This window comes from Entelurus aequoreus, linkage group LG01 (genome assembly GCF_033978785.1).
Source record: "Entelurus aequoreus isolate RoL-2023_Sb linkage group LG01, RoL_Eaeq_v1.1, whole genome shotgun sequence".
In the NCBI taxonomy this organism is placed as follows: Eukaryota; Metazoa; Chordata; class Actinopteri; order Syngnathiformes; family Syngnathidae; genus Entelurus; species Entelurus aequoreus.
In genome coordinates this window covers 26,628,325-26,772,503 of record NC_084731.1, presented here as the reverse complement: position 1 = coordinate 26,772,503, position 144,179 = coordinate 26,628,325, and the positions used below count along the sequence as shown (strand labels likewise).

The 144,179-nt window shown below is 39.3% G+C and overlaps 4 protein-coding genes, 1 long non-coding RNA gene and 1 other non-coding gene across 18 annotated transcripts in view; 4 read left to right on the top strand and 2 right to left on the bottom strand.

Annotated features, from left to right (window-relative positions):
• LOC133649989 (uncharacterized) overlaps window positions 1–36,280 on the top strand; it is a 42,231-nt gene extending 5,951 nt beyond the window's left edge. The window contains exon 3 of the long non-coding RNA XR_009826172.1: window positions 34,290–36,280. This is a non-coding gene — a long non-coding RNA (uncharacterized LOC133649989). The remainder of the gene's footprint in view (window positions 1–34,289) is intronic.
• On the bottom strand, window positions 32,257–40,680 carry tada3l (transcriptional adaptor 3 (NGG1 homolog, yeast)-like). Of its 2 annotated transcripts, none has more exons than XM_062046687.1 (9): window positions 40,526–40,680; window positions 39,631–39,866; window positions 39,311–39,558; window positions 36,041–36,146; window positions 35,830–35,965; window positions 34,309–34,412; window positions 34,110–34,216; window positions 33,607–33,798; window positions 32,257–33,540 (listed from the first exon to the last, which is right to left on the bottom strand). In XM_062046687.1, exons 2-9 carry the CDS (start codon window positions 39,838–39,840, stop codon window positions 33,348–33,350), a joined length of 1,296 nt encoding a protein of 431 aa, XP_061902671.1. In that variant the 5' UTR covers window positions 39,841–39,866; window positions 40,526–40,680; the 3' UTR covers window positions 32,257–33,347. The 2 variants fall into 2 exon arrangements, with proteins under 2 accessions (XP_061902671.1, XP_061902665.1); XM_062046681.1 differs by lacking the exon at window positions 40,526–40,680 and adding an exon at window positions 40,170–40,367.
• On the top strand, window positions 40,633–48,381 carry LOC133649979 (actin-related protein 2/3 complex subunit 4-like). The gene is made up of 6 exons (XM_062046698.1): window positions 40,633–40,788; window positions 41,270–41,388; window positions 44,703–44,814; window positions 45,012–45,107; window positions 47,684–47,854; window positions 47,942–48,381. Exons 1-6 carry the CDS (start codon window positions 40,786–40,788, stop codon window positions 47,945–47,947), a joined length of 507 nt encoding a protein of 168 aa, XP_061902682.1. The 5' UTR covers window positions 40,633–40,785; the 3' UTR covers window positions 47,948–48,381.
• A 6,909-nt stretch (window positions 48,382–55,290) lies between these two features.
• On the bottom strand, window positions 55,291–117,081 carry LOC133649923 (MYND-type zinc finger-containing chromatin reader ZMYND8-like). 9 transcript variants are annotated; one of them, XM_062046644.1, is made up of 21 exons: window positions 116,955–117,081; window positions 96,321–96,388; window positions 96,086–96,231; window positions 89,483–89,704; window positions 89,238–89,351; window positions 88,801–88,866; window positions 88,508–88,600; window positions 84,927–85,014; window positions 81,482–81,537; window positions 81,315–81,392; window positions 81,124–81,239; window positions 80,546–81,039; window positions 80,336–80,461; window positions 76,084–76,239; window positions 72,563–73,069; window positions 72,020–72,496; window positions 71,779–71,942; window positions 65,858–65,938; window positions 65,704–65,782; window positions 57,030–57,269; window positions 55,291–56,958 (listed from the first exon to the last, which is right to left on the bottom strand). In XM_062046644.1, the coding sequence occupies exons 1-21, from the start codon at window positions 116,966–116,968 to the stop codon at window positions 56,780–56,782; spliced, it is 3,564 nt and encodes a 1,187-aa protein (XP_061902628.1). In that variant the 5' UTR covers window positions 116,969–117,081; the 3' UTR covers window positions 55,291–56,779. The 9 variants fall into 9 exon arrangements, 8 of the variants coding, with proteins under 8 accessions (XP_061902628.1, XP_061902647.1, XP_061902638.1 ...); XM_062046663.1 differs by having other exon boundaries at window positions 89,483–89,626; XM_062046654.1 differs by lacking the exon at window positions 116,955–117,081 and adding an exon at window positions 116,089–116,150.
• Window positions 117,082–117,805: 724 nt separating this feature from the next.
• Window positions 117,806–117,878, top strand: trnat-ugu (transfer RNA threonine (anticodon UGU)). The gene has a single exon. It is a non-coding gene; the product is annotated as a tRNA-Thr (tRNA).
• Window positions 117,879–125,603: 7,725 nt separating this feature from the next.
• ncoa3 (nuclear receptor coactivator 3) overlaps window positions 125,604–144,179 on the top strand; it is an 83,133-nt gene continuing 64,557 nt past the window's right edge. For 2 of the 4 annotated variants that reach the window (XM_062046635.1, XM_062046610.1), the window contains exon 1: window positions 125,604–125,751. The gene's annotated coding sequence lies outside the window, so the exon portion shown is untranslated. The remainder of the gene's footprint in view (window positions 125,752–144,179) is intronic. The other 2 variants (XM_062046621.1, XM_062046627.1) reach the window with 2 other exon arrangements.

Below are 144,179 nucleotides of genomic sequence, written 5' to 3'. Positions count from 1 at the left end.
TACTAGAAACTTAAACTGCAGCTCAGCTCACTCGCAGTCCTGGCTTGAGGTGAAGGCTAATTAGCTCTCAGTTCCAGCCACATCGACCCCTTCTGAGCGCCTATTTTCAGCTGCTGGGAATATTGTAAACAAGAAAAGAAGCAAAGCAAGTAGACATGCTAACCTTTCTTCATTACAACTGTTAGTCACTCACTGGAATGAGTAGAATTGGTTATTGTGTACTGTGTTGGACTGGATGTTTATTTTGCACATTTTAAAAGCAATACTTAGATTGGCACTTTTGTGTATTGATGTTTATCTTTATTTTTGCACATTTTAGCAAATAAGCAATACTTTCACTTTTGTTGAAATGTTTACACTGTTGTTACAGAATATTTCGTTTTGCACTTTTTTGTATTGGATGTTTATCTTTATTTTTGCACATTTTAAAGCAAAATAAGCAATACTTTTACTTTTGAAATGCTTATACTATTGCAGAATATTAGATTTGCACTGGATGTTTACTTTTATATTTGCACATTAAAAAGCAAATAAGCTACTTTTAATTTTGTTAAATGTAAAAGTTTTAAATGTTTACATTGTTACAGAATATTTTGTCATGTTGTTGTCAATGTTGGCTGAGTGGCCATACTTTTTTTTTTTGTAAATAAAAGCCATGCCTTTTGAAAAAACTGGCCTACTTTTATTTTTTCATCTTCATTTTAAATAAAATAAAATAAAAAATAATCGGTAAAAGGAAAAATAATCTATAGATGAATCGAAAAAATAATCTATAGATTAACCGATTAATCGAAAAAAATAATCTATAGATTAATCGATAGAAAAATAATCGTTAGCTGCAGCCTTAGTACCTTGCAACTGCCTCCGGAGTCCCCTGGGATAACATACCCCGGTAGGACTCCTTCTTCAGTCGGACGGCTTCCCTGACCACCACTGTCCACCAGGGTGTTCGAGGGTTACCGCCCCTTGAGGCACCTAAGACCTTCTGGCCACAGCTCGCATCTGCAGCTTTAGCAATAGAGGCTTTGAACATTGCCCATTCCTGTTCAATGTCCCCAACCTCCACAGGGATGGCAGAGAAGTCCCGCCGGAGGTGGGAGTTGAAGTCCTTCCGGACAGAGGACTCCTCCAAACGTTCCCAGTTCACCCGCACTACACGCTTGGGTTTGCCAGGTCTGTCCAGAGGTTTCCCCCGCCATCTAACCCAACTCACCACCAGATGGTGATCAGTTGACAGTTCAGCCCCTCTCTTCATCCGAGTGTCCAAAACATACGGCCTCAGATCAGCTGATACGATTACAAAATCGATCATTGATCTTTGGCCTAGGGTGCTCTGGTACCAGGTACACCTATGAGCATCCTTATGCTTGAACATGGTGTTTGTTATCGCAAGTCCGTGACTAGCACAGAAGTCCAATAACAATCCACCACTCAGGTTCAGATCAGGGAGACCGTTCCTCCCAATCACGCCAGTCCAAGTATCACTGTCATTGCCCACGTGCGCGTTGAAGTCCCCCAGCAAGACTATGGAATCCCCTGCCGGCGCCCCATACAGGACCCCATGCAAGGTATCCAAGAAGGCTGAATACTCTGAACTCCCGTTTGGTGCGTATGCACAAACAACAGTCAGAGTTTTCCCCCCTCCAACCCTAAGGCGAAGGGAGGCGACCCTCTTGTCCACTGGGGTGAACTCCAACGTACAGGCACTCAGCCGGGGACTCGTGAGTATCCCCACACCCGCCTGTGCCCTCACACCCTGAGCAACTCCAGAAGTGAACAAGGTCCATCCCTTGTCCAGGAGTGTGGTTTCAGAGCCCTTGCTATGCGTAGAGGTAAGCCCCACCAGATCCAACCGGTAGCGCTCCACCTCTCGCACCAGCTCAGGCTCCTTCCCCACCAGCGTAGAGACATTCCACGTCCCGAAAGTCAGCCTCTGCTGCCCCAAATTGGTCCGTCCGGAGCCTCCACTTTCACCGCCATCCACTTGGCAGCGCACCTGACCCCACTGGTTCCGACCGCGGGTGGTGGGCCCACGTGGCAGAGAAGATGGTGTGTCCACGTATCTTCTTCGGGCTGTGCCCGGCCGGGCTCCGTGGCAAGCCCGGCCACCAGGCGCTCGCTGACGAGCCCTACCTCCGGGCCTAGCTCCGGAGGAGGGCCCCGGGCTTCCTCCGGGCCGGGTAACGCATCCTCTTTTAGTGTAGTTCATGGGGGGTATCGTAACCCTGATGGGGGGGGCATTCGGGTGCTACACCTTGCCCAAGGGTGAGTCATACCAAAGACTATAAAAATGGGACCCTTTACCTCCCTGCTTGGCACTCAGCATCGAGGGTTGGAATCGGGGGTTAAATCACCAAAATGATTCGCGGGCGCGGACACCGCTGCTGCTGACTGCTCCCCTCACCTCCCAGGGGGTGATCAAGGGTGATGGGTCAAATGCAGAGAATAATTTCACCACACTTAGTGTGTGCGTGTGACAATTATTGGTACTTTAATTTTAACTTTTCCTGTGCCGAGCTCGAAGGACAAGCTCTGATGAAGATTTTTATATTCGGGCAAGCTTTCTTTCTTTCTTTCTTTGTTAGTTTATTTCGAACATGAACACACTTACATCTTAATACGTCACACAATTTCATATCAATTCATTTTACATCATGCCCGAAAAGGAGTAGGAAGAAGCAAAGCTTATTTAATCCTACCCCTTTCCCACTTCAAAGCGTTTACAATGATATAGAATCATTTACTGACCTTTTTATATAATACAATAACATTTATGAATTAGTATACACAACAGTTTTATAATATGTAATTAATTAATTCAGTCATTATTAACATACTGAGATGAAAAATATCTTATTTTTAATAAGGTTAGAAGTATTTCTCATAATTCTTCTTCTTTGTACTTTGTAAGCACTATTATTTTGAACAACCTCTTAAACTGGATCATGTCAGTACAATTTTTAACTTATTTACTTAATCCATTCCATAATTTGATTCCACATACTGATATGCTAAAAGTTTTAAGTGTTGTACGTGCATATAAATGTTTTAAATTATTTTTTCCTCTAAGGTTATATTCCTCCTCTTTAGTTGAGAAGAATTGTTGTACATTCTTTGGTAGCAGGTTATAGTTTGCTTTGTACATCATTTTAGCTGTTTGCAATTTTACCAAATCATCAAACTTTAATATTTTTGACTTAATAAATAAAGGGTTTGTATGTTCTCTATATCCAACATTATGTATTATTCTAACTGATCTTTTTTGTAACACGGTTAGCGAATGTAGCGCACATTTGTAGTTATTTCCCCATATTTCTGCACAATAACTCAGATATGGTAACACTAGCGAGCAGTAGAGAATATGAAGTGATTTTTGGCCCAGGACATGTTTTGTTTTATTCAATATTGAAATGTTTTTTGCCACCTTATGTTGTATGTTTTGTATATGAGATTTCCAGTTCATTTGATCATCTATTAATACTCCCAAAAATCTGGTTTCTTTTACCCTTTCGACGTTTACTCCGTCTATTTGTATTTCTTTTCTACTATTACCAAATAGCATTATTTTAGTTTTACTGAGATTCAAAGATAGTCTGTTTTTATCAAACCATCTTTTTAATTTGTTCATTTCTTCTGTTATTATTTGTATTATCTTCTGTGTGTTCTCTCCTGAACAAAAAGCAGTTGTATCGTCTGCAAATAAAACTAACTTTAAGTCCTTTGTAACTTTACAAATGTCGTTTATATAAAGATTAGACAATCTTGGTCCCAATATTGATCCCTGCGGTACACCACAGGATATATCTAGCCGTGTTGACATATTTTCACCCATCTTCACATATTGCTTCCTGTTGGTTAGATAGCTTCTTACCCAGTTCAAGACCAAACCTCTGATGCCATATCGTTCTAATTTTTGTATTAAAATATCATGATTAATTGTGTCAAATGCTTTTGTTAAGTCCATGAATACTGCGGCCGCACATTCTTTACCATCTATTGCATTGGTAATTTCCTCTGTTATTTTGATTAATGCTATTGATGTTGAGATATTTGCTCGAAATCCATATTGGTTCTCCACGAGCGTCCCACTTTTGTTAATAAATAAATCTAATCGACTATTGAATAATTTTTCCATGATTTTGGAGAATTGTGGAAGTAATGAAACTGGTCTGTAGTTAGTAAACTGGTGTACGTCTCCATTCTTATAAATTGGTACGACTTTTGCAATTTTCATTTTGTAAGGGAATTTGCCGGTTAGAAATGATACGTTGCTGATATATGTCAGAAGTTCTGAAATGTCTTCTATAACCTTTTTTATCGTTACCATATCTGTTCCATGACAGTCGGTTGAGGTCTTAGATTTACACTTTTTTTTACAATTTTGATTATTTCTTCTTTTGTTACACTTTTAAGAAACATGGAATTGGGATTTCTGTCTATGAGCTCACTCAAGTCCTCAACTGACCCATCATCTGCATTTGGAATTCTTTGGTCCAGATTTTTTCCGATATTAACAAAATAATCATTGAAACGTTCAGCTATTAGCTGAGAGAGCGGAGTAATTTCTGACTTGTTGATCCGTAGCTGGAGTCCTTCTCTGAGCTAGCATGCTCTGCTAACCAGACAACAAGCCGAAACTAAAGCGCGGCAGACGGGGAGGAGCAGGGTCAACAAAGGAAGGCTAATGACTCTTCCGGTTATACTACTAGTACATTTTCAGTATCTGGAAAATATGATGAGCGGACTTCAACTTCAGCTGCAAGACTTAGGTAGGAGGAACAGCTGCCCCTGTTAAACCAGCATGATGCTTGGACAGTAAGATGATTTCAAATTCCTGCTCTGAAAATGTGGAATATCTGACTTTGAAGTTAAAGGGGAACTGCCCCTTTTTTGGAATTTTGCCTATATTTCACAATCTTTATGAAAGACATGACAATGCATTCTAACTTGTAAATAAAAGTCAGCTTATAGCAGAGCCAATGGCAGGTCCTCTATTCCAGTGTTTTTCAACCACTGTGCCGTGGCACACTAGTGTGCCGTGAGATACAGTCTGGTGTACCGTGGGAGATTATCTAATTTCATCTATTTGGGTTAAAAGTATTTTTTGCAAACCAGTAATTATAGTCTGCAAATGATGTGTTGTTGTTGAGTGTCGGTGCTGTCTAGAGCTCGGCAGAGTAACCGTGTAATACTCTACCATATCAGTAGGTGGCAGCCGGTAGCTAATTGCTTTGTAGATGTCAGGAACAGCGGGAGGCAGCGTGCGGGTAAAAAGGTGTCTAATGCTTTAACCAAACTCAAACAAACGGTGAGTGCCCCTAAGAAAAGGCATTGAAGCTTAGGGAAGGCTATGCAGAACAAAACTACTTTGTAGCCAGTTCAGTTTTAAACAAAACACAATGCTGGACGACAGCAAAGACTTACTGTGGAGCAAAGACGGCGTCCACAAAGTACATCCGAACATGACATGACAATCAACAATGTCCCCACAAAGAAGGATAAAAAAACTGAAATATTATTGATTGTGAAAACAAAGTAAATGCATGAAATATAGCTCAAAGGAAGACATGAAACTGCTACAGGAAAATACCAAAAAAAGAGAAAAAGCCACCAAAATAGGAGCGCAGGACAAGAACTAAATAAAACACTACACACAGGAAAACAGCAAAAAACTTAAACTAAGTCAGGGTGTGGTGTGACAGGTGGTGACAGTACACCTACTTTGAGACAAGAGCTATAGTGATGCATGGTTTGTTATAGTTTAAAGTCATATCCAACAATTGCGACAATGACCTTTTACTGTCAACTGAGTTTCGTTTTTTAATGATTTCTGCTGGTGGTGTGCCTCCGGATTTTTTCAACGCAAAAAATGTGCCTAGGCTCAAAAAAGGTTGAAAAACACTACTCTATTCCGCCCATAAAACTTGATAAAAAAAACATCCAAAAAGCGCCAAAAATACTCCATTTACATTTTGTGACTTTAATATTAACCAACTTTTAGCGATATTGTTATTGGAAGCGCCAACGCAGACAAACTATAGTGGCGCCGTGATCACAAGCTTGTGTGCCAATGTTGGCATGATCCACTGATCAGCTGCATCCTTGTTTCCTGGTTGGCCAAACTTTGCTCTAGCCCAGGCCTGGGCAATTATTTTGACTCGGGGGCCACATATAGAGAAAAAATGTGTCTGGGGGCCGGTATATCTATTTTTAGGAACACTAATACAAAACCTCACAATAATGTCTGATTGAATGCTAAAAACGTTATGACAGACCGCCTTAAAAAAACGTAATGGAATTGTAAATTTTTCTCTGAACGATAAAACACTGAATATTGACAAAATATAAACGTCACACCCCCTTTCGATCGACATATTTTACAATCAAGTGAAACGCAAGAAAAATGCAACAAACAGTGAAATATGAACGCGAAGGGTACAGAATAAACCCACCTACAATCTGATATATCTGATATATCACTAAGCTTTAGAACTTTGTTGTGAAAAACGCTTCCCGCCCAGCACTGCTTGGTGCCTCGTCTGAGCTGCTGACGTAGATTACCATAGTAACTAATTAGATTACCATAGTAACTGGTATATCATCCAAAAGTGCAGATTCCAACCATAGGAATACTTTGTATAGTTCAAGACTTACGGTCATTAGAAAACATGACTGCACATCATAACGGCAGCTACACTTTCCATCTTAAAGATCGAAAACAAATATTTGGGAATGTCCGGCGGGCCAGATTGAAAAGCTTAACGGGCCGCATGTGGCCCCCGGGCCTTAATTTGCCCAGGTGTGCTCTAGCCTGTGCTTCCCACCCGGATAGTGGAAGGATGAAGACGTATTCCGACGAGTTGGTACACTTAAACAGCCAACTTAGACCCGGAAATGGCGAAAACAACACAAAAAAAACTCGCTTGGGTCCACCCACCTTATCTTCGCAAGTATTATGAGTCATTTTTCATCTAAATAGGAATATATGAACATCCTAGCAGTTGGTTTCCTAATGACAGCAGACATTGTACAGTAAGTGACGTTTTATAATGTTTGTTGGCTCTCATAAAGTCTGCATTTAGTAGTAATCAGTTGCGTTTTGCGTGTCGTGATGCTTTTTTGAAATTAATGCGCCGCTGAAAATGAGCAAAATACGTAAATATTAAATGGTATTATAAATATATCTGTTACTACATTACATATACTGTATACTTACAGCATGTATATATACATAGAGAATAGAGCAGCTCTGATTGGCTCCATTGTAAGCGGACTTTTGATTGCTTTTACTTACTATTTACAATGCTGCGCTAAGAAGGCTGCATTGATGGAAATACATCAAAACTAATATAAAGTATCAAACGACAGAAGAATAAGTGATTATTAAATTTGAACAGAAGTGTAGACAGAACATTTTAAAAGAGAAAACAGGCAGATTTTAACAGTAAATGAACAAGTAGATCAATAATTAATTTTCTACCACTTGTCCTTAATAATTTTGACAAAATAATAGAATGATAAATGACACAATATGTTACTGCATACGTCAGCAGACTAATTAGGAGCCTTTGTTTGTTTACTCACTACTAAAAGACAAGATGTCTTGTATGTTCACCATTTTATTTTTTGACTAAATAGCGCCTTGCACGGCAGCTCCCGCCATCAGTGTGTGAATGTGTGTGTGAATGGGTGAATGTGGACATACTGTCAAAGCGCTTTGAGTACCTTGAAGGTAGAAAAGCGCTATACAAGTATGACCCATTTATTTATTTATTTAAATTGCAATAAAAAACATATGTTTAATGTACCCTAAGATTTTTTGTTAAAATAAAGCCAATAATGCAATTTTTTTGTGGTCCCCTTTATTTAGAAAAGTACCGAAAAGTATCAAAATCATTTTGGTACTGGTAACAAAATATTGGTATCGGTACTAAAAACTACCAGTTTACATAATACATCCACGGAACTTTAGTTATTAAAGAGTTCCGGTCGGACGTTTTTTCAAGGGACACATTTCCAATGTTGTTGCACTAGTGAGCCACAGATGAGGAGATGCTGCTCCGTTGTTGATTTAAGTAAAGTCTGAATGTCATTAAAACAGTTAGCGCCATCTTTTGACTCTTCTTCCACTCCCGGCCTTGCACGCTACACCGCTACAACAAAGATGACAGAGAAAAAACGCTGCCGAAGGTGAGCCACGTGAATTAGACCGCCCACAAAACGGCGCATCCGGAAGCGACTGTCAGAAAGCAGTTTAAAGATAATCTGTAAAACATAATCTATGCAACATTTTGACCAAAGAACCACCATTACATGTTATGTAGACAAAAAGGAAGTGTTTTTAATAGAGATGTCCGATAACATCGGACTGCCGATATTATCTGCCGATAAATGCTTTAAAATGTAATATCGGAAATTATCGGTATCAGTTTAAAAAAGTAACATTTATGACTTTTTAAAACTCTGCTGTACGGAGTGGTACACGGACGTAGGGAGAAGTACAGAGCGCCAATAAACCTTGAAGGGACTGCCTTTGCGTGCCGGCCCAATCACATAATATCTACGGCTTTTCACACACACAAGGGAATGCAAGCATACTTGGTCAACGGCCATACAGGTCACACTGAGAGTGACCGTATAAACAACTTTAACACTGTTACAAATATGCGCCACACTGTGAACCCACACCAAACAAGAATGACAAACACATTTCGGGAGAACATCCGCACCGTAACACAACATAAACACAACAGAACAAATACCCAGAACCCCTTGCAGCACTAACTCTTCCGGGACGCTACAATATACACCCCCCGCTACCCCTTACCCCCCTGATCTCAACCCCGCCCACCTCAACCTCCTCACGCTCTCTCAGGGAGAGCATGTCCCAAATTCCAAGCTGCTGTTTTGAGGCATGTTAAAAAAAATAATGCACTTTGTGACTTCAATAATAAATATGGCAGTGCCATTTTGGCATTTTTTTTCCATAACTTGAGTTGATTTATTTTGGAAAACCTTGTTACATTGTTTAATGCATCCAGCAGGGCATCACAACAAAATTAGGCATAATAATGTGTTAATTCCACGACTGTATATATCGGTATCGGTTGACATCGGAATCGGTAATTAAGAGTTGGACAATATTGGATATCGGCAAAAAGCCATTATTGGACATCTCTAGCTTTTAATTTAGAAAAAAATCATAATATGACCCCTTTAATGCGCCTTATAATCCGGTGCGCCTTTTGTATGAAAAAAGACCTGAATAGACCCGCTCTTTGGCAGTGCGCCTTATAATCCGGTGCGCCCTATGGTCCAGAAAATACGGTACCTATATTACTCTTTTAAACCCGCATTTATTTATTCTCCGTGAGAGTTGTACTGCGGAGTCATGAGGGTGTTTGTTGGTTCGGAGCCATATTTCCTTATCTCAGGCCAGCATGCTTGCAGTGACGAGCACGGCCTCCCTCTCGACCCCTCGGCCCTGTTAGGGGTGGAGGGGGGCAGAAAACAGAAGGAAGGGAGTGAAGGGGAAACGTTTGCGGCTAAGAAAGAGAAAGACAAAAGTGTGCAGCTCCACGTCTCTTGACAGCTGAACTTCCGCTCTACGAGGCGCGTTCACGACCGCAAACTGGCAGCGGCACACAAACACAGAATCGATCCACTTCAGCTGTACGCACAACCGAGTGGTCCTGCATGCGTTACTCCTATTCTGTGTGTGTGTGTGTGTGTGTGTGTGTGTGTGTGTGTGTGTTTGTGTGTGTAGCAGATCTTATGTAAGAAGTGCTGTTCAGTGTTCACCGGTTTCAGCTGAGTGAGCCATGAGGAGGTGTGTTGTTGTGTGCGCTCGGCAAACCACAGGGGCACAGTGGGCAACAGGTGCATAAAAAAAGAGGATGTTGAAACACAATATATTCCCCTTCTTGACTTTGTTATCACTGCTGGTAAAAGTGGACAGCTGTGAAAATGTCCCCCCTGTTTGGCTTCCCGTAGAGAACAGTAGACAGTTGGTGCACTCCACGTGACCCGTGGAAAAGGCAGCACATGACCGCGTGTATCACTTGTTGTGTCGTTGTGTCATGAAGGCTGGGGGATGGCAGCAGACAGGGTTAAAACGATAAATGCCACATAGGCTACGGGGCTCCGTCGCATTAGTTGGTGATGTTGCAGCTGCCGCTTTTGTCCATGCGTCACGAAAAATAAAGACCACCTTTATGTTGACTGAAACGTGATCGTTGAAACAGGTGGGACTACTGTAAAGTAACCGACTAGTGAAGAATATCATCTTTTTTTTTTACAGGAGAAAATACATACACGCTCATGTCAACCAATTACCAAAAGGAAAAATACAGGAATACTATTAGTTAAATTAGGACAGTGATTGTAAAATTATTTCACTTCCAATACGATACCGACATTAGAATCTTGAGTATTGACCAATGCTGATTTTCATTAGCACGAATCATCCATCCATCCATCCATCCATCCATCCATCTTCTTCCACTTAGCCGAGGTCAGGTCGCGGGGGCAGCAGCCTAAGCAGGGAAGCCCAGACTTCCCTCTCCCCAGCCACTTCGTCCAGCTCCTCCCGGGGGATCCCGAGGCGTTCCCAGGCCAGCCGGGAGACATAATCTTATATTATATTAGTCTTTATTTGAAGGGACAATGCACAGAAACATTAAGCTCAAAGACAGATACAGTATGTTCTGTACCAGATTATAGCTAAATAGCTCATTTCCATCTGTAGTCCCTGGCTACCTAAATTAAAGGGATACAAAAATCATGCAATGAAATTATGACAATAAAATCATACTATAGCATGTAATCAAATTAAGAAAAGTCATAAAATGCCCTTTCATGGACACATACTTAATATACAATGCAACCACACCTCATTTACATCATCACACAAAGACAATACATGCTCTTGTCATCATTTGTAAAAACAACCATGATTTTAACAGACAGACCTCCCAATTTACAACAAAAATGCTCTCATGGATAAATATAATACACATTAAGTTGATGTGTCAAACATAGTGCCCACCTTAGTGACCGTGTGAGCAGCTTTGATTGCTCCAAAGCCACTTTTTAACTTCAATTGTGAATGAAGAGTAATCTGTTAGACTTATCTTCGCAACGTGTCCTGGGTCTTCCCCGTGGCCTCCTACCGGTCGCACGTGCCCTAAACACCTCCCTCGGGAGGCGTTCGGGTGGCATCCTGACCAAATGCCCGAACCACCTCATCTGGCTCCTCTTGATGTGGAGGAGCAGCGGCTTTACTTTGAACTCCTCCCGGATGACAGAGCTTCTCACCCTATGTCTAAGAGAGAGCCCCGCCACCCGACGGAGGAAACTCATTTCGGCCGCTTGTACCCGTGATCTTGTCCTTTCAGCCATAACCCAAAGCTCATGACCATAGGTGAGGATGGGAACGTAGATCAACTGGTAAATTGAGAGCTTTTCCTTCCGGCTCAGCTCCTTCTTCACCACAACGGATCGATACAGCGTCCGCAATTACTGAAGACGCCGCAGGGATCCGCCTGTTGATCTCACGATCCACTCTTCCCTCACTCGTGAACAAGACTCAGAGGTACTTGAACTCCTCCACTTAGGGCAACATCTCCTCCCCAACCCGGAGATGGCACTCCACCCTTTTCCGGGAGAGAACCATGGACTCGGACAGGTGCTGATTCCCATCCCAGTCGCTTCACACAATCGGCTGCGAACCGATCCAGTGAGAGCTGAAGATCCTGGCCAGATGAAGCCACCAGGACCACATCATCTGCAAAAAGCAGAGACCTAATACTGCAGCCACCAAACCGAATCCCCGCAACGCCCTGACTGCACCTAGAAATTCTGTCCATAAAAGTTATGAACAGAATCGATGATCAACTTTAATATTGGTCATGTCCAGTTATTCAAACAGAGAACAACGGTAGGTATAAAAAACACTAGCCTATTTATTGTTAACTGTTTGGAATGGACTTATGCTGTCTTTAAATTGAAGTGGAGTGATAAAGGTTTTTGGCGACACCAAGACTATGTTTACACTAAATCGTTTTTTTTTCCAGCTGACTGTTTACACCGCAAGTAAAATGTAATCTTTATCAGACTCCAGTATAAACGCGCAGAGGCCCTAATGTGGCCTCCACGTCACTTGCATGCGCAGATCGATAAAGTGAAAACAAAGGAAGTTGACCGGATTCCGTATGGTTAGAGTGTCCGCCCTGTGATCGGTAGGTTGTGAGTTCAAACCCCGGCCGAGTCATACCAAAGACTATAAAAATGGGACCCATTTCCTCCCTGCTTGGCACTCATCATCAAGGGTTTGGAATTGGGGGTTAAATCACCAAAAATGATTCCCGGGCATGGCCACCGGTGCTACACGACACGAAGATGGACATATGAAGACGATACACGAAAGAAGAAGCCACCGGTGCTGTTCACTGCTACCCTCACCTCCCAGGGGGTGAACAAGGGGATGGGTCAAATGCAGAGGTTAATTTCACCACACCTAGTGTGTAGGTGAAAATCATTGGCACTTTTAACTTTTTTTTTTTTTTAATGAACAAGGAAGTCGCTACTACTACCATAAAATAAAATAAAAGTCGCCACACCTTAAAAATGAGTTGCTGTTTTTTTTTTTTAACGTGAAACTAATAAAATTTATATATAAACGGATCATGATCAACCAGTCGATTTTTGGGACCCTGTCGGTCGACCGCGAAAATATTAGACAAATAAATAAGTATGAATACTTATATATTGGAGAGTGACCAACAGACTTGCCAACAGGCATGTATTTTAACCCCTGAAGACGCCTCTCTCTCTACAGCCTCTCACCCCCCCCCACCCCCCCCCCCCCCCCCTCATACAAAAGTAAACATGACATGTGTAAAGGCAGTAATATATGATAAAACAAGACGGCAGCTAAAGAAGGACTTCCCTGTTTATCCCCTCTTTATCACACTAAAAAAACCTGCCAGGTAAACAGCGGATTTTACTACTTCCGGTGCTGACGTAAGACAACCATTTGACTTGCCAATTTGTGTGTGTGACCATTATTTACGATTTACACAACGTGCCAACTTCACTGGTTTTGTAAATCATAACCGGTTGAGGTGTGATCCCACCAAGTCTGTTAACCAGCTCAGCACTTAAAACTGTGCGCCACGGGAGACAAAGGCATTTTGGGGGGAAATTTCCCATTATAATCTTATCAATGATGGAGTAGGAAGGGGCTAGGAATACGTTTATTGTAAAATTTCATATGAAGCACCCGGTCATACATTATTGGGCATTTTACACGCACTTCTTCATGCAAAACAGCACATGACCCGGGCAGCCCTGCACAGGGTCACAATTATACAACCAGGACCAAATCTATACATATATTCATCTTAATAAGGTCCCAAAGTGTCTTTTATCCCGTCACACCATTTTAACTCCTCATGAATGACTCCAGCTGGTAGTTTCTCTCTGGCAGTGCAAAATAATACCCAGAAAAAAAGTAAATAAGTGGAGATCTAAGGAGGATACTTGTAGATTTACACAAGTTGGGTAAGTCTTTTTAACAGTTCAAACATTGTTTATATAAGTAGACATTATTTGGATGTGTCATCACTTTGGTGTGGATCGTTATCCCCAGATGAAAGTAAATGTGTTAGTTTTGAGACACACAAATATAGCATTTAACACACAAACAAAAAAGATTATTCATTAATCAGGTTTATTTTGCTTTGACAGCGTGAGAGCCAAAAAGGGCCATCAGTCTATAAAGAGAGGATGGAAGATGCTTTGGTGTAAACTCCATCCTCTGATATTTTGGTCACATATCCGTGTGTGTCTTACTTCTTAATCTCTCGCACCCTCTTAACCTCGCAGGCCGGGAACCTCCCCCCATCATTCATTGCTCCCATCATTTCTTTTTGGAGGTTTCCTCTAACCTCTCCTAATTTAGTATGTTCCACCAGCCCCATGCGAAAAAGAAAAAAAAACCTCACTAAGCTCTGTGTCCTGTCTACTTGTAAAACATCATGAGCCAGTGTGTGTGTGTGTGTGTGTGTGTGTGTGTGTGCGTGTGTGTGTGTGTGTGTGTGTGTGTGTGTGTGTGTGTGTGTGTGTGTGTGTGTGAATGTGTATATATGTGTGTACATGTGTGTGTGTGTGCGTGTGTGTGCGTCTTTCCATGGCCATACAATTATATTCCCAGTCCTGCAGGGAGTAATCAGGGCTCGTGGAGGGTCGTCCACTTGGATTCACCACCAGCTCTTTATAAGGAGAAGGGGAAAAAAGGTCCCTGCTGTCTATATTTAGCTGGACTTTATTGGGCCTCTTGTCTTCATCCCCCACCCCCCACCCCGCTCCGCTCTCTTTCTGCGCTGCTGCTGCTACTCTTCCAAACCTCTCACCGTGTGGGCGGCCAGCCCTCCTCTCCATCGCAGCGAGGGAAGCCTGATAATGATAGTGATAAGAACAGAGCGAAGGGAACAAAAAAAGAGAGGAAGGATGTGTCCGTCCCTTCTATGACTATTATCCACAATGTTGGACACGGCCCGTCTCTGCAGGGGACCCCCGAGAAAATGGGGATGCCTTACTATCTGCAACGCCATGGAAAACACAAGCAGCTCCAGATTATGAAGTATAAATGTGGCAAATGCTCCTTATAACCCATATAATGTAAGTCATTGTTTACCGTATTTTCCGGACTATAAGGCGTACTTAAAATCAGTCCATCAATCAATCAATGTTTATTTATATAGCCCTAAATCACAAGTGTCTCAAAGGGCTGCACACGCCACAACGACATCCTCGGTACAGAGCCCACATACGGGCAAGGAAAAACTCACCCCAGTGGGACGTCAATGTGAATGACTATGAGAAACCTTGGAGAGGACCGCATATGTGGGTAACCCCCCCCCCCCCCTCTAGGGGAGACCGAAAGCAATGGATGTCGAGTGGGTCTGACATAATATTGTGAAAGTCCAGTCCACAGTGGATCCAACACATCAGCGAAAGTCCAGTCCGTAGTGGGACCAGCAGGAAACCATCCCGAGCGGAGACAGGTCAGCAGCGTAGAGATGTCCCCAACCGATGCACAGGCTAGCGGTACACCCCGGGTCCAGACTCTGGACAGCCAGCACTTCATCCGTGGCCACCGGACCTGTGTCCTCCCCCTCCATAAGGGAGAGGGGAGCAGAGGAGAAAAGAAAAGAAAAGAAACGGCAGATCAACTGGTCTAAAAAAGGAGTCTATTTAAAGGCTAGAGTATACAAATGAGTTTTAAGATGGGACTTAAATGCTTCTACTGAGGTAGCATCTCTAACTTTTACCGGGAGGGCATTCCATAGTACTGGAGCCCGAATAGAAAACGCTCTATAGCCCACAGACTTTTTTTGGGCTCTGGGAATCACTAATAAGCCGGAGTTCTTTGAACGCAGATTTCTTGCCGGGACATATGGTACAATACAATCGGCAAGATAGGCAGGAGCTAGACCGTGTAGTATTTTATACGTAAGTAGTAAAACTTTAAAGTCACATCTTAAGTGCACAGGAAGCCAGTGCAAGTGAGCCAGTATAGGCGTAATATGATCAAAATTTCTTGTTTTTGTCAAAAGTCTAGCAGCTGCATTTTGTACCAACTGTAATCTTTTAATGCTAGACATAGGGAGGCCCGAAAATAAAACGTTACAGTAATCGAGACGAGACGTAACGAACGCATGGATAATGATCTCAGCGTCGCTTGTGGACAATATGGAACGAATTTTAGCGATATTACGGAGATGAAAGAAGGCCGTTTTAGTAACACTCTTAAGTCCATGACCTGCAGAAGGTCTTATCTTTGTCCATGTGATGTCAGATGAAACAAAAATGTAGCTGTTTGGCCGCAATACCCAGTAATATGTTTGGAGGAGAAAAGGTGAGGCCTTTAATCCCAGGAACACCATACCTACCGTCAAGCATGGTGGTGATAGTGTTATGCTCTGGGCCTGTTTTGCAGCCAATGGAACTGTTTTTTTACAGAGAGTAAATGGGACAATGAAAAAGGAGGATTACCGCCAAATTCTTCAGGACAACCTAAAATCATCAGCCCGGAGGTTGGGTCTTGGGGGCAGTAGGGTGTTCCAACAGGACAATGACCCCACACACACACACGTCAAAAGTGGTAAAGGAATGGCTAAATCAGGCTAGAATTAAGGCTTTAGAGTGGCCTTTGCAAAGTCCTGACTTAAACGTGTGGACAATGCTGAAAAAACAAGTCCATGTTAGAAAACTAACAAATTTAGCTGAACTGCACTAATTTTGTCAAGAGGAGTGGTCAAAAATTCAACCAGAGGCTTGCCAGAAGCTTGTGGATGGCTACCAAAAGCGCCTTATTGCAGTGAAGGGACATGTAACCAAATATTAACATTGCTGTATGATTACTTTTGACCCAACAGTTTTGGTCACATTCTCAGTAGACCCATAATAAATTCATAAAGGAACTAAACTTCATGAATGTTTTTTGTGACAAGCAAGTATGTGCTACAATCACTCTATCACAAAACAATAAGAGTTGTAGAAATGATTGGAAACTCAAGACAGTCATGACATTATGTTCTTTACAAGTGTATGTAAACTTTTGACCACAACTGTACGTATTCATTCTGGTTGTGCTTACCGACCTCGAAGCAATTTTGTTTGATACACGGTGTAATAAGTGCGACCAGTAGATGGCAGTCACACATAAGAGATACGTGCGGACTGCAGGTTGATGCCTCTTTAATAAATTACGCTAGCAAGAACCGTATTTTCCGGACTATAAGGCGCACTTGAAATTCTTTTTTTCCCTCAACACTGGACAAGTGCGCCTTTTAACCCGGTGCGCCTAATGTACGGAATAATTCTGGTTTTGCTTGCCGACCTCGAAGCAATTTTATTTGGGACACATGGTGTAATGATAAGTGTGACCAGTAGATGGCAGTCACATATAAAAGATATGTGTAGACTGCAATATGACTCAAGTAAACAACACCAACATTTTATATGTTCCATTGAAAATATAGACCATTACAGACGGCGCTCAAAAATCTATCAAAATGTTTTAGTACGACTTTGGTAAGCCATGAAGCCGCACCACTTGATGGATTGTTGGTGCATTAAACATACGAGTATTATTATGGTGTGTGTATAAGGTAAGACATATCATCTGGCGTTTTGTTTCGCAATATTATGCAAACGAGACTTTTCTTACCTTCTGGTACCTGCTGATCTGTATTTGGGATCTGCATAAATCGGTGTAGTCCGTGACGACACCGTAGTCTATAAGCTTCTTCTTTTTCTCTATCTTCTTGTTATGGGACATTCATCCTATGGTCCGGGAAAATATGGTAAGTGTGAAAATAGAAGTCACCGGTAGAGATGTCCGATAATATCTGCCTGCCGATATTATTGGCCGATAAATGCTTTAAAATGTAATATCGGAAATGATCAATATCGGTTTCAAAAAGTAAAATGTATGACTTTTTAAAACGCAGCTGTACGGAGCGGTACATATCCGTTAAAACACGGACGTAGGGCGTACTTGCCCACCTTCTCGATTTTCCCGGGAGACTCCCGAATTTCAGTGCCCCTCCCGAAAATCTCCCGGGGCAACCTTTCTCCCGATTTCCAACCGGACAGCAATATTGGGGGCGTGACTTAAAGGCACTGCCTTTAGCGTCCTCTACAACCGGTCTTCGTCCGCTTTTACTCCATACAAACAGCGTGCCGACCCAGTCACAAAATATATGCGGCTTTTACACACACATAAGTGAATGCAAGGCATACTTGATCAAAAGCCATACAGGTCCCACTGAGGGTGGACGTATAAACAACTTTAACACTGTTACAAATATACACCACACTGTGAACCCACACCAAACAAGAATGACAAACACATTTCGGGAGAACATCCACACCGTAACACAACATAAACACAACAGAACAAATACCCAGAACCCCTTGCAGCACTAACTCTTCCGGGACGCTACAATATACACCCCCGCTACCACCAAACTGGAGTTGAAGTTGTTCTCTTATTTTGGAAAACCTTGTTTTTGATTGATTGATTGAAACTTGTATTAGTAGATTGCACAGTACAGTACATATTCCGTACAATTGACCACTAAATGGTAACACCCGAATAAGTTTTTCAACTTGTTTAAGTCCACTTTAATCAATTCATGGTAAAGTTACATTGTTTAATGCATCCAGCGGGGCATCACAACAAAATTAGGCATAATAATGTGTTAATTCCACAACTGTATATATCGGTATCGGTTGATATTGGAATCGGTAATTAAGAGTTGGACAATATCGGAATATCGGATATCGGCAAAAAAGCCATTATTGGACATCTCTAGTCACCGGTTATTTGCGAGATCAGACAAATTTAATGTACGGAAACGTAGTAACTGACAGTCGCTCCACACGTAAAATACAGTCGTAGACCCACCGCAGCGTGCAGCCTTGTACAATCTTGCGGCGTGAAACTTTTTGATCGGATCTTCTCACGTCTTGTTTTAATTTGTTGGCAAAACTCAATTGTTGTGATTTCTTATCGTCTCGTTTTTTCAGAGGTCAGAGGGAAAACAATGTTGAAAACCATGACGGACGCAATCAACAGCGACTATAGTAGATGCATTGTAGACCACACCTATTCCCTGAGCTCTTTTGAATGCTCATAAAGTAAACTATGGTCCAGAAATGTAAGTTTATCTACACGTGTATGTCCTTAACGTTGTGCTTTGTCCGTCCATTAAGTGTTTAGCTGCTCTGCCAGGCTATTTTTCAACAAGGCAGCCGGTAAGTGCTTCCAGCTAAATATGGTGGAACCCGTTAAGTGCATCTCCATGGCAACACTATAGGGACAAAAGCATTGGCCGTTACACTTGTAGGAGCGTGAATTATGGCGTTGCTCTCCCTTTCATGTCAATTCAGGACTACTGTTTGATTAACTCATTGATTATCCTACGGCCCATATAGTGTCGTCTTTCCTAGAGCTGGCGCAAACTACACAATTTTGTATTGATCCCATAACAACAAATTGATTGGAACCTAAGCATTTCGCCAAGGGGGATCTTTTGGTGATGGGGTCACTAAAACGTACAAATTGTACTAAAATTTAAGCAATTTTTCTACATAATTCATTCATTCCAGACGCACAGAAATCTTAACACAAAACACATTTTATAGAGACTAATAATAATTGTGCAGTTAGTTTTTTGCCATTTTTTGTTGTTGTTGTCTTGTGTTTTTTATCTCCTTTAAGCAAGCTTATCTGTTAGCCAACTCCTAAATGCTGTAGCACGTTTTGATTTCTCTGGAATGTAAAGTGGATTGTAAAATAAAATGTGTTATTATAGTAAAAAAAAGAATGAAAACACTTTTAGCTTGTCATGAGACAAGGAGAATGCGGACTCCCGTGGATGTGATAAAAAAGGTAGCGTGTGCTTTGTATTACCTGGCCGTCGAGGGAAGACTACGGAAAACGACGAATGCTTTTGGACTGGCAAGCAGACTGTATCAGTTATTGTCCGCCATGTATGTCGCGGACTCAATGTCGAGGTCCAGAGTATATAAAGTCACCAAAAACTAATGGACAATGAAGGAGAAGGCAAAAGAGTGAGGAGTGTCCTGACCAGATAGCTAAATCCCTAGATTGATCGTTGTCAAAAGTTCTTTATCACATTGTTTACTTTTAACATGTCCATTAAATATTTGATTAATTTATGATGGCTCAGGTGTGATTCACTACAATAGGGCCCCACAGCACACTGGATTCCAGTTAATTGAAATACCACAAAACTGGATGTTGTTCAGATAAGTTACATTTAAGAATTTGCACACAAAGCCACACTGAAGGTGACTATGACGTGTGCATTTTCCGCGCATGCGTACTAAGTCGCGTTGCGCCGGCGGACAGAGGGGGGAGGGGGTCTTAAAGGCCTACTGAAATGAAATGTTTTTATTTAAACTGGGATAGCAGATCCATTCTGTGTCATACTTGATCATTTCGCGATATTGCCATATTTTTGCTGAAAGGATTTAGTATAGAACAACGACGATAAAGTTCGCAACTTTTGGTCTCTGATAAAAAAAAGCCTTGCCCCTACCGGAAGTAGCGTGACGTAGTCAGTTGTTCGCCTCCTCATATTTTCCTATTGTTTTCAACGCAGCTAGAGCGATTCGGACCGAGAAAGTGACGATTACCCCATTAATTTGAGCGAGGATGAAAGGTTTGTGGATGAGGAACTTTAGAGTGACGGACTAGAATGCAGTGAAAGACATATCTTTTTTCGCTCTGACCGTAACCTAGGTACAAGCTGGCTCATTGGATTCCACACTCTCTCCTTTTTCTATTGTGGATCACGGATTTGTATTTTAAACCACTTCGGATACTATATCCTCTTGAAAATGAGAGTCGAGAACGCGAAATGGACATTCACAGTGACTTTTATCTCCACGACAATACATCGGCGAAGCTCTTTAGCTACTGAGCTAAAGTGATAGCATCTGGCTCAAATGCAGATAGAAACAAAATAAATAAATCCCTGACTGGAAGGATAGACAGAAGATCAACAATACTATTAAACCATGTACATGTAACTAGAGGGTTAATAATTCTCAGCCTGGCAAAGCTTAACAATGCTGTTGCTAACGACGCTGAAGCTAACTTAGCAACCGGACCTCACAGAGCTATGATAAAAACATTAGCGCTCCACCTACGCCAGCCAGCCCTCATCTGCTCATCAACACCCGTGCTCACCTGCGTTCCAGCGATATATATATATATATATCACAGATGCGGTTGGCGGCTAGCGTCGCTAGCGCGTCTGCTATCCAAGTAAGTCCTCCTTGTTGTGTTGCTACAGCCAGCCGCTAATACACCGATCCCACCTACAACTTTCTTCTTTGCAGTCTCCATTGTTCATTAAACAAATTGCAAAAGATTCACCAACACAGATGTCCAGAATACTGTGGAATTATGAAATGAAAACAGAGCTATTTTGTTTTGGCTTCAATGGGCTACCGATACTCCTGTTTCACTGGCTACGTCACACGCATACGTCATCATCCAAAGGCGTTTTCAACCGGAAGTTTAGCGGGAAATTTAAAATTGCACTTTAGAAGTTAACCCGGCCATATTGGCATGTGTTGCAATGTTAAGATTTCATCATTGATATTTAAACTATCAGACTCTGTGGTCGATAGTAGTGGGTTTCAGTAGGCCTTTAAACGACCATTGTGTGTGTGTGGACAAGGATAAGGTTAGGTGGGATTTACCCTGGATAACCTTAGTGTAGAAGGGGCCCAAGTGTAGACATAGTCTGAGTGGGCAGTGATACGCGGGCAAAGGGACTCCTGTAGTTTTGAAAACCGAATCATACGAAAACTGGGCCGTACAAAAACCATGGCACAACAGTACCTATTGTATAGACAGCTCTGTTTACGTTTTTTTTTTCTTTGACATGTCTGCATTCATGTGTAACCCTGACTGTCAGAGCATTATAGCCTGCCAGCTTGAAAGGAACATTTGCATAAAAATCAGGAGTCCCATAAGAAAAACATCAACTGCCATGCAAATGAGAAACAAAATGATATTCAAAGCCGTGGAAGGTAAAGAAGGTGGGTGGGGGGTGATTGTCACTGTCTCCCCCTTCTCCTCGTGGGTCATGAGGCTGAAAGGTCGTGCAAGCCGCACCACAACAGCAGCAACAACAGTTGCACTGCAGGACAAATCGTGACATCAGAATAGCAGAAGAAGCAAAGAACACAATCGTTCTCTGTGCCGGAGGAGAATAGGCGAGGTTATTGGACCCTGGCATGGACAGAGGCTCTTGTGAGCGGGCGTGTCGGCAGCACACACACTATTTCTATTCAGCGTTTGCTCGAAGGAAATTGACGAGGCATGTGGACAAAGCGGCGACAGTTTTAAACATGGCAAACCCTGTGTGCCTCTCATGCTCATCTCCATGTATGAGAGTGTTTATATGCGAGCTCCTCTGTGTGCGTGCGCAGGAACGCAGATGCGGAGGTGGAGTAGGAGGGAAGCCCCACAGAAAGAAGCACGGTGTGTAGAAAACAAAGAGCTAAGATGAATAGAAAGCACCCATCGAACAGCACAAAGTAACATCTTTTTTTTTACTACTAGCGATTAACTTTTAATTATTTATAATTGAATATAATTTCCAATTAATTTCCAATAGGCAGGACGGTGGCACAGGGGTTGGTGCATGTGCTTCACAATACGAATGTCCTGAGTAGTCCTGAGTTCAATCCCGGGCTAGTGATCTTTCTGTGTGGAGTTTGCATGTTCTCCTCTTAACTGCATGGGTTCCCTCCGGGTACTCCGGCTTCCTCCCACCTCCAAAGACATGCACCTGGGGATAGGTTGATTGGCAACACTATATTGGCCCTAGCGTGTGAATGTGAGTGTGAATGTTGTCTGTCTATCTGTGTTGGCCCTGTGATGAGGTGGCGACTTGTCCAAGGTGTACCCCGCCTTCCGCCCGAATGCAGCTGAGATAGGCTCTAGCACCTCCCGCGACCCCAAAGAAGGGACAAGCGGTTGAAAATGGATGGATGGATGGATAATTTCCAATCTGCTCAAATGTGTTGCCAGACTCATTTCAATTATCGCGATTAGATATCTTTACCAAACTGCTCAAATGCTTTGTGAGATTAATTTCGATTAATCAGAATTAAATATAATTTCCAAACAGTCAATGTGAGGCAAGATTAATTTAGATTAATCACGATTTAATACCATTCCTAAACCACTCAAATGCATTGCAAGATTAATCTATTTTATCACGATGAAATATAATTTCCAAACTGCTGAAATGTGTTGTGAGATTAATTTTGATTATCACGATTAAATGGGATTCTTAAATTTAAATGTGTTGCCAGATTAATTTAAATTATTTACAAATATGTATCATTAACAAACTGCTCAAATGCATTGTGTGATTAATTTTGATTAATCAGGATGAAATGCAATTCCCAAACTGTCAATGTGAGGTGAGATTAATTTCGATTAATCAGGATTAAATACCATTCCCAAACCACTCAAATGCTTTGAAAGATGAATCTATTTTATCATGATGAAATAATAATTTCCAAACTGCTGAAATGTGTTGTGAGATTAATTTTGATTATCACGATTTAATGGGATTCCTAAATTTAAATGCTTAAATGTGTTGCCATATTAATTTCAATTATTTACAAATATATATAATTTACAAACTGCTCAAATGCATTGTGAGATTAGTTTCGATTAATCAGGATTAAATATAATTTCCAAACTGTCAATGTGAGGCGAGATTAATTTCAATTAATCAGGATTAAATACCATTTCCAAACCACTCAAATGCATTGCAAGATTAATCTGTTTTATCACGATGAAATATAATTTCCAAACTGCTGAAATGTATTGAGATTAATTTTGATTATCCCGATTAAATGGGATTCCTAAATTTAATGCTTAAATGTGTTGCCATATTAATTTCAATTATTTACAAATATGTATACTTAACAAACTGCTCAAATGCATTGTGAGATTAATTTTGATTAATCAAAATGAAATATAATCCCCAAACTGTCAATACGAGGCAAGATTAATTTTGATTAACCACAAATACATACCATTCCCAAACCGCTCAAATGAGTTGCAAGATTATATTTATGACCACATTTAAAAGTCATTCCTAAACTTCTTAAATGTGTTGCCAGATTAATTTCGATTAATCACAATTAATTATTCCCACACTGTTCAAATTAATATATCGTCATTATTAATAATCTGATTAAAAACATGTAAACATCTGTGGCAATGCATTTGAAGAGTTTGGGAATGATAATTAGTTGGGATAAATCTAAATTAATCTGAAAATGCATTTGAGAAGTTTTTTTTTGTTGCGATTAATCTTGCAACCCATTTGAGCCATTCGTTTAATTGTGATTGATCAAAATTAATCTGGCATCCCATTTGAGTGGTGTGGGAATAATTAATTGTAATTAATCAAAATTTAACTGGCAAATCAGTTTAGTAATGACATTTATTCATTATTATCAAAATTAATCTTGCAACGCATCTGAGCGGTTTGGGAATTGTATTTAATCGTGATTAATCCAAATATATCTCACAATGCATTTGAGCAGTTTGGTAATGATATATGCTTGTGATAACTGAAATTAACCTGCCAGCCCATTTGAGCAAATTGGGAATATTTATTACAAATAATCTTGCAATGCATTTGTGCCAGTTGGGAATGATATTTAAGTGTGATTAATCAAAATTAATCTTGCCGCGTATTTGAGCATTTTGGGACTGATATTTCATTGTGAATAATTGAAACTAATCTGGCATCCCATTTGAGCAGTGTGGGAATAATTAATTGTGATTAATCAAAATTAATCTGGCAACACAATTAAGCAGTTTAGGAATGACTTTTAAATGTGGTCATGAATATAATCTTGCAACGCAATTGAGTGGTTTGGGAATGGTATTTAATCGTGATTAATCGAAATTAATCTTTCCTCACATTGACAGTTTGGGAATTATATTTCATCCTGATTAATCAAAATTTATCTCACAATGCATTTGAGCAGTTTCTCAATTATATCTAAATTTGTAAATTATTTAAATTATTCTGGCAACACATTTAAGCAGTTTAGGAATTCCATTTGGTATTCATATTGCTCCATTTTTAGTGTAATAATGCTCATTGTCATTTCTGTATTTTTTATTTTATTTTCGCTAACTGCTTATTTGCTATTACTTTTACCATCATATTTGTACATGTCGTATTTGCTGATGTTGCTCTGTTGTTGTTGTTGTTGTGTTTGCTGTTGTTGTTTTTGTCTCTCTGTCTAATCCCCCTCTTGTCCCCACAATTCCCCCCTCTGTCTTCCTTTTTCTCTCTTTCTATCCCCTCCTGCTCCGGCCCGGCTGCACCAAATGATAATATAAATACATTTAATAAAGTCAAAATACAAGTAAGGCAACAAGAGAAGTATCCTACACTTCTCTTTTGTAAAGTAAATCTGAACAGCCGATATGGGCATCTACATCTGCTATATGATTTGCCCGAGAAGCTGGGCAGGACATTATAAAAAAAAAAAAAAAGGAATGCCATTTACCGTATTTTTCGGAGTATAAGTCGCTCCGGAGTATAAGTCGCACCGGCCGAAAATGCATAATAAAGAAGGAAAAAAAACATATATAAATCACTCTGGAGTATAAATCGCATTTTTTGGGGAAATTTATTTGATAAAACCCAACACCAAGAATAGACATTTGAAAGGCAATTTTAAATAAATAAATAATAGTGAACAACAGGCTGAATAAGTGTACGTTATATCAGTGGTCCCCAACCTATAATACAATCATGTGTGCTTACGGACTGTATCCCTGCAGACTGTATTGATCTATATTGATATATAATGTATATATTGTGTTTTTTATGTTGATTTAATAAAAAAAATATATTTTTTTTTTATTTCCTGTGCGGCCCGGTGGTTGGGGACCACTGCGTTATATGACACATAAAAAACCAACTGAGAACATGCCTGGTATGTTAACATAACATATTATGGTAAGAGTCATTCAAATAACTATAATATATGGAACATGCTATACGTTTACCAAACAATCTGTCACTCCTAATTGCTAAAGCCGATGGAATCTTATACGTCTAGTCCCTTACGTGAATGAGCTAAATAATATTATTTGATATTTTACGGTAATGTGTTAATAATTTCACACATAAGTCGCTCCTGAGTATAAGTCGCATCCCCAGCCAAACTATGAAAAAAACTGCGACTTATAGTCCGAAAAATACGGTAATCATGATTATCAAAATTAATCTCACAACGCATTTGAGCAGTTTGGAAATTACATTTCATTGTGATAAAATAGATTAATCTTGCATTGCTTTTGAGTGGTTTGTGAAAGGTGTTCATTCCTGATTCATCGAAATTATTCTTACAAAGCATCTGAGCAGTTTAATAATGATATCTAATTGTGATAATTGAAATTAATTTGGCAACGCAATTGAGCAGTTTGTGAATGATATTTAATTGTGAATAAATTAAATGAATCTAGCAGCCCACTTGAGCAGTGTGGAAATAATATTTACTAATTAATTGAAAATAATCTTGCCTCGCATTGACGGTTTGGAAATGATGTTTAATCCTGATTAATCTAAATTAATCTCACAAAGCATTTGAGCGGTTTGGTAAAGATATCTAATCGCGATAATTGAAATTACTCTGGCAACACTTTTGAGCAGTTTGGAAATTATATTTAATTGTGACTAATCAAAATTAATCTGGCAGCCCATTTGAGCAATGTGGGAATGATATTTAATTGTGAATAATTTAAATAAATCCGGCAACACATTTAAGAAGTTTAGGAGTGACATTTAATCGTGACAATCAAATTTAATCTTATAACGCATTTCAGCAGTTTTGGAAAGATATTTAATTGTGAAAATCTACATTAATCTTGCAAAACATTTAATTATATTGGGAATGTTTATTAATCGTGATTTAATAAAAAATAATCTCACAGCGCATTGGAGCAGTTTGGTAATTATATTCAGTCCTGCTTTTCTAAATTAATCTTGCAACACATGTGAGTGGTTTGGGAATGGTGTTTAATGGTGATTAATTAAAATTAATCTTGCCTTTCATTGACAGTTTGGGAATGATATTTAATCCTGATTAATCAAAATTAATCTCAACACATTTGAGCAAATTTGGTAATTATCTAATAGTGATCATTGGAAGCCGTTTGGGAACAATATGTTATCGTGATTAATCAAAATTAATCTTATCAAGACATTTAAGCGGTTTAAGATTCATTGGAATTAATCAACTCTGATTATTATTACTATTAACCTACTCAGTGGCCTAGTGGTTAGAGTGTCCGCCCTGAGATCGGTAGGTTGTGAGTTCAAACCCCGGCCGAGTCATACCAAAGACTATAAAAATGGGACCCATTGCCTCCCTGCTTGGCGCTCAGCATCAAGGGTTGCAATTGGGGGTTAAATCACCAAAAATGATTCCCGGGCGCGGCACCGCTGCTGCCCACTGCTCCCCTCATCTCCCAGGGGATGAACAAGGGGATGGGTCAAATGCAGAGGACAAATTTCGCCACACCTAGTGTGTGTGTGACAATCATTGGTACTTTAACTTTATGATTAAACATTTGAATGGTTTGACAGCCCTACTTTATACACAACCACAATACATTTGAAATACATGTCAAAATTCACAATAAATTCGTCATCCAGAGGCAGCATACTTCAAGTTTAAATATTTTGCCTCAGACCCTCTCCTGAGGAGCCCCCCTCCTCTTCAAACAGCCATAAAAGCTCGCAGGCTGTGACAGGGACAAGTGAAGAAACTCACCTCATAGCTGAATTTCACATGCAGAGGGAGAGGGGCTGAGGCTGGAAGGGGAGTTGGTCATACAGTATATAGTGTGAGGTATAAAAGTACTCATTAGAGCAGGATGAGTATGTATGTGGACTGCTTAGATACACAACCCACCTGCCCTTCAGCTGAAGTCTCTATAATGACAACAAAGGCTCTGTGGTGGTATTGTACGGCCTACAGGTGCCGTGTACACATCTGTGTATTTAGTCATTCATTCACCTGTGGATGATTGAATAGGACTGTATATTTAAAAGAAAAAAAGAAAGCTTTCATACTGATGGGTGCACATGGTATTATGAATTTGCATAGAGGATGTTGGCCCGAACAAGAGTGGAGGGTGGATTGTTGTATTATTCTTGTCATTCAAGGACACTGAACATGTGTTTTTTTTCTGGTGTCAACATCCAAACTCATAAAATGTGGATTTATTTCATTTCCAACACTAAACAATATTATTGTGAACAGACAATAATAGTAGGTGTCTATACTTGGACCCCTACTATTTGTAATTTATATCAATGACCTGGCTACTGTATGTTCATCCTTTACACCAGGGGTGTCCGAAGTGCGGCCTGGGGGCCATTTGCGGCTCGCAGCGCGATTTTTATTGGCCCGCGACACACATACTTGCCAACACTGAAATTCAAGTATTTATTTTATTTACATGTATATATATATATATATATATATATATATATATATATATATATATATATATGTATATATATATATATATATATATATATATATATATATATATATATATATATATATATATATATATATATATATGTATATATATATATATATATATATATATATATATATATATATATATATATATATATATATATATATATATATATATATATACATATATATATATATATATATATAGCTAGAATTCGCTGAAAGTCAAGTATTTATTTTATATACATATATATATATATATATACATATACATATATATATATATATATATATATATATATATATATATATAGCTAGAATTCGCTGAAAGTCAAGTATTTATTTTATATACATATATATATATATACATATACATATATATATATATATATATATATATATATATATATATATATATATATATATATATATATATATAGCTAGAATTCGCTGAAAGTCAAGTATTTATTTTATATATATATATATATATATATAAGAAATACTTGACTTTCAGTGAATTCTAGCTATAAATATACTCCTCCCCCTTAACCCCGGCCCTGCCCACCCTGACCCCGCCCACCTCAACCCCCCCCAAAATCTCCCGAATTTGGAGGTCTCAAGGTTGGCAAGTATGGCTACACATTCTATAGACAAACTAAACAGGTCCCAAATTAGAACAAAAAACTATGAACAATTCAACGGGACCAAATCCCCCCAAAATGGGACCTGAAAACCAAAATGGCCCACAACGTAAGCGTCTTTACTGTATGAGATCTTTGATGATTTCCGTGTGTCCTGTCATGATGAAAAAGTGTTCAAACTTCTTGTGAGACATGATATGTTTTTGAGTGTTCTATAGCCCTCAATAGCATTTCAGTTGACGGTATAATAGCAATATTAGTAAATACAAGCTTACTATAGAGCGCAGTTAACATAAATACAAATAAAATCGTTATTAAAATAACCATGAATGATTGTATTGCTTTGTTATCTATAACACAAAGCTAAGATGTAGAAGTGTTTTTCAAATGTTAGCATATCTTCACCTACGTTGTTTTGGTTTGAGTACTTTTCATATACAAAATGTATAAAAGTGTCCCTCGCATCCTTTAATTTTTCTCTACGTGGCCCTCGCTGGAAAATGTTTGGACGCCTCTGCTTTACACCGATTCTGTTTGCTGATGATACAAATTTGATCCTAACTCAGAAGAAATTTGAAAACCTCACTATGGAAGCTAATTCTGGTATAGCCGTGCTATTTGAATGGTTTCTTGTTAATAGGCTATCAGTGAATGTAAAAAAAAAAAAATCCAACTTTATTGTGTTTGCAAGCAAAAACAAAACATACTGTAAACAGAGTGCTAAGATTTTTGTTGGAGGAATCGAAATTAGTCAAGTTTCATCTACCAAATTTCTATGTATCCTAGTGGACGAACAATTGTCATGGACAGAACACATAGGTTCAGTAACCAATAAAGTGTCAATATCTCTTGGTATCATCGGAAGAATCCGGGGTTTGGTTCATAAGGCATGCCTCTTAACTCTTTATTACAGTTTAATTTATCCATATCATATATATTGCAATATTGTCTGGGCTAGTACATATCCATCAACTCTACACAAATGATTCATTATGCAAAAGAAAATTGTAAGAATAGTTACCTCCTCTAACTATTTGGCTCCATCTGCTCCCCCGTTTAGGAAACTAAATGTACTATCTATCTATGATATCAACATAGTTGTGAATTATATTTATATAGTGCTTTTCTATAGTGACTCAAAGCGTTTTTACATAGTGAAACCCAATATCTAAGTTACATTTAAACCAGTGTGGGTGGCACTGGGAGCAGGTCGGTAAAGCATCTTGCCCAAGGACACAACGGCAGTGACTAGGATGGCGGAAGCGGGGATCGAACCTGGAACCCTCAAGTTGCTGGCACGGCCGCTCTACCAACCGAGCTATACCACCCTCAGTCCTCTTCTTTCATCTAAAAATGTACTTACCACCCTAATACGCTTCTTACACCTTTCAAATATTATTTTAAGACCAATTGGCAAGTTAATTATCATAATACTAGACAAACTGATCATCTCCGGCCTATCTTTCGCCGTATCACTCTTAGCCAGTTTTCCATCAAACACAGAGGTCCTTTATTGCAAACTCCTCATCTTCACTCACTAACTTTAAACCAGTGGTTCTCAAACTTTTTTTGTCATCCCCCACTTTGGACAAGGGGGAGTTTTCAAGCCCCACCTGCCCCCATCGCCCCAACAGAACGCTAATACCAAGCTTAACATTTTCAAATTTATCGAACATCAAGTAACATCAAGTTTTATACATTCAAACTCAATAACATAAAATAAAATCAAGTTCAATAATAAATAAAATAACTGTGCAGCTGTGGTATAACTTGCATCAAGTTCAATATCAAATAAAATAACTTGCATCAATTCAATAATAAATCAAACAAAAGTGTTATAACTTGCATCAAGTTCAATAATAAATCAAAAAAAGTGTTATAACTTGCATCAAGTTCAATAATAAATCAAACAAAAGTGTTATAACTTGCATCAAGTTCAATAATAAATCAAATAACTTGCATCAAGTTCAATAATAAATAAAACAAAAGTGTTATAACTTGCATCAAGTTCAATAATAAATCAAAAAAAGTGTTATAACTTGCATCAAGTTCAATAATAAATCAAATAAAAGTGTTATAACTTGCATCAAGTTCAATAATAAATCAAATAACTTGCATCAAGTTCAATAATAAATGAAAATAAAAGTGCCACTTTGCAATCTTTGCCAAAAAAAAGGAGGACAGGGCAAGTGAACATGAGTTTTACAGTACTCCAGCATTAGTGGCTGCAATGAGCCTGTTTTGCACTGCACAGCTTTTCAAATCGGGGTTGCAGGCTTGACACTGCCACTGTTAAAACCTCATTGAATTCGGGGCTGAGCTGCCTTGACGCGAGTGACACATTGTGTCCAATGCGCATTTGGCGCAACCCTCTTTATTAGAGCCTGCAGCCCGTTTCTTGACTTTGCCATGGTCTGTGCGCCATCAGAGCAAAAGCCCACACAGTTTTCCCATTTAAGGTTGTGTTCTTTGAGGAAACTGTCCATTGTCTTGAACAGCTCATCAGCATTGGCTCTATTTTTTATGTATTTGCAAAACAGCAAATCCTCGCACAGTGACTCGCCATTCACAAAGCTTCCGCTTAGCCCCGCCCCCATTAGTTACTGTTGCTGTCTGTCGAACTTTCGCTCCTACCTAGAAATGTAAAGCCTACAGGAAAAATAAGTAATTTACATTTATCTATATAGCGGATTTCACAGACAGAATCACAAAGTGATTTACAGTGTGTATAGAAAATGAAAGCATAGTAAAAAAAAAAAATCAAAGAATATAATAATAAAAAAATAAAAGTGAAATTTCCTCCCGTTCCTCGCGCCCCACCTGTCATGTCTCTATTCCCCACCAGTGGGGCGCGCCCCACACTTTGAGAAACGCTGCTTTAAACATACATTAAGGGCCAGCCTGATGAATCAACATTCTCCATCTGTTCCTACCTTATAATGCGTTTTGTACATTCGTAAAGCCTTTTGCACATCATTTTGATTGTAAAATGTGAAATATTTTGGTAAAGAAAAAATCTGCTAAACAAAAAAAAAATCTATTTGGCGGCCGAAAGGCCCCGGCTCGTTTTAATGAGCCGAGTCATAAGAACCAACTCTCTTAAAAGAGCCGAGGTCCCCATTGTCAGTTTTAAAGCGGTTTGACTGCCACCTAGTGGTGGATCAGGAATTATGTTGTGAAATACTACTTTTTCCACTATATTCGCCAGTAAAGCCAACGTGAATGTATACTTATTATAGACACGCACATAATTATTCAATATATGTGTTTGTTTGTAGTATGGTAAAGTACAGAAAAATAGCAAATATCTTCTTTTCTGTGTATCCGAACATCTTTGTTGGGTGCTTATGTGCTTTAGATATGAAAATATGAATTTAAATACATAAGCTTTTTACATTTTAGTCCAATGCTAATGGAAAGATTTCCAGGACAGAAGTACAAAAACACTTACCGGTAATACATATACAACAACAGCCTTTAATTGGTAGTTATTCGTACAAACACTGTTTTTATACAATACATTACAACAGTAAACATAAAAATACAATGAACAAAAAAAAACAACTGGATGATGAATACGAATGCACTTTTTTTTCCCAAGGTCGATACAGAAAACCTATTTACAGCTGTTACTTTTTAAATGTAGAGTTGACTAGTTTATGCACTCTTGTAGATCTGAAAGACTAAAAGATGGATTTGACAAACTGTACCTGTAAATTTGTTTTAAGCAAATATGACATCACTATGAGGTAGAGCGAACATCACATCCATAAATTAGTAATGATTCTTATGTCCTGATCTATCAGCAGGAGTGTGGCGATCATGCCCTACTTTGCTGGCAAATATTAACATACATCTGAGAAAAAAGTGAGTTAACACGTACAAATCGTGAATCTAAAATATGTCCCGCCGAGAGGTCCAGTGTCTTCGGTGATGGATGAGAGCGGCTGGGTATCTTCCTTCTCAATGACCACCCCAGGCTAAACCGTTTGCTAGCTCTGTCTAGTGCCCTCATTTTATTTCCATGAGGAAATTGCAGATTTCTTTGCCCCTTGTAGTCGTCTCTGGCCGGCTTTTTGCCACAGAAATGAGAACGGCCAATGGTTTTTCTTTGCGGCTGACGTTGGGCAGATTTTTTTGCCAGTAGAAGCGTCTTCTTGGGATTTTGAGGCATGAATGCTGGCGGCGTTTTGGAGTAACTCGTAAGGTTTGATATGTCAAAGCCATCATTGTGTACGTGAAGTTAGGACCTCCGACGAGTTGGAAGCGATTGATTTGTTCATCCCAACCTACATAGTGTAAAACAGTATGGGTAATCTCGCCTGACTTAAGCGGTGCTATTTTTTATGTTTCCAAAGTATCGGTGTGATGTCATAATTCCTGATATCGACCCCTAATGATGAATTGAACCATTGAATAAATAAGTACCAGAGAAATGCTTTAAAGCTGTCTGCAGGTACTTCCATCTTTATCTCTAGAAGTTTGGGATGCAGCAGTGTGTGTGACTGTAGTGAAAAACATTCTTCTGCTCCTTTTTTCCTCTTTCCTTCATCCATCCAGTAACTTGAGTATGCTTTCACGCTCCTTCAGAGCTTTCCAAGCTTGGTCCTTCTCTTTCTTGGTTGGAGTACGCTTCTTCTGTCTGGCTGCCATGATTCGCCGAAAACCCTCCATGACCTCGTTGTCGGACACCCTGACTCTTTGCCTCAGCTCCTGCTTGTGCATCTCCTCTTTCGCCAGCCTGAGGAGAACAAAGTGAGCGTCTTAATGGATGTTGAACCAGACTAAGTGTTCCAGGCTGCCTTACCTGAGCAGCTCCTGCTTGCGAGCTCTGTTGTGAGCAATGAGGGCTTTGAGCTCCGCCTGTCTTTTCTGGAGCTCCACCAGGACCTCGTCCTCGCAGTCTCCTCCTGGTCCAGGTCGCTCCTCGGAGTCCAGGAGTCCCTGGGCAATCAGTTCATCTTTGATCCGAGCTTCCAGGGAACGTGTGTGAGGTGCGCTGCAGAGGTAAAGAAAATATTCTTCATCCCTTTCGTGGATTATAGCAGATTGCATCCACCATTCTTTTATGGGCGGCTTGGCTCAGTTTGATCCCCGCTTCCACCAACCTAGTCACTGCCCTTGTGTCCTTGGGCAAGATACTTTACCCACCTTCTCCCAGTGCCACCCACACTGGTTTAAATGTAACTTACTTAATGGGTTTCTCTATGTAAAGCGCCTTGAATCACTATAGCGCTATATAAATATAATTCACTTCACTCTCTTGGTGTCTCATTGTTCTCATAGAAATAGGAGGCGCTCAACAAATACCTAAAAGCTTTTCCTTGACTTCGAGGAGAGGTCCCAGCTCCATCGTTAGCATCCTTCCCCGAATTGTCTGGTATAGGAGAATCCTCCATGGGGGATATAATGTTCTCCTGAAGGCACCAGAAAAGGTTCCATCATTCATGCTGCTAATATTTCTTCAATCTGACACTAAATTTTGTGCAGATTCTCAAGTGGAAAATACCTCCACGAGAGCCTGCAACAGACGTTGAGTGAGTGGACCAAAGGGACAGCCGGCTTCTGGAGACTCATGTTGGGACTCAGACTTTTTCAGCAACGAGTCCACATCTGCATGAACATTAAAGAGTAAGACATCCACACTAAGAAATATATTTCTAGAATCATGCGCAACAACATGGAGAGAGAAGCAACGCCATGACTCCCGCATGTCAAAGGCTGGACTGCGCGCTTATGGAGGTGTTCTGCACGCTTCCACACCTCGCCTTTCACGGGGGTGGTAATGCACACTCCTTGTGGCTTGTAGAGGTGCCCTACATGTCTTATATTTGATTACCAAGTAAATGCACAAACTAAATATGTTACTAAACGTGTCTTTCAATGTTCTCATTCATCCAGGTCATTGTAATCTCAGGGCATTCAATCTGTACAGATTCTGGACATGAGAATGAATGGTACGAAAGAGGAGTGAGGGAGCAATCTATGTCAAGAATGAAAAACCATCCCTGAACAGAGGAGGTGGTCTGCGACACCACCTGTCTCCCACATACAACACGGTCCTTTCAACCACTCCTAAAAGACTATGCAATTCAGCCTCAAACAAATAACAGGAGTTAGAAAACAAAGGCAATTCTGGTCACAGGAGGTGACCAGAATGTCATTTGTTTACAACTGAATGGAATGCTTACGCCGGGGATTCCAACTATTTTGGACTGGGGGTAGTCTAGCCACAGCGATTGCTCTCCCACACAATACCTCTATGCTCACAAGGGCAAATTACACTTCAACGACTGTCGTTGGCTTTGACAGTTAGGATTGCTTGTTTGCATTAAAACAGTTGTTTTTGTCACTACGATAAGGCAAAACCATCCTTGCCCAGGCACACCCTCCTGGTTTTGGACTTTAACATTTGGGGTGTTGGCACCAGCTGCTAGACTAGATCTGACCGATCTAAGTCTGTGAGCACAAACTGATGAAGCCTACTCAGATGAGAGGCATAACATCTTCTAAGACAAACCAAACAGTCCAGTTGCAATCGATTGAATGCGCTGAGATTATGTGACAAAACCTTTAATACTAATGTCATTATTGGGGCTGTAGCTATCGATTAGTTTGTTCCATTAATAGAGTAATCGGACGAAACACACTTTATAGCCTCAATGTATATTTTTGTGGAAATCTTTGAAATTAAAACATTTTACGCTTGCCATAACCTTCATTCTTTTTTCTAATAAACGCAGATCATCAATATTGAATTTGCACTTTTATAAAGTATGCATAAATGTAAAAATTAAATCTGTGTTTGCTGCCACTCAGGTCGCAGCACACACGCCACCGCTTTTATGTGCACTCTATGGCAGAAGCCATACAGTAACTATGTCTGCATATTTAAAGTTCCTTGCACTCAATGCAGGCCAGATTTGATCAATTTGTATTATTTACTCTCATTAAACAAACAATTGAAGCAATAGAATATAAATCAAAGCTACTTGTGATTGCTTCTAAAGACAAGCAGAATGTTTTGCACCTTTTGCATCAAGTTCAGACAGCGGACCCCCCAAAAGACTCTTCTTCTTGTCATTGGCTCGAGCTCCTTCTCTCTGCTCCTCTAACAGATCCTCCTGAGCCCACCGCTGTGAGTAGTGTTTGCCCAATGCTGGAATCTAAAATGAACACAGACAACATTAAAGGGTTACCTCGCCGCTCTTGGGCTACGTTATAGGCTTTTCACGTCATACTTTAAAGTACTCCGCTTCATCGTCTGGCGGTTTTAGAAGCTCCTCTAGCAGCCGAATCTCTTCGTTTGTAATGTCAGCACAATATGGCTCAACAGATGCCCAGAATCTGAAGAGAAAAAAAAATCCAAAACACACATCAAATACAGCATGGGACCACTATTTTACAACAATTAGGAATGTCTCAATCAAAATTGTTTTGGCCTCTGATTCAATTTTGATACTTTGACAATAGATTATAGAACTGAGAATATTTTAGAGCAAGTAACTAAAGTTAACATAAGCTTACCTTATTACATTTAGAATTTGCAAGTATTGTTGTAAATCAGACTGTGAATTCAACTTGTGGTCTTGAATTTGACATACAATATTTTAATACAAAGTGGCCAGTTCACAATAACAAAAAAAAATCAAAAAACTACAATTGGATCACATTTAAATCATTAGGGTTCTCAAAGCTTTTTTCTATCCGGAGACTTACTCTCTGACTTTGTAAACAGTAACAAAAACTCCCCAAAAATATTTTGTAATAAAAACAAATAAAAATGAAATAGCAACCTAATTACTTTAATATAATGTATATACTGATACCACACAAGGCATTGATAGTATTGACATCTGATAGAGCATCCCCTATTTTACATTTAAGCTTTAGCAGTTAACATCTCGTGCCGCCCTGTTCGGCGTGTGTACTGCATGTTTAGCTATTCCTTTTCCTCAAGTTCATCTATCCATCCAACCATTTTCTACCACTTGTCCCTTTCGGGATAGGTGATTCTCAACTGTAGTGGTAAACAGGCTCGATCTAGTGGTACGCCAAAGAATCATTTAAGTACAGTGTTTTATTTTCCTATATTTGAACAGTGCTACTGTTCAAATTGTGTGTAATGTTAGAGTGGCCAAAAATATTAAATATAATTGTTTTTAAAAAAAACTAAATTTTTAATGAATACTTAGGCCTACTATGCGGCTGTGTTTTAATGTTGGTCATTATGGTGGTACTTGGAGAGCCAAGTTTTTTCTGAGGTGGTACTATGTAAAAAAAAAAAAAGTTTGAGAACCACTGCCCTAATCCTCCAGTGATAATACTACTTCGACAAAAACAGTTTATTTTCCACCAGCCTTTGCACTAGATATAGACAACGCGCTCAGGTTGCTCAAATTTGAGCTGGTGTTCCGGCAAGACACGCACCCTGCTGGTATTTTTCAACTTCACAGCTGTGGTAAAGATCGGTTGGGCCTGATCAGTTAAAAAAGACAAATATCAGAATCGGGACATCTAACAATACTATGTAACACCAACTTCACCATATATACGGTAAATAAATGTATTTGACTACATTGTAGGGGTGGGTGGATTGATCTAAATAAGAATATAATATCGATATAAAGGATGGTATCAGTACCAGATCAATATTTGAATGATGAGATGGATATTTTGTAAATATCTTTATTGGTCATTCTGGCCCTGTATTTAGTTGTTATTGGATAGATACCAAATTGTGTTGTATCGCCCACACCTACTACATCGCCTATATTGACCTACATTAGTTTTACCATGTAATTAAGTAAACGAAAGAATATCAAACAAAAGTGGCCCCCACTTAGAGGTGGTCCTCGGATTATGACATTCCAAGTTACGAACAACGCTCCCATAAAATAAATACTTAGTTTTGATCTGTTAGAGACTCACTCGAGAACTAGTTTAGCGCGCGAGCGAGGGATACAATAGCCTGTGTGTGGCACACGGCTGTCTGCGCATGCTGCAGCTGTGTGTGTGTGTACTTCATTGAGACAGTAACAGAATCTAAGGGAATAATAATGTCACTTGTTAGTTAACTTACCTTATGTTGTTTTACAGTATTAATAAGTATTATGTGTCCAGTGTGACTGACTTTGGTGTTTGTTTAGGTAAAATATCCAACTAACACTACAACTCGACTCACATCACAGTTCACGTTCGAAACCCGAAGACCACCTCAGGGGGAGCTCCACAAACCAGGTCAAACCCAGATTCTGATCTAACAAAGGTCTTAACTCATTCTTTTTCTATGCCACATCAAAATGGAATGCACTCCCAACAGGTGTAAAAGAAAGTGCATCTCTATCCTCCTTCAAAACCGCGCTAAAAGAACACCTCCAGGCAGCCTAACCCCCTACCCCACCACATCCCACCTCCCCAGATTGTAAATAATCAAATGTATATACTTGTTCTTATGCTCTCTGAGCTCACTATGTTCACCGCTCGCTGTACATATCCTACCAAGTGAGACCTACACCGTTACAATGTCCATTTCTCAGATGATATAATTGTTGATGACTCAAGTATGCTGATAGCAACCCAACCTAACCCCCCCCCCCCCCACCACCACAAACCCCTCCACATCCCACACCCCGGATTGTAAATAATGTAAACAATTCAATGTATATACTCTGATGATTAAATTGTGTGATGACTGTATTATGCTGAGCCTGATAGTATATACACCGTATTTTTCTGAGTATAAGTCGCTCCGGAGTATAAGTCGCACCGGCCGAAAATCCATAATAAAGAAGGAAAAAGACATATAAGTCGCACTAGAGTATAAGTTGCATTTTTGGGGGGAATTTATTTGATAACGCCCAACACCAAGAATAGACATTTGAAAGGCAATTTAAAATAAATAAAGAATAGTGAACAACAGGCTGAATAAGTGTACGTTATATGACGCATAAATAACCAACTGAGAACGTGCCTGGTATGTTAACGTAACATATGGTAAGAGTCATTCAAATAACTATAACATATAGAACATGCTATATGTTTACCAAACAATCTGTCACTCCTAATCGCTAAATCCCATGAAATCTTATACGTCTAGTCTCTTACGTGAATGAGCTAAAAAATATTATTTGATATTTTACGGTAATGTGTTAATAATTTCACACATATGTCGCTCCTGAGTATAAGTCGCACCCCCGGCCAAACTATGAAAAAAACTGCGACTTATAGTCCGAAAAATACGGTAATGTACACAATTCAATGTATATACTCTGATGATTAACTTGTGTGATGACTGTATTATGCTGAGCCTGATAGTATATATTTGTACCATGAATTGATTAACGTGGACCCCGACTTAAACAAGTTGAAAAACGTATTCGGTTTTTACCATTTAGTGGTCAATTGTACGGAATATGTACTGTACTGTACAATCTACTAATAAAAGTTTCAATCAATCAATCAAACCTAAGTTTGGACCCCTGGTTTGAATACTACGGAACGGTGCTGACCTGTTCGGGGCGTCGTTTTTAGGAGTGCGGGGAATGTCCTGAGCTTCTTCTGTAAATTCATATTCTTGGACTTTTGGTTGTAGGTTTTTGGATTTTGGTCTGCCGGGACCAGGTCCTGGTACATGACTACTCTTGCCCTCTATTTTCTGCTTCTTTGGTTTGTGGCGAGACGGCGCGGCAGGGTCCGGGTCTTTCCCCTGCTTCAGAAAGCGCTTGTCTCCCTTTTTGTCCTGCCAGTCCGTGAGGATCTGCAATACAGGAGCATGTAAGGGAGGACTTGTTTTCAAGCCAATACAGGGATTTTATCTTATGCAGCCCACCTGTCTCTGCTCCTCCAGAGCTCGTAGGCGGCGGTTGGCTGAGGACAAGAGCGTCTCCAGCTCCAGCTGCAAAGTGTCCAGTTCCTCGATGCCAATCCCATCGTCCTCTGAGCGTCCCAACACAGCAGTGTAACGGGGACACACCTTGACGTGCTCCACCGGCTTGAAGTCATAGTACTTCAGAGGGGGGCAGTCCTTCAGCTCGCTCATGATGCTGCCGGGTACCTGACGCCTGACTATAGTGGGATACACTGCACATGAACAATGCTGGCACGTCCAATTATGTCACCATGTTATGTCAATCACCATTTCTAATTATATGAGTGTGTACAAAAAAAATGGCGTTGTGGCCCATACATAGCCAGCCCGCAGGGCCCAAACCGAGAAGTATTGTAAAATATCAACATCCACGACTCTACTTGCTCGGTATCCCCTAACAAACACGTTGTGAAATTACATTATGTGAAACACTGAGCGACATTAGAGGACACATTTAAATATTTGGCCCTGTTTTTTTTTTTACAAGCAACGATATTTACCGTCAGCGAGTGGCGTCCATGATGGAAAATACCATTGATGGGCAAGGGGTGTAAAACGTCGAATTCCTCCTTAGCTTGTGAGACATTCACGAAGTTTCAATAGCCATGTAACATCACTTTAAATTATATTGGTGTGTTAAAATTATAAATAAATACAGTTTTGTCCATTATTCAGAACACGTCAGGAGTTTACGGCGCGAACTCGAGAATGGTAGCGTCGGATTAAACCATATCGTGCATTAAAAGGATACACAGATTCCACCCCCTACACTTTAATTGTTTTGTTTCAAATAAAATAATAAAGCGTATAAACAATTTAATGGTCCATTATCTACAGTTTCAGCTGTAAAACTTACCTTACGACGATGACAAAACAAATAGCCCCTATTCCTACCGAATAGTTGACTAATCCTTTTGGATACGTTCGGTTGATTCAAAGTGTACAGTCAACGTGGGCGGAGTGACGAGCTCTATGAGTAGCATTGCCGACATCTACTTCCGTATACAAAAAATGTAAGCAAACACAAGCGCTCCGTTTCGTTTCTGGAGCTTGTATGATTCACGGAAGTGGAGTCACAGGCGTGTCTTAGCAACTTCCGTCTTTGAAAGCGCAAAAATGGTAAGCGTTCTCTTCAAGTACGGCTTTACTTACTTCATTTATGCTCGTGTGTTGTTTGGTTAAGATTAAATTAAAAGTCAACAGGCTGTTGTCGTGTTTCTGTCAAACTGAGTCTCTTTGGGTGGCTTCAATGGAAGTGGCCCTATCATCGTATGTAGAGGCTGACTATCACTATGTTGTTCCTGAATCTTCGCTCGTTATTATAGTGCACGACATACGTTGTATGTTTATTGTGTTTACTCAAATGCTGAACAAAGTAGTGTTAGAGACCACGATAAATCAATGCACTAACATGCACCATATTTACTAACATTAAAAATAGCATCTGCAATGGTTGTAGATTAGGGACAAGCGGTAGAAATGGATGGATGGATGGTACATGTTAAAATCTAGTCATTCTCTCCCCCGAGCTTGTGTTGAAATCCTCTTATTCCAGTGTCATTTTGCATAATTAATGCAACCATTGCAATTTTTCCCTTAGACAGCGACTCTGCGTCCCTACCTAAACGCTGTGAAGGCCACCTTGCAGGCGGCCTTATGTCTTGAGAACTTCTCCTCTCAGGTGGTGGAGCGTCACAACAAGCCCGAGGTGGAGGTCAGGTATGTACCTCTGGTTTGCACAGGATTACATGCAAGTTAGAACCTGTGCAAACTCCTAGTAGGAAATCTACAAGGGTTGAAAAAAAGTGTACAATGAAGGTGTGAAGCAGGCAATACTATATTAAAACTTCTTAAGGCCCAAGCTGTTTGTTTACATGTTTTTTTATTTGTCTTTGCTATTTGGGCTTATTGGACCCTAATTAGAATAAAAACTAAAAATCATCTTTTGATATGATGTACTTAGTCCATAAGTACACAAACGTGTACTTCATGTGTAGTGACATGCTAATTTTAATTTTTACTTTTTTTCCCCAAATTCCATTGTATGTTATACTCTTCTGACACCACCAGATAGCAGTATAAGTGTGCATATGTCGGCATAAGACCCCAATTCAGTAGTGTACACAATTTTGGAAATAAGAGCTAAAAGGTGCTGTCCACACATGTGGCCACTAAGGCCTTTAGAGGTTTTAAGGCATTTTTTTACCTCACTTTGGATGGATCTTTTGTTCGAGCTGAGGTTTATTTATGGCAGGGGCGTCATACTCGTTTTAGATCGGGGGCCAAATGGAGAAAGATCTACTCCCAGGTGGGCCGTACTGGTAAAATAACGGCACAATAACTTAAAAATTAAGACAACTTCAGATTGTTTTCTTTGTTTAAAAACGGAACAACCACATTCTGAAAATGTACAAATCAAAATGTTGTTGTTGTTGTTTTTACACTTACATGTTGCGGTTAATAGTATTCTATCTTTATTTGTCGTTATTTATACTTTCTGAATACATTATGTGATAATGTTCATCAGTCAACTCATTGGCATACTTGCCAACCCTCCCGATTTTCCCGGGAGACTCCCGAATTTCAGTGCCCCTCCCGAAAATCTCCCGGGGCAACCATTCTCCCGAATTTCTCCCGTTTTCCACCCGGACAACAATATTGGGTGCGTGCCTTAAAGGCACTGCCTTTAGTGTCCTCTCTCACCTGAAAAGGAGACTATTATATATGTCTCCATTATCCATAGGTTTATCTATAACCCATAAAGTAGGCAGGCACGGAGCTATTTCTCAGCGTGGGTTTATTCCAGCCGGCACGTTAATACACTGACACACAACATCCGGATTCCCATCATGCATTGCTTCAAAACTACGGCAAGTAGTAATGTCCAAAAACATAACAGAGACGAAGCAGAAGAACGAAGAAGAGACATGGCGAAGACGAGTAAGAAGAAGAAGTACGCTTGCAAGTTCCAAAATGATTGGAAAAAATAATTTCAGTTCATCCAGGACAGCTAGAAGGGGAAGGAGTATGCTGCCTGCAAATTTTGTAAATCAGACTTCTCCATTGAACACGGTGGCCAAACGTATATACTCATTCATGAACAGATTATTTATATGTATATACAGTGGGGCAAAAAAGTATTTAGTCAGCCACCCATTGATTGTCAATGGGTGGCTGACTAAATACTGTCAGCCACCCATTGACAATCAATGGGTGGCTGACTAAATACTTTTTTGCCCCACTGTATATATATATTCGGAGGTCTCAAAGTTGGCAAGTATGCTCATTGGTGTTAATTTTCAATCTATCACGATAAAAAAATGAGGCGGCGACTGGTCCAGGGTGTACCCAGCCTTCAGCCCGAAGCAGCTGAGATAGGCTCCAGCATCCCCCGCGACCCCGAACGGGACAAGCGGTAGAAAATGGATGGATGTTATTTATGTAGTATGCTCATTTTCCTCGACTGGTGCACTAACATCATGTGGTTTATTTTTTTTACATATGTAGTATCATCTACAAAGATACTAAGAATTGCTCTTGTGACATCTAGTGGACACATTTAGAACAGCAGTTTTTTTCATTCAAAAATGTCGGCTCATTTTTATACTTAGCAAACTCATCCCGCGGGCCGGATAAAACCTGTTCAGGCCCGCGGGCCGTACGTTTGACACCCCTGATCTATGGTGAACCGTGAACAACAAACATGCAACAACCACCAAATGGTCCAAACACAGAAATTGTGTACCTAAACGCTACAAGATCCAAAAACACACACAAACCCCTTAAACAGGGTTGTCAAACTAATTTTAGCTCAGGGGCCGCATGGAGGAAAATTCTGTGCACACGCGGGCCGGACTATTAAAATCATGGCATTAAAACTAAAAAATAAAGGCAACTTCAGATTGTTTTCTTTGTCTTACTTTGGCCAAAAATAGAACAAACACATTCTAAAAATATAGAAAAAAAATACCAGAAGCGGTTAAAGTTTAGATCCATGAAGGAAAGAAGAAAGTGAATGAATGTTTATAACTGAATAAATTCACATATGCATAAAAATGTATTTTCTTATGTATTATTTTTTTTATGAATTAAGTTACGTTTATGACAACCTTTTTCCAAAACAATATAGCATGTGAGATATAACAGGATAATGATAAATAAATAAATGATAAATGGGTTATACTTGTATAGCGCTTTTCTACCTTCAAGGTACTCAAAGCGCTTTGACAGTATTTCCACATTTACCCATTCACACACACATTCACACACTGATGGCGGGAGCTGCCATGCAAGGCGCTAACCAGCACCCATCAGAGGCAAAGGGTGAAGTGTCTTGCCCAAGGACACAACGGACGTGACTAGGAAGGTAGAAGGTGGGAATTGAACCCCAGTAACCAGCAACACTCCGATTGCTGGCACAGCCACTCTATCAACTTCGCCACGCCGTCCCGAAATGCATACATTTATCATTTTTCAAAACGGATACAAAAAAGTGGGATCCCATTTTGAAAATTTCTAGCACCAACACTGCATCCAAAAAAGCAGCAGGCAACGACTTTTTACTGTCAACTGAGTTTCGTTGTGTAATGATTTCTGCTGGTGGTGTGCCTCCGGATTTTTACAACGCAAAAAATGTGCTTTGGCTCAAAAAAGGTTGAAAAACACTGATCTAGACCACAAGGAAGTGTTTTAAATGTACATTATAAATATCATAGATACCTCCCAAAACGTTGACATTAAAGAGGTGGGATGAAAAGTTTGTTTTCTTTCTCATTGTTGAACACTTGGTCGTATTATTATTATTATTATTATTATTATTGAGCAACCGATTTACGTAACTAAAATGGGACCAAGTGATTAACAAAGATATCAAAAAAAGCTTTTTTTTTTTTTTTGATCCTGCAGGGTTTGTGTGATTGCAGCATTTTCCAATGTGTTTGTTTGGATGTTTTCCCTGTTATAATTACTGATTCCATTGTTGGTTGTTTTGTTTTAGTGAAACCCAATGCTAAAACCATGTGTGACATTTACAGGAGCAGCAAGGAGCTGCTGCTTCAGCCTGTGGTGATCAGCCGCAATGACAAGGAGAAGGTTCTCATCGAGGGATCCATCAACTCCGTCAGAGTCAGCATTGCTGTCAAACAGGTGACACAATTGGCGATTTCTTTTCTTTTCATAGAAATGTGCCTTTACATTAGTACAAGCAAACTTAGCTTTGCGTCTTTTTAAAAACAAAAAAGGCAACAATTATATACTGCATGTGCCAATCACAATGTCCTTTTCGTTTTGCCTTCTCTGTCTGATGTACATTTTAAAGATATTTGTGTCACGGTCCAAACTAGGCTGATGAGATCGAGAAGATCCTTTGCCACAAGTTCATGCGCTTCATGATGATGCGGGCGGAGAACTTCTTTATTCTGAGGAGGAAACCAGTAGAGGTGAGAAAACGTTTGTGGAGAAGGTAAAAAAAAGAGAATAAAATATTTCCTTACATATACATGATTAACCATCTGAGGACATTCGAGTTTAATTATTGCTATGTTCAAAGCCAAACAGGACATACACGTTTTTTAAGGGCGTAAAGCATTTTATTTTTTATTTTTGTTCAAAATTCTCAAGCATCAGTGCTAGACAAACATTTCAAACATGTCATGTTTTTTTTGTAACATTTTGACCTTTTAAAAGCCTTTTGATCTGATTACCGGTACTGTTAAATTAGCAAAAATAAAAAAGTTGCAGCAATATTATAAATTGCAGTCAAAAGATAGCCAGTCCAAATTAGTGGACACCTGAATAATCACAATTTCCTCAAATCATGAAATCAATACTCAGAAACTTTGACATTTCTATTACTCCTCAGTTTTTATCCACATATTTTTACACCTGCGATAATAGAAAAATAGGAAGAATAGACAAATGTCCATCGGCCATTTGTAATCCATAACACGTGCGTGTGTAAAAAAAAACAACACCCTCTGTCTGTATTTTGATTGTCGTGGGTTTAAAAAAAAAAGTGTGTGTATATTTACATATGTGTGAAGGAGGAACCCTCTATTGGCTGTCTTTTTACACCTGAATTTTGCTACACTTGTGCTGTACAGCAATTTGAAGCGTAAAAGGATCTGTCTGTAACTCCTTGCCTTTTCTTATACTCACCACTAGTCGACGCCTTGCAGCCACTCACACTTGTGTTGCCATTGAAGCCAATGAATGGACTGTTTATCACTTGCTGTAAACAAAAGTTAATGTTTTGGCAGTAATTTAGTGGTCAGAAGTGTTTATCTACACAAAGACAAATTTTAATACGTAAATAACTTAAAACATGCACACACGGATCGCATTACACACACTTTGATTGATATACAGACACACACATTAGTACACGTACACGTGTACTGGATTATTGCTTTATTGATTGAAACTTTTATTAGTAGATTGCACAGTACAGTACATATTCCGTACAATTGACCACTAAATGGTAACACCTGAATACGTTTTTCAACTTGTTTAAGTCGGGGTCAACGTAATCAATTCATGGTACAAATATATACTATCAGCATAATACAGTCATCACACAGGTTAATCATCAGAGTATATACATTTAATTATTTACAATCCGGGGGGTGGGATGTGGAGGGGGTTGGGGCTGGGGGGTTAGGTTTGGTTGAAATCAGCACTTCAGTCATCAACAATTATATCATCTGAGAAATGGACATTGTAACAGTGTAGGTCTGACTTCGTAGGATATGTACAACGAGCGGTGAACATAGTGAGCTCAGAAAGCATAAGAACAAGTATATACATTTGATTATTTACAATCCGAGGAGGTGGGGGGAGGGGGTTAGGCTAGGGTTGTAGTTGACTGGAGGTGTTCTTTTAGTGAGGTTTTGAAGGAGGATAGAGATGCACTTTTTATTTTACACCTGTTGGGAGTGCATTCCATATTGATGTGGCATAGAAGGAGAATGAGTTAAGACCTTTGTTAGATCGGAATCTGGGTTTAACGTGGTTTGTGGAGCTCCCCCTGGTGTTGTGGTTATGGCGGTCACACGCACAGATTGAGATACGCGTTTGCAAAATATTTTGCTACAATAATACTTCCATAGTGATTACTCTAAATCAGGCCTGGGCAATTTATTTTGCCTCGGGGGGCCAAATTTAGAGAAAAAAATGTGTCTGAGGGCCGGTTTATCTATTTTTGGGAACACTAATACAAAACTTCACAATAATGTCTGAAAGCTAAAAACGTTATGACAGACCGCCTTAAAAAACGGAATGGAATTTTAATTTTTTTTACTGAATGACACACCCAGAATGTACATGAAAATAAAAAATGTGGGATTTACAATATTAACTATGAACGATATAACACTGAATATTGACAACATATGAACGTCACACCTCCTCTCCATCCACATATTTTACAATCAAGTGAAACGCAACAAAAATGCAACAAACACAGCGAAATATGAACGCAAAGGGAAAAAAATAAACCCACCTACTATCTGATATATCACTAAGCTTTAGAACTTTGTTGTAAAAATCTCCTTCCGGGTCGGTCCCTGGCACCCGCATTTCAGGCTAACACTCTGTGGAAACTCTCACCACCCACACTGCTTGGTGCTTCGTCTGAGCTGCTGTGATTTAAGATTACCATAGTAACTAATTAGATGACCATAGTAACTAGTATATCATGCAAAAGCGCAGATTCCAACCATTGAAATACTTTGTATAGTTCAAGACTTACTTACGGTCATTTGAAAACATCACTGCACATCATAATGGCAGCTACAGTTTCCATCTTAAAGATCTAAAAAATGATTTGGGAATGTCCAGCAGGCCAGATTGAAAAGCTTAAGGGGCCGCACGGCCCCCGGGCCTTAATTTGCCCAGGTCTGCTCTAAATGAAATGGTGAAAGACGTGTTAATGCAATTTGAATATATTCATAAACACTCTCCACTCAATCGCAAGCTTCTTGTCGACAATTTCTTCATGTAACTCTTTGTGACACAGGGTTATGATATCAGCTTCTTGATCACCAACTTCCACACGGAGCAGATGTACAAACACAAGCTTGTGGACTATGTCATCCATTTCATGGAGGAGATCGACAAGGAGATTAGTGAGATGAAGTTGTCCGTTAATGCCAGAGCTCGTATTGTCGCCGAGGAGTTCCTCAAGAATGTAAGACATTTCTGAAGTGCATAGCAACGCATTCTTTCAGTGCTTTTTGGTGTGGAGCCATTTTGTATTTTCTTTATTTCCCCGCAGTTCTGATGACCGCCTCCACACGCAAGCACGCAAAGTCTGTAACAGCCAATCAGGAGAGAGGAACTTTGGGTGCACACAGCCAACCAGTGAGGGAATAACAACGGAACATGACCTACTCAGTGGTGAAACCCGCCTATGCTTATCTCTGTAGTCCTGCATATCAGTGACTGTAAATAAAAAGTCACTTTCCTTAGCCCTTTCAATTGTCTGCCACTTTGAACAAATGCCCCAACAAACCAAGGCGGGTCCTTAAAACCTTTTAAACATGCTGATATCCACGAATACAGAGACTAGGAGTGTGTTCAAATGCAATTAAATAGATGTTAGTATTGTATGTCAGTCCGTCTGCCATCAGTGTCAATTTTGTCTTCAAATTCACACATGTGGAAATTAGTCCCCAAAATGAATGTGTAAAGTTAATAAAATTCCAAGTGTTTCTACCTTCTTGTTAGGAATGATTTTTTTTTTTCAAATAGAACTTGAATTAAATTTGACGCATGTTCATTTATCAAAACTGATGGGAAATAAATTTGCCTCTCATCCAAGTCGACTTCATCAGTTCATGCTCATAGACTTAGATTGGTCAGATCTAGTCTTAGAATTAGATTGGTTAGATCTGGTCTAGATCTGACCAATTTAAGTATGAGCATGAACTGATTAAGCCTACTTTGATGAGAGGCGAAACGTCTTCTAAGACAAACCAAACAGGCCAGTTGTTTTTTGATTGAATGTCCTGTGATTACGATGACCTGGATGAATGAGAATATTCATAGACACAGGAAATAAATTGTGCATTTGAACCAATACTTAACCTATTCCTGTTACTTGGGAATCAATACCGGTACTCGAGTCGACAGTACCAATTTTCGGTAATTTTGTGTGTTAATTGTTTAATAATAAAATCTAAATTTTTAATTTAGCAATTAAAAATGAGCTGGTAACTGCTGTCTAGTTGTTATCCCTTGTTTTCCTATTACATTTGAGTCTCATTTGCAAGTATTATACCGTACAGTGGGGTTGCAATTCTAAAATATTAAATGGTAATGATGGCAGTATGACTATGGTGTGTTGCCTTGCTAGGAAGTAGTATTTGCCATTAAGATCAGTGTGCCAGTCTAGTCTTACGCAGCGCCCAACAATGTTTTTACAGTGTAAGTAAAACACCGGCGACATTGAGAAGGTCGGAGGAAATTTGCCATTATATTTTCAGTTACGGAGCAGGAAGGGGCTAGAAATATGTTTCATATGAAATACCCAGTCATTCAAAAATGTACATTTTGCATCCGCTTATTCAAGCAAAAAAAGGGAGCCCTCGCATATCGGGGGGTCCTTTACGCGCAGCGCGTGAACCGCGGGTAAGGAGGAGCAGTCCGGGTGCTGATAACAGATGTTTCGGTCGAAAATTGCCCGCAATTTGGCAGGTTGCTAGTCATCAAAGTGTGATGACATTGCCCAAATGTGAGAGTGTTAGTGTAGCCATCCATTTTCTACCGCTTGTCCCTTTCGGGGTCGCTGGAGCCTATCTCAGCTGCATTCAGGCGGAAGGCGGGGTACACCCTGGACAAGTCACCACCTCATCGCAGGGCCAACACAGATAGACAGACAACATTCACACTCACATACACACACTAGGACCAATTTAGTGTTGCCAATCCACCTATCCCCAGGTGCATGTCTTTGGAGGTGGGAGGAAGTCGGAGTACCCGGAGGGAACCCACGCAGTCACGGGGAGAACATGCAAACTCCACACAGAAAGATCCCGAGCCCGTTATTGAACTCAGGACCTTCGTATTGTGAGGCAGACGCACTAACCCCCTCTTCCACCGTGCTGCCTGGTGTATGTAAGAGGTAATTCTGAATAATGTCTGTCTCTGACGGCCCCTCATAGTGTATACTTATCACACATTTAATGATTTTGAATTATATTTAAGTTGGTGTAGGTAGCTGAGGTCAAATGCCATATTGTTACATGTCCAAAATGGATGGGACGGAACGGTTTATGAAAACAAATTACAACCATTCAGTTCAAAGTGCGTTTGTTGCTCAGTTAATGGTTTTTTTTGTGTGTTACTAATGTTCCAGCTGCTTCTCCATATTATTTTTGTAGATAAATGTCCGCCGTTTAGATATTTTAACATTCTTGGCTGGCGTTAGACACATTCTGCTTCAGTATGGTGCAGACTGGTACGCACAAATTGCTTCACCAAGTTGGCAACACGCTCAGCCACGTTTTTGCATCCATCCAACTATCCATTTTCTACCGCTTGTCCCTTTTTGGGGTCGCGGGGGGTGCTGTAGCCTATCTCAGCTGCATTCGGGCGGAAGGCGGGGTAAACCCTGGACAAGTCACCCACCTCATCACAGGGCCAACACAGATAGACAGACAACATTCACACACTAGGGCCAATTTACTGTTACCAATCAACGCATCTTTTTCTTTAATTCAATGACTATCATCTATTTCTTCTCAGCACTGTCCTTCACACCCACTTTCTTCCTTTTGATGTTTGAAAATCAAACTTAGGTCCATCTCTAGCTATAAGCTAATGCTAGCTAGTAAGACGTTTTGGTCGGATCTTACGGTGTTCTGGGCTGTGACATTTGCTACGCCAACTAATGGCACGGATGCTTGTAACTCAAATTTTTGCTTGCAACTTAAAGCATAACAATTAGCTGTTATCTTAAAAAGGAACGGCACTTTTTTTTGGAATTTTGCCTATCGTTCACAATAATTATGAGAGACAGAACACATCTTTTTTGTTTGGGATCCTTAAAAACGCAAGATGCGGCTAATTGGAGTTTTACATTCACACTGCAAGTATATATATAATGTAGTAACAGACACATTAATAACAATATGTAATATCTACAATATTTACTGTATTTTGGTCATTTTATGCATTACCAGAGCCTCTTTCCTCAGCGCATTTCCAAAATCCGGCAACAAATGTGTGTTCCTACTTCCAGAAACAAACGCGAGTGTGATCTAATCATGGCAGACTTGGTAACAGACAACGAAGACGACTATTTTTAGACAATTGAGGATTCACAACCTTATCTTTTTGAAGCTGAATATACGGAGGATGAACTGCTGCTTAAAAAAGCCAGCATGAATACAGGGTGAGATGCTGGAGCAGGCGGAAGCCGAGAGAGTGAGGTCGGCGTGACTTGGTCACGGTGTAAATGTGGAGCTTGGAGTCAAACTATGCCCACAAATGGCGTGTTTGCTCAAATTCAAATATTAAAAAAAAGTTCCCCGGAAAGCTGCAACAATTAGACAACTGTCCATCGAGTGAGTCACTGGCTAGCTGTGTACAAACAAAACATGAAATATGGGCTAATACTTTACAGATACTTAAATATGATTGTTCATGTTTTTCAGTCAGTACAGATTACTGTCCTATCGCATTTAATTTAATTTTTATTTTGTTGTGTATTACAAACTCAAAAGCCATTCAGCTGTTGATAAAGTGGCTATCTTACGGCTAATGCCGTAGCATGCCCTCGCAAGGCGATGTGTTACTACGCCATAAAAACAGTTCCTCTGTGTTCTCTCTTACAATAACAATGTCGCTGCAGCTTGGTTATTGTACAGGTTACGGAACGTAAATGAAGTATTGTTGGCATTTTTTAATTGCATTTTCAAATTGAGTTAAAGGCAGAATGGATTGCTTCCATTAGCTACATTACTAGCAACCGTGACTGAGCCAAATATTACAAATTAGAATGCAAAGTTTGAAAGTCCGGTTTACAAAGGTTACATTACCTTCACCCGAGGCGGAGTGTGACACACTGGATAACGTAAACCTAGGGACAAACGTAAGTGATCACGTCGCAGCTATAAATAGTTTGTCTGCGTTAGCGCTTATAATAACAATATCACTAATACTTGGTTAATAATCAGAATCAGAATAGTTGTATTGACATTGTTTGAGAACGGGCTCACAAATTTTTCCTTGTACAATCATGCGACATAAAAACAACACACTGCAAAAAGTCAGTGTTCAAAAACAAGAAAAAAAATACAAAAATTAGGGGTATTTTATTTGAACTAAGCAAAATTATCTGCCAATAGAACAAGAAAATGTGGCTTGTCAAGACTTTCCAAAGCAAGGCAAGGCAAGGCAACTTTATTTGTATAGCGCTTTTCATACACAAGGCAGACTCAAAGTGCTTCACAGACAACAAAGTGAAATGAAAGAAAATAAAAGCAAAATTAAAATGCAGACAATAAAAATAAAAACAGTGCAGACGTTAAAAGTTAAAAGATTAAAAGATTTAGCTGAAAGCTAAGGTGAACATAAAAGTCTTCAGTCTAGTTTTAAAAGTAGTCAGAGTTGGGGAGAGTCTGACATCTTCAGAAAGTTTATTCCAGCTATTTGTTGCATAGTGACTGAATGATGATCTCCCTTGATTTGAGTTTACTCTTGGAACCGCTAACAGATTGGTCTCAGAATATCTTAGTGATCTAGAGGGCTAGTAAAATTAGCTAACCTCAATGAACCCCAAAATACCTTAAAATAAGTATATTCTCACTAATAACAACTGTACTACTATATGAGTACGTATTTTCTATTGTTTCATTGAAAATAAAACAGCAAAGTCCATTTTGGCTGTCATCTGTTTTAATATGAGACACAATTGTGTCAAAGTCATGATTTTTTTTTTCATGCTTGAAATAAGAAATTATTACTTTAAAAAAGTAGTTTTATACTTGTGAGTGTTGATGACACAGTTTTGCAACAGTTGATATTCTAGTTTCAAGCATGTTTTACTCAATATAGGTCATAAAATCTCAGCAACAAGCTGTAATATCTAACTGAGATCATTTAGGACCAAAACACTTAAAACAAGTAAAACACTCAACATCAAATCTGCTTAGTGAGAAGAATTATCTTATTAGACAGAAAATAAGCAAGTATCACCCTTATTTGAGATATTTAATCTTACTTAGATTTCAGTTTTTGCAGTGCAGAATAGGTAATAAAAAGGAGCTATAAAAACTGTAAGGCTATATTAAAAGGCATGCATTTAAAAAAAATGTGTATATATATATATATATATATATATATATATATATATATATATATATATATATATATATATACACTACCGTTCAAAAGTTTGGGGTCACATTGAAATGTCCTTATTTTTGAAGGAAAAGCACTGTATTCATTTATTTATCATTTACTTTTCAATGAAGATAACTTTAAACTAGTCTTAACTTTAAAGAAATACACTCTATACATTGCTAGTGTGGTAAATGACTATTCTAGCTGAAAATGTCTGGTTTTTGGTGCAATATCTACATAGGTGTATAGAGGCCCATTTCCAGCAACTATCACTCCAGTGTTCTAATGGTACAATGTGTTTGCTCATTGGCTCAGAAGGCTAATTGATGATTAGAAAACCCTTGTGCAATCATGTTCACACATCTGAAAACAGTTTAGCTCGTTACAGAAGCTACAAAACTGACCTTCCTTTGAGCAGATTGAGTTTCTGGAGCATCACATTTGTGGGGTCAATTAAACGCTCAAAATGGCCAGAAAAAGAGAACTTTCATCTGAAACTCGACAGTCTATTCTGGTTCTTAGAAATGAAGGCTATTCCACAAAATTGTTTGGGTGACCCCAAACTTTTGAACGATAGTGTATATATATATATAAAATATGAATAAATAAACAATCTACATTGAACAGCAGCAGGTTTCCATTCACGGATGTGCAGGTTAGACAGACGATAGCGGCGGATCTAAGTGTGGGCAGACCACACAGGTCTGTAGATGGCGGCTCCAATACTGGAGTATTGTTGGCGCTTTTTGAATGGTTATTTTGTTTACATTTATTTAATATTTAGAATGCATTAAAAAAATAATAATTTGTGAACCATAGGCAAAATTCTAAAAAAGTGCGGTTCCCCTATAACCTCTTAAGGCCCAAGCTGTTTGTTTACATGTTTTTTTAAAAATTATTTCTCTTTGCTATTTGGGCTTATTGGACCCTAATTAGAATAAAAACTAAAAATCATCATTTGATATGATGTACTTAGTCCATAAGTACACAAACGTGTACTTCATGTGTAGTGACATGCTAATTTTAATTTTTACACTTATTTTTCCAAATTCCATTGTATGTTATACTCTTCTGACACCACCAGATAGCAGTATAAGTGTCCATATGTCGGCATAAGACCCCATTTCAGTAGTGTACACAATTTTGGAAAAAAGAGCTTAAAGGTGCTGTCCACGAATGTGGCCACTAAGGTCTTTAGAGGTTTAAGCTACCACTGTATTAGATAAGATTTGTAAAAATCCATCCATCCATTTTCTACCGCTTGTCCCTTTTGGGGTCGCGGGGGGGGGGTGCTGGAGCCTATCACAGCTGCATTCGGGCGGAAGGCGGGGTACACCCTGGACAAGACGCCACCTCATCCCAGGGCCAACACAGATAGACAGACAACATTCACACACTAGGGCCAATTTTAATGTTGCCAATCAACCTATCCCCAGGTGCATGTCTTTGGAGGTGGGAGGAAGCCGGAGTGCCCGGAGGGAACCCACGCAGTCACGGGGAGAACATGCAAACTCCACACAGAATCAAACCCAGGACCTTCGTATTGTGAGGCACATGCACTAACCCCTGTACCACCATGCTGCCCTACTGTTGAATTATTTATATTCATAGTAGTCTGATTGTAAATAGATGAAAAATGTACACCGAACCAAACCAGAAACCGTGTCCCAAAATCGTGATGTGATTCGGAGCGAGGATTTTGCGACCCGCTCCTACACTCCCAATCCCGATGTCCGGCAATCTTTTTCCAAACAAATGAAACCACACCCACAGCTTATTCCAAATGTCTTCATTCTTCTTCATAGAGTACAGTTTACAGCAGGCGAGTAACAAATAAGTTAACATGATAAAACAATGAAAAGATACTCTAATAGTGGTGTGGTCCATTCTAACTAGTTACATACACTGTACGTTCAGACTGTTTAACAGTTGTCCTTTACACTTTGTGTACTTTTAAGACAGCCATGCATGCTCTCACAGATTACTGACCAATCCGAGGGCATGGATACTGCATTTAGTGCACTTTTTTTTTTTTAACTGGCCCCTCTTTCTCTGTAGTCTTAATTCACATTTAAAAGCAAAAATAACGCTGTGCAAAGGGAGCCATCATTGGAAAAGGCCAAACAATAAATATAGTTTGGATACACAGGCTTTGAAAGGGTATATAGAGAAATGAAGTACAAACCCTGTTTCCATATTAGTTGAGAAATTGTGTAAGATGTAAATATAAACGGAATACAATGATTTGCAAATCATTTTCAACCCATATTCAATTGAATATGCTACAAAGACAACATATTTGATGTTGAAACTGATAAACATTTTTTTTTTTTGCAAATAATGATTAACTTTAGAATTTGATGCCAGCAACACATGACAAAGAAGTTGGGAAAGGTGGCAATAAATACTGATAAAGTTGAGGAATGCTCATCAAACACTTATTTGGAACATCCCACAGGTGAACAGGCAAATTGGGAACAGGTGGGTGCCATGATTGGGTATGAAAGTAGATTCCATGAAATGCTCAGTCATTCACAAACAAGGATGGGGCGAGGGTCAACACTTTGTCAACAAATGCGTGAGCAAATTGTTGAACAGTTTAAGAAAAACCTTCCTCAACCAGCTATTGCAAGGAATTGAGGGATTTCACCATCTACGGTGCGTAATATCATCAAAGGGTTCAGAGAATCTGGAGAAATCACTGCACGTAAGCAGCTAAGCCCGTGACCTTCGATCCCTCAGGCTGTACTGCATCAACAAGCGACACCAGTGTGTAAAGGATGTCACCACATGGGCTCAGGAACACTTCAGAAACCCACTGTCAGTAACTACAGTTGGTCGCTACATCTGTAAGTGCAAGTTAAAACTCTCCTATGCAAGGCGAAAACCGTTTATCAACAACACCCAGAAACGCAGTCGGCTTCGCTGGGCCTGAGCTCATCTAAGATAGACTGATACAAAGTGGAAAAGTGTTCTGTGGTCTGACGAGTCCACATTTCAAATTGTTTTTGGAAACTGGACGTCGTGTCCTCTGGACCAAAGAGGAAAAGAACCATCTGGATTGTTATAGGCGCAAAGTTGAAAAGCCAGCATCTGTGATGGTATGGGGGTGTATTAGTGCCCAAGACATGGGTAACTTACACATCTGTGAAGGCGCCATTAATGCTGAAAGGTACATACAGGTTTAGGAGCAACATATGTTGCCATACAAGCAACGTTACCATGGACGCCCCTGCTTATTTCAGCAAGACAATGCCAAGCCACGTGTTACATCAACGTGGCTTCATAGTAAAAGAGTGCGGGTACTAGACTGGCCTGCCTGTAGTCCAGACCTGTCTCCCATTGAAAATGTGTGGCGCATTATGAAGCCTAAAATACCACAACGGAGACCACCGGACTGTTGAACAACTTAAGCTGTACATCAAGCAAGAATGGGAAAGAATTCCACCTGAGAAGCTTAAAAAATGTGTCTCCTCAGTTCCCAAACGTTTACTGAGTGTTGTTAAAAGGAAAGGCCATGTAACACAGTGGTGAACATGCCCTTTCCCAACTACTTTGGCACGTGTTGCAGCCATGAAATTCTAAGTTAATTATTATTTGCAAAAAAAAAAATAAAGTATGAGTTTGAACATCAAATATTTTGTCTTTGTAGTGCATTCAATTGAATATGGGTTGAAAAGGATTTGCAAATCATTGTATTCCGTTTATATTTACATCTAACACAATTTCCCAACTCATGGAAACGGGGTTTGTATATTGATCACGGTTAAGACAAAGTGACGGCGACATTGTCACCGCTGTTTTCCGTCTCGCAGTCTTTATCCGACGGCGCAGAGGCCGGGGTGTCTCGCTGATTGTTTGGTCCACCGTTTGCCGCTTGTACCGCGATCTTGCCTGGCAAATCTGCCGTCGACTCAGCCTCGGGTTCTTGCTGTGGCGCTGTGGCTGGAAAAAACACGATAAATTGGGGATGAGTTTGAAATTACTGATCACAGAGGTCCTTGTTGCACGCTCACCTGACTGAGTGCAGGACTTCATGTGTTCTGGCCAGTGGGCCTGCTGACAGGGGTAGTCACAGTAGCTGGTGTTCCAGCAGCAGTAGAAGATGGCCTCTTTTCGGCAGTTAGCGCACCATTGTTTCTTCTTGGTTTCATCCACCGCTTGTTGCTTCTCCAGCTCCATCTGCTTCTTCACCTCCGTCACCAGTCGCTCTCTTTCCTGCTCCAGACTTTGCCTCATCTCAGCCATTGTAAGCTCTGGACAAAATACAGGTGGACATTTTATTTTTATTTTTATTTTTTTTACACAGAATATTTGCTACACACGCTCAATAGCTGACAAGAGCTGTGTTGAAAAAGCATATTTTTGGAGAAGAACAAAATATTCCAGTTCTGTGGTCAGATGAAATTGGCCACAATACCCAGCAATATGTTTGGAGGAGAAAAAGTGAGGCCTTTAATCCCAGGAACACCATGCCCACCGTCAAGCATGGTGGTGGTAGTATTATGCTCTGGGCCTGTTTTGCTGCCAATGAAACTGGTGCTTTAAATGGGACAATGAAAAAGGAAGATTACCTCCAAATTCTTCAGGACAACCTAAAATCATCAGCCCGGAGGTTGGGTCTTGGGCGCAGTTGGGTGTTCCAACAGGACAATGACCCCACACACACGTCAAAAGTGGTAAAAATAATGGCTAAAATCAGGCTAGAATTAAGTTTTTAGAATGGCCTTCCCAAAGTCCTGACTTAAACGTGTGGACAATGCTGAAGAAACAAGTCCATGTCAGAAAACCAACAAATTTAGCTGAACTGTACCAATTTTGTCCAGAGGAGTGATCAAAAATTCAATCAGAAGCTTGTGGATGGCTACCAAAAGCGCCTTATTGCAGTGAAACTTGCCAAGGGACATGTGACCAAATATTAACATTACTGTATGTATACTTTTGACCCAGCAGATTTGGTCACATTTTCAGTAGACCCATAATAAATTCATAAAAGAACCAAACTTCATGAATGATTTTTGTGACCAACAAGTATGTGCTCCAATCACTCTATCATAAAAAAAATAAGAGTTGTAGAAATGATTGGAAACTCAAGACAGCCATGACATTATGTTCTTTACAAGATCGCGACTGTACCTCAGGGATCAATACTGGGACCCAAATAGTTCAATCTCTATATAAATGACATTTGTAAAGTTACAAAAGATTTAAAGTTAGTATTATTCACGTATGAGGCAACAGCGTTTTGTTGAGGAGAGAACACACAGAAGATAATACAAATAATAACAGAAGAAATGAACAAATTGAAAAGATGGTTGGACAAAAACAGACTATTCTTAAACCTCAGTAAAACTAAAATAAAGCTATTCGGTAACAGTAGAAGGGAAAGTCCAACACAAATACAAATAGACGGAATAGAAATTAAAAGAGTAAATGAAACCACATTTCTCACCACATATGATTGGTTATACAATTAACTGGAAATCTCATGTAAAAAATATACGACATAAAGTAGCAAGAAACACGTAAATGAATAAAGCAAAACATGTTCTACACCAAAAATCACTACATATTCTCTACTGCTCACTAGTGTTACCATATCTGAGTTATTGTGTAGAAATATGGGGAAATAACTACAAAAGTACACTTCATTCATTAACGGTGTTACAAAAAAGATCAGTTAGAATAATACATAATGTTGGATATAGAGAACATACAAATTCTTTATTCATTGAATCAAAAATACTGAAATTCCACAACATAGTGAATTTGCAAACAGCTAAAATTATACATAAAGCAAACTACAATCTGCTACCCAAGAATATACAACAATTCTTCTCAAAGAAAGAGGAGAAATATAATCTTAGAGAAAAATGTAATTTAAAACATTTGTATGCACGTACAACACTTAAGACCTTCAGTATATCAATATGTGGAATTAAATTATGGAATGGATTAAGCAAAGCAATCAAACAATGTACTAATATGATACACTTCAAGAAACTCTTCAAACTTAAAGTGTTTACAAAGTACAAAGAAAAAGAACCATGATAATCATTCGGAATTTTCTTTCATCCATCCATTAATTTTTTAGATAATAAATTATCTATCTCACCATGTGAAATATAACTAACTTCACTCATTATTTATTTTTAATGTTATTACTTATGGAGTATATTGTGAATAAATAAATTGAGAACAGGAAGTAAACAAAAGTTTTAGCAACTGCTACGTAAAGGAAAAGGTGTAGGATTAAATAAACTCTGCTTCTTCCTACTCCTCCATGTTGAATAGAGAAACTGGAAATTGTGATGCATCATGTTTTATGCTTGCATGTTCGGAATAAACTCAAACTCAAACAATATACTCCACAAGTAATAATATTAAAAATAAATAAATAAATAATAATTATTTGAGTAAGTTATATTTCATATGGTGAGATAAATAAGATTATCTAGAAAATTAATGGATGGATGAAATACATTTAGAATGTTTGTTTGTATGTTTATTTGAAGGACTATGTGCAGTTGCAATACTAATTTCCATCTGTAGTCCTTTTATGGTGCATCTAACAACCACAATTAAATTACACAGGATTGAAAATACACAACAATATTGAAATTACATAATGATAAACAATTTAAAATACAAGTGCAATACATAGAGGGTTTATCATGGTTCTTCTTTGTACTTTGTAAACACTTTAAGTTTGAAAAGTTTCTTGAAGTGGATCATATTAGTACATTGTTTGATTGCTTTGCTTAATCCCTTCCATAATTTAATTCCACATACTGATATACTGAAGGTCTTAAGTGTTGTACGTGCGTACAAATGCTTTAAATTGCATTTTTCTCTAAGATTATATGTATCCTCTTTTGTTGAGAATAATTGTTGTATATTCTTGGGTAGCAGGTTGTAGTTTGCTTTATGTATAATTTTAGCTGCAAATTCACTTTGTCGTGGAATTTCAGTATAATGAAATGAAATGAATGAATGAATGAAATAAGTTTATTTTGGTCATATAATCAACCATCAACAATTTTGTGTGACCAGTTTAACAGTACAGGTTATACAACAATCATACACACACAAAAGAAAACAAAAAGAATGACCGAAAAAGGAATAGGCTGAAGCCAAAGCTTATATTTGCCTATCCTATACATTCACTGAAAATTAGATTGCCTGGAACATCAACGTTTAAAAAAAAATCAATGGGATGAAAGTAATTGTTACTATATTTTATAATTTTCAATTATTTCACCTTTCAAGGTTTTCTTAAACCTTAACAAAGAACTACATGTCTTCAGCTCATCACTGAGCTTGTTCAACCGTTTTAACTCCTAAAACTGCAATACATTTGTATTTTATATTTGTCTTTAGTTTACATATTTCAAAAATCAATATGCCCCCGTAAATTATAGTTTTCTCCTCTTAATTTAAATAACCTAAGAATACAAGCTGGAAGGCTGTTGTTCTTTACTCCAAACATAATTTCCATTGTTTTTAAAAACACAATATCTGACCATTTTAACACATTAGAACTTATAAATAATGGATTGGTAGGTTCATAGTAGCACGCTTTGTGTATTATTCTAATGACCCTTTTTTGAAATGTAATTATTGGGTCTATATTTTTTTCTAAACATTTCCCCAAACTTCAACATAATATGTTAAATATGGAAAAATAAAAGAATAATATAACATATGCAGACATTTCTCATTCAGCATGTGTTTTACTTTATAAAGAATAGCAGTGGATTTGGATATTTTTCTCTTTATATATTCAATATGCGGTTTCCAACATAATTTATGATCAATTATTATTCCCAAGAATTTACTTTCATATACTCTATCAATTTCCACTTGATTTCATTTTAATTTAGCTGCACAATTTGTCCTTGCACCACTAAACACCATCAATTTAGTTTTATTATCATTTAATGATAACTTATTAATATCAAACCATTTTTTTAGCTGAATCAACTCAACCTCTGTTATCCTCAACACTTCCTCCAAGTCTTCTCCTGAACAATATACATTTGTATCATCTGCAATAATATTGAAGATAATATAATTAGTATGTGGAGTGTTCTCTATATCCAACATGATGTATTATTCTAACTGATGACTGTAGTGGGGTTGATAATTCCACTTTCCAGCACTTAGTCTTTATTTCTCACTGAAATGTATTGTTTTCTATGTATACTAAACTGTATATAATTAAAGCAGGTCCATGTTTCGCAGATGTATTGTGGGGGACAATAGCACCCCCTAGTGGGCCCATGACTATTGCGACTGCGCGCATGCACGTCAGTGACGTCAGTGACGATAGTCCGCTGCTGGCGTCCCTGTGGTAGGTGAATTTTCTACGGGCTTTCCCAATATAGTTCGTAAAATATTGTTTTGCAAATATAAATGTCATTTCGGTTCACTTCATAACATTCGTTGAGCTTACATGAGTCATATTTTCCACTTTTTGAAAGGTTTTGTTAACTCGTGCACTTTATTTTGTCGAGTGTTTTGAGTGTGACGAGGCTTGTTGTAGCCTTTCGGCTAACAAGAGCTAACAATGTCTTGTCCTGTTTTGTTCCCCGATAGATGTTGGAGGCTGGGAAAAGGTAACATTACCAGGTACCCTTCATTTTTCATTGTTTTACACGTTTATAAATAGGAGACGTCAGCCTGCAGCGGTCTTCACCGGTAGTGATGTGCGGGTTAATACTGAAATATCGATACCGCCGATACCAGATCTTAGGTTTGTGTGTAAAATAAAAAAAAATCGATTAATTTAAACCATGGGTATCAAACTCATTTCAGGGTTTGTACGGGTGCTTGAAAACCTTGAAAATGCTTGGATTTTAATGTTGTGTTTTCAACATGCTTGCCAACCTTGAGACCTCCGAATTCGGGAGATGGGGGGTGTATATATTCTCAAGTATTTCTTATATATATATATATATATATATATATATATATATATATATATATATATATATATATATATATATATATATATATATATATATATATATATATATATACATTAATATGTATAATAAAAATAAATGAACAATCGTGTCACAGTGGCTTACACTTGCATTGCATCTCATAAGCTTGACAACACACATATTTTTGGTTCATTTAATAGTTAAAACAAATTTACATTATTGCAATCAGTTGATAAAACATTGTCCTTTACAATTATAAAAGTTTTTTTACAAAAATCTACTACTCTGCTTGCATGTCAGCAGACTGGGGTAGATCCTGCTGAAATCCTATGTATTGAATGAATAGAGAATCATTTTGAATTGGAAAAAAATCGTTTTTGAATCAGGAATCGTGCTGAATTGAAAAAAAAAAAAATCGATTTTGAATCGAATCGTGACCCCAAGAATCGATATTGAATCAAATCGTGGGACACCCAAAGATTCACAGCCCTAATATATATATATATATATATATATATATATATATATATATATATATATATATATATATATATATATATATATATATATATATATATATATATATATATATATATATATATATGCTGTGTGTATATATATATATATATATATATATATATATATATATATATATATATATATATATATATATATATATATATATATATATATATATATATATATATATATATATACAGTATATATATATATACAGTATATATATATATATATAAATAATCCGTTCATGAATGAGTATATCCGTTCGGCCACCGTGTTCAATGGAGAAGTCTGATCTACAAAATTTGCAGGCAGCATACCCCTTCCCCTTCGAGCTGTTCTGGATGAACTGAAATGATTTTTTTCCAATAATTTTGTAACTTGCAAGCGTACTTCTTCTTCTAACTCATCATCGCCATGTCTCTTCTTCGTTCTTCTGCTTCGTCTCTGTTATGTTTTTGGACATTACTACTTGCCGTAGTTTTGAAGCAATGCATGATGGGAATCCGGATGTTGTGTGTCAGTGTATTAACTTGCCGGCTGGAATAAACACACGCTGAGAAATAGCTCCGTGCCTGCCTACTTTATGGGTTATAGATAAAACTATGGATAACGGAGACATATATAATAGCCTCCTTTTCAGGTGAGAGAGGACGCTAAAGGCAGTGCCTTTAAGGCATGCCCCCAATATTGTTGTCCGGGTGGAAATCGGGAGAAATTCGGGAGAATGGTTGCCCCGGGAGATTTTCGGGAGGGGCACTGAAATTCGGGAGTCTCGCGGGAAAATCGGGAGGGTTGGCAAGTATGGTTTTCAAAGTTTTAAAAATGCTTGAATTTTGGGTGAAATGCTTGGAAATGTTCATCATATTTCCTGGCAGTCTGACTCAATAAGCTAATTATAAAAAATAAAATAAGTTTCCTTAAAAATGAAAGCTACATGCTTGATCTGTTGGCTTTGCACGAGCCCTTACATTAGGTTGTTGTCATGCGGCTCTGTGTCGCCCCCAAGAGGACAGTGGTGCATCAGTCCATCATGCTGGGAGGTTGTCGCTTTAAAGAACATTGGGTGGAAAATGACAAATACAAACTTTGGATAAAATGTGGATCAAATCCACGTGTAGCCTGCTGCAAAGTATGCAAAAAGGAAATCAAGCTTTTCTCAATGGGAGTCTCGAGTCATATGAAAGGTAAGCCACAGAGATTACAAGCCCTACGAGTTAACTAACGTTAGCTAAAGTTTTGTTTTCTAACCCTTTGGTACATGCTAGACCTAAACTGTGAGTTCAGCGCAAGATTACATGTTAATTACGGACAGTTATTACGAGCTCTGAAAGGAAAAAAGTGAGCGTTTGTCAATGATAAATTATAATGTTAAGAACTTCCCTCAACTAAAAATCGATTTGTTATCATAGCCACAGTTACAAGGCTAAATATGCTTAATGAAAGGTGACTGAGGTGTTGTGAAACAAACAACATATTTTCCTTTAATTTATTATTCATATATTAATGTGGAACAGTTTTGTTAATAAATGAGTGAAATTGACATTTTGAGGATGCGTGTATTTATATCACATTATGCAGTTTACAAGCACAAATACGGTGTGAATCAATCTGCGCTGTTCAATGTCATTGAGTGCTGTAAGTAAAAAAAAGAACAAGAAGTGCTAACAAGTTGGACTTTCACAATATTATGTCAGACCCACTCGACATCCATTGCTTTCGGTCTCTCCTAGAGGGGGGGGGGGTTACCCACATATGCGGTCCTCTCCAAGGTTTCTCATAGTCATTCACATTGACGTCCCACTGGGGTGAGTTTTCCTTGCCCGTATGTGGGCTCTGTACCGAGGATGTCGTTGTGGCTTGTACAGCCCTTTGAGACACTTGTGATTTAGGGCTATATAAATAAACGTTGATTGATTGATTGAAGAAATTAAAAAAACAACACAAATGGAGACACGTTCGCAAACACCAATGACATTGAATAGTCTACAGAAACACTGCTTCATTTTCTATGCCCCATTCAGTTAATAACTGCTCGTTCAATGTTAGGCTTAGGTTTTTAGCAGATTTTCCTTATTTTCCTACAGACAGCATTTGGTGACCTCAAACAATAAGGCTCCGGATTGATTCACACTGGTTTTCGCCTTTTGAAGGGTACTGGAAAAACTGGAAAATTGATCTTGAAAGTCCTTAAAAAGTGCTTGAATTTGGCCATGGAAAAGGTGTACGAACCATGTCTTCACCGTGACATCGACGGTAGTGATGTGCGGGTTAATACTGAAATATTGATACCGCCGATACCAGACCTTAGGTATGTGTATAATTTCTTTTAAATGTATCCATTTAAACCAGGGGTATCAAACTCGTTTACATTGAACTCGTTTACATCGAATACTGTAAGACTTTTCTTTCAAGTCAACAGTTACTAAACACTTTCAAATGGTAAATCGCATGTTATTCCTTGATTACATTTATACATTACATTAGTCTGGCAAATGGTAAGCAGTGACCCAAATTACGGACATTTTTAAAACTCTTAATATTTTATATTTAATGAAACTTCATGAAACTGCAGTTTAAATTTGAGGTGGTTTAAAATAATGTGTACCAAAACAAAAATAAGTTTAATGGTCATTTCTGGAAAAAAAACGTTTTTATCCACAAACTCAAAAATAATTTGAATAAAAAGTGTCTGTAGTTTTTTTTGTACTTACTGCATGCTATATTTCTGGGGAGTTCAATCAAAGAAACACAAACAAAACATGTGATTCCGATTAACTTTGTGTGAATGGCTGTCTATCTGTGTTGGCCCTGCGATGAGGTGGCGACTTGTCCAGGGTGTACCCTGCCTTCCGCTCGAGTGCGGCTGGAATAGGCTCCAGCCCCCCTTCGGCACTGAAAGGAACAAGCCGTGAAAAATGGATGGATAAATGGAACTTTATAGGTAAATTTATTCTCCCAGTCTGGGCCAATACTTCAGTCACATATAGACATTCTGTGCCTGCGAGTTTTAGAGTTTTCCCCCACCTAACACGAGTTGCCTGCAAAAGTGAGACACTGTCTCCAGCAAGGTGCATTTGAATGAAGTAGCTGCTCCTTTAAAATGTTGCATCAAGTACTGTTGCATCAATAGTGGAGATCAGTGAAGAACATTACACCTCATGAATCTGCTGTCACATACATAAACAATGTCAATGTTGGTGCTGATTCATAAAATGCATACCAAGATTGTGCTTCATCTCTGCCAACTCCTGCTGATGTAGCCACTGTAATTTTTCAATTTCAATTCTCAGTCGTCTCATCTGAAAACAAGAATAGATTTGACTAAGCAAATGCATGTACTCAAACAAACTGTGCAAGATTGTGCAAACACCTACCTCAGTCAGAGTGTTTCCTGAAGAGCTCTTTGAAAGATCACTGTAGATTTCAGTCACTGTACCTTTGATTGCATCCATTATCTGGAAAAGACAAAACAAAATCACTCGTCCGGAAGTCTGCTTGCTCTCGCTGCTCGCCGCCGCTGTTTCGCCGCTCAAAAAGTTAAAGGCCTACTGAAATGATTTTTTTTTATTTAAACGGGAATAGCAGATCCATTCTATGTGTCATACTTGATAATTTCGCGATATTGCCATATTTTTGCTGAAAGGATTTAATAGAGAAAATCGACGATAAAGTTCGCAACTTTTGCTCGCTGATAAAAAAAAAGCCTTGCCTGTACCGGAAGTAGCGTGACGTCACAGGAGCTAGTATTCCTCACAATTCCCCATTGTTTACAATGGAGCGAGAGAGATTCGGACCGAGAAAGTGATGATTACCCCATTAATTTGAGCGAGGATGAAAGATTCGTAGATGAGGAACGTTACAGTGAAGGACTTGAGAGACAGTGATGGACGTATCTTTTTTCGCTCTGACCGTAACTTAGGTACAAGCTGGCTCATTGGATTCCACACTCTCCTTTTTTTATTGTGGATCACGGATTTGTATTTTAAACCACCTCGGATACTATATCCTCTTGAAAATGAGAGTCGAGAACGCAAAATGGACATTCAGTGCCTTTTATCTCCACGACAATACATCGGCGAAATGCTTTAGCTACGAGCTACCGTGATAGCATCGTGCTTTAACTGCATATAGAAACAAAAAAATAAAGGATAGAAGGAAGGATAGATAGAAAATCAACAATACTATTAAACCGTGGACATGTAAATACACGGTTAATGCTTTCCAGGCTGGCGAAGGTTAACAATGCTGTGCTAACGACGCCATTGAAGCTAACTTAGCAACTTAGCAACGGGACCTCACAGAGCTATGCTAAAAATTAGCTCTCCACCTACGCCAGCCAGCCCTCATCTACTCATCAACACCCGTGCTCACCTGCGTTCCAGCGATCGGCAGAAGGACGAAGGACTTCACCCGATGCGTTTGGCGGCCCGGAGACGTAGGAAGTCAAGGTGAGGTCGGTGGCTAGCGCGGCTAGCGTGGCTAGCGCTCCAACAAAGTCCTCCTGGTTGTGTTGCTGTAGTCCGCTGCTAATACACCGATCCCACCTACAACTGTCTTCTTTGCAGCCTTCATTGTTCATTAAACAAATTGCAAAAGATGTCCAAAATACTGTGGAATTATGAAATGAAAACAGAGCTTTTTGTATAGGATTCTACGGGTACCATAACTTCCGTTACTCTGACTTCGTCACGCGCATACGTCATCATACCGCGACGTTTCAGCCGGATATTTCCCGGGAAGTTTTAAAAGTCACTTTATAAGTTAACCCGGCCGTATTGGCATGTGTTGCAATGTTAAGATTTCATCATTGATATATAAACTATCAGACTGCGTGGTCGGTAGTAGTAGGTTTCAGTAGGCCTTTAAGTGCTTTCTTTCTATCTGTGTTTTACAACTTTGTTTATTCCTTCTCCAACATATTTAGTAGTCTTATCAAACTTACAAAGCACCCACTCTCTGTTTCACCGCCGCACTTTCAACTCGCTAACTGCTAAGTTAGCGAAACTAAGCTAGTACCGGTCCAAAGCTACTGTGCGCCGAAGTCAGCAAGCACTCAATTCGGTGAAAGACACAACCGAGTCCAGTTGCCCTGCTGCTGCTACTGATCTTTCTATCTGTGTGCTTCTAATTGTTTTACACATTTCTTAAATCCTTTGCCGACACATTTAGTAGTCTTATCAAACTTACAAGGCATCCATTCTGTTTCACCGCCTCACTTTCAGCTTGGTAGTTGCTAAGCTAGCAAAGCTAAGCTAGTCCCGATCCAAAGCCACTGCGCTCTATGAAAGAAACAAAGTGACTATGGCTTCCTTATTCTTTGTGCACCTTTCTCATGAATAAGTTGGCTCTACTCGAGGGCCGTGTCCGCCAGTTTGAGCAGAGTAATTTCGTAACTTTAGGCTTTGCTAGCGTTAGCTGTAACAAGCTGACTAGCCCAGTTTGTGGCAGCCCTAAGCGGCCTACAAGCGACCGTGAACCGGTTGAGACGCATAATAGATTTAGCCCTTAAGCTAGTCCTACACCCGAGTTTGCCGGACACCACACCTTAGCCATAGGGGACTCTATCACCCAGAACAAACAGTTTAGTAAACCAGCCATAATTAAGTGTATTCCCGGGGCTCGAGCACCCGACAATGAAGCTAATGTTAGGGAAATTACTTGCAACAGGCCTAGTAAACACGTACGACAGGCTAATTGCACCACTAGCTACAAGAACATAGTTGTACACTTCGGCTCCAATGACACTTGGATGAGACCGTCAGAGATTACAAAGAGGAACATAGCAAGGACTTGTAAGTGCTTAGTGGTTAGAATGTCCGCCCTGAGATCGGTAGGTTGTGAGTTCAAACCCCGGCCAAGTCATATCAAAGACTATAAAAATGGGACCAATTACCTCCCTGCTTGGCACTCAGCATCAAGGGTTGGAATTGGGGGTTGAATCACCAAAAATTATTCCCGGGCGCGGCCACCGCTGCTGCTCACTGCTCCCCTCACCTCCCAGGGGGTGATCAAGGGTGATGGGTCAAATGCAGAGAATAATTTCGCCACACCTAGTGTGTGTGTGACAATCATGGGTACTTTAACTTTTTTAACTTTAATCTTGCTAGAAAGATGTCATGGCATCGAGTACTTGTCTCGGGCCCCCTACCTGCGAGAGGCAATGATGAGAGGTATAGCAGTTTAGTCTCGCTTAACAAGTGGCTGACTAGTATTTGTAGAGAACAGGGATAAACATTAATTGATAATTGGCCCACTTTCTGGGGCAAACCGGTCTTCACCCTAATCAAAAAGTTGCCATCACTATCTAGAAACGCAAATTACTGGTTGAGTCACACTTGACTATACTAGAGCAAGCTCAGACACAGGCAATTACAGTGCCTGTCAGCCCGGGTGAGGAGTCAGTTAAGCCAGAACTAACCAGTGCCAGGCTGGAAATTTAATTTCTCGTAGAATAATACATGACTCACATAATGTTTTTGCTGTAGGGACTGTGCCAGAGGTAGACATGCATTTTACATAGGTGGCAAATTATTAAGCTTTAAATCTATCGCAGCACCAAGCAAATAATCTCAAGATCCCCACCATATCAATTCCTAGATGTGATCAAAATTATTTAAGACGCACCACAAGAAATAGACGTAACGTTATTAATATCAGTACTACGAATACCATTAACAAAAATGCCTCAAAACAGCCCACTACCTATAATATGGGATTTTTTTAACATCTGATCATTGCCTCCCAAAGCGCCATTAGTTAATGAGGTCATGAGAGACAACAATCTTAACGTCATTGGTCTCTTTGGTCTCAGTGAGACTTGGCTAAAACAGATTAAATGTTTCTACTTAACGAAGCATCTCCTCCTAAGTATATGAGTACACATATTGCTCGTTCCCTTAAAAGGGGTGGAGGGGTTGCACTAATATCCAATGAAAACCTTAACCTGAGCCCTAACCTAAAAAATAAATATAAATCATTTGAGGTGCTTTCTATGAGGTCTGACACACCGCTACCTCTCCACCTGGCTCTTATCTGTCCCCCCTGGGCCCTATTAAGACTTTATGAGCGAATTTTCTGAGTTTGTTGCTGATCTATTGACGCACGCAGATAATATAATTTTAATGGGAGATTTTAATATCCATATGAATACCCCGTCAGACCCTCCGTGCGTGGCGCTCCAGACTATAATTGATAGCTGTAGTCTTACACAAACAATAAATGAACCCACGCATAGCAACGGTAATACGATAGATCTAGTCCTTGTCCAGGGTGTCACCATCTCTAAAGTTAAGGTACTCCCTTACACTACCCTATAAAATTCGAAGTTCTGACTCATTGTCAAGTAACTACTAATAAGCAATGCTTTAGCAGCCGCCACATTAATAATACGACTCTGGCTGGCCTATTTGCCTCAGTATTGGCACTATTCCCAAATGATGTGGGCTCTATCGATAACCTCAATTACAACTTCAACAAAGTCCTGCGCAACGCCAATGATAGTATAGCACCGCTGAAGCTTAAAAAGGCCCCTAAAAGGCATAACCCTTGGTTCACAGAAGAAAACATATCTCCTAAACCAGGGGTCGGCAACCCAAAATGTTGAAAGAGCCATATTGGACCAAAAATACATAAACAAATTTGTCTGGAGCCGCGAAAAATTAAAAGCCATATTACATACAGATAGTGTGTCATGAGATATAAATTGAATTAAGAGGACTTAAAGGAAACTAAATGACCTCAAATATACCTACAAATGAGGCATAATGATGCAATATGTACATATAGCTAGCCTAAATAGCATGTTAGCATCGATTAGCTTGCAGTCATGCAGTGACCAACTATGTCTGATTAGCACTACACACAAGTCAATAACATCAACAAAACTCACTTTTGTGCATTCATGCACAAAGTTAAAAGTTTGGTGGACAAAATGAGACAGAAAAAGGATAAAACACGTCCTAGGAAGTCGGAGAAAGTTATATATGTAAACAAACTAAGGTGAGTTCAAGGACCGCCAAAATTAGTAGGACAAAACGGCGCTCCCCAAATACTCGAATCAGTGAAGCATGTTCAATATAAACAGTGTGATTTACAACAATTAGGGAGGTTTGTGTCATGTTTGTCCTCCTACAGAAACCATACTAAAACAAAAAAATATTCCCCCTCATCTTTTTCCAATTTTCATACATTTTTGAAAAAGCTCCAGAGAGCCACTAGGGCGGCGCTAAAGAGCCGCATGCGGCTCTAGAGCCGCGGGTTGCCGACCCCCGTCCTAAACTATCATGTAAAAAACTGGAACACAAATGGCGTGCGACCAAACTTTAGGTTTTCCTTCAAGCATGGAGTGATAGTTTAATAATTTATAAATACGCTCTTAACACAGCTAAAACTAATTACAACTCAAATCTCATCCGCCTCAATAAAAACGGTCCTAAATATTTGTTTAATACAGTAGCATCGCTAACCCAAAAAGGGACTTCTCCCAGCAGCTCCACCCACTCGGCTGATGACTTTATACAATTCTTTACTAAGAAAATTGAACTAATTAGAAAGAAGATTAAAGATAGCGCGTCCCAGCTCCAATTGGGTTTTATTAACGCAGCTACAAATGAATGTATGACGGATATTGAGCTCCAAAATAATCCCTCTCTTTTTGAAGAAATAACATTACAAGAACTCCTGCGACTAGTAAATGGGGAAAAACAAACAATATGTTTACTTGACCCACTTCCTGTGAAACTTATCAAGGAGCTGTTTGTATTATAAGGACCGTCAGTGAATAATATTATTAACTTATCACTTTCCTCCGGTTCCTGTTTCCCTAGCATTCAAAACAGCGGTTATTCACCCCCTGTTCAAAAGACCTAACCTTGATTCTGACCTCATGGTAAACTACTGGCCGGTGTCTCACCTTCCCTTTATCTCGAAAATTCTCGAAAAAATTGTTGCACAGCAGTTAAGTGAACCCTTAGCATCTATCATAATAAAGCAAAACTCACGACAGGAGGAAACAGCATCCACATGAAGAATATCCATTCCAAACAAAGTCTCGACAAAGAATGGTGGCTCACACTCAACTTAAATGGTCTTAATCACCACCAGAAAACAGGTGAGGGGAAAAATGCTTGAAGGCATGTGTAATCGGCCAAATCCTACAATTGTATTACATTTTTTAATGCCTCTGGACATTGCATTTAATGCTTTTTAATGCCATATAAGGCTTTAATTTTCGCAAAATCCATGTAATGACTTAATGCTTTTTAATGCCCCGCGGAAACCCTGTAATATTGCTTACTTTGTTTGTGTACTTGGCAATATCTGCTGCAACATCCGCTGAGGCTGTCGAGATATATTGCTCGCTTTCGACCGACGTCGATGAAGATGATGTTGCTAAGGCGGCACTACTTGACACCAGGGTGACTGCTGTTGTAGTCAATGATGTGTCCTTTACATGGACAGCTGTCGGGAATAAGAAAATGTTGCATTTGTAACAATCAATTTGATTTGGGCCATATTCAATTTAGGATGTTATGTACCTTTAATTGCCTGTCTGGTCTGATAACGTGTGCTTTGTGAAGAGGCTGAAGACGAAGACACTAAGCCGTTGTCGGACGCTTGAGTCTGGCCTTGTCTGGGCGACGACGCTTGAATTTGTGGGGGCGCTACAGGCTGCTGGCTCTGTTGCTGACGCGCGGTCAACTTCTGCGAGGGGCTCTGGAGCTTGACAGTGGAATTCCACACTGCATTGGGATTCTGCGCCGCGGGCGCAGCAGTCTCTCTTGGCAGCAGAGGGCGCTGTTTTTTCAATGTCGGGGCGGTGGATAATGAGGAGGAAGAGGAAGAAGATGGTGGGGTTGCAGGGGCACTGGAGACAGTGGCAAGGCTAATATTTGCTGGAGTGAAGGAGATCATGGTGACTGGAATGGCCATGGGGGACTGCGAGGAAACACTGGAGGGTGTGGAAGGGGTTGTGCTGTTTTGAGATGGGAGTGTCGTGGGAGTCAGGGATTTACCTTTGGAAGAAATACAATAGATTTGTTATTTGCATTTTTGACATCTCACCAATAAAGACCGCTAACCTTCTGGTTTACTAGCAGATGACTCTTTAACGGTGTCTTTCCTGCGTCTTCTCTTATTCTTAGTCCCTTGTTCCTCCCCGAGGTCAATGACCAGCTCCCTCTCTGAATCGGAATCCTCCAAAGGCACACGTTGCTTGACCTCTTCTTGCACCTGACTCTTCTCCCGAGACACAGGCGACGTTGCAGGAGATTTGGTCTTCTCTGGACTCTCTTTCTCTGTGCTTACTTTGTCTTCAGTCTGAACTTCTAATGGTGTCGCAGTAGCATCCGCTGCTGCAGAGTCCGATACGATAGAAACATCGGGTTTGTCCACATGGCATGGAGATAGTTGGTCTTTGTCCATAGTCTCCTTTTGGAGTTCTTCAGCTGGCGAAGGATCTTTGGGGTCTTTGACCTTTTGCCCCTCATCACTGGCATACTCACTGTCGCTCAATTCCGATTTATCAGAGTCGTCGGAGTCACTGGGTTCTACACCTTTGTACACATCAGCAGAGATTTCGTTGATGCCTGAAAAGCAAAAGGGAGAGCCACCAATCAGGAGTAATAAAACGAGATGTTGCGTAACATTTAGTGCTGCCAATTAATTAGAATGTGCAATTAATACATTTTTTATTCACACCTAAATAAATGCTAAGAAAAACCCTCAAGTTGAGGAATTTCCTTTAAAATTAATGACATCATAATTGAGAAAGAAGAAAATTGCTTTACAAAGTAAGTTGCTGTTTTTTACAGACTTAAAAAGAAGCAGTCCGTTTTATTTCCGGAAATAAAACATAATGGCCATACAAAATGTTGAAGTCAACACATCAAAAAACTGTAAGAACAATTGAATGTTGAAATTAAAATTAAAACAACATTCGGTAACACGTTACAATAAGTAGACACTATTAAGTATTAATAAAGCATTATACTAAATTCATGATTTATAAAGCAGATTCATAATGCAGTTTATAAACAAAGTTATACATATGACCATTAATATATATCTGAATACTGTATGTGTAAGTGTGTGTATAAATGTCTAGAGAGATAACTAAATGTCTTATTTACATACACTTTCTAAATGGTCAAATATTGACAATTCCTCATTATATTATATGAATGCTGAATCAGTCATATATAAAATATAAGAATGCAACCATTAATAGTTTTATAGATGAGCCTAATACACTCATGAGTAAATCATTTATAGTTGTTTATAAACTGCATACTAAAGAGAATTTGTCGTAAATATGCTTTACAAGTTATGAATTCAGTATTTACTCATGCTGTATTAATGCTTAATAGTGTGTACTTACAAAGTGTTACTAAATGTTTTAATTTTAAATTTAACATTAAATACTTACTCAGAAAATTCCCTATGTTAGTGTTCTCTGATTTTAAATATAATGTAGACATCATTGTACATGTAATATATCTCTATATTGAAGCACATCTTGTCACTGCTGGTTATGTTGGGTTTTGTTAATGTTCTTCTGTGTTTAGTGCTTGTTCCTATCCTGCGCTCTTATTTTGTTGGCACTTCCTGTTGTGTTGGTGTTTTTTCATAACTGCTTTTCACATGCCTTCAAGCACTTCTCCTCACCTGTTTTCTGTTTTTGATTAAGACTATTCAAATTGAGTGTGAGCCACCATTCTTTGTCGGGACATTGTTTGTTTGTTGAGACTAGCTGATTACTCCACATGGAAACAGAACTTCTGGATTCGTCTCCTCGATTCCAGTTTCTGTAAGACTTTTTGCTTTACTGCCCTGTATAGCAGGGGTCACCAACCTTTTTGAAACCAAGAGCTACTTCTTGGGTACTGATTAATGCGAAGGGCTACCAGTTTGATACACACTTAAATAAATTGCCAGAAATAGCCAATTTGCTCAATTTACCTTTAACTCTTATTATTAATAATTAATGATATTTATCTTTGTGGAAACACTGATCATTTTAATGATTTCTCACAATAAATATATATAGAAACAAATAAATATTAATATGCAACACTTTATTTTTATATTTTCTCTAAGTGCACATCTTTCAAATTGAACATTTTCAAATGATCACTTCTAAGACAGTCTTGTGAAATCACAATATCCCATTTTAACTAGCTAGCCACTAACATTTTTTAACAAATCATGAATTACTTTTGCACCATTTTTGTACAAATAATAACTCATGTAAAATACAAAAGTCAGCTTTCAAATTTTTAAATAAATCATGTCACACTTTGAACTGGACACCAAATCTGTTATCTGTTTCTTTGTCAGTTAGTGAAGACCAAGTCTTTAAAATATTTTCTTGGATTTTCAAATTCTATTTGAGTTTTGTCTCTCTTAGAATTAAAAATGTCGAGCAAAGCGAGACCAGCTTGCTAGTAAATAAATAAAATTTAAAAAATGGAGGCAGCTCACTGGTAAGTGCTGCTATTTGAGCTATTTTTAGAACAGGTCAGCGGGCTACTCATCTGGTCCTTACGGGCTACCTAGTGCCCGCGGGCACCGCGTTGGTGACCCCTGCTGTATAGTCTTCCTCCCGGCTAAGGTAGCCAATCTGTTCTTTTTTTTATCTTATTTTACCTGTTGCAGTATTTTTCGCAGTGCAATCTTTTGTTCTTTTTTATGCACCATAGTTGTTTTTGTTATCTACTTAAATGTTGCTCTTAATCCCTGTTTGAGCAATAAATACCCCTTTTTACTTCACGCGCCAACCTCGTTCATCTGCATACCTAAAATCACTACAACAGCCGGCGTCTCCCATGACGCACCGTCCATCACCGCATGACAGAATGTCCCAACAAAGAATGTTGACTCACATTTTATTTAAATAGCCTTAATCACAAACAGAAAACTGGTGAGGGGAAAAGTGCTTGCAGGCATGTGTAAAGCATTTATGAAAAAACACCAACACAACAGGAAGTGCCACCAAAATAAGAGTGCAGGACAGGATAAAGCACTAAACACAGAAGAACACTAACAAAACCCAACATAAAGGCACAGCCTGGTGTAACCAGCCGTGACACATATGTGTTAAAAACAGTGTAAAGAAATATTAATGAGTGTCAAAAAACACCCAGAAGTGAAATTATTTCTCTATAATTTGTCTAATAGAGTGATTCAAATAATCTACTCTATGCTAAAAACATTTAAACTTATACAAACCATAAACACACTTGATAGGTTTAAGTTCATTATGAATATTTTACACTACTCGTTACATATAATTCAGCCTATCCCCACTATTTAAAGTCGCTAACATTACTGGCCAAGTTTTGTTACAGAGGGAAACCGTTTAATTGCTGTGGCTACAAAGTAACTTCGTGTTGCATGGCGGTAGTATTGTTGCTATCGGTCAAACACAAGAAGAAGGCTAGTTAACTCGTAGACATACAGCGAGGGCAATGTTAGAGATTAAGGATTCGATTAACACAATTAAAAAACAACGCACTAAACATGACTGTAATTATATAATCGTAATTTACGCAATAATTTGGCACTCCTAGTAACATTATTGTATGATAAAAAGTGTACTGACCAAGCTGTGCCTTACAACTTTCAATGGTTTTGTCCAAATTCAACTGGAAACGACTCTTGATTTGTCTTTTTGGAGAGGTGAGAACAGGCGTGGTTCCCAGCTTTTGTTGAACGGTTTCACTTAGTTCTTTTAGGTCCATCTCTGCCTTACTCCGATCTGAAAGTATACTTCATAAATTAATCTTTTGCAGCACACGCACACACATAATTAAAAAAGGTTTTCCTGTGTAGTGGTACCTCAGGTTTTTTTTTTGCAATCTCTGTTCCAAAAGGTCAGGTGATAACAGAATCGTACAAAAACCAAAGCAATTTTTCCCATAGAAAATAATCCAATTCATCCATTTGAACACCCAACAATATTAACATACCACATTCTATAGAGGAGCGGTGTCCTAAGTAAAGCCAGGGGCCATTTTTGGCCCACAGCAAGTTTTTCTTATTGGCCCTCAACATGTTCTGAAAATTAAATACCTTAATTTCCGGACTATAAGCCGCTACTTTTTCCCCTCGTTCTGGTCCCTGCGGCTTATACAAGGGTGCGGCTTATTTACGGCCTGTTCTTCTCCGACACAGACGAAGAGGATTTCGGTGGTTTTAGTACGCAGGAGGAAGACGATGACAGAATGATTAAAGACTGACTTTTCATATACCGGTAGGCTGGTTATTTTGATAACGTACATGCGAGCACTTTGTATTACTTTGCACCGTTGTATTATTTGTACTCTGCACGAATGCTGTTCGCCATGTCAAAGATGTGAAAGTTTGATTGAATGATTGAAAGATTTATAGTTAATAAATGGGACGCTTTGCGTTCCCAAACAGTCATCTCTGTCCCGACAATCCCCTCCGTGGTAGCAGGAACCCTTATATACTACGGTAATTACACATAAAAACCCTGCGGCTTATAGTCGGGTGCGGCTTATATATGGAGCAATCTGTATTTTCCCCTAAATTTAGCTGGTGCGGCTTATAGTCAGGTGCGGCTTATAGTCCGGAAATTACGGTAAATTCTTTAATAAAGAGGTATACTATATAGAACACTAAGAACTGTTTGCTTTGTCACCTACAACACCAAAGCTAACATAATGCTTTTTTTTAAATAGCTTAGCATATACTAATGTACATTGAATTGGTTTTAGCATATTTAGGACCTGATCTAATAAAAGTTTGCATGTATTAAGAAACCTGCAAACTTGATAGAACACGCAAAGCTGATCTACTAAGCTTGTGGGCAGAGAATTGCGTGTTTTGAATGAGCAAAATAAGGAGCACAATCCATTTAGCGTGTCTGTCTTCATAAATATTCAGAAATGTTGATCATCAGAACACCCACTATATTGGGAGGAGAAAATGTAAATATAATTATTTAGCACACGCATTGTGATTTATCGACACTAAAACTTTTCTGCATCTGCTGTTTTGCGTCAATATTTAGTACGTCTAGAAAGGACGTTACGCAGAAGTGCCTGTGACAAAGGAGGCTATTGTGCTGCAGCTCCATTCTACGTATGCTTGTCTACATATATCAGGGGTGGGCAATTAATTTTTACCGGGGGCCGCATGAGCAACCCGAGCACTGCTGGAGGGCCACACCGACAATATTTCAATTAAATTTTGCTCAAATTATTTTTGATATACCGTAAGATAGATAATAATAATATTTTAATTTAACCTACCTTATCTTTATACAAAAGCAGATGGCTTTTGATGGTTTTATTTTTAACACTTTCTTACACAACACTTCCTGATGTATATTACAATACAAAAATTTCAATTTCTGTCACTTCATCCTGCATCCTCTTTGTTGTGAACGTACCACGCCTGTAAGGTGATTGGCGAAGAAGGAAGAAGCGTTGCTGTTGCGGAAATGAGGAGTGAGGATTGGTTTTCCTTTTGGAAAGAACGAGATAAGTTGAGCTGTGTTAGTATAGGTTGCTCAATAAAAGTTTAAAAAGAGCGTCAGACTTGGTGTGCACTTCTTCTGGACGCTACAATTGATGTCACAAGTGGGATGAAATGCCTCCCAGTTCGCCTTGCCATCAAACCTGGGAGTCTTCATTGAGGGCGGAATTCCCCCCGTGGCAAGCAGCGTGGCTGCACCTGTAAACGCTCTCTCTCTCTCTCTGTCTCTCTCTCTCTTTGCTGCGAGCTCCTCACGTGGCACGTACCTGGTCGATGACGTAGCACACAAACAGTGCAGTTTGCGCAAAGTTTTACTTCTGACACCAATTGTAGCGTCCAGAAGAAGTGCACACGAAGTCTGACGCTCTTTTTAAACTTTTATTGAGCAAGCTATACTAACACAGCTCAACATATCTCGTTCCTTCCACACGCACGTCTCCTCACTTCTCATTTACGCAACTCAAGAAGACAACATCTACTTCGGCAGGTCGTTACACTATATTTTTTAAACACAGAAACGTGTGTACCACAAATAAGCACACGGCTTTACCTTTACTTGGCAGTCCATGTCTTTTTTAAAACACGCCATTCGTCATCAACTTTTCTCTTTTTAGCGTCTCGGGGATAACCGGGCATCACTTGTCGCTGTGCGCCTTCCCTCACAGGACATACGCACATATAACACTTTTCAAAATAAAAGCAGCACAGTTGTATTGCACGCACGACAAAGATGTTTTTTTTATTTTTTATTTTGTATTTGTGATTGCCGCTGCGCGCACAAGCATACATCCGCACGGAAGTAATACAAATAACGCTTTTCAAAACAAAAGCAGCACCGTTGTATTGCACACTCGAAATAGATACTTTTTAAAATGTATTTTGTAATTTATATTTGGCCTCACGCGGGCCGGACAGGGACGTACAAAGGGCCGGATGTGGCCCGTGGGCCGCAGAATGCCCAGGTCTGACATATATGTACTGAGGGGCTTATTAAAACAATTTAAATTGATGCGTTTTTTTGGTGTCTGATTGTGTTTTCTTAATGATGTTTTTTTTTTTTTCATATATAGGAAAAAAATCTCTTGCAATATGAATTTTCTTGTTTTTGGAAAATTTTAGAGCACTCGCAGTTAGTGCCAGCATCTCTCGAAAGAGGTGAGCACGCAAAAAAAATTTTGTTCCATTGTAGATGCAGTGCAGGACTGCTTCTAAAATGCCCATAAAAAGTGGTACATGTCTGCCGCATGTTTCAAAACATTGCAAAACGCCACAGGTGGTAGCATGAAAACAAGAATGTGCAACAAACGAGTGTTTCCATCGTACACGCAAAGACCTCATTTGAATATGCCGTATGCACCACTTTTGTTATCAAGTGTACATGCAGTTTTAGTAGATCACAGGCAACACGCCCACTAATAGTACACGCAATTTTATAGTTTGCAAACGCTGTTTAGCGCGTGGTATTTGGATCTTAGTAGATCAGGCCCTTAATGTACTAAAAGTAGCCTCCAGCATTCTTTTATTTTTCACTATACGGCCTTCAGTGTAATATAATATAGCAATAAGTAACTATAGTTATTTCATCCATCCATCCATCCATTCATCCATTTTCTACCGCATGTCACTTGCTTATATTGATACATGTGTTTTTGTCTGCAATATTGTTCAATTAAGGACACTTACTGCATATGCTAGCTTGTTGTGTAGCTGCAGGCTAACCCATAGATGCCATGTTTACCTTTTATAAATGACCTAACTAAAATTCAAGAAGACCAACCTTGTGTGCTTATTGGAGGACATTTAAATGTTAATGGGCTGTCCTGCTTTGCACAAATAAACACGCTGCAGGACTGCTTGTAGCGGAGATTTTTGATATAAGAAGATACTTTTTTTTTGTGTTGATTTTGGACCAATATCAATATTGGATCGGGACACCCCTAGTTTTAGATGCAGAAAATAATGCGAAGTACATATCAAATTGATAAGAAAAATGTTAACATCACTTTTATCTTTACTAAAGACTCTTGTTGGCGAAAATGACGATAAGCAGAGAGAAAGGAAGCGAGCTGACAGCCACACGGATCATCTTTGTACTTTGCAACGAGTTCCTTTTTGATATTTATAGTGTTTATAATAGCGTTACTGCTTTTCTTGCAGTTGTACTAAATAAAAAAAGTAAAGAGATGCTGCAGAATGATACGCGGGCAAATAAACTAGTTTGTTACAAACAATGTTTGGCAGTATGATAACCGAGACAAACTTTAGCGGAAAATGTTTGTCGATAACTTAATAATACGAACACAGAGGTACCACTGGATTTCTTCCATATTGCAAAATCATGAGAAAATAACCTAGATTCAGGTTCAGAATGCTGCCTGTCTTCTCCTGTTTGGCATTGCCAAGCGATTGCGATTGAAAAGGTTTGGAGCTGTCCAACAAATTGGGGGCATGACCGGATAGACAATGAGCAGTGGATGCTGCACAGAGAGATTTACCAATATATAAAAATAGAGCAGATATCCAGTTGAATTTTATACCATTAAAAAAAGGTCACACATTACCTGTTGAGTCTATTAACTCTTCTCCTATACTACCGTGGCTGTTTGGGGCTTTAATCTGGGACTTGTCTGTTGTGTCCTCCCCATCTGAACCTGTATGGGCAGAAGAGTTGGTGCTCATGGGTGATCGAGGCATGTCTCCAGGCAGTCGACGACCAGCAGTGATCCCTCCAATGCTACTTCCACACAACACGGTTCTGGTTAGGGAGATCTTTGGGGATGCAGTCATATCAAAGCTTAGCTTGATCTTTTCCTGTTTCTCAAACTTGACAGGAGTGGATAAGGGGTCGGAAGGGTCCTGCAGCATTTGAAAGCTGTCGTCTGGAATGTAGGGAGTCCTGAAAGGGGCATAGTTAAAAACTCTAAACTTCTTCCTCATGTTCTCCACATAGACTTCCATCTCTTGCATGGCACTGTTGAAGATGCTTTTAGTCTTCTTCACAGAGAATGGTATCTCTTTAGACATGAGGTAACAGTTATTCAAAGGGACCCAAGCCCTATAGGATCACATGAAAGGTTAATGACAAAAAGCTTGACAGTGGACTATTCATTCAAATATGTGAAGTACAAAGAACAGAGACCTGTCATGCTGACCAAAGAAGCGAGCGTCCACTTGGCCATCTTTATCTCGCAGAGCTTTAGCAGGCCAAAAGGGAAATCCTTTCAATTTAGCCCACACCAGAGGATGCGGGTTACTCTGCACAGACAATACATTTGAAAGTAAGCACCAACTACTCTACTGGTGAATGTTGGAAGCAGTAGACAAACGTACACACGGTTCACAGAACCAGTTGTCCCTCTTTTGGCAAGCAGACAAATAACACTCTGGACAAACTTCAATCTCATTCATCTGCAGAAAAAAAGAGAACATTAAGTTTGCCGAACCAGTCACTAAAAATTAATCTTCAATACAAGAAATGACACAGACCGCATATTCACCTCATGTTCACAGATCTTAACGATAACTTTAGCAGTGGCTGTCAGTTTGTGATTTCCTAAAAAGAGACCAAACAGTTACACCATTCATTGTAGTTAAAGGGGACCTATGATGATGATTTTAGTCTTTTCTGACTTATAAAGGTTACATTAGCTATGTCCACATGGACAAATTTAATCAGATTAAAAGCCTAACCGAAATAGAAATGCTTCATGTAAAAACGCCATTTGGAATATTCTAACAGGATCACACACATTCGGATCAAAATTTAATTCCGATCGAGACGGGTGGTTTATGCCAAAAGTCATAATGATTGTAGCGCATGAAAACACATCTTCCAAAAATTGGGTTGAAATTATCCTTACTGTGCATGTCTTTGATGTCAACTATACTTTGGTGGTGGAGTGGGCACTAAATTCAATAGTCTCGGAATGAAGCGATTGTCTTGCTGCTGTCTCCCCCCATTCAACATGGACATGCGTTATGTTATATGCTGTTGAGTTTGTTGCTTTAAAACGAGACTAGCTAAAACTAAAATATGGTATGGTGTGTCATGTGTCGATGTAACAATAAAAGAAGAGATTCAGTGGTCTTAACAAGCTGTTCTATTCATGACATTACATCTACTCCAAGTGCTAACTGCTAGCCTCAGACACATATAAACAATGTTGAAACATGAAGATGCGCCGGAACCCATACATAATCCCAACATAAAAAACACAGAACAGCTTAATTAAATTTTTAAAAAAAGAGGTAAAACAAAAGTAGTGAACAAAAGGACAAAATGATACCGTACCATCCCAAGTCAAATAAATACTGCGGTAATGTCGGACAAGCAAAAATGCACATAGCCATGTTTGTTAACAGTGGAAGTGTAACGCTTCTTCAGCACCTGCAATGAGCGAACTCGTCCAAAAGAGTGCACCATAGCACAACTAATAACTAGAGATGTCCGATAATATCGGCCGATAAATGCTTTAAAATGTAATATCGGAAATGATCGGTATCGTTTTTTTTATTATCGTATCGGGTTGTTGTTTTTTATTAAATCAACATAAAAACACAAGTTACACTTACAATTAGTGCACCAACCCAAAAAACCTCCCTCCCCCATTTACACTCATTCACACAAAAGGGTTGTTTCTTTCTGTTATTAATATTCTGGTTCCTACATTATATATCAATATATATCAATACAGTCTGCAAGGGATACAGTCCGTAAGCACACATGATTGTGCGTGCTGCTGGTCCACTAATAGTACTAACCTTTAACAGCTTATTTTACTAATTTTCATTAATTACTAGTTTCTATGTAACTGTTTTTATATTGTTTTACTTTCTTTTTTATTCAAGAAAATGTTTTTAATTTATTTATCTCTTTTTATTTTAAATTTTTTTTTTAAAAGGACCTTATCTTCACCATACCTGGTTGTCCAAATTAGGCATGATAATGTGTTAATTCCACGACTGTATATATTGGTATCGGTTGATATCGGTATCGGTAATTAAAGAGTTGGACAATATCGGATATCGGCAAAAAGCCATTATCGGACATTCCTACTAATAACACACCTTTCTGTTTGTTAGGTTCTGCTCAGGTCAAAGTAAAGTATATTGATTTTAGGTGTGATGCATGAAAATACTCGTCATAATAAGATCATTTTTTTCAAGGTCCATATACACGGTAACATTCTAATCTGAATGATGATCAGAATAGATAAATGTTGTCCATGTACACGTGGCTAATGTCGGGCACTCGTATTAAACAATGCCAAAGCGTCAAATCATAAGGTTCATGCATTTGGATGCCTCTGCTTGGGGTATTTTGCAGTCTGGCTACGGTGTGACATCACAGTGAGGTGGACGTAATTATTTAGACATAATGTAAAGCCATTAGCCAAGGGATGAGGAGCTCTGTATGAGGCCAGCTGAGTCTGAGGAAACAAGAAAATGTAGGATAAAGTATTATTTTTATCTAATCTTGGCATGTGCACAATAACACCAACGTGTGACATGCAATGACATAAATGCTGGTAAAAGCATCTTTTTTTATGTGGCTCTGTATCGATAAGAAAGTGTGCACGTGTACCTAATGGTGTGATTGGGTGACTTCATAATCATGTTTGTGAAGGTTATTTTCGACCATGAAAAAAATAGCGGCGACTTTCGTCTTCAATATATATATTTAACAGTACATTTTCAAAAGATAAATTCGGATATTTTTGGACAGGATGGGACGAAGTTTCATTTGCAAACTGGGAATGCTTCAACAAATAAACATCTTGCAAACATACGCAGAAAGTAGGTTATAAATGGGAATGTGGGGCAAAATTTACACCAAAGCATATACAATACATACGCTCTCGACCAGTGGTTCCAAGTACCACCTCAGAAAAGACTTTGCTCTCTCTCTCCACCACAATGACCAACATTAAAATACAGTAGCGTAGTAGGCTTAAGAATTCATTAAAAACAAGGCAGAAGTTTTATTTAACAAGTATATGTGCTATTTTGGCAACTGTAACATTACGTACAGTTTGAACCGTAACACTGTTTGAATATAGGAAAATAAAACCTTTTTATTTTTTATTTTTTTATATTGTAATGGACTGGGTCCTTTGTTATGTTATGTTTCACTTGTAGTTTATTCAATGTTTAACAGATGTTGTGGTTTTCCATGGCCTTGAAGGCATCATTGTTATGTGCAGATTTCTCTATCAATGTTTGTCTTTGTTTTAAAGTTAAAGTCCCAACGATAGTCACACACACACTAGGTGTGGTGAAATGATCCTCTGCATTTGACCCATTCCCACGTTCACCCCCCCGGGAGGTGAGTGGAACAGTGAGCAGCAGCGGTGGCCGCGCTCGGGAATCATTTGATGATTTAACCCCCAATTCCAACTCTTGATGCTGAGTGGGTCCCATTTTTATAGTCTTTGGTATGACCTGGCCGGGGTTTAAACTCATGACCTTCCAGTCTCGGAGCGGACACTCTAACCACAAGGCCACAGAGCAGGTTTTAATGTGTTCCGCAAGTTGATTGGCTGGGAAAGGACGAACGAAAGCAGAAACGTGTGTTGATTAATAGAAATGATGGAGTAAGACGGTTCTGTTTATGTTGGAGTAGACTGGCCTACAGTAGTGGGATTGTAATAACTTCCATTGAAAGCTGATAAACCTTTGATAAAAGCTGGAGTCACGTCATTACAATAAGTGTTTTTTTGGTGTACCACTAGATATAGTTTCAGAATCGCTGATATAAACCACAAGGAACTGTTGTAAATGTAGATAAAAATCATCATCGGTCCCCTTTATTGATAATGATTTTTTTATATATTGGGTAAAAAATGGATGAGTTTTTTTTTTTTTTAAGTAATATGCAGAGAAAACTTTTGATGTCACAATATGGTGATGTATTAATAGAAGAGGCTAAAATTTGCAACACACCTCCGTTGTATATTATGCAGTTGTGCAAAATCCACTTTGCATCTGCCAAGAAGGCCTCTGTGCAGCCGTACATTTTCTTCTTGACGTTCTGTGTTGCAAAGAACAAACAGAGTTAGTACAGCAGAGAAGTTGTTGAATGTATGTATGTTTTAAATATATTTGCTGAGTATTCACAGTGACGTGTGTTCAGGGGAAGGCAGGCCATCATCATTACAAATAGAAAAACGAATGATAAAAAAAACATTATTGGTTATAGGAAATTAATAATACCAACATTTCATATGGTTATTGTGACCAAAATTATCACAGTTATCATTAACACAGTATTGCTGAACGTGCTCAAAAAAATACTTATGAACACTGAAATCTTTTCAACAAAGTTCTATAAAAAAATACATAAACAGACACAATATACTTTTCTTGGCAAAAGAGCATTAAATATTGTTCTGACTCTTTATTAACCATATTGTTACTTGAGTGTTTAGATATGTTTATCTTCTTCCATTTTAACTTAGAGGTTTTAGTGAGTTTCTTAAAGGTTGCACGTTTCACTTTCAGTTTATGTAACCTCAGGTGGGATCACTTCCTGTTTTAGGCGCGCCATCTACAACTGTCCTAAGACAGCCAAGCCTGCAGGTTCAATGTGTACCATTGAATAGCTTAGTTTTTCTCTTAGTTGTTTAAAGGCCTACTGAAATGATTTTTTTTTATTTAAACGGGGATAGCAGATCCATTCTATGTGTCATACTTGATCATTTTGCGATATTGCCATATTTTTGCTGAAAGGATTTAGTATAGAACAACGTCGAAAAAGCTCGCAACTTTTGGTCTCTGATTTTAAAAAAAACTTGCCCCTACCGGAAGTAGCGTGACGTTGTCAGTTGTTCACTCCCTCATATTTTCCAATTGTTTTCAACGCAGCTAGAGCTATTCGGACCGTGAAAGTGACGATTACCCCATTAATTTGAGCGAGGATGAAGGATTCGTGGACGAGGAACGTTAGAGTGACGGACTAGAATGCAGTGAAATACATTTTTTTTTTCGCTCTGACCGTAACTTCGGTACAAGCTGGCTCATTGGATTCCACACTCTCTCCTTTTTCTATTGCGGATCACGGATTTGTATTTTAAACCACCTCGGATACTATATCCTCTTGAAAATGAGAGTCGAGAACGCGAAATGGACATTACAGTGCCTTTTATCTCCACGACAATACATCGACGAAGCTCTTTAGCATCTTTAGCATGAGCTAACGTGATAGCATCTGTCTCAAATGCAGATAGAAACAAAATAAATAAATCCCTGACTGGAAGGATAGACAGAAGATCAACAATACTATTAAACCATGTACATGTAACTACACGGTTAATAGATCTCAGCCTGGCAAAGCTTAACAATGCTGTTGCTAACGATGCTAAGGCTAACTTAGCAACCGGAGCTCACAGAGTTATGATGAAAACATTAGCGCTCCACCTACGCCAGCCAGCCCTCATCTGCTTTGCTCAGCAACACCCGTGCTCACCTGCGTTCCAGCGATTGACGGCGCGACGAAGGACTTCACCAGATCATCCGTGCGGTGGGTCTGCTAGCATCGGCTAGGCGTCTGCTAGCATCGGCTATGCGTCTGCTATCCGAGTAAGTGGTCCTTGTGTTGCTACAGCCACCTACAACGTTCTTCTTTGCAGCCTCCATTGTTCATTAAACAAATTGCAAAAGATTCACCAACACAGATGTCCAGAATACTGTGGAATTATGAAATGAAAACAGAGCTTTTTTGTATTGTATTCAATGGAGAAGGCATACCTCTGTTCCTCGGGCTACGTCACGCGCATACGTCATCCTTCGAAGGCTTTTTCAACCGGAAGTGTGGCGGGAAATTTAAAATTGCACTTTATAAGTTAACCCGGCTGTATTGGCATGTGTTGCAATGTTAAGATTTCATCATTGATATATAAACTATCAGACTGCGTGGTCGGTAACAGTGGGTTTCAGTAGGCCTTTAAACAAATTTAGATTGGGGAATGTCGTTTGTAATGGAGAAAGACGTTATTGTGTCTTGCATACAAGCTAGCTTGCGATTTGCGAGCTGGCTTGCTTCTCATCATTCTGTAAGTTTATTGTTATCACTATATTATTTGAAACTTTTTCATTATTACTAGTAATTGTACATCCATAATAGGCACATGGACTTCTTATACAATAAAAGTAAGAAAGCAAATTGTTTGATAGATAATACATTTTTCAAATTAGGCTAAAATGTATATTTTAAAACTAAATCATTATTTTATTTGTTATTCTCTTAATGAGCAACCTGTATTAAAATTGTATCATCATTTAAAGGGGAACTGTATTTGATTTTGAATTTTGCTAATGAGGCTCTCTTTTCTATGTGTTTTAAATCATCAAAAACTGCTAGCAACAAGTGGCTAACGATACAGATAATGGGGAGTCATATTTCTGTATATATGCGCTCCAAAAAACATCCAGAAACTGACAACAACGCTCTATTTATATGCTGTGACCTGAATTGTTATTGTAAGCGCTAACACTGAGGAACCACTTTTAGTAACAACTCCTTGCTCACAGAGAGGTTAGTTAGCTACTGAGATGCTGCTGCTGAATCGCTTGAGTTGGTAAAAGTTAATATTTGATGAGAAATCATGTCTCGCACCTGTATATTAAAAGGTTGTGGCCATAAGCTGAGAAGTTGGTCAACTTTAAAATTCAACTTAGACCCAAAGACATCGCTTGGAAGACATAGTAAGATGCTCTTTTCATCATAGCATTTTTGTGTGTGTGACGGTTGTGCTGATTTCATCATCTAAACAGGGAGCGCAAGTTGTGTGCTGAAGGATACAACCATCCCATCAGTCCGCATTCCAGTAAGAGCGGACATTGTCAATGGCTGTTTCGTTATGGTGGCATTTTATATATCTTTTTTAGCACTTAGCATTACAGTTACATGACGGTCTAGGGTTTCACTATACCTGGATCTGCTTAGCACACAGCTTCTAAAACTTTTAGCTCATCCTCCGTATATTTAAGCTAAAAAACATAAGGTTCTGATCATCACTTCTCCCAAAGCAGTCGTTATTGACTCTCACAAACTCTGCCATGATTAGTGGTAGTTGCGGGCTGTGACGGAAATAGTGAATGTTGCTACGCGTTATGTAAAAATCAATGCGCCCAGGAAAAAAGTTCTGGTAATGCCTTAAATTAACATAATACTGTAGATATTACATGTTATAATGAATTTTCCTGTTGCTACATTATATACATACTTACAGCATGTATAAAACATTGTTGGATGTTTTTTCGAGGACTTTATAGGCAGAATAGATGGTATCCCAAATACTTGAATTGTTAGTCGCCTCTTGCTGGCAGTTTTTCTTTTACTGTTTATGCACAGAAAAAAGAAATGTGTGTTTTTTCTCACATAGGGATTGTGGAAGATAAAACAAATAAAATAAAAATGAGTGCAGTTACCTTTTTAAAGTTTAAAAAAAAACAAGAACTTAAGAGCCATTGCCTCACCACCCATGAACCCCCACTTACTTCACAGAATATGCACAAACCTTTACCTTTTCAAGTGTGCAAAGATCCATTGGGTGAAAAATGTATTCGGAATAATCTGGGTGCTGCTCAAGAGAAACAGGTTTCTGGAAGAGCTCGGTCTTTAAAATGGAACAAAAGAGAAGATGTGGTTACACTCAACTTGTACCAAATTCACTGCTTTACCTTTCCCCTCTATTGCGGACAAGCACCCTACGGCCATGTCGCTATTAAATATTTTAAAAGCCGAGTCAAATAAAAAGAGCACAACCATTGAAGGAAGAAATCAAGACAGGGACTTGTTAGTGATGTAATTGATTACCCAATTAAAAGTCTTTCTCTGCGTGGAAGCTGCATGGGGAGAGCAAGATGGCAAGCGGGGATGATCCTGAAAGAGAGTGAGAGGGGCAGCTGTATCCTTACTACCAGCTTGCATGTTTACTTTCACGGTTCCCAGCCATGATAGGCTCGCTACAGTGTACAACGATTGGGAATGTTATGTGTGTTACATGAGATTATTTTGACCATGCAAAGTAATAAGGTATCATGCTGCATCACTTAAGAGCAAGATACGCACGATGACCGTACAGCAATGCATTTGGTGCCAGGAAAAACATGCTCACAGCATAGACATGGTAGTTCAAAATGATAAAAGGAACATTTTACTTTGATATTGTATTGAAGCCTCATGCCTCAGTAGTACATAAACATTTAGTTAGCATGAATTCCCCAGAGAGAGTGTGATACTAGAATACTTACACCTGGTTGTTTCATCTTCTGAAGAGCAAACTTAAGTAGATAAGACAGCTGTTCTATTGTCAGCATCATCATGGCTTTGCTCTGAGTCTCTATACATTCGGCAACTGTTATTTTCTAAAAAAGGAAAAACATGGCTTTTGTTATATCATGTCCAATCCAAAGTCGCTTATGCTTAACAATCACAAGGAAGTATTTGAATCCTGGTTTCCGACACCCTTACACTATGAATATTCCTGGGTGAGTACCTCACACTCCGGACAGAACCAGTCGCCTTCTGGCTCGGCTGGTAGTTTTAAGCACTTGGCGTGGTACACCCTGGGGCAGAGCTCACAGCAGAGCACCTGACCCTCGCGGTGGCACAGCCAGCAGTAGAAGTCATTCCTGCCATCCTGCGGTACAACATCAACAGGGTCTGTTGTGAGTGCTGGCTGCTTCACATAGTAAAAGGGACCATGTCTTAGTTCTGACTGGAATGCAGGCAAAAGAAACACAAAATTGGGGGAGGTCAACATCAGGCCAAAGTCTAAAAAAGCCAAGCAAGATGCACAACAAAAGGCATGATACAATTTCTCAAAACAGACCAAGCATTTTCTGGTTTATTTTGTCTCAGACCTTCAGTCCTGCACAACTGGGATGTTTAATTGTACATGTAAATTCCTTGGTTTTGGTACACCCCACTTTTCCTATGATCAAATTGATGAAAATGTTTGCCAAAAGTTTGCCTCAGTTTTTGTTGCACTTTGCAAACTAGTCTGTCTCATTCTGTTTCATTAGTCATATCATTGTGCGGAATTGAGTGCCCAAACAAAAATAATTGCATGTGTTGGTGACTCAGTCTCAGTGAAGAATAGATACAATGCATCCGGAACGTATTCACATCGCTTCACTTTTTCCACATTTTGTTATGTTACAGCCCTATTATAAAATGGAAAAAAAAACATTTTTGGCCTGAAAATTCTACACACATTACCCCATAATGCTATTGTCTTGTGGCTTTTGCATATGTTGTGACTTTTCTCGAACAAAGCCATTTTTGTTTTGATGATGCCACAGATGGGCAGGCAGACTTGAAAAACGTTTTATGTCTTTATCATTAAAAGTGTTAAACTTCATATAAAGTTTGCTGTTCTTAAATCCAAGGTTTTCCTTTTTTTAGTATCCAGAAGGCAAACTTGCCAAGCACAGATCGATGTAGTTGAATCTAAGGAATATAAATCGATATATTGATTAATCGTTATTCCCCTATTACCAACTTAACTCAAGCAGTTATTGATGGATTTTGATTAAACTTTCAGAAAATGGCAGAAATGGGAAAATGTACAAGTGATTTAATTAGGTCTGTGCAATATCGTTTTTTTCCCGATAAATAAGTTGCAAAATATTTAAAAAATATATTTCTCCTCTTTTTCCGGCATACTTTTTGCTGCCAGAATATTCCGTAGCTACTACCTTCCTCCCTATTTCCTTAGCGTAGGTTCTCACACCCAGCAAAAAAAGGCTAATGCTAGCGCTAACATAGCGAGACGTTCGTTTCAAAGAAAAGAAAAGTGTTGTTAGTAGTTTAGTTGTGCGGCAACATGCGTGGGACAAATGACTGCACGCTGAAAAGTTTGTTTACAAAAAGGCAGCGGCACAACAAATTTATTCCAGCATCTGAAACCATACTTGCCAACCCTTCCGATTTTCCCGGGAGACTCCCGAATTTCAGTGCCCCTCGCGAAAATCTCCCGGGGCAACCATTCTCCCGAATTTCTCCCGATTTCCAGCCGGACAACAATATTGGGGGCGTGCCTTGAAGGCACTGCCTTAAGCGTCCTCTCTCACCTGAAAAGGAGACTATTATATATGTCTCCGTTATCCATAGGTTTAACTATAACCCATAAAGTAGGCAGGTACGGAGCTATTTGTCAGCGTGTGTTTATTCCAGCCGGCACGTTAATACACTGACACACAACATCCGGATTCCCATCATGCATTGCTTCAAAACTACGGCAAGTAGTAATGTCCAAAAACATAACAGAAACAAAGCAGAAGAACGAAGAAGAGACATGGCGACGACGAGTAAGAAGAAGAAATACGCTTGCAAGTTCCAAAATGATTGGAAAAAATCATTTCAATTCTTCCAGGACAGCTCGAAGGGGAAGGGTTATGCTGCCTGCAAATTTTGTAGTTCAAACTTCTCCAATGAACACGGTGGCCGGACGGATATACTCATTCATGAACGGATTATTTATATATATATATATATATATATATATATATATATATATGAAATACTTGAAAATATATACACCCCCCCCCCCCCCACCTCAGAAAAATGTATTTTGAATTATCTACGTAGTTTTTGTTCATTGGTTCCTTTATAAAGTAGGGTAAAAATCGCAAATTTAATTTTTAGTCCATATCACCCAGGCCTACTTTTAATTTTGATCGTCGAGATTCAGCATTCTTAACTATATTAGAAGATGGGATCTGGCAGAGGTCTGCGCACTCAGAGTGCTTTCCTGGTTATTTATCTCCTAATTGTTATTGTCGTGCCTAGTTTTAAAAAAGCAAAGCAAGAATGTTTCATTGATAGCACACACGAGATAAAACACATATACATGTACTGGCTGAAAAATCAAGATGGCTGCAAATTTAAAATGGCTGCTATATAGTGGCCATATACTGATCCTTAAGTAGTCATTACGACAGGTTTGAATGTAAATGGGCTTGTACCATTTTTTGCTTTTCCACTTTTAAGGTACTCAAAGCGCTTTGACGCTGGGGAAGCTGTGGTTTTAGAATCTTGCTTAAGTAACTTTGACAAGGTCCAATCAAGACATGTGGCACACGATCATTCCTGTGTTAAGGTTGAACCTGTGGTATAATCTTGTCTCTCTATTCTTCACTTTCACTACTTTGCAGTATAGTCTGGTTAGATCTTGTGGTAACCCACAGTAGCTTTTCAAGGGTATTTGCATGCAAACTGGAAAATCCCACAACACTCAGGTGTCATCAGCCCACAATGCAATGTGCACAAGCAACATGGCAAAGCAGTTTACAAGTCCTTTATGGGAAGGCAATAGTTTTATTTAACTGCATTTTTAAATTCAGTAACTAAATTATTAGAGAGACACTTTGTATGATTCAATATACTTTTATACCATTACCAAAAAAATACTTTTGATACACACATTTATACATATATATTATATATGCATATATACATAAATATGTATGTACATGCATACTGTATACATATAAATGTATATATGTATGTAATATACATACTGTATATATATATATATACACACACACACATATATACGTATACACATATATACATGTATATATGTATATATATACACATATATGCATATATATACACATATATGCGTATATATACACATATACGTGTACACATATATATACACACATATATGTGTATATATACACATGTGTACACATATACACTTATATATGTGTGTGTATATATATGTGTATATATATACATACACATATGTGTATATATATATATATACACATATGTGTACACATATATATATATATATATATATATACACATATGTGTACACATATATATATATATATATATATACACAGTATATGTGTATATATATACACATATATATATATATGTATGTACTATGTATGTATATATATATATATATACAGTATATATGTATGTATATATATTAGGGCTGGGCGATATATCGAATATACTCGATATGTCGCGGGTTTGTCTCTGCGATATAGAAATGGACTATATCGTGAGTATTCGAGTATACGTTCTCACGCAGTTGTTTTTAGCTGCGGACATTACACTACAGGCGTTTCTCACTCTTTCTTGTCTCTCCTTCTCACAGAGACATAAAACAAGCGCACCTTGTTACATACGTCACATACTGTCGCGCGTGCAACGTCATACGCCCTTGTGGAGCAGAGGTAGCGGAGAGGAATGTACCGTAGGTAAAGTTAGCTGTGGCAGCTAACTTCTGTGGCAGGTGCAAGCGGAGCGGTGCGAGTGGTAATACGAGAGAGAGAAAGGTACGAATCTGGTAACAAATGGAGGAAGAATAATAAATTCCCAAGAAAAACAGCACGGGGTCCATCGTCTGTTAGTGGTTTGGCTTCAAGCAGGAATATGTTTAACAGATGTAATATGTCAAGTATGTGGCAAAAGCGTTGCTACAAAAAGTAGCAGCACTACTAATTTGTAGTATCATTTGAAAAGTCACCCGCGAGACATTGAAGAGTGCTTGAAACTCCGCATGTCAACATCTGGTGCCACACCAACAAAATGCCGAAGCAACCTGCACATCAACACCATTTCCACATCAACACCGTATGAAAAAATAGTCAACAACAGAAGGAGATAACGTCCGCAGGAACTTTCCACATAGCGAAGGACATACACTATTTGATTTACTATTATGCAGCTCATTTTTATTTGACAGTTATTGAAATATCTTGTGTGACATCATGCACAAAAGTGCACTTTATTTGTTTTAAACTATTGTAGTGGCGTTCTGTACAAAAAGTGCACTTTAATTTTGTGTTGTTTTAATATATCGTCTTAGTGACATCATGCACAAAAGTGCACTAATAGCTTGTTTTAAAATGTCTCTGACAATCTTGCACTTTCTGTTTTGAAATTACATGAATGTTTGTGCCACAGTTTAATAAATACAGTTTTGGTAAATTGACTTAGTTGTGATTTCCATCTCTGCATGAAAGTTTAAAATTAGCATATATTAATGCAGTATGAACAAGAATGTTTTAATGTAGACACAGAATCATCATACTGGTGTGATTATATGCATCAAGTATTAATTCAAGGCTAAGGCAAAATATCGAGATATATATCATGTATCGTGACATGGCATAAAAATATTGAGATATTAATAAAAGGCCATATTGCCCAGCCCTAATATATATATATATATATATATATATATATATATATATATATATATATATATATATATATATTAGGGCTGCAACTAACGATTAATTTGACAATCGATTAATTTGTCGATTATTACTTCAATTAATCGATTAATAATCGGATAAAAGAGACAAACTACATTTCTATCCTTTCCAGTATTTTATTGAAAAAAAACAGCATACTGGCACCATACTTATTTTGATTATTGTTTCTCAGCTGTTTGTACATGTTGCAGTTTATAAATAAATGTTTATAAATAAAAAATTAGAAAATATAAAAATTGCCTATGCGCATAGCATAGATCCAACGAATCGATGACTAAATTAATCGCCAACTATTTTTATTATCGATTTTAAGCGATTAGTTGTTGCAGCCCTAATATATATATATATATATATATATATATATATATATATATATATATATATATATATATATATATATACATATATATATATCGCCCAGCCCTGATATATATATATATATATATATATATATATATATATATATATATATATATATATATATATATATATATATATATATATATATATATATATATATATATATATATATATATATATATATATATATATATATATATATGTATATATATGTATATACATATGCTGGGCGATATGGCCTTTTATTAATATCTCGATATTTTTAGGCCATATATATATGGTGGGAGCGTGGAACGCCTTTAGCAAGAAGTGTAAATTGTTCGTAGTAGATGAGATGATTTGTTTTTTGGACATTTCCTGAAAATGTCATCAAAAATCTATCCAAAACTGATTTTGTTACTTTGCTAGCAAACACACAAACAAATCCTGGCGATAACATAACCTTTTTGGCTGAGGTAAGAAAGTTTATATTATGCAAACAAACATTATTAAAAGTTATATTGTTTAACTTATTTGAGAAACAGCAAACTGATACATAACATGTCCACTGTATATATACATACATACATACACTGTGTAAATATAATACCTCGCAGACCGATTTTTAATAACATTTAGTAAAAGAGGATATTTTTTCTCGTGTTAGATGTCATTAAATTTTGAAAGAATACACAATGTTTTGGACATTGAGTGTCTTAAACTTAGTTTGAAGCAAAAAAGGTATGTTAGTAATCAAATATAATAAACTTATTGTTTGATTTCAGTTTGTGTTTTAAAGCAAAAATAATACAGAAAGCTGAACAATAATTAAACAGTCACAGATCAAAGAGTTACAGCCAAGGGTAAATATTTACTGCAGTCCCATGTTTACGATTTTGACAATAATTCACCCATTATAATTATCTAACATACAAAAATGTAATACTTCAGTACAGATGGTACAATTTTTTTGAACTACGAGGCAAAACTTCTCTTTTGGATGTGCTCTACCAGTGTGGGTCAAATCAAGAAAATGGTGCTTTTAGGGAGTCTTAAAACTTGGAAACTGCACGGGTCATGTTTGTGTACACGATTTCAAGGGAAAACTCGACACTATTATAAATTGTTTCCGCCACATTTGCCCGGGTTAAAGGGGAAATCTTGAAACAGCAAAACAGCAGCAGCGCTGCAGGAGTGATCATAGTACATGATGCATCAAAGAAACATAGGCATCTTGCTTGTAGTAACCACTGGTCATAACTGACCCAAACCTCTGAAGGCATAACATATTAATAGTATGTAAGGGTAAATATGTATTTATTCATCGCATCTACCAAGTCTTGAATGTAGTCTCAGACATTAATGTACAGTACATATACAGTATATGTATGTGCACTATGTTCCAAGGGTCAGGTCAGAAATCTCAAAGAGACTTAAATACATTGCTTTGTGGAGGAAGGATAGAGCAAACCTCTTGTTTATATCTCCATGAGGGACAATGCCTTGTTTTTTACCTGGTCTTTGCTGCTGGTAACAGCACCTGGTTTCTTTTTCTTTTTCACTGGGCTGGGTGAAGTGTCAGCAGAAGAATGACCATTGGATGAGTGAGAGGGACTGGGCATCTTTCGTTTCTGGGTCACCCTCTCTGTTGACCCTGTGTCTGAAATTGCATATTATCGTTGGATATAAGTTAGCTTAGGCTCAGTGTTACCTAAATACAAACAGATCTATTCTGTAATTTGTTCTCACCTTTAGATCGTGTTGAGCTTTCCATTTCCTCTGTTAGAGTGTCAATGGTCTTCACTTCCTCTGCCGCACTGATGTAAATGAGAAAGTGTGGTTAATACATCCTACACTGTAAAAATGTTTTCATGTAGCCTACTGTAACTTAAAACAAATAACTATCAGGACCACAGAATGATTACAGTTGACTGGAAACATGTTTTTAATGATACATGCAGTTTAATCTTGCTGCAGATACAAAATAATTTGTGAATGCAACATTCACCTGTCCTTTGAACGTCTAACATATATTTTTATTAGAGCTTAGATCTGTGATCAAAGCCACAACATTGAAAGATACAAAACTGAACAAAGAACATAAAAGGGGAATTGCACTTTGTTTAATTGTTCCAATCATTCACAATCCCTATATGAGACAAGGACACGTGTGTTTTTTTTAAGCATTCTAATTTGTAATGTCCAGCAAGTTTGATGTGGCTTACAATGAAGCTAATTGGGGTATATGGCGCCCATAAAGCCCTCTAAAAACATCTAGAAACCGCCAACAACACTCCATTTACATGTTCTGTCCTTTATATTAACCAAGTATTAGAGATATTGTTATTATAAGCGCTAATGCAGAGGAACCACTTTAAGCGGTGCCGTGATCACTAATGCAGCTTTTGACATACTGAGCAGGTGATCTGCTGCATCGCCTCTGATTTTGTAAACGTTAATTCTAGATTATAAATCATGCCTCTCACCTGTATAGTAGAAGGTTGTGGCCGTAAACCGAGAAGTTGGTCAACTTTGCTATTCAAGAAAGAAGCGAAAAGATGCTAGTTTTTTTTAATCTGCGTGAGTATTATGATTAATTTTTCATTTAAACGAGAACATACAAACATCTAATCAGGTGGCATCCCAGTAAGAGTAGACATTGTACAGTAAGTACATCTCAAGATGGCGGCGACCTGCTCGGCTGCGGCTTCAGAGGCTCATGGTAGTAATGGAACATTTTGGCAAATATACTTGTAAATTCCGTGAATTTCATGGCTGGCTTCCAGCGTGGACACTCTGTGGTAACATAGATTGGGCCGTTTTGGACCGAAAGATGGATATACGTTGGACCTCCTCGGTAGCATCGGAATTCTACGCCGGCTACATCCAGCGGTCTGTGAAGCAGCGGAGCCTAGTACCAGTGGGGATCGTCAACGGAGGAGACGTAAGCGGTGTGGTCGGAAGCAGAAGCGGGGATGCCGAGCGGGGCTAACAACAAAGCAAAAGGCTAATCCTCACAGAACGCCGCTTCCTTCCATCCTGCTTTCAAATGTCCGCTCTCTGGAGAACAAACTGGACTACCTTAAGCTGGATTTATATTCAAGACGCGAGATGAGAGACTGCTGCACCATATTTCTCACAGAAACGTGGCTGAAACCATCCGTTCCGGACGAGGCAGTTAGCATCGAGGGGCTAACTATGTTTCGGTCGGACAGGAGCAGAACTGTCACTGGTAAATCCTGAGGCGGTGGTGTTTGCATATACATCAATAACAACTGGTGCAATAATGGGAAGATAGTCTCATGTCACTGCTCTCCCGATGTAGAACTATTAACTATAAAATGCAGGCCATTTTATTTACCCCGGGAATTCAGTGCTATGATCTTCACAGCAGTGTACATTCCTCCCAGTGCTAACACCAAAGAGGCTTTGAATGCTTTGTACTGCTCCATCAATGAACTACAATCTACTCATCCAGAGGGAGTTTTCATCGTGGCAGGGGATTTTAATCAAGCTAACATGAAAACTGTGTTCCCTCATTTCCATCAATATGTGAATTTTGCAACCAGGGGTGGAAGCAAGCTGGACATGGTGTTCAGCAATATTAAACATGCGTATAAAGCTGCACTACGCCCCCACCTCGGCTCCTCAGACCATCTATCTGTGATGCTAATTCCTGCTTACAAGCCCCTGCTGATCAGGAAGCAAGCTACAGTGAAGCAGGTGAGGACCTGGCCAGAGGGAGCAATGGAAGTATTACAAGACTGCTTCGAAACCACAGACTAGGACATGTTCAAGGCAGCCGCCACCGAAAATCATAACACATGTGGGGAGGAGTATGCAGAGTCTGCGTCCGCATACATTCAGAAGTGCATGGAGGATGTCATTGTGATCAAGAACATCCCCACACGGGCCAAAGAGAAACCCTGGATGAACAGTGAGGTACGTGCAATGCTGAAGGCTCGGAACAAGGCTTTTAAGTCTGGCGACATGGTAGAATTAAAAACAGCCAGAGCTAACCTGAACTGTGCCATTAAGATTGCAAAGCGTGCTTACAGTCAGAAAGTGCAGGACTTCTTCGAGAACCCCACAAACACTAGACGAATGTGGCAGGGCATACAGGTCATCACGGACTATAAAGCTGCCCCCCATCCAGTATCAGCTTCCTAAATGACCTTAACAACTACTTTGCGAGGTTTGAGGCACTTAACACCACTCCGGCGAGAAAACCCATCCCTCGCCCTTATGAGCAGCCGCTCAACCTGGACATAGCGGATGTCCGGAAAACCCTGAGGAGAGTGAATCCCCGGAAAGCACAGGGACCTGATGACATTACGGGCAAGATGCTTAAGGGATGTGCAGACCAGCTGGCTGGGGTTCTCACAGACATCTTCAACATCTCGATGACCCAGGCTGTGGTACCATCATGTTTTAAGACGGCCACAATCATTCCAGTGCCTAAAAAACCTACAATCTCCTCCCTCAATGATTACCGCCCCGTTGCACTCACCCCCATCATAATGAAGTGCTTCAAGACGGCGTGGCGAAGTTGGTAGAGTGGCTGTGCCAGCAATCGGAGTGTTGCTGGTTACTGGGGTTCATTTCCCACCTTCTACCTTCCTAGTCACGTCCGTTGTGTCCTTGGGCAAGACACTTCACCCTTTGCCTCTGATGGCTGCTGGTTAGCGCCTTGCATGGCAGCTCCCGCCATCAGTGTGTGAATTTGTGTGTGAATGGGTAAATGTGGAAATACTGTCAAAGCGCTTTGAGTACCTTGAAGGTAGAAAAGCGCTATACAAGTATAGCCCATTTATCATTTATCATTTATCATTTAAGAGGCTGGTATAGGAATATATTGTCTCCAGACTTCCCCCCACATTCGACCCATACCAGTTTGCTTATCGCCCTAACCGCTCCACAGAGGACGCCATCTCCTCTGCACTCCACCTGAGCTTAGAACATCTGGAAGGAGAGGACACACACGTGCGGATGGTGTTTCTGGACTTCAGCTCAGCATTCAACACCATCATCCCACAGCACTTGGTGAGCAAACTGGCTCCCCTTGGATTCAGTACCTCCCTATGCAACTGGCTGCTTGACTTCCTCACAGACAGACCCCAGTCTGTGAGAGTGGGCAACAACACCTCCAGTGCCATCTCCCTGAGCACCGGCTCCCCCCAGGGCTGTGTCCTGAGTCCGCTGCTGTTCACGTTGATGACCCATGACTGCTGCGCCAGGTCCACTACTAACCACATTGTGAAGTATGTGGACGACACGACAGTAGTGGGCCTCATCCGTGACAACAACGACATGGACTACAGGAAAGAGGTGAAACATCTGGTTGACTGGTGCAGACCCAACAACCTGGTCCTGAATGTCGACAAGACCAAGGAGATCATCGTTGACTTCAGGAAGCACCAGTCCAGCCACGCTCCACTCTTCATCAACGGCACAGCGGTGGAGATGGTAAGCAACACCAAGTTCCTGGGGGTGCAGATAACTGACAATATATCCTGGTCCCTACACACCGGAGCTCAGCAGCGCATGCACTTTTTGCGTCGGATGAAAAGAGCACAGCTCCCTCCCCCCATTCTCACCACGTTCTACAGAGGCACTATAGAGAGCCTGCTGACCAACCTCTGTCTGGACTGGAGCTTTCAATGCCTCAGACTGGAAGTCTCTCCAGAGAGTGGTGAGTAGGGTTGGGTATCGAGTATCGATTGGAACCGGGACTAACTTTCCGATTCTCCCGGAATCGTTCAAAAGTTTAAATTTCTATTCCTATTTTCGATACCAGTCCGCCGACCGGAAAAAAAATATGTCCGCCGAACCGGAAGAAGAAGCCGCTGAACACCAACGAAGAAGCGCCCACCGCCGGAAGTGTTAGCATAGCCGAGCGAGTCAGTCAAGCTCAAGCATGGATAGCGGGCGTCGGAGGTCGAAAGTGTGGCTTTACTTTACAAAAAAAAATGAAATAACCGCGAAATAACAGAGCTCCATGTCCATCAAGAAACGAGTGGAGAGAGAGCTGCAGATGTACCAGGACGTTCCACCGATACTTATGTCTGACGACCCTGCTGCATGGTGGTGGTCCGGTGGAACCAACAAAAGACTTATCCTTCGCTGTCATATCTCGCTTTCTCCTATTTATGCGTTCAAGCTTCTTCCACACCAGCGAACGTGTATTTTCCACAGCAGGAGACACTATCTGTCCAGAACGCTCACGCATCCTGCCTGAGAAGGCGGATATGGTCATTTTCCTAAACAAGAACTGTCTCTGATTTTATACTGTACCTGCTGCTAATCTGGACTGGGTTTTGCAAGTTGTTTCTTATTGTTTATTTGCTTTTCTGCACCAGGTTAGCCCATCAGTGGGAGCACGGTAACATTTTTAAGTACCTGCAGCATCATACACTTGTGTGTGTAAATGTGTTTTCATGAGGTTTTCAAAAATAAAGCTCTCTTGAGGAAAGTGTACCCCTGGGAAAATGTATTCATAATTTATAATATTTATATTCAAGTTAATAGATTTGATATTTATATTCTAGTTGAAAACAGCCCTGTGAGGAATTTATAGTAAAGTTCATAAAAAGTTAATAGAATTACAATTGATGGAGAATGTCAGACTATTTCATTCAGAAAGACTGTAGGTTAGCTAGCTCATTTAAAATATCCTAAACTTTTTTTTGACACTGCCTCTTAAAAGAATCGGAACCGAGAATCGTCAGGAATCGGAACCGAAACAAAGAATTGGAATTGGAATCGTTCGAATTCAAACGATACCCAACCCTAGTGGTGAGGACAGCGGAAAAGATCATCAGGACTCCTCTTCCTCCTATCCAGGAGATCGCAAAAAGCCGCTGCCTGACCAGGGCTCAGAAAATCTGCAAAGACTCCTCCCACCCCCACCAAGGACTGTTTTCACTGCTGGACTCTAAAAAGAGGTTCCGCAGCCTCCGAAGCAGAACCTCCAGGTTCTGTAACAGCTTCTTCCCTCAGGCCGTAAGACTCTTGAACGCATCATAATTAAATTATCCCCTCAACTCCCCCCAAAATGGATTAACTCGCTGGAATAAAAAAGGCAATATAACATACATCCATAAACGTGGATGCATATGAAAAAGTGCAATATATTTATCTGTACAGTAACCTATTTATTTATTTATATATGCACCTTATTGCTTTTTTATCCTACACTACCATAAGCTAATGTAACGAAATTTCGTTCTAATCTGTACTGAACAGTTCAAATTTGAATGACAATAAAAAGGAAGTGTAAGTCTCTAAGTAAGTGATTGTTGTATTTTGTTGGCAGTCTGTATTTTTTAGCACTGGGCAATAGTACTACATAGGGGTTTAACAGTATTATAAATCACGCTATATTTCGGTATCAAAATCATCACATTAATACCGTGACGTGTGACGGTATAAAATGGAAACTTGGTCTGTTTAGTTTTTTGCTGGTACTTTTGAATTGGCCGGTCTGGAAGTAAAACTACATCCCTAAAAATTCCCTGCGTAGCGCGAGTGTTCAATGTCCGTGTGTGGGAGGTCGGAAAAGAGACAGAAAGGATCGTTTTTGGACATTTCCTGAAGTTTTCAATAAAATTTATGTTGCTAAAAGACAAAGAAACCTTGGCGAAAACACAAACTCTTTGGTCTGCATGTACTACAAGGCCAAGTTCCCACCTTCGTCTGGAGTGTCCAGTCAGAAGTTGTGATGTTTTAACCCACATTTTTTTTAATAACATTTAATAACAACTCGTGGTTTAAATGAATTTGTTATCCATGTTTTAAGTAGATAATGCGCCAGGCGGAAGCGCGGACGGAAAAAAAAGTTTAGTGACACTGCACTGCGGGGAACACAATTAATATATTTGATGCGAAGGAGGCCAAGCATCAATTTGTGTGGTATTTACATTATTAAACGTTAAATTGTCAGCTAACTTTCTTGAGAATCTGCATTCTCCAAAGTGATATAAGAGGCCCACTACAGAGGACACTATCGGAAGTTAGAATCAGAATCAGAAATACTTTATTAAGTTGAAAGACACTCACATGAACATTATTGTTTTACATTTGTTACACTAGATGTTTTTTAACACACTTCACTTGAGCGTTATGTTTGTGTTCAATTACATTAAGTTTTTATCCTAAAAGTTCTTGCCACTTCATTTTATACACTATAACATTTTTAAGTCTTTTTTTTTTGGGACATATACCACAATAATATTGTACCGTGAGATTTTGATATCGTTACATCCCTAGCGCTACATGATGCTTAATGATTCACTCCAGCTGTGTCTGCTTATCACTCAGCTTCTAAAACTTGGAGCTCCTCTTCCTTATATTCAGCCTCAAAAATATAAGGTTCTGGACCATTTGTCCCTACGTAGTAGTTGTTGGCTCTCATGAAACCTGCCATGATCAGTAGTATTTGTTGTTAAAAGAAATAGCGAACTTTGTGATGCATGAAATTAAAGTGCCGCCGTATACTTAAAATGACCAAAATACATAAATATTACATGTTATTATGAATGTGCCTGTTACTACATTACATATATACTTCCAGCGTATAAATAAAACATTGTTGGTTTTTGGGCGTTTCTTAGAGCGCTGTATAGGCGGGATAGAGCGAATCCCATTAGATCCATTGTTCGCTGACTTTTGCTAGCGTTTAAAGGGGAACGGCAGTATTTTTGTTTTTGGATTGTATGCAACCTGTTGTGTTCCCTGGTTTTCAGTGTACATGGGTGAAGGTGTGTGTTGCTGAGCCTGATCTGGACATAATCTGAACTGGACCTGGTTTTAAGAACCCTTTTGAACAATCTGATTTCATTGACAACCTGGTTTGGTGAAGATAAGGTTCTTTTTTTTATTTTTTTTTATTTTTTTTTAAAAATAAAATAAAATAAGATAAATAAATAAATAAAAATACTTCTTCTTGAATAAAAAAGAAAGTAAAACAATATAAAAACAATTACATAAAAAATGGTAAATAATGAAAATGTTAGTGGACCAGCAGCACACACAATCATGTGTGCTATAAAGACTGTATCCCTTGCAGACTATATTATTCTATATTGTAAGAACCAGAAGTTTTTAATATTGGAAAGAGACAGCCCCTTTTGTGTAAATGAGTGTGGATGGGGGAGGGAGTTTTTTTTGGTTTGATGCACTAATGGTAAGTGTATCTTGTGTTTTTTATGTTGTTTAAAATAAAATAAAAAAATAAAAAGGGGAACGGCACTTTTGGGGAATTTTGCCTATCGTTCACAAACATTTTGAGAGACAAGAACACACGTCTTTTTTTATAGTAGGATTTTAAAGATGATAAAAAAATGCTTGGAAGATGCGGCTAATGGGACTCGGCCTTCGAAGCCCTCTAAGACAACTTCAAAACCCGCCATCAACGTTTTATATACACACTGCAAGTCTAATAATGTAGTACTAGACACGTTCATAATAATATGTAATATTTTCAACATTTACCGTATTTTGGTCATTTTAATAATTTCGGGGACAGACTTCTTTAGCGCATTTATTTCCGTTTCCATAGCAGCGCACGTCCGATATCCAGCCACAGTTTGTGTTTCACTTCCGGATACAAAACGCTTATGTGTGTACCAATCATGGCAGACTTGGTAACAAACAACATTGACGACTATTTTTGGACAAATGAGGATTCACAACCTTTTCATTTTTAATCTGAATGAACTGCTGCTAATAGAAGCAAGAACGAAGAAGAAGATGAAACGTTGGAGCAGTCGTAAGCCGACAGTAAGGTGAAAGAGACTCGAAGCTGCACAAGTGGAATTTGGAGACGATCTATTTTGACATAAATAGTGTGCGTACCCCAAATAAACCAGAAAAAAATGTCCCCGGCCAGCTGGACCACACAGACAATTGTCCATCGAGTGAGTCACACTTTATATCAGGGGTGGGCAATTAATTTTTACCGGGGGCCGCATGAGCAACTGGAGCACTGCTGGAGGGCCACATCGACAATATTTCAATTAAATTTTGCTCAATATTATTTTTGATATACCGTAAGGTAAAAAAATTTCATAAATAAAAATAATAATAATTTAATTTAACCTAACTTATCTTTATACAAAAGCAGATTGCTTTTGATGGTTTTATTTAAACTCTTAATCCAGAAATATTTATATTAGGCTATGTGAAATGGTCTGAGATGGTCTCAACCCGCCTCGTTACAGTGCATCGGGAGAGTGACATGTTCTCAAATGCGCCCCTCTTCTCCGGGCATATCAGCGCAACAGAGTCCAATAAGCACTCCTTAATAAACTCTCCGTCAGAAAACGCCTTACTTTTTCTGGCGATTTTGTGAGAAATGACGAAACTTGTTCTGACGGCTGCATCTCTGGGGGTGTGAAATTTGGCAAGAAGTCCTTGTTGGGTTGGCAGTTTTACCATCAACGCATCAGCCTCCCATCAGACAGATTCCGGTATTTTTCCTCGTGCTTCGTTTTGTAGTGGCGATTCAAATTATATTCTTTAAACACAGCAACCTGTGTACCACAAATTAAGCACACGGCTTTACCTTTAATTTCTCTAAAGAAATACTTGGCAGTCCATGTCTTGTTGAAAACACGGCATTCGTCATCAACTTTTCTTTTTTTTAGCGTGAGCTGGCATCACGTGTCGCTGTGCACCTTCACTCACAGGTTACACACAGACATACGTCCATAAATAACACTTTTCAAAATAAAAGCAGCACAGTTGTATTGCACGCACGACATAGATGTTTTTTAAAATGTATTTTGTTATTTGTGATTGGCCTCACGCGGGCCGGACAGGGACGCACAAAGGGCCGGATGTGGCCCGCGGGCCGCAAAATGCCCAGGTCTGCTTTATATTGATCATGATACACGTCATGCTTGTTTTTTTGTTGGCTAGCTGTGTACAAACAAAACATTAAATGTGGGATAATACTTAACAGATACTGTAATATATGCCGATGTGTTACTACGCTAGAAAGAGAGTTCCTCAGTGTTCGCTCTTACAATAACAATGTTGCTTCAGTTTGGTTATTATACAGGTTACGGAATGTAAATGTAAAAAATTTACCCCCGGTCTCGCCTAAAAACTCATAGATAAAGATAAAAGACTGGATATGTCAGGGTGTTGTATTAGCATGCCAACTGGCATACTTATTGTATGTGGTGCCACTTTTTTTAAATTCTTACCAATGAAAAGGTTTTCTCATTTACCTTGTTTCAACCGTACTAAGTAATGTGCAACCGTATACTGCACAATGTGCAAACATTCATCTTGTTTCCGTTTTCTTGCTGTCTAACCACTGAATACCCTGACACTTTGTCCCCTCCAGCTGAGGCTCAAAATGGGGTGTGTCTCATCTACCTATCACAGTATATCTATGCAACACTGCCTCGAGAATCGTCCAATGATAGTCCGATACTGTAGTGTTTATTTAGTTGAAAAAATGCTTTAAAGGCCTTAGTGGCCACATGCGTGGACAGCACCTTTTAGCTCTTATTTCCAAAATTGTGTACACTACTGAATTGGGGTCTTATGCCGACATATGGACACTTATACTGCTATCTGGTGGTGTCAGAAGAGTATAACATACAATGGAATTTGGAAAAAAAAGTGTAAAAATAAAAATTAGCATGTTACTACACATGAAGTACACGTTTGTTACTTATGGACTTAAGTACATCATATAAAAAGATTATTTTTAGTTTTTATTCTAATTAGGGTCCAATAAGCCCAAATAGCAAAGAGAAATAAAAAAAATCATGTAAACAAACAGCTTGGGCTTTAAGAGGTTAAAACTGGAGGGTAGGATAGTTGTGGAACAATGCAGGCTGACAAATTCCCGCACTGTAAACTAACCCACGCAAACACCCACTACTACCTTCCAAGCCCTATGTGATACCAGTGTTCAAGAATATCTTGTTGACTTTTGTAACATGCACAGGCAGAGGCATTGCCTACCAACATGCAAGGCAGGCTAATGTTTGGGGCCTTGGGCCAGAAAAGGGCCCCATGAGGGCTGACCAACTTTGAATTACTACAGAGCAGAGCTACAGTGTAATGACACTTTTAATGACAGTGGTCCAACAATACAGAACTCAAAAAAGGGTCTCCCCTCTCACTCTTGCTGGTGTGGAGGATAGGAATATTTTTTTAAGCGCTTCCCAGACTGAAAGAATGCCAAAATGACAGACATGAAAGCAATCGCCATACACCTGGCTTCCAAATACATACAGACATTTATTTTGTGTTGTTATTATTGTCGGTTATTATTGGCTAATGTCAACATTTTGGCTTTTTCTTATTGTGCTTTTTGCTATTTTCCAAATTTTTGCAGGTGTTTTGTTTTCGACAGGCGGATCGGTGCGGCGTCTTCAGTAATGCGGACGCTGTATCGATCCGTTGTGGTGAAGAAGGAGCTGAGCCGGAAGGCAAAGCTCTCAATTTACCGGTCGATCTACGTTCCCATCCTCACCTATGGTCATGAGCTTTGGGTTATGACCGAAAGGACAAGATCACGGGTACAGGCGGCCGAAATGAGTTTCCTCCGCCGGGTGGCGGGGCTCTCCCTTAGAGATAGGGTGGGAAGCTCTGCCATCCGGGGGGAGCTCAAAGTAAAGCCGCTGCTCCTCCACATCGAGAGGAGCCAGATGAGGTGGTTCGGGCATCTGGTCAGGATGCCACCCGAACGCCTCCCTCGGGAGGTGTTTACGGCATGTCCAACCGGTAGGAGGCCACGGGGAAGACCCAGGACACGTTGGGAAGACTATGTCTCCCGGCTGGCCTGGGAACGCCTCGGGATCCCCCGGGAGGAGCTGGACGAAGTGGCTGGGGAGAGGAAAGTCTGGGCTTCCCTGCTTAGGCTGCTGCCCCCGCGACCCGACCTCAGATAAGCGGAAGAGGATGGATGGATGGGTTTTGTTTTTTGTAATGTGCCTATGGCCAATGACAAAAGAGTAACGGGCCACAGATGGCAGTGGATTTTTCCTGTGTGATTAGGAGAAGATAATTGGGGAAGTCCTTCTCTAGTTTCCGCCTTGTTTTATCATATATTAATGACTTTGCACATGTACAGTATATGCTTACTTTTGTATGCACATTAAATCAACACAAACACCGTACTTTGGAGCAATGTTCTCAGACTATTATTTGGCTGGTTAGCTTCTCGTCGCAGGCGAGCGATTGTGGCCGTGGTTAAGAGAAGAGTTGTTTGATGTTAGATGCTAGAAAATATCCAATGCGTTCCATTCGCCAGCCATAATGCAGTGTTGCAGCTCGATGTGCTCTGAGCACGGCATACAACATGCGTTTGTGAGACGAGCGGGTGGAGTGTGCAGCCACGCTGGGGTGGCCTCGGTATTGGGAGCGGCAAGACGTGAGGCTAAAGAGAGAGGGAGATGAGGCCATAATAGACGCAACATTTCAATGCATCACACATTATGTTGTTAAGATGTAGCTGATTGTAATTATACATTTGACCAGCAGGTGGAGTCTTGTGCCGAAGCATGCATTGAAGCTTTGAGAAATTCTCGAACCAATTGGCTCAAGTGGTTCAATGCCTCATGAGGCTTCATCTGACCATCACTAGTATTCCCGAAAGACCCAACCTAAACACCAATAGCACATATGTCGGCTAAAACTCACTATCTAAACTAAGCTAAAGTCAATGCTAGAAATCCAAACACTTTAAATGATTGCTATAAATCCTGCTTTGAAGAGTGGTTAAATATCCAACCAGAATTATGCCAGAAGCTTGTTTATTGCTACAATAATCGTATGGGATGTTATTGATGTTGCATGTATCTAAAGACCTTGTTTACACTGCAGGCCAAAGTGGCCCATATCAGATTTTTTTTTAAATCAGATTTTTTTCCAACTGACTGTCTACAATGCAAGTAAAATGTGATTTTTTATCAGACTCAAGTGTAAACACGCATGTGGCCCCAATGCATACTTGCCAACCTTGAGACCTCCAATATCGGGGGGGGGGGGGGTTAGGGGCGTGGTTAAGAGGAGAGTATATTTACAGCTAGAATTCACCAACTCAAGTATTTCATATATATATATATATATATATATATATATATATATATATATATATATATATATATATATATATATATATATATATATATATATATATATATATATATTTATATATATATATATATATACACATATATACACATATATATATATATTATATATATATATATATATATATATATATATATATATATATATATATATATATATATATATATATATATATATATATATATATATATAAATACTTGACTTTCAGTGAATTGTAGGTATATATATATATGTGACGGTCCACAACTATATGTGGCAAAATGCAGCTCCACACTGCTGTCGCTTCAACATATCACTGGCACCAGGTGGATTATGAATTTCTTTTATTACAGTATCCTGCAAAACAGTGCAAATTGTGAGACTGTGAGTCCACTTGGGTCACGGGATTATCAATTGGAAGGCGTCACAGTTCTGAGCACTTCCCGCAGGTAAAGTACATACCACTTCTCGCCAGCAACAGGCGCTGTTGCAACACTTCATTCATAATTTAATCAAGCATAATGAACGTCTGTTTCTACACCGTTACATATATATATATATATATATATATATATATATATATATATATATATATATATATATATATATATATATATATATATATATGTATATATATATATATATATATATATATATATATATATATATGTATATATATATATTGATTTTATTATATAAATAAAAGAAATACTTGAATTTTAGTGTTCATTTATTTACACATATACACACACACACACACAACACTCATCTACTCATTGTTGTACTTGAAAGTACAATGCTTTGTTAAGGGTTGAATTGTCCATCCTTTTTCTATTCTCTGTCACTATTTTTCTAACCATGCTGAACACCCTCTCTGATGATGCATTGCTGTGTGGCACGCACAAAAGTGCTTTCATCAAATGCACGAGAGTGTGGAATCTTCCATCTCTCCCTAGCATGGCCCAAAACCGGTCAATCCTTGCTTCCTGGGGAAGATCTTCCCTGGCAAGCAATTGGTACTCCAGTACTTGTACCCGGAGGCTGGTCAGGTCCAATCGCAGCTGCGGCAGACTTTTTTGGGGGGGGGCGTGGCCTCCAGCTCCGGCTGAATACTGTGAGTTTGTCGGGAGAAAATCTCTGTCGGGAGGTTGTCGGGAGAGGCGCTGAATATCGGGATTCTCCCGCTAAAAACGGGAGGGTTGGCAAGTATGCCCCAATGTGGCCTCGACATCACGTGCATGGGCTGTGCGATAAAGTGAAAGTAAAGGAAGTTGACCGGGAGAAGGTCGCTACTACTCCAAAATAATATATACACAGCTAGGGCTGCACGATTATAGCCAAAATATTAATCACGATTATTTTCATCAATATTGAAATCACGATTATTTAGAGTTAATTAAAACACATTTTATTGCACTTTCTATTTTAAACAAACAGTATGTAAACTTGGATTCCATTTAAAAAATAAACTATAAACATAATTAAAAATAAAATAAAATGTACAAAAGACAAAGGGCGATCTAAAGGAAATATGCCATTGCAGAGTGCGATCATAAAGTGCACACAAGTGAAAATAAGATTATGTACGAAAGACACAAAGGAACACATTTTTGTACTGCTCACAGTATATATAGGACATATATCTTTGGCCAAATAAAACGTAATTACGTCTGTTAATTTGGCGTGTCTTTGAGAGGTGGAATGATACGGGGTCCCTCGGTGCACGGTTGATATTACGGTTGTCTGTATTTTGGGCACCCCCGCTATTGTAGCTGTTCATATGAGCTTCGCATCGGTGGCGGACTCGTCGCTCTGTTAGCAACCAGCTTCACAGTGCGAGCAAATGATGGCGGTTAAGAAAAGAAGGTAAGTGTTTTTAATGCTTAACGTGTCTTCGCAACCCGATCATTTGTTTGGTTGTGCACACCAACGCATCTTTGCAATGCAACTCATTGCGGCGTTTATCCGCACGGCAGAATTTCTGGGTTTCAGGAAACGAGCGGGAGTGCCGAGACAACGGCAAAGTGTGCGGTCGTGTTCTGGGGTTAAAATGCGTGTCTGTTGGTACCTTGTGGGTAACTCTGCGAGAGGAGAATGCACCGATGTAATAATGCATTTATTTTTCCTAATATTTTCAGGAGCTACTGGCTGTGGCTGATCTATCTTCATTCTCTGTTGCCACTCAATCTTACTCGCTCTCACATAAGTCCACTGTCTATTGGGCGTCCCCTGGTGGTTGGCTGACTGTTGGTTGTGAACATGCTTCGTTTGGAAATACAGTGGAGTCTGTTTTTTAAATGTTAATATGGCCGCCGATCACCCTTGTTTAACTGTAGGTGCTAAAATCGTCATCACGATTAAAATTTGATTATTTGTGAAGCCCTAGCCACACCTTAAAAATTAGTGGGGTTTTTTTCGTAAAAATATATTAAAGTAATATAATGTATGAATGGACATATAAAGTGTAATATATTTGGGAACATTCTACTCTTTTAATGGCTGTTAAGTAGAGGAGACACGGACATCAGCGTGGATCTACAGATATAAGCTTTATTTTTCAACTCACATGTAAGTAAATGGCCCACAGCAGTCTGGTACTTCAACAATCGCTATTTCTTCGGAATCAAAATACATATTCATATGTTACATATAGCCTCTTATGTGCGCACTATTGACAAAAATTTGGTCGTCTTAAATAGACTTTACTCACCCAAACCCGATGTTGTGATGAAGTATCTACTTAAGCTGGCGACTTCGCCTTTGCCAGTGCACACGAGTGACGTAGCTCGCCCAAAGCTGACGAAAAAGTAACATTCGGGTCGCTTTCAGGTCGCATTGCGCTTAGACTAAAGTCTCATTTGAAAAGATCAGATTCCAATCGGATTAAGGACTACCTCCTGATGTAGCCTGAATCTGAAAAATCAGATTTGAAGCACTTTGGCGCGTTTAGACTGGCATCGGATCTGTGTCACTTGAGGGCAAAAAAAATCAGATTTGGTGTCTAGTGTAAACGGGGCCTATCTGATACGGCCTATAAAACCTTTGTCAATTTGAAACCATTGCACACTCAGTTCTTATTTTTCAATAACCACTAAAGATATATGTTGGAATCATTTTGTAATCATTCAGGCCAAACAATGTCTGTGTCGATGATTAATGTGTGTAAACTTCTGACTGTTAATGTGCATGTAGGTCACATGTCAAATTGTGCCCTTTTAACCAGGTTGCATCACAACTGTAGTAATAGTTGACTGTCAGAATACACTACGTGGAGTTGGAAATCTGTAGCATTAAGTAAGTGTGCAATGATGAACAAAGTCATAAATCAAATGTATAAAATCGAAACATGAAATTACTAAATGATGCACTCGAGTCCACGCTCCCAAATACTGTGACTGAATAAAACATTTTTTGGAACCAAAACTCGTGCAACTGAATACAGGTCCATAAATATCACAGAACACTGTAATCTGATGTGACTGAGCCTCTTCTGACAAGTGAAAATCAGAATAGACTCCTGTGTTTCTTTCAACCACCAAGTCACATTTGTTGATCAAGAGTCCAACAACCAAGCAGCATAATGCTTTGTTATAAGCTGAATAGCCCCATCTCTGAAGAAAAATATAATGTCCAAATAACCGCCAGGTATTTCAGTCTATGATTTATTTATATTGCTGTTTGTATCCTATCTGACAGTAGAGCAGAGCTTTTTGATAATGTTCACAAATCTCATCACACATCCTCCACCTTCATCACAAAATATAGACGACGACGAGATGAAATGTGAGTTGTCTGCTGTGAACGAAACCATAGACTGAGAGAAACAGGAGTGCAGTGATATGACATTACTGGCCTCCTCATTCATTCTGTTTATGCTGTCTTACACATTACATCCCAGCAAAGTCCTTTGTAGGTCAAGACTACAGCAACAATAGACAACAACAAAGACACCATATTCTATTACACAAATATAATCACATATTACAGCCTGATAAAACCATTTCTACATGCCACACCACTGTTACATCCATGCTTAAATGAAGGAAATCAACAGCATGCTTTTGTCCTTACTCACATAAAGACTCTTCCCCCATTGATTTAATTGTTTTCAATTATAGAGGCCGTTGTGGAATGAGGGAAAAAATGGGTCCAGGTATCCCAGAAGGCCTCCTCTCCCTTCTGCTTCCTTCTGCATTTGTCAATCTTTAACCTCAGCTGCAGGTTTCTGATTGGTTTCAGCAGCACTCGGAGCAGTCTGATTGGATAGTCATCTCAATGTACCACACAGGCTTTTCTGCTCCTCGATCTTCTTAGCCTCTTTAGTGCTGCAATGCAGAGAGAACTGCTTTCCAGTATTCCTTAAAACTCAGTCCCTATTTTCCCCATGAAACGGCACAGTGAGAATGTACCCCCTTCATCAGGCTTGTAAAATGCAGCTCTACTGTCTGGACAGCGAGCGGATCAGCTTCCCTCCCCTGTGTTCCCAGTGGTGTTTATGTATGGCATCCATTTTGAGGCTTTCTCTCACCCTCTCCCTCCCTTTCTCTTAACTGCTCGTACCACATAGAAAACAAGTGCAGGCTACACCAGTTAAATGTTGTGAACAAGAACCACATGCAGCTTATTATGTACCATTGGGTGTAATATGCAGAGGACACAAAGACAGGAGCTAAATGTCACAGGCCTCCCAAGGTAGCTAAAAAAACCAAGACCTTATACCCTAACCACACTTTTATCTGTTGCTTCCTCAGATTACATTAAAGCAATTTTGTTTTTCTCCAACGTAATTGTGGGAATCAACAAATCATGGGTGGACCGCTACCCTGTCCATCAGATGGGGACATCTCTACGCTGCTGACCCGTCTCCACTCGGGATGGTTCCTGCTGGCCCCACTATGGACTGGACTTTCGCTGATGTGTTGGACTTTCACAATATTATGTCAGACCCACTCGACATCCATTGCTTTCGGTCTCCCCTAGAGGGGGGGTGGATTACCCACATATGCGGTCCTCTCCAAGGTTTCTCATAGTCATTCACATTGACGTCCCACTGGGGTGAGTTTTCCTTGCCCGTATGTGGGCTCTGTACCGAGGATGTCGTTGTGGCTTGTACAGCCCTTTGAGACTCTTGTGATTTAGGGCTATATAAATAAACATTGATTGATTGATGATTTCAATTAGTGCTGGGCCGATACTACGACATTATTATATATCGCGATAGACACATACTTGATATCAATATAAAATGTGTTTGATAAAAGATTAGATATATATTTCTATATTTTGGAGTTTGCATGTTCTCCCCGTGACTGCGTTGGTTCCCTCCAGGTACTCTGGATTCCTCCCACCTCCAAAGACATGCACCTGGGGATAGGTTGATTGGCAACACTAAATTGGCCCTAGTGTGTGAATGTTGTTTGTCTATCTGTGTTGGCCCTGCGATGAGGTGGCGACCTGTCTAGGGTGTGCCCTGCCTTCCGCCCGAATGAAACTAGGATAGGCTCCAGCACCACCCGCAACGGCGAAAGGGACAAGCGGTAGAAAATGGATGGATGGAGGGTCAGAAGAAACCGAAATTAGGAAGCAAGATTTGTTTCATGAAGTCACTAGTGCTTTGGGAAGCCAGGAAACAGGAAGTGTCATGGAGCAATGGAAGGGAGACGTTAACAGCTAATCAGTTAACAGTAATCACTGAACAATGGGAGGGACACGCTAACAGCCAATCATGTAACAGTATCAACTACACCTTTCCTGCTATTCGGTTCGAGCCTCCCAGACCGTAGTCGAGGAGATCAGGGGAGACGTTCCCTCCAGGGCAAATGTTTTTGTCTGGGGTAACACCTTTCACTTCAGTTAGGCTCCGCTTTTGGGTCAGAATGACGAGGCCGCCGATTCCTGACAATTTGGTCGCTTCATACTTATTTCTGCAGGACACAACCCGACACATTTGCCACTATTGTTGCATGCTACCGCTACCTCTCCTCACTCTTCCACTCACCCATTCACTCACCCAACACACTGCCATTCTTAAAGGAGCACACACACACATATGCTACTCGTGTAACACTAGTGTGGCTGCACCCTCTTTCTGTCTTGCTGTGGATTCACTGCATGGATTGAGAAGATAATCTGTCATATCTTGATATATCAACTCAATAACAGAAACTTGTCTTTGGTTTTGTTGATTTTAAAGCAGGCAGTGCGGCAACATCCTGGGGCTTAGATGGTAGAGTGGTCGTCAAGAAACGTCAGGGTTACTGGTAGTAACTAGTACTGGTATTTACTTTTGTGTGCTTGGGCCAGACAGTTTGACCACCTTACTCCCAATGGCACTTACACTTGTGAATGAATGTTTGGTAATGGTCGGAGAGGCCGTTGGCGCAAATTGGCTGTCACGTTTTCGCGAGTCTATCCCAGTGTAGCTATGGCTACTGATGTAGCTTACCCTCACAGAGTGTGAATGCGGAGTGAATGAATAATGGATTCTCAGTTCTCTCTGTAAAGCGCTTTTAGCGTCGAAAAAAACCCTATATAGATCCAATCTACTATTATTATTATTCAGCCAGTGATTAACAGCACTGGCTGCCAGCTAACAATCTGGGAACTGAGCAGTATCACAAGTCCATGAGCCCAACGAACTGCGGATATCAATAACGGTTTTGCGATCATTTTAATTTGAAACGTTAATACTATCTGTCGGGAGTTTTACTGCAGTTTATCATTGATACCAGCTAATCCCTAATACCAAGCTTACATTGGAGTGCTTCCCTGTTTACTGTTCAATTCAACATGTCCCAAAAGGAGTAGTAAGAAGCAAACCTTATTGAAATCTAACTCTTCTCTGTGTCATAGCAATCACTCATAGATGTGTTCACTCCCTGTATTCAATATACTCGACTCACAAAAGCTAGGAGCGTCGGGCCCGAGAGGAATCTCAAGACATATATCCAAAACGCACCTGCACCTCCACGGGCGAATCAACCCTTCCCAAACTCACAAGCCCAATGCCACAGAACCCCTCGCACAACCGACATTCCTCCAAAAGGAAACCGAACGGCAAAACTCACAAAGTTGTGTGATCCATAACTGGGCTATTGAATCCAATTGTACAATCCAAATTGGCACTTAACATTTCGACACCATGAGATCAAGACAAGACAAACCATCGACATCTATACTTCACCTTTCGACAGCAGGCTGTTGTGGGCCCTATTACCCAGTTTCCCCCCGCTAGAGAAGAGAGATCTTTTTAAGCAGGCCATAAAGTATTTGGCAAAGTCTGAATAATATGCTGTAAAAACAGAAACCGAGGCAGAAATAGCTTAAATCCACAACCTCTCTATGGTTTATCGACTCATACATGCAGAAGGTAAACAAGCAACCTATGTATACACGGTATAGAAAGAAAATTCCGTCTAACCTGTTTGTTTTAGACAGGTTTTCAAGCCAAGGATGAAATGAGATTTCAATCCAGTGTTCTCGGAAGAGGTCCTTCCCTTCTCCTTTCCTCTCGCTCACATACAAGTAAGCAGTGTGCTTGGAGCAGAGGGACAGACAGGGGAAGCTCTCTAAGATGGCTGACACTCGGAAGCAGAGATCACTGGGAGTCAGTGCATACCATTAAGCGTCAACAATCCTTCAAAACCTGTGACAAATCAGCTACTATGGCGTCATTTGTCTGTGGATGATTAGTATTTTTACAACACATACCTTAACACTGTTTACAGAATTAGGCATGTTTGACACATGTTTTTTTATTGTAAAAGGGAACTTTGTGTTACAGTGCACACTTAGGTCAAATAAATACATTTTTCATAGACAATTTTGTGCCAGTCGTTCCCAGCACTCTGGCCCTCATGCCAGTTTGAGGCCTTAAATTAAACTTGCTGTGCTGTCATTAACCAGCTGTTAATTCCTACGGGTGTTCCCTTTGCAATGGAGCCTGTTTCTCCCCTTCGGCTGTATGCCTCACTCAGCAGGCCTGCAACCTTGACAGCACAGGCCAGTGGTAACCACAAACACTACCTTTTTGCTTGACAGAAAGAACGCATTCTCCAGTCAAGATATAGTGATCTTAAATTTGACTGGTCATGTGCAGAAACCAAGTCTTGCTTAGCATTGTTATTCTGTCTTAAGCACCATGCTATGCTGTTCTTTTCAGCTCAGTTCTATGTGTTGTGATAAAACACTTACTCCCCATCCCCCAGTTTTGCAAGGCCTGGCTCATGTGTGGCTGATACCTTACCAACAGAGTAACACAAGTGAAAGAACAAAAATAGGGCTTACCTCTGTGGATGCATGTCTAACAATTCTGTGTGATATGTCAGTGCTTATTACAACATGGAGGACTGCCCTGTCAGCCCTCACCCTGCTCAGAGCACAGCCACACTCTCCGAGCTGTGTTACGTGCTGCTGCTCTCATACAAGCCGCATCCTGACTGGATAGACATACAGGCAAAATGTAAGACAGCTGCTGATTGGCTGCTGCATTTCCTGACTGCTTGTCTTTTGTGTGGCTCAGACAGGCGGAACCACAAAAGACGAGGCTTGAAATGCAGAACTCGGCATTCAGCTCTTTTGGATTTAGAGTTTTAATTGAGAAACTGACGGACAAGGCAGTCCCCCCATCTGGGTGAATGTGATTAATTTACGCACCTTTAATTTAAACAAGCGAGGAATGTTTAGGTCTTTTTTTTTTTCAATTAAGATAAAATGCACTGTTTATATGCAATTAGTTTTTATGTTTTGCAATTAGAGTCTAAGGTATTAATATACACGAGCCGTTAAAAAAAGATATAAATCATAGTACTTAACTAGGAAAGTGACCTGTCAAAAGTGAACATTTTGTTGAAAAATGCAACCATATTGACTGATGATTTTTTTTAGACAGAAATGACCTTTGACCCTTAGTCACGCATCTTGGATCATATATTCAACATACTTACTTTAACAACGCTGGGAGAGATTAGAAGAAAATTGCAGCCTGTAGTAAAACCCTCAAAATGTATAGGATTGTTGTTCTGTTGTACAAAATAATCCCTGGTTGGTAGTAGTATCTTGACCTTTGAGCACTGCAACACTGTCCATCACCTATTGACACAGTAACAAATTGGTGTATTTCTCACTCGACACTCACCGGCCCTATAGCTCAGTGGTTAGAGCACTGGTCTTGTAAACCAGGGGTCGCGAGTTCAATTCTCGCTGGGGCCTAACAATTTTAGGTGATGCAGTAGCTTTGCCTATTAGGGCTTTGCTTTGGCACAAGACAGTCAACGTATCCGAACCAGCAAATTTTTTTATTTTTAAATGCTCATTTTACAAAGCATTTTTGCAAAGCCCTATAAGTAGCACATTCTAAGATCAGTTCATTTGGGACTGTCATAAAACAAAAAAAGAGCATGTGCATAGGCATGGTTAAACATTAAGATGGAACCAATGGCTTGTATTTTCTATCTTGTTTGCTAGTAATGATATAAAACAAGCACTTACCTGCAATGTTTATAAAAGCCGTTCCTAGTAAAAGAAGCACATCAATGACCTCTTGTGGCAAACATACAGCAGCATCCCAGACTAATCCCAGTGTTAAATGATTTACCCTGATTATTGTGCGCATTTAGCAAGCCCATCTGCCTTAATGTGTTATTGTGACAATATTACGTTGATACTTTGAGTTAAATCAGGAAAGTGTAAAATGGATGTAATATAATGGATTAAACTAACGACAAAGGCACATTCTGTTAGGTAGGAAAGGGTAACAGTTAAACAAACTGTTTGATGGAATGTGCTTTTGGAATAATATTTTGTGACATGAATGAAGGCCAATTTACAATATGCTGTAAAAACTATGAAAGCATGAATTATTTTGATAAGTAACTAAGGTAGAGGATATGTTGCGTGTTTATAATTTATTCATGAATTGTTTTATTCATTACACAGAATTGTATTTGCGATGTTAGTTTTTTAAAATCTATCTAGTTTCATTCCATTGAAAGAAAGCTGGATGGATTATTTGTGATATGTCTCCTCTACAGTGCGATAAATAAGATCCAGCATTTTTAACAAACCATTAGTTTTAAGAGATGGACTAATGTGGTTCAATGTGATTACTCCTCTGGCGCATTGTAAACCAATACCCGCTCTCATTGCTCCTGTGTTTTGGTCTATAAAATTCCAGTTGGACCCTTTTCAAAATCTATTTTGTTATTGCAATAACAGACTAATCTATTTGTTTATTTATACATGATTAATTTTAAAGAACAAACTGTAGCACAAGCAGGCTTGAAATAATGCATTTTTAGGCCAGTTTTAGGTTTGTCGTGTAAATACATTTTTACATCATCAAAAAATTTACTCCGCAAGTGTGTTTTTATGATGCGTCATGCAACCACAGAAGGGTACCAGTGACAGCAAAGACATTAAATGCAATATATAATATAACGTAATGATGGTACAAATATCAACACTGATACAAGTGCTAAGTCATCATAAGGTGACTTTTTTTTATCTTAGTTTCGATTAATACCGTTTAATCAGTGTTTCACTTATTGTACACTCTAGAATTAAGCTATGTTGAACAAAATATAGACATATTTCGCATGAGGGGTAGGGGTAAATTTACCCTCGCCAATTTGAGAAGTACGTCACTAAACACATATCGTATGGTTGCGAGCCGTCAAATATCGTTTGTGGCTTCGGCAGGTTGCGACATCTGCTGGCCTTAAAGCTGGGCGCATTGATACAAAGGTGGTATTAGTATTGAATCGATACAAGCATGATGAGCTTGATATATTTATTCAGTTCAGTTAATTTTTTTATTTCATTCATAAAAAATCAAACAACATAACATTAAAGTAAAATATGAATGAAAAGTAGCAGAAATAAGTTAAAAACGTATAATATCTGCCTCCTATTTTCACACATACAACAATTTACTTTCAATGTTGGCGACTACAAAGTCATATTTTCATTATACAAGATTTTAAACCAATAATGAAGAAATAATTTTACTCATAGTCATATATTTTCATTGTCAAGATTTGAAAAAAAAATGTAATACTGAAAGAGATTTACATTGTTTTATGCCAATGTCAAGTTATTTCCATAAACTAACACCTCTGATTGAAATATTAATTTCCATTATCACTGTTCTAAACGTAGATTTCTCTTTTTACAAATCTGTTTTGAATGTTGTTTGGTAGAATTGTTGCATGTGCATTGTACACGATTTTGAGGGTATTATACTCTGCCAGTTTATGACATTTTAATAAATGTAACTGTTTGAATTTTGGGTTTGTGGGTTCCGTCTATGCATTTCCAGTAATGATTGTTACGGCTCTTTTCTGCTGAAGGAAGATTGGATTTAAATATATTTTACAGACACTACACCACACTTCAATACAGCATGTTAGATATCAGTGAGTTATTCAAAATATACAATGCTTTTTGATTTAGTAATTCCTTCATTTTGTGTAAAATAGCAATTGTTTAGATACTTTTGCCTTTGTATCATTTATATGTGATTTCCATGACAAATGTTCATCAATCATAAGACCCAAAAACTTGATCCCTTGTGTTCTCTGAATTTCAACTCTTTCGACATATAAGGAGCCATCCACACATCCTACTACTGCAAAAAAATCATACATTTCATTTGACTAGTATTCAAGGATAATCTATTTACATCAAACCATCTTTTAATCTTGATTAATTCCTTTTCAACCACCTCTAACACATCTGTAATATTTTGTCCTGATTAAAATAAGGTTGTGTCCGCAAATAAATTACACTTTAACAGTTTGGAAACCATGATAATATCATTGATGTACTTGAGAAACAGTATAGTTGTACTCCACAACTAATATTATGTAAGGCAGACTTCCAATTGTTAACTTCCACAAACTGTTTTCTGTTCTGCTGATTTTCTCAAATGTCTGTGCATTGTTGTTGTGTTATTCATATATGTACATTGTTTATAGGGTATTTCCATATCATGTATAATCAGGGAATAACTTATGGGACAAAATATTTTGGCTAATTATTTACTTAGTCTGCCCAAACTATTTTATGTTTTTATTATGTAAATAATAATTTTATTGTTGTTGTTTTTTGCTTTTTCTACTTTGTCTCATAAAAATCATATTTATATATTATTATTTACAATATATTCACAAATTAGTTTAAAAAAATTAATTAATACTCTGTCCTGTGTTTTATTCTGATTACAATCATGATCAACAAATTAAAGGCACAACTCATTCAAGCCACAACACTAACATTTCCTTAGAGCAGTGGTTCTTAACCTTGTTGGAGGTACCGAACCCCACCAGTTTCATATGCGCATTCATCGAACCCTTCTTTAGTGAAAAATAAAATGTTTTTTTTTTTCAAATTCAAGACAAAGTTATATGTTTTTGGTAACACTTTAGTATGGGGAACATATTCTAAGTAACAAAGACTTAATTTAGAGTTTTTTGGACACTAGGGGAACATATTTTAAGTAAGAAAGACTTAATTTAGAGTTATTTGGTTAGGGTTGGGGTTAGAGGGTTAGGGCCATGGTTAGAGGGTTAGGTTTATAATAAAGCCATGCCGAATAAGGCATTAATAAGTACTTAATAATGACTAGTTAAGAGCCAATATGTTAATAATTTGCATGTTAATAAGCAACTAGTTAATGGTGAATATGTTCCCCATACTAAAGTGTTACCATGTTTTATTACTGGTGCACAAAATGAACCGTGCATGAACATCACCTTGTTCAAAGAACAAAACCAACACAGTGCATAAACTCACAACAAATGACACACCTGCAAATCAGTGTGAGTTCTGCTGTTGCCGTATCCGTAATACGCCGATAGGGAGAAGTTTTTATTTACACGATGAGTCGGGTGTGTCTTGACCTCTGCCGAACCCCTGAGCCCGACTCACCGAACCCCTAGGGTTTAATCGAACCCAGGTTAAGAACCACTGCCCTAGAGTCTAGGGAAATGTCAGTCTAAGGCAGGGGTCGGCAACCCGCGGCTCCGGAGCCGCATGCGGCTCTTTGACCACTCTGATGCGGCTCAGCTACATACTTGCCGACCCCTCCGATTTTCCCAGGAGACTTATGGATCTCAGTGTCTCTCATAGATAACTCCCAGGGAAAATATTATCCTATTTACACTCTAATTACTAAATAAAGGGAGTGCCCTAATTGCACTGCAGTAATTGTCCTCTATAGCATTTACAAACAGCGTGCCAGCCCGGCCACATGTCGTATGTTGCTTTTACTTGCACACATAGGAAACAGCAAAGCATACTTATTCATCAGCCACACAGCTTACACTGACGGTAGCCGTATCAAACAACTTTAACATTGTTACGTTACAAATATGCGCCACACTGTGAACCCACACCAAAAAAGAATGAAAAACACATTTCTGGAGAACATCCCACCGTAACACAACATAAACACAACACAACCAATACCCAGAATCCAGTGGCGTGCGGTGAGGTTAATGTCTGGTGAGGCACGACTGCATTATCACAGTCAGATTTACAAACATATGAACCTGCAGTGCAGGTGTACCTAATGTTGTGTCCCTGCGGTCGTTCGTGGCTCCTGCAGCGCGAGCATTGTTGTTTTTGCACTTTTTGGCTTCTTGTTAAGTGACTTTTTTTGGGTGGATTCGGTCTTGCACGTGGAGGGTTTGGGTGTGGGCTTTGGTTGGTGTGGCGCTCCCGTCGGGCGATGCATTCTGCGGCTGAGGTGCTTGGCACCAGGAGGCGGGGTTATGAGACGAGCCTCCAGTTTTATGATCGCTCAGCACAAGAAATACGTTACACACATACAGTTGTTGACAAAATACACTGTACATTATATACCTCAGCTAACTAAACTATGGAAATGTATAATATAATTCATATAGCAATACGGTCTCACTGCACAGCAGGCCAGCAGTTAGCCGAGTCATTGCGCACAATCCATGTTGAGGCACAAATCAGTGACGTGCCTCAACTGGCTGCTGATCACCGCACCGTCTCTTCTCAGTATTTGAAAGGCAAATGTGAAAATAAAAATAAAAATAATCTAAAACTGGTGAAGTTAAATGGAAAATAACTTTAGTATAATTACTGGATACATATAACAATTTAATTATTTTTTTTTTCTTTTTACTTTTTTTTTTCTTTCCATGATGGCAGGTGAGGCCGTGCCTCCCCTGCCTCTAGTGACGGCACGCCACTGCCAGAATCCCATGCAGCCCTGAATCTTCCGGTCTACATTATACACCCCCGCTACCACCAAATCCCCCCACACATCAACCCCCCTCCCCCTCCGTGCATTGGTTGAGCGGAAGAGTTAGGGCTGCATGGGATTCTGGGTATTGGTACCGTCAGTGTAAGATGTGTGGCTGCTGAGGTAGTACGCCTTGCTGTCACTTACGTGAGCAAGCTGGAACTGCATTCTACATATGGTTGAGCAGGTACACTGTTTTGGCAGGCTGTAGAGGGTGCCAAAAGCAGTGTCATCACGCCCTGATATTCGGGAGTCTCCCGGGAAAAATGAGAGGACTGGCAAGTATGACGCTATCAAGCGCCATTCATTCAAATCTCGCGGGCCGCACTAACATCAAATTTCCAAATTAAAGTGTGTGCCGGTGCGTGTGTCGGAGACCACTGGGTAACATAGCACAAAGCATTTAAACTTTGTATGCGGTGTTTTTCATTTTAAATTAAATTTTTTTTTTTGTGGCTCCCATTATTTTCTTTAATTTGTGAAACTTGCCAAAATGGCTCTTTGAGTGGTAAAGGTTGCCGACCCCTGGTCTAAGGCCTAGACTGACTGCTTGGTTTAAATGGCGACTTGCAATGTAATGACTTCTGTAGGCCTCAAGATGACGCTATAGTGAGTCATTCCATTCAATGTGTATATACTTGAGTATCCATGTTGCACTTTACTTGTAAAGATGGGATCCGGCTGATATTGTTGTAGTATTCGGCAATTTTTTTGTGTAAAGAAACCAACTATCAATAAATGTGAACGCGCACTTGAACAATGTGGATGCTTATGGACGTGTATACTGTAACCAAAATACAATGTTAAATTTAAAACAAATAGATGCGGGTATTTTAAAAATATATTGGTATTTCACTGAAAATATTATCTACAAATTGAAGTTAGTATGCATTCTTATCATCAATTGGGAATGGTATTGGCAACAGGAACATAAACTTCAGCAAACTATGCACAACTGAAAAAAGTAACACAAAATAAATGTATAAAGTTAAAAAAAATAAAAAATGTATATGTGCTATTGTAAATATTTTTTTTGGGGGGTAGTGTTTCTTTGATTTATTGAACCATACGGGACATTAAATGAAGCAAAAAAAAACGTGATGATGGTTGTTTGCAGGTAAACCAATCTGAATACAATAATGATTATAGGGCTATCTCCTGTCCTTTCAAACTGTTATCTCCTGTCCTTTCAAAGTAGCTTGACTGAATGAGGAGGGGGATGGAATTAAGTGTCTCACACTGGCTGAGGGGGAAGGTCAGTTTTGCATGTTTTGTTGGGGGATGGGGCACAAACAGGGGCCTCATGGCCCCTCTGTGGCTGGAATGTAATTGACTCTCTCCCCCTCTCTCTTACCATTGCAAATGTATAAAAAGCACTATTATTGGAAAAAAACCCATCACTGACCAGTCATTCTATTTGTTGATCTTTGCTTTTGTCTGGTACATCAAGTGTTGATTAATTGAAAAAGCTACCAGTAATCAGCACCAAATATATGTGTAAATCATATTAGCTTTCAGTGGTCAGTCAGGACATTGTGAAAAACCAACAAGTATAGCTGTTTGCATAATGTGCTAGAATACTTTCTTGGAAAATACGATAAACTGCCAAGTCTGAGTGCATTTTGCGAATTGCCAGTGACAATGAACTTTGCTGATTTATGACTACAGTTGTTACCAAACAATTTATTTAAATCAGGCGTGTCCAAACGTTTTCCACCAAGGGCCACATATTGAAAAATCAAATAATTCAGGTACCAATTTGATGTTTTTAGATATTTTTTGTTATTACAGAGAGAGGCCTAAAACGTTTTATATTTAAAGACACAGCTTTGTGTTATTATTGGTTTTAAAAACAATTTTTGTTTTCTTTACATTGTGCATTTTTTCTGTATTTGTGTTCCTATTTTTTTGTTTATTGATATTTCTTTAAAACCACAAATGTCCACCAGACTTTGGACTCTGTTGATAATTGACCCAATGTATATCCATAATGTTTCCATATGAATACAGGTCAATCAATCAATCAATCAATCAATCAATGTTTATTTATATAGCCCTAAATCACAAGTGTCTCAAAGGGATGCACTAGCCACAACGACACCCTCGGTACAGAGCCCACATACGGGCAAGGAAAAACTCACCCCAGTGGGACGTCAATGTGAATGACTATGAGAAACCTTGGAGAGGACCGCATATGTGGGTAACCCCCCCAGGTAAGAATTCAATTATTATTAGAGAGGAAAAAACAACACTGCACCGTCTTCACTCTTCCTTATTGTTAAGATTTTAAAAAATCCAAAACCAAGAGATCTGTGATGACTCATGAGTGTAAGCATTATTCATACATCAAATTGACATGTTAACAGTGTAAAAAAAAAACAGGCGTGGTTGTTTCTGTCAGATTATCTTCTTCATATGTGAAACATAAAGCATTTGACATTTGTATGTCATGTAAAAAATCTGACTTTTACTGCAGAAAAAGCTAAAATATATTAGTAACAATACAGCTATGGCTAATGTGATTCTTAAATATTTGCTAATAATAGTCACTAATGAGATCAGTGCCTCGAGTTCATACACACTGTGGGTCCTGCGTGTAGTTCATGTGCACAAAGTGGCGTTCACTCCAATGCGGGCTTTAACGGGTGAAAAAACTCCATTACCCAGAATCCTCGGCGGCTTGACACAAGCTGGCTCTCCGCTCACGGAGTGTTTCCCATTTAAAACAAACACGGTCCTACTGAAGATGGCGGAGAGTTTGTAGAGACGCGAAAGAAACTGTTCCTCACAATGAAAACGTTGAAGTAGGTGAGTTTATTTTGAACCGTTCTGTCGTCCGTCAATGGTCGAGATTCGAACACTGTTGCCGAGCTTGTGTTGGAAGGCGTACATTTGTCACACACACAGTTGCTGTAGCCCCGTTTGGCGTTTCGGAAGCAGACAGAGGTCCCTAAGCTGCCGCGATACACCGATACTCATTCTCATTCCCGGTTTCTTTTCGGGTGCTATTTCATTTGCCGTGTTTATGCATTGGACTTAACGATTTGATTCACTCGGATCAAGCGTAAGGGTCGTATTGGCGGTGTCGATTTAATAGCGCTTTCGTTGTAGAAACTTTATTGCGATATTCACCAGTAAACTGTCTTGGTCTCTGGTGATAATGCTAACAATTGTTTTATTTATTTCAATGATTATTTATTTCACCAGTAGTCTGTGTGCTTTTCCACAACAGAACTGAATAGCTTTGGGGGCGGTATTTTTAGCCAGACAGTCTGACTTGTTGTCCAGTCTCTTTTCAACTACAACTGCAGAAATGGTCTATTCACAATACAACAGTTGTGTTGTGGTACAAACTGGCTGCAAAATAGTTTGCTGCTCAAATTGTTCAACTGGATAAGTCCTTACGTGAACAGAGTTCAATCCCACATCAGTGTATTGTATATTACCCCTTCCTGTAATTGTCATTTTAATCCATCCAGTTTCTACCGCTTGTCCCTCCCGGAATCACAAACCTAAAACACTACAGGCATGTTCGCACTTGTCATTTCTGGTACGGTTAAAACAAAACTAGATTCTGTTTGCGTTGCTAGTATGGTTCACTTGGTCGGTTTTGAAACCAGTTTAGTACCAAAGGTACTGGACCAAACAGGTGGACCGAGATTACTTTAGAGCAGTGGTTCTTAACCTGAGTTCGATCGAACCCTAGGGGTTCGGTGAGTCGGCCTCAGGGGTTCGACGGAGGTCAAAACACACCCGACTCATCGTGTAAATACAAACTTCTCCCTGTCGGCGTATTACGGATATGGCAACATTTGACTGACTTGCAGGTGTGTAATTTGTTGTGGGTTTATGCACTGTGTTGGTTTTGTTGTTTGAACAAGGTGATGTTCATGCACGGTTCATTTTGTGCACCAGTAAATTAAAAACCATGGTAACACTTTAGTGTGGGGAACATATTCACCATTAATTAGTTAATTATTAACAAGCAAATTATTAACATATTGGCTCTTAACTAGTCATTATTAAGTACTTATTAATGCCTTATTCGGCATGGCCTTGTTATAACCCTAACCCGAACCCTAACCAAATAACTCTAAATTCAGTCTTTGTTATTTAGAATATGTTCCCCATACTAAAGTGTTACCAAAAACATATAACTTTGTCTTGAATTAAAAAAAAAAAACATTTTATTTTTCACTAAAGAAGGGTTCGGTGAATGCGCATATGAAACTGCTGTGGTTCGGTACCTCCAACAAGGTTAAGAACCACTGCTTTAGAGATTGGACTCTCGTCCTGAGTGTGGCAAATATGAATGACCACCGCGTTGAATATGACCGAAGCCATGCATAGCAACATCAACAAAAAGCTAAATAGAAATCATCATAAAGTAAGTGCTAAGTGTAAGCCTAAAAGCGTAAATACAGTAGTTAAATGTACCTTACTCTTTTTAACAAAGGGGTCATGTTGATTATTATCATGGGTGAAAAGATTCGAATCAGAATTTTTAGTTGCCGATACGATTCAGGGACAACATGTTTTTTTTTACAATGATACGATCCGAAACAATTCAGTGACTTAAAAATGCTTCAGTAACTTAATTGCAACAAAAATAACAATCAACCAATTAACTTTTATGTTCCTGTTATTTAGGTAATTATGTATAAATGAATTATGGATACAAACAATCAAGTGAACAACAATTAATGGTGAATGCATTCACAACTTTTATGAATAAAGTGCAACCAACACTTTAGGTTGAATTAACAAGAGGAAAACTTTTCTGCTCACATTTTCAATATTTAAGCAATTTTCAATAAACTACAGTAACCAACATAAAAGTAAGTAGATTTACCTGCTAAATAAAGTTCCCCAATCAGGCCATGTAGTATTTGTTTTTCTGCCCTGGCTTCGCCGATAAAGGACAGTGTCCCTGGTGTGAAAAAGCATGTATACCACCTCGTCCCTGTTGATGGTGTTTGCTCCTCGCGTCCTAATTTTCATAACCTCCTTGATCCGTCTCTTGTATTTGTTTCTCATGAAATGACTTTTCCTAGGCTGCCAGTTGTGTTGTCTTGTCTTGTTGTTGTGTTCCGGAATTCATTAAGTCGCCGTAACGAGTTCCACTGTCAATTCCTTTGTTGGTAGCGTCCTTTGTGGATTAAAGTTGAGTTGTGGCTTTACAGTGTATTAGTGTGTTGTGTCGTTTGTCTTTGTTGTTGCTTTTGCAAACGTGCTGTCGCTGACAGTTTTTGTGTTGTAATTAATTATATCGTCTTGTGGCGTTTGCATTTGTTATCACCTTTCTCAACCACCATCTAACCGCCATTTTTGTTTTGATGACGCCACAAACGGGCGGGCAGAATTAACGTTTAACGTCCTTATCATTTTAAGTGCTAAACTTCATATAAAGTCTGTTGTTTTTAAATCCAATGTTTCCATTATTCTAGGCTTGATCAAATTGATCAAAATTAATCTTTAAAACGATCTTGGACCGACACTCTATATCTTCCAGAAGGCAAACTTTCAATGCATAGATCGATGTAGTTGAATCTAAGGAATACAGATCGATAAATCATTACACCCTTACTTATTACAGTTTGCTGAAACCATCAGAAAAATTGGCCCCTTGCAGCACATCTTTGGGGACCTTTTCGACATCTTCGTTACATCGCAGATGTTAAAAAGTCTGCAATAGAAAAAAAGTTGTATGTGACTTGGAAGACGTCACAATGTTTAGTCGTCACACATAGTACACCTCAAACACACCGTCCACAACATTGTGCATGTGTTTACCTGAGCGTTATTTGGTCCACTAACAAAAACATAAGGTTAAACGCAAACCAGGCAGCAATAAAGGGGCTACCTAGTATCCCTTTTCAATTATTTGTTCTGTTCCACAATACCGGACTACAAGTGTGAACGCACCCTTTAGCTACACATCTGCATACACTAATGCCATCCGTTGAGGATAAATGTTGTCAATTTTAGTCTGATATGCTTACTTCCACAGATCTAAATTACCCGCCCTTGTGTTTGTGTTCACCAGAATGAATTTTAGAGCTGACAGGAAAACTTGACCCGGCGAGCTCAACTCCATTCCACAACAGCTGTCAAATATTTGTATAGCCTTAGTGAGTTCCAAGTGCAGGCTAGAAATGGTAGCTATAATGACACAAAACACTGTACTAAATGTTGGTTTTCAACATGTAGAAGGACATATAAAATTCCAAAGCAATAGATGTACACACCCACAGGTAGGCTGATATGCCTCAGTTCAGGACAGCAGGTGCACTTACAGGCTATTGCTAAACATGCACTTTTATAAATGTCAGAAACATAAGTTTGAAGACACTCCAAAATGTTAAGTGTCATGTGCATCAAAAATTATATTTGCAATCTCTGTATAAAAGGTAGGATGTGATAGTTTTTACAACAGTGTTTTACATTTGATTTTCTTGTGTCATTGGTAAGAATTTGATGCAGTGACAACTTCAAATATATGGCATCAGTGGACTTTAAGGCTATGATTCGTCAAATTGGTGGAGGTTCCCTTTTGATTGACACTACAACCAGCCCTCCTCCATGCTCACTTGTCCTTAACACAGCTTTAGCATCTTTGCTTAGCATGTCTTAAATCAAGTCACCCACTGTTTGATTATATTTTAGTCTCGCTAAAACAAAAGGTGTTCCTCCCTGCAAACTTATCCAGCTTATTCAAATTTTAAGTCTGCATGAAGCGGTATTATGATTATAATGTATTTAAATTGTGTAAAGCTGGGAAGGAGCAAGTAAAAACAGTGCCAACACGACAGCTTTGACTGTCAGATGAGCTAACTTGACTTTATTTTGATTCCCCTGGAATGCTGTTACTCATGCCCATCATGTGCCCATGTATGTGGTAATTCTCAAAGTGTCAGAATGACCACTGTGGGAATCTGTCCAATAGGCTGCTTCTGCTCATATTCTTTGTAAATAGAGCACCCTGTCCCCCATTCTGTCCTTTTATCTAGCACTTTTCTTTCTCCCTCACGGGGTGTCAGGCTGTGTTAACAATGAATCAATCTTTGGGGGCATTCTTTGACTGCAGATGGGGTGAAGAAGTGACTGGGATGCATGGCTTTGGCTCTTTGTCTGTCAGTCCCGGTGCTCTCAATAATTCATTAACTTGTCACTTTTTCTCATGAGACTGAGAAAAGTCTGTCTACAGTGGGAAATTCTTTGGTTACATAAGGTTTATAAAAATTTCGCTAAAGTGCAGCCATTAAAGAGTTGATTATAATGTGGACAGTTGGGAGAGGGTTTAAAACTAATACTTTCTATGTGACTACATTCATTTAATCAGATGTATTGGTAGCTTTAGGGTTCAGCTGTTTGGTAATTTCCCACATGGTTGTGCATATTGATTTCTGGTCTCCTTTTGAGTACCTTCTTTGCACTATTGTGATAAAAAAATATGGCAAAGAATGATGTACAGTAATTAATTATTTGTAAATGGAGAGGTGTGATTACACTCTCAGTTAAACTGGTATACAATTATGTTGGTTCAAAAGTTAACATTTATAACCAGTTAAAAATGTAAATGAACAATGTGATATTTAGTTCTAATCTATTATAGTTGAGTAAACTCACACGGAGTGTTTAACTGTTTCCATTTCTTCAGTAAGACTCCAGCTAGGGGTGATAGAAACTAGGATACATCTTGCCACTTGCAAATGGCAGTTCTATTTTTGATAGCTGTCACCAATCTGTTTTTGTCAGACCACATTTTTCTTTCACTGATGTTTGAATAGATAGAATTCCTTTAGTGTTAGTCTGTTTCTCTGCAGAGACCAAGAGGCTGAGACAGAGAGAGGTTTCATTTGAAGCAAATGGCAGTCACTAATGTGGCATGTGTTCGTTTTAAAATACAAAGGACCATTCTGCAGGATATGGGGGATTTTCTGTGCAGATATATAATGCCTTAAGGCTGAATTACCTGTCTGATGGAAAATGTGGAACTTTATTGTTACACTGAACCACACAGTCCCTCGCTAGTGATTTCACTCTGGAAACTCTGCAACCATGTATGTCCTTATTTGATGACAAGTCACCTCAACGTGGGTTTTCTTATACTTCTTATTACAACCATTGAGTCCTTAAACCTTTCACAACACTCTCTGCTACTGTGAGGTGAGGTGTTGTACGAAAGATCGACTGCCGTTTTAAACACAACAGATCTAAAATAGAGAAGTCATTTGTTGGTTTGAGGCTTGTTCTAGACCAATGCAAACGTATTACTTACAGTTTAATTCAATTAGAACCCCCCCCCCCCCCACCCCTCCACACACCCTGAAGTTCAGTAGACTTGACCTTAAATTACCACTGTGTAGATGAGCCAAGTCACAGTCGTCGTGACAACACAACTGAAAGGAAAGCCTGGTTGTATCCCCTAATTGAAATATGACTCCTCAGGCTTTTTGTCAGGCTGAAGTACTTGTCAGTTAAGAACTAGGCAAGAAGAAGCACTAGGGCTGTTCATTAACGGGCAGTGTAAAATAGTTAATGTTGGTAGTAAACATGTTCACTTTCATGCTTTAAATTAATGGAAAATTCCTTTTTAAAATATCATATTGTAGAATTCTATGGTAAAAAACGGTCATTTTTCTGGGATTTTGTGAAACTTCTAAAATGTTCAAGTTTGAGTTCTACTGGTGCTCTTGATCATCCTCAACAGGTAGGTTTGCTTTTCCTGCCGTCATCTTCCTAGCTAAATATAGAAAACTCTGCCCAACAAGACAGGCGTGTTTCCACTGCTAAAATATTTACTGCTACTTCGCCCAAACAAGTGAGAGTATGAGGCGAGCAGCTCATACCAGATTGTTATTCACAACTCAGAGGAAGCCAGACAGTCGGCTCTCAGAGTCAAGTCAAGCGGTGCAGTTTGCACTCGGACTCTATTTGAAGTTACATCTCATTCACCCCCTCGAACCCCTCTTCTTAAACTCTGTGGTAATACCCAAGTGTCAGGCAAGCTGAGCCATATGTGAGCCATGCACACTTCTGAAAGCCAAACGGGCAGCCTGAAGCAATCATTGCACCCAATTCCAGTTTATAACCAGCAAGGATTTGGAACAGTTAACTCTCTGTAGTCTTCGCTGATTGGACGAAGGCTAGAGTTTATTGGCGAAGGGGGTGCCAAGAGCATTGTCCCCCTCCCCTTCTTGCCCTTCCTCTTTAACTTCAACTCTCTCTTTAACTTTCTCTCCCCCAGCTGAAGAATGCTCATAAAATGAGTTCACCTGAACAAGCCAGTGGGAGGGAGGGGGCTATCCCTGGCTTAGTTTTGTTACCATTGTAAAATCTTAGCAAGACCTTGTTGGTGTTTTGTTTAGGGCTAAGTTTATAAGAAATGCTTTGGGAGAGAGACTGAGAGGGTGACAAGTTGGGTTTGTGTGATAACTGTTACCAGATGCTCTCTTTTTGCCTTTTTGGCCGCTTAAAGTGAAGCGAGTCAGACGAGTACGAAGGGGGAGAGAGAGAGAAAAAAAGTCACTGCTGTCATTTCTGGGCGAACTTCTCAACTGATGGACTTTCTCCATAATCTTTCTTATATTTTGCAGGAGGGGGGGGAAAGGCAGCGTATATCACAAATTTTTGCAATGGCATAACGGTTATTGCTAGTCAGTTTGGAGTTCACAAATGTACCGTGAAGAGGTTTGTGTACACTTTATTTGCCTTGTAATACACTTGCTTTATTCTATTTCATCTCATTCTTATTCAGTTTGGGAGTCTGAATTAAGCTGGCATTCTCCATTGCCCTAGCTACCTTCTAAAATAAATGTTTGTCTTTTTTTACCTTCAATCAATGCACCTGAAAATGTTCAGTGGCCGTACATATCAAGCTTCTTAGAGTGCCATTTTACACTTAAGTCCTGAGAATTTGCGAAATTTAGTCCTACTCTCAAACTAAAGAATAAAAGCTTTTTATCAACGTTCTTAAGTCCAAGAATCACTCCTACTCTCCACGATATTTAAGAGACCTTCAGAGGTGTCTTAAGTGGTTAGGAGTTGCCAGCAGGGGATGGCACTGAGGCGAGAGAGACGTGCGCGAACGTTCAGGGAACGGAACAATGTTTTTTTTTTTTTTGATGACGAGCAGCTGATCAAACGGTATCGTTTAGACAGAGCGGGTATTATTTTTGTCACAGATTTAATACTTTTCGATTCCTTGTTGATTTCTGCATGTGTCTGCAGTGGGCTAGTATATATAGAGCCACCCACACCAGTTTCAAATTAGTTGCCTAATTAATGAATTGGAAAGAAAATGTTATGACAGTAGCGTATGTGTGTGGCCGTGAGGTGAGTGACGTCAGTGAGTGTGTGGGCGATAGAAGAGAGGGAGCGGTAGCGTGAGTGCCGGCGGGGACTAGTTTGTTTTGTATTATTTTGTAGTTTATTGTCAAAATATACACTCCCATTGTCCACTTAAATATTTCCAAGATATTTCTTTATTCTTAGACAACGGATTCCCTCCCGTGATTGGTCATTTCTATGGACACAGAAATGACGTCACCTAAAATTCCGTTTATGGCACATAGTAATGTCGTAATTCAGCTCTGAGTGTGACACTTAAGATTCAGTCCTACACTTCGCTGAAAGTGTGAGTAAGACGCTTGATAACTAACTTTTAAGTGCAGCTTTCAGCGAAGAATTTATTTACTCTTAAGTCAACTCTTAGCAGACTTCTTAGGAGTAATTCTAAGAAGCTTGATAAGTACGGCCCCAGTTCTTTTAGTTTGTGAAGCAAATACAGTCTTATCTTCTTTATGACTGTTGCCTAAGTTTTTATTGGCCCTAGTGTGTGAATGTGAGTGTGAATGTTGTCTGTCTATCTGTGTTGGCCCTGCGATGAGGTGGCGACTTGTCCAGGGTGTACCCCGCCTTCTGCCGGAATGCAGCTGAGATAGGCTCCAGCGACCCCAAAAGGAACAAGCGGTAGAAAATGGATGGATGGATGGTATCTGCTTCAAGGTTTTGACCCGCGCATTAAGAATGGCACATGCGCAATACGAAGTGTCCCCTCCGGCAGCCCACACCCACTCGAGAGATCTGGGGCCGTACTTATCAAGCTTCTTAGAGTGCCATTTTACACTTAAGTCCTGAGAATTTGCGAAATTTAGTCCTACTCTCAAACTTAAGAATAAAAGCTTTTTATCAACGTTCTTAAGTCTAAGAATCACTCCTACTCTCCACGATATTTAAGAGACCTTCAGAGGTGTCTTAAGTGGTTAGGAGTTGCCAGCAGGGGATGGCACTGAGGCGAGAGAGACGTGCGCGAACGTTCAGGGAACGGAACAATTTTTTTTTTTTTTTGATGACGAGCAGCTGATCAAACGGTATCGTTTAGACAGAGCGGATATTATTTTTGTCACAGATTTAATACTTTTCGATTCCTTGTTGATTTCTGCATGTGTCTGCAGTGGGCTAGTATATATAGAGCCACCCACACCAGTTTCAAATTAGTTGCCTAATTAATGAATTGAAAATAAAATGTTATGACAGTAGCGTATGTGTGTGGCCGTGAGGTGAGTGACGTCAGTGAGTGTGTGGGCGATAGAAGAGAGGGAGCGGTAGCGTGAGTGCCGGCGGGTACTAGTTTGTTTTGTATTATTTTGTAGTTTATTGTCAAAATATACACTCCCATTGTCCACTTAAATATTTCCAAGATATTTCTTTATTCTTAGACAACGGATTCCCTTCCGTGATTGGTAATTTCTATGGACACAGAAATGACGTCACCTAAAATTCCGTTTACGGCACATAGTAATGTCGTAATTCAGCTCTGAGTGTGACACTTAAGATTCAGTCCTACACTTCGCTGAAAGTGTGAGTAAGACGCTTGATAACTAACTTTTAAGTGCAGCTTTCAGCGAAGAATTTATTTACTCTTAAGTCAACTCTTAGCAGACTTCTTAGGAGTAATTCTAAGAAGCTTGATAAGTACGGCCCCTGGTTTCCAATCGCATAATCTGGGTGTGTTGTCCGGTTTCCTCAAAAGCCAAATGTGATCAGATTAAGGTGTTTCCATGGGTTGTGGGATGCTTCTTTAGATCCAAACTATTTGAGAAATTACACTAATTTAGTGCATGAAAACGTAGTCACTCAGTATGTGTCCTTGTACTAAATTAGTCAGATTTCTCAAATAGTTTGGCTCTAAATAAGCATCTTACAATCCATGAAGACACCTTCATCTAAACGTGTTGAGTTTTTGAAAAGTCGGACTAACACACCTGGATTATGCGATTGAAAACCAGGGGCCGTACTTATCAAGCTTCTTAGAGTGCCATTTTACACTTAAGTCCTGAAAATTAGCGAAATTTAGTCCTACTCTCAAACTTAAGAATAAAAGCTTTTTATCAATGTTCTTAAGTCTAAGAATCACTCCTACTCTCCACGATATTTAAGAGACCGTCAGAGGTGTCTTAAGTGGTTAGGAGTTGCCAGCAAGGGATGGTACTGAGGCGAGAGACGTGCGCGAACGTTCATCTTTGTTTGATGACGAGCAGCTGATCAAACGGTATCGTTTAGACAGAGCAGGTATTATTTTTGTCACAGATTTAATAATTTTCGATTCCTTGTTGATTTCTGCATGTGGCTGCAGTGGGCTAGTATATATAGAGCTACCCACACCAGTTTCAAATTAGTTGCCTAATTAATGAATTGGAAAGAAAATGTTTTGAGAGTAGCGTATGTGTGTGCCACACACATACGCTAGGTTACAGCATGTGAGGTGAGTGACGTCAGTGAGTGTGTGGGCGAGAGAAGAGAGGGAGCGGTATTGTGAGTGCGAGCGGGGACTAGTTTGTTTTGTGTTGGATTGGCTGTGTGCAAGCAATCAATAAAGCAAGATTTGCAACTAATCGCCGGACTCATCATTCACTCTAAAGTCGTCCGCTGTGGAGACCCACTGCCGGGTAAAGTGAAGGGTGTTGCCCCGAGCATACATCCTGGAGAAGTGTCTCCCCTGCCTCTTTGTTACGGTCTGGGAGCAGGAAGCAGGAAAGGTGCAACAAAAAGGAAACATTTATTTTTGATTCATTGCCAATATTGTTTGTTTGTTTTGTATTATTTTGTAGTTTATTGTCAAAATATACACTCCCATTGTCCACTTAAATATTTCTAAGATATTTCTTTATTCTTAGACAAGGGATTCCCTTCCGTGATTGGTCATTTCTATGGACACAGAAATGACGTCACCTAAAATTCCGTTTACGGCACATAGTAATGTCGTAATTCAGCTCTGAGTGTGACACTTAAGATTCAGTCCTACACTTCGCTGAAAGTGTGAGTAAGACGCTTGATAACTAACTTTTAAGTGCAGCTTTCAGCGAAGAATTTATTTACTCTGAAGTCAACTCTTAGCAGACTTCTTAGGAGTAATTCTAAGAAGTTTGATAAGTACGGCCCCTGGGCTTTAGCGGTAAGCCAAAACTTTTTCGTTGTGACGTATTCAGTCACCGGAAAAGCAATATATTTATCTGCGCTACAAGGAAATAAGCGCCCCCCGTGTATAGGAGGCACACGGTGAATGACCAATAGTCGCATTAGAGAGAGTGCACTGGGACTTCACATATAGGTGTGAAAATACAGAAAACCAAACTATTTGTGAAATCTGTAATGAAACAGAGTGATTAGGCCTATTTCCACTAAAAGTTCAGGAACTGGAACTTCTATTTCCTGGAACTACAGGTTCCTATAGAAGCGTGTGCCTTGTGTTTCTACCACATTTCACAGTTCAGGGTATTTTATACCAGGGGTGGGTGATATGGCAATAAAATGATCACAAATTTTTTCCAGATCACCCGATCTCGATTAATATCAGCGATTATTTAAAAAAAATTAAAGTCTGATTGTACCGTGCAGGATTACAGCGAGTACCATTGCATCCCTACCGTTTACTACTGTACTATCTTGTAAGTGCAGTATCTTGTAACAGACGTTTCCGCCATGTTTGATCAAGGTAAATATGCTCACTGCTGAGAACTGTCATTTTGTTCATATATATAATTGTGCTTACTAGAGGCGCAAAGGTACAAGTAACCCACGCTCCGGTCCATACCTTGGTTTTAGAGCCACAGTTTTGCTTCTTGTTTAGTACATGTTGTGGTGGTAAAGACAACTTTATTTCCTCTCAAAATTGTTGTATTTTGCTTGCCATCAAAAAGTGCATTCTGCAGTAAACAAAGTATCATGGGTGTACTGAATACTACAATACTTTTACTTTAAGTTAATATTTACTAAACACTTTAAAATGGTAAATATTATTTCTATACTTAAATTGCTTGTATACATCAGTGCTTTTCACCAGTTTGTTGGCAAATGGCAAGCGGTGACCCAGATTGTGGAGTTTTTTAAAACTTAAATACTGTAGCATTTATTGAATACAATTACAGTAAAGTGCAGTTTGAATTTGAGGTCCTGTAAAATAATGTGTACCAACACATAAAAGAAGTTTAATGATTATTTCGGGAACAAAATCTTTTTTTATTCACAAAATCAAAAATGATGTGAACATAAAGTGTCTGTATGCAGAGTTTTTTTGTACATGTTGTATCAGAAGAGTTGAATCTTTGCAGGCACATAAACAAAAAGTCTGATAGAAAAATATTTAGTTATAAAAATGCCTTTTTCTGATCAAATTAATGGGTGTTTTTATTCTCCCAGCCAGGACCAATAAAAACTCCTGTCTTTATTATAAGTTTGCATTCACGGCAGGATTAGTGGTGCGCTGCAGCAGATAGTGAAACTAAAGCCTGTCACTAAATAAATATTGTTTCAACTTCTGTGTTAGTTAGTCATATTTCTTTATTTGGTTATTCTGGGCTTCTCTTCCGAGCTGTGTAAGGGGAAGAAGCACAACACTGATTGAACAGTAATCACGTCGTAACAAGCCTGATGTTCGCCCGCGCGAACGGGAGGTTGCACAAAAACACTTTCACAAAAACACACGCACACGTACACAAACACACACGTTCACAGACACACACAGGATCACGGTCAATAAAGGTGCATTGTTCTGTGTAGGATTATACAGAGCGTTGTTGCTTCCCTAATGTTTACTACTGCCGTAACTTCTAACAGACAGTTCCGCCATGTTTAATCGAGGAAATATGATGACAGCTGATCACTGTGATCAAACTCAAATGAATCGCGACCACTATCATATAACCGCCTAGCTCTAGTTTATACAGATCAGGCTGATGAGTATATGTGCACAACAGGGGAGCAAGGTAACTAAATTACCTGTGGCTCTTTAAACTCTTTGTGCAGATCTGAATGTTTATTTAATTGTTTACCTAAGTTTGAAGCAAGGGTGGTAATACTAAATTGTCACCTTTGGCGAGGCATGTTTTATAGCAGTGCTTACAACGCTGCGCTTCCGTGTTCAAAGTGTCACCTTTATCGGTAATTATTATTTTTTGAAGGCAAAATGCCTCCATGTTGCGCTTCACGCAGCACCCTCTTTATAAACCAGTAGAATTGCAGATTTTTGCCATGTTCCTCTCCACAGTGTTTCGGGCTTGTATGTTCGCTGTGCATGTGTCTGCGTGTGTGTGTTGACACACTTAACACGCACTTTGGCTCTGTACGTCACCTCCACACGTCAGCATTCAGGTGGGGAAAAAAGTACCTATATTTTTCAAAGGCAGTATAGCATCATTTTCGATTCATTAGTACCACGTAGGGCTGAACGATTTATCGTTTTCAGATCGAAATTGCGATTTCAGAAGTCTCAATCTTGAGATCGTGAAGGCTTCGGTTTTAGACGAACGTTATTTAGCTCTCCTGGCTGACATGTCTGTTGTGTATATGCAGCCTGCTCGTGCTACTCTCATGCCTTGTCAAACTCACCAATCAGAAGTGGTAAACTACTTGTGAGCAGGGCATGCCGTCACGCTAACCAATCAGAGGCGGCCATTGACGAGGCTACCGCGTACACGCCCACTAACAACTTTGGTGAAGAAACAAACGTCCTGGAGGAAATGGCTGCTGCCGCCGGGTCAGAAGTGGAGGAGGATTTAGTTTTAATACAGAAGAAGAGCAGCACGTCTGTCATTTGGGACTACTTCGGTTTCGAAACTTCAGATGTGCATCAGAAACAGGTACTTTGTAAAACTTGTCGGGCCAAAGTCGCCACATCCCAAGGCAACACGACTAATTTATTCCGGCACTTGAAAAATCACCACCGGCAGTTACACGACGAATGTATGACCAAAAAGTCCGGTGAAAAGTCAACCCCGAGCGATTCAGCCCATTGTAGCAAACATACCACAATTACAGCGTCGTTTGCCAGTTTTTTTGCCATGTTCTATTGTTAACAGAATAGATGTGCAATATTTGGGTGCTGCTAAGCGGTAAATGAATGACCCACCTATTTTAATGTCTGACATATTTTTCAGAAGGGCAGAGGTTGGGTCATTTTGTTTTTGTAATAGTATTTTCTTTATTACCATTACTTTTCAATTTCACTTTAAAATATTGTTCAGGTTTCTTCCAGGGTTGAATAAAGTACTTGAATTGCTGCTATAGATGTTGATAGGCTAGCTCTCTTGAGCCATAAAAGACTGACCTACCTACTTGAGTATAAGACTGTTTACATAAGGTCAGGATCCTTTTTTTCCTTTATTGAAGTTGTTGAATTTTGTTTTTCTTATTATATATTAAGCATTGCTTTTTGTGTTGGAATTGTTTTGTATTTTATTTAACTTAAACTTTTTTATTTATCTTAACATAATTAAGGTTTTTGTACTGGTTTTAGTTCTTTAGTTTTAATAACTGCTGTTGGTCAAGAACTTTGGAGAATGTACATGCATGTTTCTTAATAAATACATGTTTGAAGCAATTCTTACCTTTTAGTATTCATCCTTGCATTACATAGCATTTAATGTTTTCATGGTATATCATTTTTTGTCATGTTTTAAATCTGTTACTGTTACTGAAGCTTGATTTGAAAAGAAATCGTGAGTCAAAATCGAAATCGCAATTTCTGTCAGAAAAATCGTGATCAGATTTTTTCCTGAAATCGTTCAGCCCTAGTACCACGGTACTTTGTTGGTACCAGTATACCGTACAGCCCAAGTGCAAAGTAAGACTATGCATTGTCATACAAAGTTTGATTGTTAAAATGCAGATCTTCTGTGTATATTCCAAACTTTTCACTCTTCAGCAAGGCTGTTGTCATGTTAACACTGGCTTTGTTTACAACATTATGCAATAGTTACCTTTTAATTTGTCATAGCTAATCTTTAGTATCCACAATATTTCTGTCCATCCTTAGTTGTACAGTCGTCTAGCAATATTGCATCATAGCTGAAATGTCTTTATTTTTTATTACATTTCTCTGAGATTTACAACGCAGAGCGAGACAGCCTTTAAGTCTACGCAAGTGTAATTTTTACTTTATTGCTACCTTCAGTTCAAAGCAGATTCTAGTCACAAACGATAGTTAAGGGCTCCAAACATACTACAGCATGTTGATACTGGTTAGGCATGTGCCATATGATTTGTCGTTCTTTTTTTCGTCAACCCCTGGATCTCCCTGAAGCTCTTCAAAGCTTATGCCATAAGCTCATAAGTATTTGCTTAATTGTGCAGCCCTATTCTGTTCACTCGGTTTGAGGCTAACAACTACACAAATGCAGTGTCACTGACTACACTAATGGCATGTAATACAGAAAATAGTTAATATTTGATGTAATTTACCTGTGTTCCACTCTTGTACTGCCTCCTTTATTTCATATTTCTCCAACGAACTCTGAGTAGTAGGCAGCTGAGGTCGTTGCTTCGAGTCTGGGTTCATACTCCACTGTAAACAGGTTTAAAAGAGTCCGTCCACTTCTTTTCGCTTTGCATATCGAAATTAAGTTCGTAAAACAAAATAAACATTAAATTGCATATAGTTTAAAAACTATGGTTAAGTAATAACCGTGCAAGATAGTTCCACTGATAATTTTTCTTCAGCACAAAGATGCCTCACAAAAAATCCTGCAAGTCAAAAGTTATTTTCGTTCTTCTTTCTCTCCGTTGTCAAATTTGTTACAGAAATTCAAAAAAATGAGAAATAAACAAGTTATGCTTGCATACTTTGTAATAACGGTCCTGTGGTTGGAAAAATAAGTTTTAGGAACGCCCCCAACTGTGTTAAATCAATCAGCATTCGGCAGCACAGCCCGACTCCAAAAACGTTCCGGGAAAAGTCCCACCTAGCTGGCAGGAACTCTGCAAAGTTTCTAAAGAACTAAATCTATCCTGGTAGTTTTTGGTGGAAACACAGGGGAACTTTATTTCTTTAAGAAATTAGAAAGTTAAAAGATCCTGCGCTAGCAAAGGGCCTAATTTACTTCAATCTGCTTGTGTTGGACAGGATGTCAAGCATCCCTTTTATTTTTCAAATAAAACAATCAGTTTTGAAGGTGGATTGTGTTTTACACTTTGAAACGTCTTAATGGGCGGGGATGAACCTGAAGTCAACTTTTCACAGGTTTTTAGACGTAATTTCACCTTGTTGACACATGGATGAGGACATGCTGATTCTGGAGGTCCAACATCAAATAATCATTACAGGCATATCCTGGACAGCTATATGAGGGCCTGTAACAAATACCAGAGCGGTCACAGACGCACCCCTATGAGTACCGACGGAGGGCAAAGCTCCTGGTGTTGCAGGGGTTACGTACTGTACATCGAATGGGCAGGACTGAGTTTTATTTTATTCTGCTCCTCTCGAAGGACATAATAAACTGTTTGTAGTTTCTATCCATCTTATCCGGAATCGGGTCGCGGGTCTGTTTGTAGTTTGCTTTGCTACAACTCAATTTATGTGATTATGCACGGATTTGCCAGGTATTGTGATAGTCCACACTATTTTTCTGCACGGCGAAGCCGCAACAGTTCTTATCAAACGGCGGTAGGGATCAGCAGATTGCGGAGTCGTTCAGCAGCCGTTACACATCCAGTGGAAATGGGTGCTGTTTTGTCTGATCCCAGGTTCAGTGGACTGCATTCACACTTGACCAAACAAATCGTACTAGCAGAGCAAACAAACTCCAGTTTGCCTCTAAATGTATATTTAAATGCCCAATTTTACACTTCTGCGATACTCCTATCTACTTTTTGGAATCTTCCTCTCCTAGTCTCTGTCAACATGTAAAACTGGCGTGTTGGAAAAAAAGGAAAGGGAGCAGTTAAAGGAAAATAGGTAGAACAGTTCTGAGACTGCCGTCAGACCGTCCTTTGACCAAAATTCTTTGTAGGGGTCAGAGTTCAGATGCGGCTATATGGCGCTGTGATTGGCTGAGGAAAGGTGAAATCAAAACCACAGTAAACTTTTGACCCCAGTGCAGGAGCGCTTCAGGAACGCCCAGCCTCAGCTCTGGCGTGGTGGAACAGAGCCCGCTCTCTTCCTGTGTTTACTCCACCAATCCAACAGGATTGTAGGGGGAGGGGTAGTGAGCACAGAGTGGGTGGAGAGAAAACACACAGGGAAGAGAGAGAATCAGTGCTGCTCTGCAGTCTGAAAATGACTCTGAAATATGTACACATAGCCCCTGGAATACCATTATGAATCCAAGCAACTCATTTTGTCTCAACATTGGTTCATTTTTCAAAAATTGCATAAAATATTCATAATGGCTTCACACTGAGTTATCTCTGGCAAGATGAGATTTTTTTTCTTTACAGTTGCAGATGCAGACCAGTTGGGAGTGAATAGCATGAACGCTGTTCAGACCCTGATGCTGTGGCTCTACTGATATGAATAAAAGCCATTGATTAATGAACTATTTTCCATATTATTAGAATTGTACGGTCTTGGTGCCGTCCTTTTCTTCACACAGGCATCCTCCATGCCCTCATTCTCATCACCTTACTATTAGGCAGCAATCTCACGCCTCAGGAAAGAATGCATTTATTAGATCATGACGGTGCATTTAGTGTTGAGTTCCATCCTTGAATCCAAGTCCATGTGAATCCTTGAGGGTTTTTTTCTGTTCTTTATCTGCATTAATCATGAATAGGAGACGCACATGCGGAACGCACACAGTGGAATCTGCTGCCTTTTTGTTCCCACCTTCATTTATTTCTCCAATTTGTGAGGAAATGGGGAGATCCTCCAACAGCCTGCAGGAGCCAGTGTGTGTGTTGTGTGCTGGCTGAGGGTGGGGGTTGTTGGTTTTTTTCCTCGAAAAACACTCTTATGAAAGCTGCTTTGAAATATTGCCTCTCCCTCACCCCTGTCATTGTTGGACATCATGTGCTCTCCCAGAGTGAAGAATTGAAAACAACTAGGACAAATACCGTTGTTTAACATAGTAGTTAGTTATATACCTCCATGAAAACATTGCATGGTACAGTGCCTACGGAAAGTATTCACAGCACTTCACTTTTGACAATGTGGAAATAGTATTTTTATTTGTATTTATTTTTTTAGAATTTTTTGTAAATTTATTAAAAATAAAAAAGCTACATAAGTATTTAAGAACCTTTGCTCAATACTTTGTTGCTGCAGCTTTGGTAGCAATTACAGCCTCAAGTATTTTTGAATATGATACCCCAAGCTGCACATCTATCTTTGGGAAGTTTCACCCATTCCTCTTTGCAGCACGTCTCAAGCTCCATCAGGTTTGATGGGAAGCATCGTGCACAGCCTTTTTTAGATCTCTCCAGAGATGTTCAATCGGTTTCAAGTCTGGGCACTGGCTGGGCCACTCAGACATTTACGGAGTTGTCCTGATGCCGTTCCTTTGATTTCTTGGCTGTTTGCATAGGATTGTCGTCCTGCTGAAAGATGAATCGTCACACCAGTCTGATTTCAAGAGCGCCCTGGAGCAGGTTTTACATCCAGGATTTCTATTTAAATTACTGCATTCATCTTTCCCTCTATCCTGACTAGTCTCCCAGTTCCTGCTGTTGAAAAACAGCATCCCCACAACATGATGTTGCCACCTCCATGTTACACTGTAGGGATGATATTAGCCTGGTGATGAGCAGTGCCTGGTTTCCTCCAAACATTAGGCCTGGTCTGAGAGTCTTTCAGGTGCATTTTGGCAAACTTTTGCGAAGGAATGGCGGATTGCTGCATACCTGGTGGTTCAAAACTTCTTCCATTTACGGATGATGGAGGCCACTATCCTTATTAGGATCTTTAAGGCAGCAGATATTTTTCTGTACCCTTGATCATTTTGGTACATTGTTTGACT

Excerpts from the sequence above, each read along its gene's own strand:
- LOC133649979 (XM_062046698.1), top strand. Across the intron at positions 44,815-45,011 it reads TCAGCATTGCTGTCAAACAG|GCTGATGAGATCGAGAAGAT; the intron begins GTGACACAATTG and ends GGTCCAAACTAG. Across the intron at positions 45,108-47,683 it reads TGAGGAGGAAACCAGTAGAG|GGTTATGATATCAGCTTCTT; the intron begins GTGAGAAAACGT and ends TTTGTGACACAG.
- LOC133649923 (XM_062046644.1), bottom strand. Across the intron at positions 89,705-96,085 it reads TTACCAGCAGCAAAGACCAG|TCAGAACTAAGACATGGTCC; the intron begins GTAAAAAACAAG and ends CCTGCATTCCAG. Across the intron at positions 65,939-71,778 it reads TTGCCAAGTACACAAACAAA|ATAATGGATGCAATCAAAGG; the intron begins GTAAGCAATATT and ends TGTCTTTTCCAG.
- tada3l (XM_062046687.1), bottom strand. The coding sequence starts at position 39,840 with ATGAGCGAGCTGAAGGACTGCCCCCCTCTGAAGTACTATGACTTCAAG. Across the intron at positions 39,559-39,630 it reads CTCTGGAGGAGCAGAGACAG|ATCCTCACGGACTGGCAGGA; the intron begins GTGGGCTGCATA and ends CCTGTATTGCAG. Across the intron at positions 34,413-35,829 it reads GTCTGAACTTGATGCAAAAG|ATGTGGACTCGTTGCTGAAA; the intron begins GTGCAAAACATT and ends ATGTTCATGCAG.